Below are 144,179 nucleotides of genomic sequence, written 5' to 3'. Positions count from 1 at the left end.
ACTTGGAATAAAAAAGTCGATTTAAAACTAAAAATACTTAAAGCCATAAAAAACCCACTAGTTTACCTAAAGACTTCTTTGTTCTTTAATGAAACTTTTAACATTTTTTTAAGTATTTCTTAAACACTACCCAAACTACTTATAACATCTAAATTCGTTGGAGGTGCAATTGGTTGTGGAGCAATATCGAATTCCGGTATAGAAGCGTTAATATTATGTTGAACGGGTGGTCTTGAAAATGCTTTAGTTGATAGATTTTCGATTTCAGGCGTAAAATTTTGTATTTCATCATTTACATGAAAATTTTTAGATTTATTTGTTTGTTGTTGCTCTGATAAATCAGTAGAGCGAATTTCTTTCTCCATAGACTGCGGATGGGATAATATTGGTTGTTGTTGTAGACGTTGTATACTTTTAACATAATTAATAGGAATCAGTCCAGAATTTTGACCATCAGTTGAAGCAATAGCCCAACCTGAATTTAATAAACCCAGTGTGTTTTGTATTTCTTTGGGCGCAATAATTAATTTTTGACCGACTTGAAGAGCTAGTTCCGACTGGTCTCTTGGAACAAAATCATATTCTGCGTAGGACTGTATAGGTTTAATCCATTTGGAAGGTACTCGTGCTATATTAGTATATAAAAATAATAATTAAATTCATTGCGTTTAATGCACTGGTAATACAACTTTTTTAAATCAATTACATATAAATACAAGATTATATTATCTTATCAATTATAAAGCTTTTGAGATTTGTATTTATATTTAGTGTGATAAGTCCATTAATTATTATGGTACTTATGTGGAAAAAATACTGTAACATACCTTCGGCCTGTGCTGTGTTTGTGACAGTACCTAGCATTTTCATAATGAGGTAGGGCACTGTAAATATAAAACTTAGAAACGCAATTATTGGCCAGGGTGACTGACCCTTGCGTGGTACTTTCGGTGCACCTGTCTCACCGGTTGTATTATTAATGGCTTCTGCAAAAGCGTCTTTGAAAGCTTCTGATGATGGATCCATATTTGATATTCGAAGCCAGTATAGCATTCTAAAGAACATTTGTTTTTAAAAAAAATTTTAATATCGAATAATTAATGAAAAATTTGTATTACTTACTTTCGGTATAAAAATCGTATGGCACGAATAACGGCAAATGTTTGCCAGAATTGTGCAAATACTCCTCGTAAGCGTCCAAAATTCGCTGCCACACCCAATATGGCACGAAATGAACTTGTTAGTGCAAAGAATGTTGAATCTAACATAGATGCGATGTTACCAATTGCACTAACTAATGATTGTATACTATCAAAAGCAGGCCGAGTGCTTGCTTCTGCTAATTGTATGAATCGTGCTTCAGGATCATACGGATTTAGATTTGAACCAAAATTGTTATAACCTCCACCAAATAACCCTCCGCCATAGCCACCATAACTATATGAGTTTCCAAATCCTGAACCAAATCCGCCAAATCCACCATATAAATTGTTACTATTGTAGCTATTGTAGTTATTGCCATATGGCGTTGGTGGAACAGGTGGGCAAGGTAGTGCCCGTACATTTCCACCAAATTGAGTAGGCAACATCATTGTTGGATTATTTCCAGCTAGCGAAGCTACAGGTTGCGGCATAATAAGTGGTTCATTTACAATAGCGTTACGATAATTACTTGCTGGACCCATATCCATTTTGTATGTCTTATAATTTTCGTATTAAAACTTTAATCGATTGAACTTTGCTCGGCTAACAACTTTATTTTATCTGCGCATGAGAGCACGGGGTGTGCAAAAATCAATCAACTTTCTTCAAAGGAATCCTTTTATTAACAACCAACTGTTGAAGAATTTTTTTTCATTTTCTCTAAATTCACAAAATTATATTTTATTTACCTTTGTTAAAAATTTAATTATAGAATTTTGAAACTCCTTAATATGTTGTTAATACACTATAATCACCCACTAACAGCAACCTACCACACTACCACTTATGCATTAACAGCTGATATGAATTATTATTGCCAACATTAAGCTTTTTGTAGAGTTGCCACCTCTTAGAAAGTTATGCGATAAGTTGTATAGATGCAACTCATTTAATTTAGCATCTAGAATCTTATAAACATTTTGACATTTGAAACTTATAGACAGTTTGCCGCTTGATTTAATAGTTGCGAACAGATGCAGATGCAGAACTCTACATATAACTCTACGTATGCTTTTAAAATATAATTAAAATAAAACCTTTGTCATTCACTAATAAGTATGTACATATATTGTTAATTGATATTAATTATAAATCAAATATCCGTATAATAATCTAAAATTAATTAAAATTAATCATACAAAACTAAATCGGAATAGTTTTAATAAATTTATTATTATTTTAAAAAAGAATCTTTCAAAAACAAATAAAAATTTTTAAAAAAGTTTTTTATTTAACTATTGATCAATTAGCCCTTAAAAAACAAAATTTCTATAATTGTTTTTGTTATGTTCTTATATATAACAACATATACTTTATTACTTAAAGTATTATAATAATTTACAATTTAATCTTAATAAATATTATGATTACACCACAGCACGTTTACTCTGCTTTGCACGATTCCGACAACAACTACGCATTTTGTCTTTTTTACTTCTTTCTCTATTTCTTTATGCAGTGTTGCCATTATCGAATATACTACAGTTCCTCCCCCATCAAATAGTCCCGTAACCTTTTTGGCGGTTGCCTCTGCCGGTACGGTCGCGATTTCAATGTTTCATCTCTTTTATCTTTTTCTTCTAATGACCCCTCTACTTGACTATCTGGTAGGATATATTCATTTGATGACTGACCTGCACTTACTTGGTCGTCTTGCTCTTCCGGTTGTGCCACTGAAGTTACTGCTACTGGAGTTATATTGGATTCTAACCTTGTCGGTGTCTCCGAAACTCGCTTATGCAACTGGTCAATATGTCTCGACAATATGTCACTATTTGATTGAATTTTGTAGTTGCGATCTCCTGTTGATTGTATAATCCCTGGCATCCACTTTTCACCTCTTCCAAAATTTCGATACCAAACACTTTCACCACACTGGAAACTGCGAACTGGTTTTATTTGTTTGGAATACTCATCAGAATTTAGCTGCTTCTGAGTGTTGTGATCACTGGGGTGCAAATGATCTAACAATGTTTTCAACTTCCTTCCCATCAAGATTTCTGCTGGACTCAAATTTGAATTTGCATTAGGAGTTGTACGCAGATGCAAAAGTATATTTGCCAAATTCTTACTGATGTCTGAAGACTGCATTTTCTTAAGGTGATTCTTAATGGTTTGTACAAACCTTTCTGCTTGCCCGTTTGACGATGGATGATACGGTGCCGTACGTATGTGCTTTATACCGCTAAGTTTTAAATATTTCTCAAATTCTTCTGACACAAACGTTCGCCCATTATCGGACACAATGGTATCTGGTATACCATGTGTTGCAAATATTTCTCTCATTAACTCGATTGTTCTAATCGCATTTATTTTACTGGTTATTTTTACCTCTACCCACTTGCTATGAGCATCTACGACGATAAAAAAATTTGTACCCATAAAGGGTCCCGCATAATCAATATGTAACCGTGACCATGGCCTTAGCGTTGCTGGCCATGGTTTACCTGCTGCTACTGGAGGATTCTTTTTGTTACATGCACACTTTTCACAACGTCTGGCTAACATTTCTATATCTTCATCTAAACCAGGCCACCAAAAATAGCTTCGCGCAACTGCTTTCATTGCCGACATGCCTTGATGAACTTCGTGCAACATCTCAAGTATTCTGGGACGTAGTGTTGCTGGTATTATTACCCTGGCTCCCCATAACAAACATTGTGCATTCACTGATAGTTCCTGGATTTTATTCACAAACGGTTTAAACTGGATTGATTTATATGGCAAAACTGTATCTTTCCTTTGGATATGCCACATTACTTTTGATAGTATTGGATCTCTTCTGGTTGCTTGTGCAATTTCTTTCGCAGTGATTAAAAACTGTTCCTCAGCCTCATTGCAGTATAATATTTCAGGTATTTCCGGTATTTGTAGCTTTACATCATTTAAAGGTAACCGGCTCAATGCATCTGCATTCTGGTGATGTTTCCCTTCTCGGAATTTAATCTCGTACTGGTAAGCGCCTAACTTTAACGACCACCTTAACATTCTGGGTGATATATGCTGTGATATTGGTTTTTCTGGATTAAATAATCCCACTAGTGGTTTATGATCAGTCATTATTGTAAATTGTCTACCACTTAAAAATTGATGAAACTTTTGCACACCAAACATAATCGCTAGCGCTTCTTTATCCAACTGTGAATAATTTCGTTCCGCGCCCTGTAATGTTCTGGAGCCAAAAGCAATCGGTGCTTCTCTATCATCCGGCATCTTGTGTGCCAAAACAACTCCAACTCCATACGGTGATGCGTCTCCGCATAATATCAGTGGTAAGTCAGCCGAATAATGCACCAAAAGATTTTTTGATTGTAATAGTTTCTTTGCTCGTTCAAAACTTAATTTCTGTTCTTTACCCCATTTAAAAGGTATCTCTTTTCTTAATAGTCGATACAGCGGTTCCAATAGATCGCCCTTATTTTGTAAAAATCTATCATAAAATGTAATTAACCCAAGAAAAGCTTGTAGCTGCTGTTTATTTATTGGTTCTGGTGCTTGAGCTATTGCCTTCACCTTTTCGTCAGTTGGACGCACTCCTTCTCGGCTTATCTTAAACCCCAAAAATGTTATCTCTTGTACTGCGAAAACACATTTTGATTTTTTAAGCTTCAATCCTGCATCCTGTACACGTTTCAGAGCAGTTCGTGTTCTATCCCACAACTCTTCCAAAGTTGTTCCGCCAATTAGAATGTCATCTAAATAAATAATCACACCATCTATGTTCTTAAGAACTCCTTCCATCACCCGTTGAAATATACCTGGTGCCGTTGAAATTCCAAACGGTAATCTTGTAACTTCAAAAAGTCCGCGATGTGTGTTTAATGTAAGTATCCTTGCTGATTCTTGGTCCACCTTCACCTGTGTATACGCTCGATCTAAATCCAGCTTTGTAAACCACTTACAATTTGCTAATGTTGCCAGCACTTCTGTATTAGTAGGTAATGGATACGTTTCCTTGCAAAGCATTTGATTCACTGTGCACTTATAATCTCCACAAATGCGTATGCTACCATCTGGTTTAATTATAGGTACAACCGGTGTTGCCCACTCACTAAAGGATATTGAACGTAGTGCGCCTTCATCTTCCAACTTCTTTAATGCTGCTTCCACCTTGAGTTTTAGTGCAAACGGCACTTGTCGATATCAAAGAAATTTCGGTTTACTTGAAACTGACATTTGTAACTTCACAGGATTTCCCTTGTAATCTCCAAGATTTCCATCAAAAACTGAACTGAAGTTCATCACTTCTACTGGAATAGCTGATTCTATATTGCATAAATTGCTGGTTATAGTAATTCCCAAATCGTTAAACCAATTTCGACCGATTAGAGCCGGACCTTCACCCGCTGCTACTAACAACTTTAGTTTCTTTGTGACGTTCCCAACCGAGACTGGTACTTCTGCTTCTCCACTCAGTTTAAGATTTTTCTCTGTTCCCCAAGTTCTTAATTGTATTTGACTTGGTTTTAGCGGAATATACGGCATTTTTTCTCTAAATAACTTTTCACTTATTATTGAGTAACTTGCCCCCGAATCTATTTCCATTTGTACCGGTGACTTACTTATCGTAATCACTCTCTTGACCGATGGACTACCTTTAACGAACATTGACCATAAATACTCTGTCTTTTGAGTTTCCTGGTTTGTATCTAAAAGATTTACTCTGTTTGGTCTTCTTCCATTATTTGTTGCTGGCTTTTTGGTTTTTGCTTTTTTTATACAAGCTCTCTCAATATGTCCACGCTTTTTGCAATAATAACATTCCGCGTCTTTAAATTTGCACTGATCTGAATGATGATTTCCTCGACAACGATAACAATTCTGAATATGGTCCACTGGAGCACGATTTGGTTTTACCTTGTTGCTTGAAATTTTATTCAACCCTGGTAGGCTGGCTGACGTTTTAAGTTCCGTCGCATTCTTTTGTGCTGTTTCTGATGCTATAGCTTCCTCCTGCGCTATTTTTAGTGTTAACTGGTCATTCGCCAGGAGCCGCTTTTGTAAATTTTCATCGCGCATGCCACAGACTAGTCTGTCTCGTAACATTTCTTCCAAATCCTTGAAATTGCAGTCTTGGCTCAATTTCCTTAGCGCTGCCAAATATTCAATAATTGATTCGTCCTCTACTTGGTTTCTCCGATAAAATTTAAACCTTTCAATTATTGCATTCGCTGCCGGACAAAAATAGTTGGTCAATAACTTAGTTGCCGCCTCAAATGTGAATGTTTCCTCTACAATATTAATCGGTGTGGCAACCGATTTTAATATTGTGTAGGTTTCCGGCCCACATGACGCTAAAAAGATTGCTTTTTTCTTTTTATCGTCTGTGATTTCATTTGCCATAAAAAAAAACTCCATTTGCTCCCTGTAAGTCTTCCACTTCCCCGACGCAACGTCAAATTGATCCAGTACCCCAAAACTCCTCGCCATCCTTTAATTTTTATCCTCGTCGCCAACTTTGTTATGTTCTTATATATAACAACATATACTTATTACTTAAAGTATTATAATAATTTACAATTTAATCTTAATAAATATTATGATTACACCACAGCACGTTTACTCTGCTTTGCACGATTCCGACAACAACTACGCATTTTGTCTTTTTTACTTCTTTCTCTATTTCTTTATGCAGTGTTGCCATTATCGAATATACTACAGTTTTCATAAACATTTCCTAATGTTTTCATTAATTCTGAAGTTTAGGACGAGTGCGAGTTAGGCTAAGTTGATGCTAAACCAAATAGGAGATTTTTTGGGATTTTTTGCACTGCACACATATAGCCATTTATCAACACGTATCGACACATCACTACATTATCTCCACAACTTAGAATTTTCCTCATTTAGAACACAACTTAGCCTAACTCGCACACGTCCTTAGATGTATATACTATTTTTCTCAATAATACAATATGCGAACTGAAGAATAGTTATTAAGCCGGTGTAAAACAAATTGCTATAGTCTGGCATCACTTTACATTTTTCTATTGTTTCTTTGTTTTCTGTTTTATTCATTCTTTGTTGACATCTAACTTTCTTCTTCATTTAACAGTTTGGAAGTCGAGAAAGTAGTTGAAAAGAGAACATATATTTTATATCATAGTTTTATTTGATTCAATTAAACGGAGTGATGTGCTCCAAAGAGCTTTATGCTATCAGAGAATGGGCGCCCTTGACGGATCTGATCGAACGCATTCCAAGCCGCACACAGAGAGGATTTCTTTCTGTCGATGTAAATATAACATGCATTGATGCTGTAAACGAATTCATAGCCTTAGGCAGTGATGTAGGAATAGTTTTCTGGTATAATCGCTTTACTGGAAACGTTCAAAAACTAAAAGCTGAAGTAGGTATACATAGCAATATCATTTTAAATACTATTTGATGACTCATATTTTAAATTGCGTGTTTGGTGATGATAACAAATATACACTCCTTAATTTTAGGTTGCAACGCGCATAACTTGTGTTAAAATTGTTAATTCTGTTGAATTTATGGTGGCAGCGGGCAATTCAACTGGACAAGTAAGTGTGTTTCAAATACAAAAAGAATTACCACCTGACCTCAACTTGGTTGGACCGTGTGCGCGCCCAAAGCCAATTGAACGTTATACCATACGTGATCTACATCGGAGTGCTGTAAGTTGCAATGAATGGTCCAAAAATGGGATGAAGCTATATTCTGGTGACAGACTTGGGGTAGTTGTGCTGACTGAATTCGACTATCAAGCGGTTTGTGTTAAATATATGTATAAATAGAAGCATGCATAAACGAAAATATGATTCTCGTTTCTTTTAGCATATAAGTAAGTCTGTGGAAATACTAAGTGAAGCTTATGAAATAGTACAAATGAATGTGTATCAAAGTTATCTCTTAGTATCCACATTATACCGTTCAATAATATGTCAACGTTGCACATCTAGTGGGCAATGGCAAATAACTCAAGTTGGTAAAAAGGATCGTAAGCAACTAGTAGACTGTGGCGGGGTGTTTTTAAAAACAGGTGGTAAATCATTAAGTTTGATTTGCGGCCGACCTGGATTACGGTTTTGGTTAGCTGATACTGATGGCAACGTTGAAAAAACTTATTTGTTTAAAGAAGCCATTCATTGTAATCCAACATGGGTGATACCTATATTAAACCCAAAACAGGATATATATCGCTCGACACAGCACGAAAGCAATGTATCTGATTCGGTAAGAAACTTTGGTGTCATGTATCCTTATATTGGAACAGATACATTGATTGTGACACACGACGAAATCAATTTGTATATATTGAATTTGGATCGCTTGTGTGTAGAGGCAGTTGCCAAGGGTTTTCGTAAAATTTTGGATTTTTGTGTGTGTGATAATGAAATTTTCGTCTTAGAAGGTGAACGTTCAGTTTTGCGACTAGCGCCAATGCCGGAGAAGCCCAACAAAACTGGTAATTAAAAAACTTGAACATCATAAGTAATAGTTTTTATTTTCACATCAATATTTATTTTAAGCCAAAATTATATTTAATCCACTTATGCCACCGCCTGTTCCTGTATTGGGTTCTGCTATATGTGGTACATTTGAGTCTCCTGTTGAATATGAACCAGACGAACAGTCTATTATTAAAGCTGAGGAATGTTTTGAATTATCACCAATTGAACCTAATAAATATATACCTATTGAGTTAGCGGTAGAGTCGCCACGTGCCGAACAGAACCGTCGACTCGAAATATTTAATCAAATATCACAAATGGATTTTGATCAATCAATACTTCATCATAGTGGCGTATTTGTAAATGGTCGAAAAAAGCGTAAAAGTCGCGATAATTCTGTACCTTCAAAAGCAGAAGGAATTGTTGAAATTGGACAAGTAGCAGACGTAAAATTAGCGCAAAATGAAAAAGCCGATGATGAGCACGTACAAAACAGAGATTCCGACAAAAATGAGGAAACAAACCGGAAAAGTTTTGCTGCAAAAATGGATAAATCAAACGCATCGGAATTTACGGCAAAGCCAACTTTAATGGACGTTAGCTATTGCTTACCAGAAAGGTAATATTATACTTTAATTCAATAGCGCGGCTTCTTATTGTTTCTTATATATTTTTAAATTGCTTTAAATGTCTTTTTTGATTGATATTTTCAAAAAATAAAGAATTAAATTCCTTCAATTTTTAGTTTAAAAAGCGACCAAGAAACTCAAACGTTTGGTCTAGGTTCACCAGCTGGAATTGAAAGGAGTGATGAACTAAAAACCTTTTCAGAAGAATTAAAGTTGTCAGATAACTTATATATCAACGAAAACATGAACATCTCACAAGTATTAAGCTCGTCAATTAAAGAATTAAAACACGCATATCCTAGACAGTCGAAAGTTGAAGACGCTGGCGTACAAACAAGTCCAAATAAAAAGTTCTACTACGTGCCTGACTTTAGTACAGGACAACCGGTGGATGATATCATTCAGACTTTACGTGAAACAAATTTAGCAGAAGATTTCCCTAATACCAATACTACCAGTAACGATGAAGTATGTGCTCCAACATTAGAGGAAGAACTATTGGGAGCAGTTGGAGGTATATCGTCACGGCAAGCATCTAACAGTGTTGAAAAACAATTTGTACACATGCCACCAGTAAATACCGAAATTGACAGTTTCCTCTTAGATTTTAGTCGAGCACGAGATCCTTTGCAGAAAAACACACCACCACCTTCTGCGGAATCAAACACATCAAGTGATTGGGAATTCTTAGATAATTAAACCAATAAGTATATTCAAAACATTCTTTATTTCTAAATTAAACTTAACATATAACATATGATATTAAACTATTCCAGTTCCAAAGTCTTAATTGTATTCAGTGAAACTTTAATGTTGTGAACACTCAATGTGATTTTATTTTTGTTTTTTCAAAAAATTGTTATTTTTTAAGCAAAATTTTTTTGATCCTGTTTTGTATATAATAATATTAGTATTTATTAAATTAATCATGATAATTATATTTTATATGCCGGTAAGAATACTTTATTGGTAATTTTACTCATTTTGCATTTTAAATTTAAATTTAAGAGTTTATTAAAGCTTTTTGCATATTCAATTTAATTGTAATTGTAATTTGCATTTTCATTTCTTGTTGAAGCAGTTTCCTCATTCCAGGGGCAAGTTCCGCCATCCATTTTTTCGTTTTTTTCAACCGTTTAGTTGTCGATACAAGTCGTTCTTGGATATAGAATTAGAATTGGCAGTTTCTGAAAATATGTATTCTTAATCTATGCTTTAATAAGCTTGTAAGGGAAGGTACCTTAACTGTCAGTTATGGTAGTGTCTTCTTCTTCTTTATTCCGTTAACTCCCAGTGGAGCATAGGACCTCTTGGTTTCATTCATCTCGAAACTATCGATGTTATTAAAGCATGGGTTTGGCACCTCCAAATCCGGTGTGCCTGCTGCAGCGTGTGCAGGGGGATTACTCGAATGTCGATTACCTCTTGGAGAAGTTGTTCCGTTTTCGTTTGAATCCAAGCTGTAGATGTTTCGTTGATTTGATTTGACGATTTGACGATTCACATATGCGGTGGATGATGACCCAGCGAGATTCCGGCGTGGTACACGTTTATATAGCGATCCGATTGCTACAAGTCCGACGACCGCTTTCAGCCGCACCTTACATGATGAACAGACGCTGAAATAGAAACACCATTTGAAACTTGCGCCGTTGACCATACTGTTGATTCGTCCGCCGCCTTGAGATTCTATGCTGTCCATGTTTGATGACAGAGTTTGCTTCTCCGGCCTATTTGGTCCGCGGGAGGTATTTGATTTCCCTTCTACCACCCATATCCACCTGCGGACGCGCCCTCTAGAGATGTTAGACACCCCCGAGGGAGTTACGGTAGTGTAGTAATAACAAACATCGAATATTGGCTACGGAGTCGTGAAGCAATTGAACATTCTTCAATTTTGCTAAATCTCTAAATCGTAACAGATTTGAATTTATATGAATCATTGGTTTCTTAAAATTACTACTGTTGAGATTTATATATTTTAGGAAATGCATTGAGAATTACTTGTCTATTATGATGTTTAGAATGAAATCATCAATGTTAAGAACGTTTGTAGTTTATTTATTTATATTTGATTATGTTTGTAAAACCCCAATATATATTTTTGTAAGATGTTGTGTGAAAGACTATAACGATTTTATAGGGAAAAAATGATGATCGAATAAGGATCATCAAGCGGAGAGTTTCACCTAACTAGATGTTATTCACGATATATAGGCGGATACATAAGCCAAGCATATCCTCAGCAGGAAGAAACAATCGAAAAGCTACATGTTGATCTTTGGCATATGTGAAAAAAATTAGAGAATAACTTTTTTATAATTAGACAAAACCGACCAAGTACTCCAAGACTATTTTATTTTTATATGTGTCTAGCAGTTTTTTTAGTAGAAACTGATTTAAAAAGGTCAATAAAGCTTAAGCCTGGCCTAGAATGAGTAACACCATAGCGTCATATCATCAATAAAAAATATTACAATATTTTTAATGCTTTATGGTAATGTGCAATCGTAGTCTATAGTATGTCGTTCTTTGATTTAGAATATATTAACAGAATAGATATACTTCTCAGGAAATCGAATTTTTAAGTTGTAGACTTTTCACACTGAGAACACAAAACAAGACTACACACGTCATCTATCACTAACTAATGTTTGCTATAATATATGTACATTGTTTATACAAATTACGAATATAATTTCCAGTAACAATCATCTGATACGTCTACGTGTTGTTGACAGTTTTCATGTACGGTTTTCAACTTTAAAGGCCGATATCTCCAAAACTGAACTATATTGATATATAGTATAGAAGAAAAAGTTGTTTAAAATAGCTGTCTACTAAAATCCGTTGTTAAGTGGGAGTGCGTCGGAAATCCGGAAACTTTTTTTAGGTTTCAAACATTTTTATTAAACTTAAATTGTGTAACTGTGTAATTTCTTCACATTTATATAAATAAATGATAACAATATATAGCCAACAAACGTTGTAGATTGCAAGGAAATATTTAATACTAAAAAGTTGTCCTATTATTATATATAGTATTTTTCAACATATTCTGTTTCTGGCCATATAGCCAGCATAGGCCAGAGAAAGCAAAATTGGCTCGAAAAATGAAAAGTAAACGAGTTTATTAAACATTTATAAATTTTTAAAGAAAATTAAAAAATATACATATATTTAAAATTTATAGCATTATCTTACAATATGCTTGTGTATTATATATTTTTATCATAATTAAGTTTTTCATAATGATTCTTTTTTATTTCTTTGGAATAATCAGTGCGGCCCTTAAGAATTTTTTTTTAATGTTGATATTAAAACATGATGATAAAATAAAAGGAAATGACATTTAAATTGCATAGACTATCCAGAAAAATTAGATTCTACAACAAACACGTGTTAGAAAATGTGAAAGTAAACTTGATAAATTATATATTTTACTTCCTTTATAAAAATCATACTTATTTTGATAAAAATTGAAAAGATTGTAATTAATTTATATATACTATTCATTTTATATACAATTATTCACTGATAATTATTATGTCGTCTTAACAAAAAGAAATATGCCATCAAAAGAAGATCCGCCTCTTTTTGAACTATTCACTTGCACTTACATTTTATAAAACTTTATTTTACCATAGACACAAATTAGAGGACATTGAGGGTCCTCGGTATTAAAATTCATAACGGTGCTGACAGATCATAGACAATGACCTGTCAGCACACACCAATACCGTCATTCCCTTTAACCAGAATTTTAAAAGCTGCAGAGAAAAAATAAGCATAGATATTTTCTGTATGTCCAGGTTTTAAAAAATTAAGACAGTCTAAAAGACATCCTAAAAACTAGTCTCACTAAAATTTAAAACCAATTGGAAATGCAAGCACGAAATTTAACAATGATTTATGAATTAAAGCTATTCGGTTTTTTTGTGTTAAAACAACCCATATCTAAATATATATTGAAAATGTACCCCACCCATACAATTTTTTTTTCTTTCTCAGACTAAATAGGTTTATTTTCTGATGTTTAACTTAAAAGCCAAATACTCTATGTAGAAAAATTGTAATGAAATTTTAAGCTTTTTATAAGTTAAAACTGATATATAACTGATATAATATATAAATATTACTGGATAGCAACTACTTATTTTTATGATTTTATCTACTCATTTACATAAAATAAATGTCAAAAATCAAACGTAAAAGTAATTAAATCACAAAAAAAATTATCTAATAAAAAAATAGTGTGATAATGATAAGGGCGTAAAATCGATTAAATGCTTTCTATAATAGAAGCTGTCATATTTCATTTCTAATCATTAGAAATTATACCAAATAAACGTTGTTTTGAAATGTGGACTACAGTTATTTTTCACATGTTGAAAAGAACCGACAAATGGGTGGAGAAAATCATTGGATGCATTCAGAAGATTTTTCTTACATGTTTCAATTAGCAAGTTGTTAGCTCATTGTTGGCTCATTGGACTGCTAAATGGACTGCTACTTAATTTTTTATTTGTTACAAAATTTAAATATTTAAAAATTTCTTACTTATATATTTTTCGTATTATAAAAATAAAACATAGAAATTGCCAAAAATTAAATGTAATGACGACCCTGTTGTCGCAGTAATTAATAGCTCACATCCATTAACTATGTCCTATGTTACACAGGATATCAAATGATCGTCAATTTAAACAACGAATATGATGATCACTCGCCACGGAAAAGCATTTTAATACCCAGACAAAAAAAAAACATGCTCAATTGCATGACAATATACATATTCCTTTTTAAGTAAAAAACTATTATATTTTAATTTACTATAATAAAATAAAAGGTAACAAATATTAAATTCCTGTTCCTTCCTCCTTTGTTTGGAGGCATTACATTAGGGACTACTCTGGTTATTGCCTAATGCACTTTTCCTGTATAGAACATGTGATCACCAAGGTGATCCATTGTAACTAATGTTTCATTGAAATATGATAATGAGGTATTCAGGTGATTTTATTGAAGTATATTTTGAAAGCCCTGCACATCTTCTTGGCGTGCAGCTCTAAATTAATGTGAGCATCCGCAGCATCAAACAATTTTAGCTGGCGTTAATTTGACCAAAAGTTTTAGCAGACCTTTTGAACACTTTAATTACAATCATATTTATTTTTATGGGTATACCGCTTAAAACAAAAAACTTAATTTTGAAAATAGAGCATTTATTTTCTGCTTTTCATCTAATATCGATATTTTTGTTATGTACTCATTTGAAAACTTATATATTAATAGTTAATAACATATGTACAATATATAAAATGTGTTTTGTAACAATCATTGAAAGCTACTATTTGCTCTCAGGTTACTGAGATTGCAACAAGTAGGAATTAAACAATTTGCATGTTAATATTATGGTATGCAAAAATCGTAGTATATGACAGTATCAATTTTATTCTCAGAGTTTGATATATTTTTGTATATACATACATTAGTTTTATTTATATATATTACATTATATATGTATTAATTTTATTGACATGACTTAGTTAGCGATATAACCAATTTACTATTTTAAGGGTAACTGAAAATTCACATATGGTTTTTTAAAATATTATATTACTCTCCGTGTTTCGCAAGCAAAAATATATTTGTTAACTTTATTATAATTCATATATATTTACTCATATTAAATCAAACAAAAAATTAAATAACAAATGTTTTTAATCATTTCTATAAAGTTTTTTAACACAAACCATACATTTTTTTTATTGTTTACACTATGTATAGTACGGATATAAATAGTCGTTGACAAGAACACCTGTTTGAAAATAAAAGTATTTCTATATTCAATTACATTAAAAATATGTGCAAAAAATAATTTTCTGATTCATAATTATGTAACATAATAATAATAAAATATGTTTTAGTACCTATAGTACATTTAATATGTTTTAGTTTTTAAATGTACATTTCATATGTTTATTGTGAATAAATAAATCATACATACATTCATACATACATATATTTAAAATAAGAAATTTAAATGTAGTTTATATAATTCTCTGACTATATTAAAAAAAATTACATTACAATAACAATAAATATAAGTTTTTTAAGTCCGCCAATGTTTTTGGTATACTAAAGGTACGTTAGCTGTTTTTTATGTATCAAGTTAATTGTTATTTCAATTGTTATTATTTACCGGCAACCGCATGTCAGAGAATATGTGATAACGCCAATCCCACCCGCAGCACACTTGGCTAAACGATTGTGTTGTTGTGGTTGTTGTTGTTGTTATATCCGAAGCAGAACGATTGCTTGCTTTACGCGAGATCAAGAAAAATTGATGCATAAATAGAAGCGTGAAATGAAGAGAAACTTACATTTCACGTAAAGCAGTGGAGGTATAAGTATTGTTTGCCGAAAGTTATAGTTTATTCAAAGTTGAAGTGATATAAAAATAAGATTTTAATAAATTGTAATTGAATATTAAATAAATACTGAAAAATTCTAAATTGATTTTATAAATATTTCAATAAAGTTGATAAATATTTTCTTGAAAATCAATACATTCTACACCCACTGAAAATAAGACTGCGTATTTGTTAGAAAATTATTTGCTTTGTTTCTATAAAAGTTGTTACAGTTTTTAAGAGGAAAAAAGTCATAGTTAAAATGGAAATAATTTCACCAAAAGTACAAAATAGTGAAAAATTTATTGAAACAGATTATGAATATCAAACTACAAAAGTGAAGCGTAATGCCGATGGGAAAATCCAAGTAAGTTCTAGAAACAATTGATTTTCATATGTACATTTGAATGCACAAACGATATCATGTAAAACCGCAGAACGTAGTTGACCAAAAATGGTGAAAATAAATACATACATATGTTGTTCGAAGTTTATATGTGCAATAATTTGCATACAAATATATATGTGTAACATTTATCTGTGCATAAAAAATTTCAAAATTTTCCATCAATTCTTGCGGCTTCTCAGCTGACAGTAAGTAGTCAGCGAAGTCAGCGAGGATATGCCGCATTTTTTTTTGTTTAGCGCATGCGCTAATAATTGTACAATAAGAAGTGTTAATGTATTCACTTTCGGCGAATAAACTATAAACATTTAACATGTTTTATAAACAATTAAATAAAATTCTGTAGAAAAATACAAAAACATTTAATACAGATTTCTAATTATGTACCAATAAAAAGAACTGAAGAAATATAATGTTTACAATCTCAAAAAGAAAAAAATATTAATTGTAAAAAAATTAAAAATTTTCCACTTCAAAAGCTATTGAAATATGTATTTATTTTCACATTAGATTTTCTCTCTATTATTTTCTGCTATTACATTGGCGGCAAACTTGCGCACTGTGCACTATTTATGCTACGATGATGTTTTTTCTTTTCGCTTTTGTTTTAAATCCGTTTTCGTTTGCATTGCATGGCTGTTAAGGCAATGGACTTGCACTTGACATCTTCTATGTTGTAATGGCGTGACAAGTTCAAGGTCGTAAATAGTACGATGTGTACGCTTGCATACATACATAATTAAGTGTGATTGTTTATGTTCTTTGTTTTCTTTCTTCTACATTTCAGAGCTCATTTTTTTACCAAAATAATGCATCTAGCAAGGAAATAAATGAATTAAAAAAACATATTCTAATAAATAAATAAAAAAATTACATATTATTTTTTCCATACAAGAATAAGATTAATTAATTAAAATATGTGATGAAATTAAGAGAACATGAATGAGATGGATCAGAGGATGCACATGTTGCTTCTTCTTTCATCTCTTATTTGAAATATTTATGAGTTTGGGGACTGCTTCTTCGCTTGATACATTTTTTCCACTACATATATATTTTTGAAGCTCTACCGACTGAGATTTCCTTAGAAATTAGTTGTTCCAGGCATTGCAGTCAGATAGTACCGAATCGTCAGATTGTTATTATTATTTGTAAACGAAAATCATTGAAAATCCTTCCTTCTTCTTCATTAAAATACAGAGCTACTGGTTTATAAACTTTAAAGCTGCATACTTTCTTTATTTTACTGAGTACAGAGTAGAAACTGAATTATCTGATTATACTTCCAGTTAAAACAATAAATCCTTTTAGATTATGTTGTTATAAATCAGGGCTGTCCAGAGCAGATACGATCGCGGGTCAATACTACTCACAGGGCTGCAGAAACAAATACATACGTCCATGGTTTTTTGTTGAAAAATAAAAATACGATTTAATGTCAATTTTAGCTTTATTAATTATACATTTGAATCTATTTTTTTGGGAAACTAAAAATAAAGTAATGTAATTTCACCAAAAAATATATCAAAGGAAAATTTGCGTATTTGTGGTAGATTAGAAACATGTCGCGGGTCGCATGTGGCCCGTGGGTTCTGGTTTGGACAGCCCTGTTATAAAAATTTTTAATGTTTGCCAAAACTATATATGAACTGAGAATTCTTAGCGGATTGGTGACAATTGGAAAAGCCACTTATGATATTAAGTATTATAATCCTGAACGATACTTCAAAATTGTGTTAGGCTTGATTTACACATTAATGGTCCAATGTTACATATTAAAGAAATTTATATCACGTTTCTAACATAATAATTTATTTGTGCGGTGCTGTTGTTGGTCTATCTCACAAAATGGTTGAGGATAAGTACTGGAAATGTAGAACTTTTAATATTAGTCTGAATTATGTATATTATATTAAATTTTATGAGCACGTTATGTAATCTATATTTAACAATTATAGTGTTTTGTGAACGGCATTGCTGGTATATTTTCTTCTCTTTGTATATTAAGAAGGATTTTAATATGTTGTTGATTAACTACTTTCCTAAATGATATAATGGATTTTAGGTCATAGACATTTAAGATTCTCGAAAAAATGTCCTTAATTAAACAGGAGAACTTAAAACTATTGGTAAACTTAACATATTCATCTTATGTTGAGCCTTTTCCGAGTTACTGCATTTGCACACTTTTACTCTATGATGGCTGGGGGGTTCACCCATCTGACTGACTAATTTGAGTATTCCTCATAATCTTCGTGATTATACAATGATTGATCTAAGATCTGCGTACCGCTCCGTGCGGTTAGTGATTACTTTGAGATTAGATAATACTAAGTAGGGCAGCCTGGCGATTTTCGAATATAGCTTCAGTGCTCTGTCCCTTATGTATTTTTTGACCGGATCTATTCTAAGGTCTCTTAGTATGTCATTCGTGCGGATGTACCATGGCACTTTGAAGAGCCTTCGGAGAGCCATCTGTAGTTCAAGAGTGCATGCTTAACCAATGCATTTAAAACTTGATGAAAAGGGACGATATTTTACTTTGTATTCCACAGAATCTGCATGCTTTAATGTCATTTTTAAAAGGTGATAGGTTATAGAAGAATGAAAAAGATACTTTTATTGATCGAGTAGAGACTAATACTAATAACTTTCAGGTTTATATTTGGAGAAATAATCAAACACTAAACCTAAATACATATTATGCATCTTATTATATTGGTGAAGTGTTATTCAATGTAAATTTACTGATCACACCTTTGCACTTTAAACACAAATATTTATTTAATATTATATAAGCATGATATAGTCAAAATTTGAATAATAAAAATAATTCGAAAGCAATTTGCATGCGCTTCTGCTGCTGAATTTTCAGACACCACGGGAATATAAATGGATTCTATGTTGATTTATTGATAAGGAAATGTATTGCATATTAAACGCTCCGAATTCTCTGTGTGTATTTAAAATCACATTTTATATATTGTCAAGTACACGTAATGCTTAAAAATTTTAACGCTTTTTGCGATAAACACTCCAAATACTTTTTTTTTTAAATATATTAGTTTGAGACATGTTAATTACCAAAATTAACACACATTTTTGCACACCAATATACTCCTATTAATGTACCTAAAGCCAATAAAATAAGAATATTTATCTGCAAGTCACCATATTTAAGCAACTGCCGGTTCATGTTGTGCCGCTTTTTTAAAGCCGGCCGGTATAGTATCGTCGGTACTCTCAACTCCTAACCCATATCTGGAATATATAATTTTCTATATGTTCTGTATACTTGTATCTATGTACTTGTTCATGGATATTGTGTGTCACGATTCCAAAATACACACATTTACATATATTATCAATTAATTTCTTTGTGTTTAAAGTTTTTGTCGCATTTATCGATAGTCAACAGTTTAGAGATAAGTTAATCAATTTTTTATTTGAACAGATTAAATACTAATTAGTTTAAGGCGGCAAATGTCGAACCATTTGATAAGGCATAATAAATTTCAAGAAACGTGTTTGAATCTGTTTTGCTGTATTCCACTTCGAGAGGGTTATTAAACTATGATTTCAGATAAAATCAGTTTTAATGATGCAGAGATTTTTTTAAAAAATTATTGAAACTGTTAGAGACATGAATCATATGATATGAATCAAATATAAAGGGTGATAGTTTTCTAAGAGAACTAAATATCACAAAGACTAAATATAAATGGAAATATATTAATTTTTCGTCAGACGAATGTAACCGTCATTGACCATACTCGTACTAGTACAAATGTGTAGTGATTCAATAGACAAGATGCTCGCTTTCTATTGAAAAGTACTTTTAATAGAATCATATCTATTAACTACGATATCATATAAATTATCATATGCTTATATCATAAGTTTCATATCATTAGTTACTAATTAGTTACTAGTTAGTTAGTTCAGATTCTGTTGTGATGTGAAAGAGTCTATGGAACATCTGATCACCAACTGTGATGCACTAGGCCACAGAAGAAACAAAATTTTAGGTACATACCAAGTAGAGGGTGAAGACCTTCGAAAACTCCCTCCGAAGGAGCTGGTTCGATTTGTCGAAATACTGATTGTCTAAATACAAAGGGGTACACAATAATCAAGCTGGCCGCAGTGCATAGGGGCCTTACCCTAACACAATACCATTGACCATTGACTAGTTCATACATTATTGTATTTTACACACGATTTGCTCATTATAATAACAATATACATATATAATTTAATATAGTAATTATATACAAGAGCATTATTTAAAACTTCTTAGTGACGTAGTGCTGAAGGGGTTAAAAAGATTATTCAGATGACTTCCATACATTTTAAAGTTATAATTAACTAATTATTATCATTACGTGACAATCTAAGTGAAATGTATAAAAATGTGAATCGTCTGATATTTTCTACTTATCGACTTTTGCCTAAAGCTATTTTTAGGACTAGTATGTATCTATCATTTTACAAAGGAAGTCACGATTTTGATAATGATACATTAGGCACATACTAACATTATTAATTAAAAATATTAAAAAATTGCAAGATAATAAAATGCCACAATATTTTTTAAACAAATTGTTTATAATTGATAAAAATTAAAAATTAATGCACTGAAATTTTTTCTCTAAGTAAATATACACATATATTAATGAATATTAATCCTATACTTTTATCGATTGTGCTAACTCGACGAATTTAACACATATTTTCATATATTAATTGTTAATTGCATATTTCTACTGTTCTACTGTTTACCAATTTTCTGAACTCTTATTCAATATATAGAATATTAATTATATATATAGAATATTAATTATAATTGTATTAATATTTTAGGTTCATCCCATAACAACCGCTTTGAAAATTCGCACCGAGAAACATGTGCCCAAAGTTGGTGTTATGCTCGTTGGCTGGGGTGGCAATAATGGTTCTACACTTACTGCTGCTTTAGAAGCTAACCGTCGTCAATTGCAGTGGCGTACACGTACTGGTTTAAATACAGCAAATTGGTTTGGTTCAATTACTCAATCGTCTACTGTATTGATTGGTTCCGACGAAAAAGAACAAGATGTGTATGTACCAATGAAGGATTTAGTGCCGATGGTTAATCCAAATGATATATTAGTTGATGGTTGGGATATAAGTGGATTAAACATTGGTGAAGCTATGCGTCGTGCTCAAGTGCTCGATATAGGTGTACAAGATCAAATTTATAAAGATTTATCAGCTTTAAAACCACGCCCATCGATTTACGATTCCGATTTTATAGCAGCAAATCAATCGGAACGTGCTGATAATGTTATTGAAGGCACGAAATTTGAACAATACGAACAGATACGTCGCGATATACAAGACTTCAAGAAAAAATCAGGTGTTGAAACAGTCATTGTTTTGTGGACAGCTAATACAGAGCGCTTTTGTAGTGTAATCGAGGGACTAAATACAACTATGAAAGATTTGGAGACATCCTTAAAGGCTAATAAATCAGAAATATCGCCGTCTACTATTTTTGCTATGGCAAGCATAGCCGAAGGAGTAAGTTGCATAATTTGTTGTTATTTAAAGTTTGCTAAATACCGTTGTTTTTTAGTGTACATACATTAATGGCTCACCACAAAATACTTTTGTGCCTGGATTGATTGAATTGGCTGAACATAAGGGAGTTTTCATTGCTGGCGATGATTTCAAATCGGGCCAAACCAAAATTAAGTCAGTGCTCGTTGATTTTTTGGTTGGAGCAGGCATAAAGCCAGTATCTATTGCCAGTTATAATCATTTAGGTAATAACGATGGCAAAAATTTATCAGCACCGAAGCAATTTCGCTCTAAGGAGGTTAGTTGAATGCATACCAAACTACTAATACTACTACTACGTTAATTATTTCAGTATAAGCTTTATTTTATTAAACATATTAAACATTTGTTCAAACAAAATACCTTCTGTATTTAGATTTCAAAAAGTAATGTTGTGGATGACATGGTTGCTTCAAATAACATTCTATACAAGCCAAATGAACATCCTGATCATATTGTAGTTATAAAGTATGTGCCCTATGTGGGTGACAGCAAACGTGCTATGGATGAATACACTTCTGAAATCATGATGGGTGGTCACAATACACTTGTGATACATAACACTTGTGAAGACTCACTTTTAGCTACACCATTGATTTTGGATCTGGTTATTTTGGGCGAACTTTGCTCTCGCATACACATTAAAAACGCTAATTGTGCCAATGCTGAATGGGTGCCATTCAAGCCTGTACTATCACTGTTGAGTTACTTATGCAAGGCACCTTTAGTTCCTCGTGGCTCTCAAGTTGTCAATTCGTTGTTCCGTCAACGTGCGGCTATTGAAAATATTTTACGTGGATGCATTGGTCTTGCACCCCTCTCCCACATGACTTTGGAACAAAGAGTATGATTGATAGTTTTTTAATTACTGTTTTTAATTACTTTTTCTAGTAATATGTTGTTACTTCTTTCACAGTTCGACTTCTCTGGTATTGCTCATGAACCTGCAATAAAGAAGATGAAAACATTCGGCAAAAATTGTGCTTTGGAATCACAGGATAATGGTTATACTAACGGTCATACCAATGGTCATGTTAAGGAACATGTGAATGGCAATGATTGTGCCACCGATCGCTAATGATCTAATTTAAACTATATTCATTATCATTAATTTAACTAAATGAATTCTTTTAAGATATCATACATTATGTTCTTTAACGTATAAAATATCAGTATGATTAGATGAAACACACATGACAAGTACTTAGGTTTATTGATAGTATTTACTACATTTTGTAGTTGGTATCTACAAAATAAAGAATTGGAATATTAGTGTCATACAAATTAGTCTTAAGTATTGTTAAAAGTCAAATTTTTTAAAAAAAGTTTTGTGTAAGAAACTAACCATTTAACAAAAATAAATGTATACTTGTATTTCAAAGTACCAGTTCTCTTAAATATAAGAAAATATATTAAAACCTTGATAAAACTAATACATTTGAGTGCTAGCTAAGTAAATGGAGTGCAAATCATATAATTTAATAGCAGTTTTCGTAAGACGATTATTCGTAAATATTTTTGTTGTAGCTTTGTTGGGCGTTTAATCGTCAGTGTGGATAAATGACTACAGTACGTATACCGGATTGCACATGGAACTATCATCTGTTAATAAGTTTCTATTCTTGTACAGTGCATCTCAATCAAATTTTCATAACTGATATGATAAACATCATTAGTAGAGTCTATTAGTTTCAATATGTTGATTATAGAGTTTGAAGCCTATTATATTGCAATACCCCACTATAAATAATTATAACTGATCACATTAAATATAAAAAAACAAAATGCACTCTAAAATGACCAACATACCTCATTAATTTTTAAAGAATAATTAAATTATTCGCATGTTAGGTTAGGTTGGAATGGCGGCCTTGTGCATCAAAACCTATTTGAACTCAAATAATAGACTGTTATTATACCAGAACCGTCTATTAATATCAAATGATATCATACGCAGAGCAGAAGGATCCCAAACAGCACTGAAAGGTTCCCCATTCAAGCAAAAGTAAACCAACCTGATAAGTTTATAAACATGGGCAAATCACTAATTTTGCTGGATGATAGCTCTGTCAAGTCGGTACCGAGAGAAAGTCGGTGAAGATTTTAAATCTTATAATTATTCGTAACAATAAAAAAATTCTATAAGGGTTCAAACTGTAATGTAGAAGCAACAAAAAAAATTTGATTCATTTATTGAATTATTTATTGTTGCTTTTTTATTACTATTCGAACCCTTCCAGTTTCTTTACGTCATAAGACGCGTCACATTCGTCAAATTCAGCATTTTGTTGCACGTCAGTTTTTGCTGCATTTCCTCATTCAAATTTTTCTCAGAAAAAGAAGATTCCTGATATGTGTAATAAATAAAAATGTCGTGTGAATGCCGAATTAATTGCGATTTCGATTTTTTTATTAACTTTAGTTGTGTGAATAAGTTATAGCCTTTTACAAATCTATTTAAGCACTTATGTCTGTTTCAGACACTGATTGAATATTCCCTTATGTATTTATTATTAAATTTGAATTAACCATAGATCAACAAGCAAAGTTAATGATTTTTCTTATCTATGAACAAGCATGTGCACCAAAAACGACATCGTTCTTGACATCCAACTAAGAATCCCTTTTATTTATAGATATTACCTCGCAGTGCAAAATAAATCTCATAGTAATGTACAAGTCTAAGACTTGTGTAAATGTATTATAATTTACATTTTTAATAATTTATAAATTTCCTACTGGGTATTAACTCATGCGAAAATGCTTGCATGTTATTTACGCGAAACAGGCTAAAAGTATGCTATTAATTTTTAGCTAAACTATAATTTACAACTCAAATAAACTTTTACGTGTATGTACTGCAGTGGCTGATTGTGGTGTCAATCCAATTAATTTCTTTATATTTACAAAAAAAATTATTTTAAACATATCCAAATTTGTTATCACTGTCTTTCACATATGGAATATACATTATTCCATTATTAAATTAATTATTACAATTCATTTAACTTCACTGAATATCCGTTAAACTGCACTTGGTGTTTGATGTGCATTTAATATTGTGATGAACTTGCGGTACACAGCCGTATTCATAAGTTTTTCTTGAAAATTTTCATTGAAAAAAACGATTTCCAAAGGAGGTTCCCATGTTGCCTCCTCAGTTTCGATATAACCACTCTTTCTTGTAACCATATAGTCGAATGCTAGCTGGGCGTGAAGCAGAAAAATTGCACCAGCTACGAGCGAGCAATAGCTTTGACTGAGAGTAGTTTGAAAGTATGGATGCTTGACCTCTTCGAGTTGTGTCAGATGTAATAAATGAAGATCTGATTCCATATGCGATAATGAGCATATTGCTGTTATGAAAAATAGTACAACTCCAATCGATGCAATTATGCCCTCTCCTAATGCACTAATCGTCTCTCCAAAATATGTACTAACGATTGCATATAAACTATAAATCGAAAATCCTATGTAGGTGATACAGTATAGCGAGTTATGCGGCAGTGGTTCCATTTGGTTTAAAGAACCAACAATGTGAAAGTAGGCTCCGCACATACTCGCAATAAACTCGCAAAACTTAAATATCAACCAAATATTTTCTATCATTTTTAGGCTTTAAGATTAAAGATTTCTAAGTGAATATTCTAAACTTTAAAAAAATATTTTTTTTATATTAAAAATATGTTACTGAGTTGAACAATCAATATTAGTTTAGATAGGATTTATCAACTTGAGTCTACTTTTCCAAACATTTGCTTGTAATTTGAAATCTTGAACTCTCAAAAAACTAAACAACTTTGAACGGTTTTAATGATTTTTAATTTATCTATACCATCTGAAGAAATTAAAATATGTGTTGAGTTTAATTAATAAATTTAAGTTTTCTAACATTTTAGAATTGTTTTCGTTACAGCCTAAAAATGTAAGTAGCATTTAAATATGAACCGAAATGATATATGGTAGGAACTCAATCCTACACAACCATAGATTTTTAGATTCACAAAGACTACAGTCAGTTTAAACTGTCTCTGAGAAGACTTTTCAAGGTGCTATGGTACATTAGGACAAATGACATCCCCAGGGACCTCAAGATTGATCCGATCAAAAAGTACATAAAAGATACAGTCCTGAAATTATTTACGAAAACTGACAGGGTTACTAACATCGCGTTATCAGAATGAGTCTCAGAATGATTACAGGCTCTTCAGGGAGGTATGCAGATCTGAGGTCAATTACTGCATAGTCTGATAAAGTGATAAACAATAATCCTGTCAAGGCGTAGAGAGGGGTTATGAAAAAACCTCGCAGTTAATAGAGAGTAAAACTGCTCAAGTGCACTGAATCAACTAGCCTCAACATAATAATAATAAAAGTTAGATTAAACACAACCATAGATTAATAAATTCGAAGAGATAAAAAACGTTTCGGGCTGTTCTTAATAGAAATCAGGGAGAAGTCTATAAATGTTCCTTTCATTTTATATGGTGGGTATGTATTACTACACATGTTTTCTTTGAATTAACAGTTTATTTTTAGATTAGATTAGATTTTTAGATTCACAAAGACTACTGTCAATTTAAACTGTTCTTTATAAAAATCAGGGATAAGTTTATAAATATTCTTGTTCCCTTTTTTTTCTCTTGTTCCCTTTTTTCCTAAATAACGATACCATAAAATATCCTTTTTATATCTATATCTATCCAGCACACTTCAACTAATCTCTTCTTTCAAATACTCTCAGTTTCATAAAAAATAACCGATACGTTTTATAATAGTATTTAACTCATAGCAAGCATACTACGAATCTGTATGATCTAAATACCATGTATGTTATCTTTCAACAAATCATTGGTTTTTAAAAGAAAAAGATTTGATTTAAAGGGATTGAAGTGAATATAGCGATATTTATATAGCAATATTTATAATGCCGTGATTAGTCATATTGTAGTCTTAATCAAAGGATCTTTTGTGATTCATTACATTTTTTTTTCATTTTTTATCTATCGGTACAAATGACTTGACTTAATCATTAATTGCCCACACAACATATTATATTGGAATCACACATTATCGAAACAATTTATTATAGCCAAATTTATTTACCAAAAATTAGTCACCAGATGCTTGAGCGAAATATAAACAAAATTAGCAAACTCGTGTGCTTTCGAAAATGCTTATCTAATCCACTGTACAATCAGTCCATTTTAATGATGGATGACATTGACGAAAGAAAATATTATCAAAAAGTATGAAAGTAAAAACTTGTGGAAGTATAACTAAATTTCTATGGTGCATAAACTAGGTTAATGAATTCTTTTTTTAATAATTTTTAATGCTTAACAATTAAATGCAATCAGAATAATGGACCCCAATCCATTATGATTTGAAATAAGAGAAGAATTTGGTTCCTTAATTAATTTAAAGACATTAGGTAGACATTCATCTGTGTTAACCACATATTTGAGACCAGATTGACAAGTCGAATCTGACATGATACTTACCGTGACCATTTGGCGTTCACCTGTGTTGTGCTCTAATATGACTCTTACCAGTAATTTGAGGTTCTTTTACTTCAGAAGCTGGAAAAATTTGAGTAGTAATATAAACTTTAGTCTAGAAGACCTTGGTTATATATTCAGTGAATAAAGAATATTTGGTTTCATCGTAAGAGATATAAGTTGACTACATCAGCAGGGTTTCTGGACTTAAGCCTTGATATTTTAGGAATAAGACATCATATCTTTGTTCAAAGAGTAATTAGTACACACGATCGTTCACTGACATCAGAAAAGCAGGTACTGATCTGACAGCTGTCGGCGTATCTGTCAGTTATCATTATTTAATTCAGCCTGTCATAAACAATTTATTTTGTGCTAAAGGCAGTCGGAGATAATACGATGCAGATATTCCTAAGTACACATTGCTTTATAGTCTGGCTAGAAAAAAAGCAGTGGAGTTAACCAGAGTTCAACGCCACAAAATCACGAAAGTGTATTGTAAACTAGCTATAGATATATCTAGTCAGTACATTATGGCTGGGTTCAGGTCTTGCCAAAAACCTTTTAGCATTTTTGGAAACACAAAAATCTTTATATGTTACTTTTGTTAAAATGCAGCCGATGCGTCTAATATTTGCTTTATATTTGCTCTATCAAAAACTCTAACTTATAAATGTTAAATTAATAAATAGGATATGTTTAACAGCCACAGAGATGAACTTCCATAGTGTAGAGGTTCCTTACACCACAAAAGGCATTTTTAATCGAGATTTTTATATTACTGCTTGAGGTAGCAACATATTTTTATTTGAATAATCAATTATACACCTAAACTTAACAAACACGTTGCGTATATATGTATATTTGTTTGGAACGATATATTTTTCTTGTGTCATAAATCATGAACTGGCCTATCCCAATAACTGACAAGCCTTCTAATATAAAACTCGTGAAATTCTACAGTAAAAAATTTGATTTTAGTGAAGTTCTTATGAATTATAATATCACAGAACATAGCTGTGATGAACACTAGTGTTGCAGACGTGAGAACGGAACGGGGTTGTATTTTACACGCTCACTCCTCAAAGGAGTGATGAAGAAGAAGTGGGATTTAAAAGCGATTGCGTGCTAACTGAACTTTCTGAAATTATTATATGGTTTTAAATAAAATTTAATTTTTTCTTTTAGTCGCACTCAAATTTTACGGAGAATAAAATATTGTAGAACTAAAAATCTTAGAACTTACAATTGGGAGTTAGTAATTAAGTCCACTAATATTTTTAAACCGTAACACAAAAAAAGAGATCGCATACTCATTTAGAAACGATAATATAGGATAAGATAGTACGATACGGTTTATATACAAGCACAGTTCGTATATAAACACGTTTACTGCACTAAGTATACCTGATTTTGGACGAGGAAGTCAATCTGTGGCTTTACTGAAGCAAGTAATGTTTTTTATGCCTAAGAACGTATTTTTAATTTTTTAAATATTTAAAGCAGAAATAATTTATCCTTCTGGCTGAATCATTGTCTACTGCTAACGGCTGAATACTTTTAAAGAATATTTATCATATATTTTTTTTTCTTTTAATAGTTTTTGCATTTATCCCATAGAACCGATAGTATATCCCAAAGAAACGATAGACATTTGGAGCTTATATATGTATATATATATATATTCTGTCAAAAAACCTGTAGGATCTGAAGATTAATGTTAAGCTGAAATGTTAAGGCGATTTGTAGGCGTATAGCACAATACACAGAGAAGTGTATACGGTAGAATAATATGTATTTAGTGTATAGGAGTTCCTTAAGATATATATGAATGGTATGTGACATCAATTAATGTGAATTACTTTTACACTAGAACTAATTATTAATAATAATAATAATCATGTAATATATTTATAGAAAGGTGAATAGAACAATTAATAGGATACAATAGGAAAATATAAGATCATGTTGTCAACACTATTTTTTTTTTTGTAAGCTTAAACACATTTTAGGTTTAAGTCAACGCTTTGAACATCTACAAAGTTATGACCAAACTATTTCCATATGTCAACAAGTCATCGACAATTTTGTTAAAAGCATCAATTACTATAAGACGTCCCGAGCAATACATTTGAATAATATTGCATTTCACCCCTAACGATGTGAACCAAGTAATATATTGTAATTAAATTTTGGTAAAAATCTTAAACACAAAAATCTTTAATTGACATTTACTTTTGGAGCAGATAACCGTGTATATAGCATAGATAAATATCTTTGAAGCCTATGAAATATGGTGCTATTGACGATGATAATCTGATCTAAGTAAATTATAAATTAGAAAGTGTTGTCGTTTACAAAACGATATAAATTTTTCATTATCAATAAAATGAAAAAGACTGACGATAGTTTTGATTACTTCAGCTGCAATTTAAGACCCCGGAAGGACCTGACTACAGGCGCGGTATTGAATAGTTTTGAAAAAATAGTTTCATGGATGACCCTTTTAAAGCAATGGTACAATATCGGCTCTTCTCAAAGCAGTTAACAATATAAACACTGCTGTCGTGTACTCCAACATTTCAGTTTTCTTTAACTTATAGCGTGCATAATTCGATCGGTTTGAAAGGACTATTTAGTTCCTTAATATTTATTTTTTAATTTACTTAAGGAATATTAAAATATTAGCAAAAGGAATCACACAACTTATGAAGACACACAGACAAGTTAGTAAATATTTTCATAGGCATGAAAAACATTTTTAATTAATTATACCTCCTATTGACTGTCTTCCAAAGCACTTTCCGAGGAGCCGTAAAATTGTTTTATGTTTTTTTTTTGTTGTGGTTGAAATTCACGTGTTTAGACAACTGACACTTCCTTATGAAAATATGTATATTTCCCTTATTGTATTCTTGTTTATTTTTCTTTGTAGCACACACATATTAGTTCACTTCCTTTTTTAATTTTGTTAATAGCCTAAATTAAAGAATATTTTTTCCCGCCTATTTTAGTTGTGCGGGAATACTTGTATAGGTTTCACTTCATTCGCCATCGAACGAACGGTAAGGCCTCTTCAAACAATTGAGTCAGTTGGTTAAGTTACTTTAGTAAGGACTTTAGTATTTTAGTATTTTGCAACCATTAGATTTATGTTACTTTAATGGAGTTTTAATTTTCATCATGAAAATATTATTCATTCATATTTTATAAAAATAATTGTGGTACATTTTCACGAGTATCTTCATAAATGCTAACGCTGAGTATGAAATATTTACCGAAGTGGTGTCAATGTAATCTAAGCTAGTGAACTATATTTCAGTGGGTTACGTCAACTGAGTCTAACTGTTGTGTAGTCACACCGCAAGAGATTCGCAGTTCGGTGTGAGAGTGTTTCATCTTTTTTCATCGACGAAACCGTAGTAGTGTTACTTGATTTGTCGGCGCTTACGGTTGTCTTTCTATCGACGTAAAGATGTTGCGTTTAATAACTAAAAATATGAGAATAATTAATATAAAAACAATTAAATAATAAAATTTAATTTTTTTTTAAATTTCAATTAATTAATTAAAAAGAAGTCAACTGCAAACAAAATTCATACTGACAAAGTGTTTTTCAAATTTTAGGCAAGCTTTTTTTCTAATATAGACATCTAGATGCTACAATAGTAGCAACCCGTCTCATGGGTTGCTACTAGACGGATCTACTTACACGCTAAGAATAGAGCATATTCTCCTAATACATATAATAATATGACTATTATCATATAAGAGTTTTGAAAATATTTAAGATATTCATGTATTTGCAGTACGTAGTATAGTCCATAATTATTTTATCAATTAAAATTTGTGAATCTGGTTAAATATATTAAAATAAAATTAAAAAAAATATCGTGGTGCGTACATTTTTTTTAAATACAAAATAAATAAAATCAAAATGAAATAAATAAAATTAATAATTATTAAAAAATGTTCACAAAGTTACAAAAAATGTAATTAAAATAATTTATTTAAAATTAATCAAAAGTAATTAATGTTTTGTAAGTAATGTTTTGGTTCCTTATCAATTAGAACTAAAGAGAACTATTTGAATTGGTAATATACATATACTTTATTATAATATTAAGTTATCTTATTGAAAAAAGTGATGTCTAGAAAAACACAAAAAAAAACATCTCAATATACCAGAAATGCAAATAAAAAATGGGGTTGATGTACGAATATGACTATTTAATATTAACAGTTTTTTTATTAATTAAAAAAAAAGCATTCATTACTATATGGGGTTAACTACAGTAACAACATATATATATATATATTATTAATATTACAAACCGAAATATAATAAAAGTCTCAAGCTTCCTCAACAATATTCCTTCATGCTTCTTTTATGTGATTGTATTATTCTAAAGTCCTTTTTAATGCAAACATTCTATCTCACTTTCAAATGTTCCCGATGGTATTCCCAAATCTCTACGCATAATATATTCCTATGTCATTTGTCATATGATTCAAAAGTATTCAATATACCATATTAAGACAATATTCTTCTATTTTTCTCTGATGTACTCATATGATTCTCACGTCATCTTCAGTACAGTCAATGCATCTCATTTTAAACTGCCTTCTAGAACGTCATCATAAAGATTTGTATATTCATTTTTTCTTTATTGCCATATTAGATGTCAGCTAATGTAGTCCATGAGATTTCATTAAAGTGTTCACAGCTTGAATTTTAAACTTTAAGACCCTCTTTATAATGACGCCTATGTATTGTTATACTCTCACTAGCTTGTTATTAGTTTAATATGTCACAGATTAACCTTGTTGCAATTATTATTGGTGCCTTAGTTCTATTGCCTTAAGTGTCCAAATATTGCAGCTATTATTTCTATACTAGAGAACATGTCATACAATTCTTTTTGTCGCGGTCGTACTGCATCTTATGTGTCAGTGTCCTTCCAATCTGACTGAGCTGTCATCCTGTAATGTTAGGGATCTGGCCAAGTTTATAGAACTGTCAGGTTGGTTTTCCTTTATCTAATTTAAATCTATAGACGTACTAATGCTATTCCTGTGCTACCAAAATGAGCCAACATTTGAGCTCAAGTGGGCTCCACTCCAACCTACCTATCTACCATATAATATGTATCGAGATCAAACACTAGAAATTAATATATATTCTATCATTTTATTTTTATGATAAAATAGTATGATAGCAAGTAAATTTAAACTCCCTGATAAGCCTTCAGTTACAATCAATGTCAAAATATTCTCTCCGATGAATGTCCAAGGTACGTTTAGATATACAATGTATATACAAAACAGCTTTTGTGTGTTAAATTTAAAAAAACTCAATAAATGAATTAATTCTATTAAAAAATTACGCACCGATAAAAACTCAATTTAGAAGTTAATATCATTTACTCTATTAAAGTGACATTTCCTTGAACTGTACAGGGCACAAAAACCAAAAAAAAAATATCTTACACTTAACCCCATATCAATGAAAATGATACCCGTATTCCATAGTTGTCCAAATTCTTTTCCATCGGCCTCGTTATTAAATTAATTAACGAAACAACAATAATATTTATAAAAAAAAATTGATTGTACTATTACTCAGTGGAAAAACAACCATGTACATAAGCTCAACGGCTATTTCATCAATTATAATTGCTTATGACACTGCGCTAGTAGGTTGAGCTCTCGTACATAGTGAAACAGTTCTCAATTACTTTGCTCGACTGCGTATTATTTCGTACATAAATACCAAAGGCCATCAGGCAGTGAACACTCCTTAGTGCTTTTGACAAGACAGGTGATAAGAGATAATATGTTTCCGATTAGATCCAATAAACTATGGTTAACTTAACACCTATGTGTTAGAGCACATGAATATTTTTCATGGAAAAAACAACAAAACGTAAACGAAATAGAAATTAGTTTGGTTAGGTTATTTATCTACACATATATTTTACTCTGTTCTTTTTTTAATTGCAATAAGTGTGATAAAACTTTGGGTGTGCTATATATACCTACATATATATAATATGTATGTAATAACAAAACAAGGTGCCAAACCAAAGATAACTTCATTATTTATTATACTAATAGATAAAGTAGAAATAAATCTGATTCAATACTCTTTCTTTCTCTTTCTGACTAAATAGGTGTTATGAGAATTATCATGAAACAGTACACTTTCTGCTTCCCGGTTATATAACAAGACCAGATCTTGCGAATTATTAAAAGGAACCACAGGAACAGTACAATGCCTATTTCTGCTCTTTTTGTTCAATTTTGTATAGGAACCGGCGCAGAGAAACTGAGCATTCCTCTGAAAAATCACTACAGAAGTTGTGGAAACTTACAGAAAAATTAACAATGAAGCATTTTCTTGTTGAATGCTAAGCATTAGCTTTTTTCTACCAATATGTCAGACTGTTTATCGTTAAGGACGAAAGATTTGTTAATTTACCTAAATTCAACAGTATAGATTTAGTTTTTGTCTTCTTTCTATATCTTAATGTTGCTTGGGAGGAATGGGGTAGTAAAACGACCAAAAATCGTTAATTATCGTGCTAATTAATCGTTAATCGTGCTGTCCTCTCACTAAATATGGATATTTACTACAAAGAACATTAAGGACATTATTTAACCCAATGCTGCACAGTTAAAAATGGATCGATTCGTCATTACAGACGTCTGCAAGATATGGAGACATACCTGAAGACTTATTAATTTATATGCATGGCGATATTCTAAATTATTTTCGAACATATGCGTAAAATGTCCTCAATGAGATTTTGCGTATATACGTTAAGTCTGACTGCATGCAAGCCTTGCACACCGTCAGAGTCGAGTAAGAATTTCCCCTGCTAAAGTAAATATCCTTTGTTATTTTATTAACAATTTTTTTAACTTCGGGTATACAACATGTAAATCATTGTTTGTGTTATTGTCGAGTGATCCGGACGCTAATCTCAACAAGTCTTGAAGATGGTCTTAATTGCCATTGAAGACAATTTGAAAAGTGAGTGCCCTAGGAGTTCCGAATTCGATTCGTTTTTTTAACAAAAAATAAAATATACAACATATATGATATATATATAAAAAAATATATATAAAAATGTTTACCGATGAATTATTATTTGAATGCCAAGTGCAATTTTACCAAACTTTTTACAGCTTTCAATTTAATAGTTAATTCTATGAAATTCTAATTCTATGTTTGTAATTCAGTTTTATTAAACAGAACTTTTTCCGCCGTCTGAAACCACAAGGAAACAAGCACAAGGACGTAATTATCGGAATTTGTTCCATAAATTTTAAATATATATGTAGGTAGTACTTTTAATCGTTGAAGTATTGCGTTCTGTATGGAATATCACTTACATATCCATTCACTTGTGAAATTATAGCTAGTTTAATTGAACGTCGTTTGGCAAATAAAATATATTTCCATACCATTAACTCCATAAACTACGGAATTTTGCGGTGAAAGTAGTTGCCCCACAGCATGACTACCGTAAGTCCTTAAAGTTTGCCCCCAACTCGTGCGAAAACCAATTCGTTTCCGAACAGTTGTTCGTCATCAAATTGTGTCTCATATTTTAAAAAGGCATTTCACCTCGATGAGTAATGCTGAAATGCGATTATCTTGTCATAGGCGGCATTTATACTCGTATCACACGAATGAACAAAACATAGTCAGATAAAGCAAATAATTAATTACAAAAACAAATAAATGTACATAAACAAATAGATAAAATAATGATAATATTAATAGTAATAATAATAAGTAGTAAATTTTTAGTTGCCATTAACATATATTAATCAAGACCCGTTTTTAGAAAATATAAAAGCCCATCTATCTAGTATATGGTAACTAATTAAATTATGAACTTTTTCGTAAAAGAAGCAGATAAATGCTATAAAATATATAATTAAAAAATTAAAATTATAAGTTATCAAATGATTACGAACTCTTACACTATAAGATATTCTAAATAAAAATATATTTAGTATATTATATATTAGTGAAAGTCTTTTTCTTAAAACAACGAAAGTGGTATAATCAAAACTCAGACTAACAGCACTACTTAATAAACCACAAAAAGATCTTTATAAATACGAACAGGTATTTATAAAACTTGGCAGCTAAAACGCATAAGTTCAAGTTCTATGGGATCCTTAACAATTGCTTGGATGAATTTTTTCAACTCTTCAACTATTGATTTCCTTTTTTAATTTGGAATGGCCTAAACAAATGTAATATAATTCATAACTGCTTAAGAAACTTGTAGACTTGTGGTGAACATACTGCAAAGTATTCAACGAAGAGACCCTTAAATTTCGAGCGATAATATGATTCCATTCGCTTGCAAGAAGGTTAAATATTCAATCTGCAGTTTAATAACAATGGACTACCCACAGTCTAATAGCTGGTTTCCGTCAACAGAATCTAATGCGGGCAAACTTAGCCATCATCAGCACAGCACTCAAGATTTGGCTAAGTAAGCTAGGCCACTGTTCTCGCACTATGTATTATCGTTGAGCTGATTATGATACCTATATGAATATCACATTTTTAAGTATGAAAGACGTCATTCAAACAGTGAGTCAACATTATAAAATTTTCAAATTTTTGATACTATTTTCGTCTCTTATCAGTTGTCTTACACAACAAGTCGATAAATTTGTGATAAGACAATTTGAATCGTATTTCTGAATTGAAGTTAAGAATTTGTTTAGGCATTGTATTATTATCAAAACATATGTATGTGACTATTATACATGCTACTACTTTACTAATACTAAATTACCCTACCTTCAGCATATGTTTTATGCATTTATATTAAGTCCACATAAATCGTAGTTGGAAACAGACTAAAAGATCGTTAAAATCCTTTTCTCACAAAAACAGACAAATAATACCAATAAATATAGTATTGTAATATATTTTATTTAAACAAAAAATACTCTATTTAGTAAAAATATTTGTTTTCTAAAATTGTGATTTTCAAGCTCCTAATGAATTTAAATATAACAAAACGATATTCCTGCAGTCGCGTCAAAGAGAAATAAGAAACTTTTCCTTGTGAAGATGATTTTGATTTGGATATTACTTTTTGCATAAACTAATTAATTACAGTTGTTACTTTTAATAATAAATTTTAAAACCTGGGCTTCCGGCAAGGGAATTAAACCCAAAATAACAAATATTTAGAACGGACGCGAAACCAGAACTGAATCGAAAAAAAATGATCGGCTCATTACCGTACAGTTATATACTCGCTTATATGTGCAATATATGCACATAACTCTTAAGTCTGTAAAATTTTAATGTATGAAAATTAGGTTATGTTATGTAGTGGCTGCGTTATGTCCAAAGTCCAGTTGACCTAACTAATGGTCCTTTGTCATACCACGGATTAGCGTTCTTTATACACAGATCAGAGGAATTCTAGAAAATATAATTAATTTATAAATGTAGAAGTTGGTTTCTTGTATTCAACAAATTTATTAATCTATGCTTTGAAAAATAAAAATAATATAATTTTCATTGTCACAGAATTTATATAAATATTTACTTAGAACTGAAGAACTGATGTTTCAGCATTTTTTTTTAGAAAGGGACAATGTTCGGTTTAAAACCCTAATTAAAACAATATGCCAACATAAATTAAAGATATATTTTATATATATTATATATAATATTCAAGCAAGATAGTGTCATGTGAATCTGTTTAAATGTTTTTTTTTAAATTTAATTTTAAACTAGGTTAGATAAGGTTAGGTTAGAGTGGTTGTTTATGCACCAAAACCGGATATGATATGGTATCATATCCGAGCTGAGAGAATTTATCACGGCTTAAAAGACGATAAGACTTTTTATCACAATCTTTGTATTTATTCGACTATGATCTAGGTTAGAAAAAACAAGGATGTAAGACGAAAACTGATCTGTTATTTTGAAATGTAAAACTACGAACATTATGACTTTTATTTAAATAGATCAATAGACACCCAATCGTCGGTTACAGTAATTAATAACACAAAAGAGTTTTTCCTTTTAAAATTTCTTCATATGTTAACTATATACATATAGTTTCAAATAGTATTACATGTCGTATATAGGGTGCATTGAACATTTATGATTACCAACAAAAAAAAAATAAATTATCTGATTAGTTTTCGTTGGTTTTACTAGCTGATAACAACTTTTTAAGCAGCCGGTAAAGAAAATGTTCGCTTACGGATTCTCTAGCGCTCAGATAATGTGTATTGTGCTCTTTAGAGCATTATACTACTTACCACTTTTTATCTTATCTTGGAACATATAATTTGTGGTTAATATAGTTTCTCCGTTAACGAAAATTTTTTTCTGCATGAAATATCTCCTCGTAACTCTTCAATTCTATCGCTGATTGCCCAGTAAATATTCTAACAATGTCTACCTATGTTTAGCTATCGTGATATTCCGATTTTTGCGTGGACTAACATAATAATAACCACAATCTCTACAACAACAAAATTATCAGTTTAACTACAACAACAATTTCCATACTATAACAAACGTTAACAATAACTAACAACTGTCAGTTAATAGTTTCGCAGCAATAGGGAAGCACGTTTCCCAACGTCGTGAAATAAAAGAGAACAAATTATTTTAAAAACAAAAATTAATTAATTAACTAACAAAAAAAAAATAAATAAATACAATATAATTAATTGTTAATGAAAAATATGTAAATATTTTTTTATTATTGAAAAAATCTATATAAAGCGTAAATCTGCAAATAGTGAACGCGGCATATAACGTTGAAAAGTGGTTTCATCCTGATTAATGTAATTTAAAAGTGTAAATCTCAAAAATTAAACCTCAAGTCAGTGCAAATATTTAACATAAAAAATAAAACAAATAACTAAAAGCACACATTTTAACAAAATTTATTTTTTTCAAATAGGTATGTTTAAGATACGCGCCCTAATCTACTCGTACTTTAATATAATTAACCCATTCCATCCGGTAATCGGTTATCGGACTAATATGATTTGAAATAGTTATTTTTAAGATTATCTTTTATTAATTTAATAATTGTTTTTTTTCTATTATTTAATGGTTAAAAATTAATGTCGTAAGCGTGAGTTACGAGTCAGCAGACGTTATTTAGAATTTTTTTTTAAACTATAGACACTAATATGATGGACTAATAAATATTGGTGTTCGGATTATCGAATACGATATCAAACATTATTAAGAAACTTATAATAAATAATCTAATTAATCAATAAATTTTTAAAAGTACACCACGATTAAAGTCAATGCTAATTTTAACATCTAAGTGAGGGTACCCCATATGCTATATATATCAAATTTTTTGCGTGGTAGTCTTATACATTAAACCAGTGGTGTGCTTATAAATTTATCAAAAGAGCCCAACAACAACATTAATAATTAATATATAGCATATCGGCACACTAAAATTCTTCATAACCAAAACGCAAGTGATATTTAATAACGAAACTTTTATGATTTTGCTTGCCCATATAATGTATATTGTATATATACATTTACATAATCACGTTTTATATGCATACTCACATAAATTCAAACTTATAACAGGAAATCGTGCAAAGTCGAGAAATAAATGGCATTTCACAAATATATGTATAAGCCACTGCTGTCCCATCGCTGGATTAAAGTGCTTATTTAAATCAAATCAGTCACATGGTTTAATAAATATACTCGAAATTAACCGATGTTTTTAAATTTAATTTTTATCTTTATATAATTTATCGTTTTTTATCGAGACTTAAACTAAATACTAAGTAATATTATTCTACGACAGCATTGACCTTAGAAAGCACTTTCACTAACTATTCGATTGATTGATATATAATTCAATGCATTCTAATCTAAAACCTTTCGTTGAAAAATGCATGGCATTTTTTTTAATATATATAAGTTCAAAATTTTTAATGCTCTCTTAAGTTTTTGACTTATAAGGATTCCACTGTTAAGTTTCTAAGAATTTAAAAAAACCTATATTATGAAATAAAATATATTTGTTGTGTTTTTAAAGCATTTATATTAACATCATTATGATAAAGTTATTTACCTGTTATCGGAAATACAATACAAAAAAATGTGGTCTCTAAAAGACATCGATATATGCTTATATATACACATATATAATCTTAAGCACTTTTTATTTCATTGAATATGAAACAGTTTAAATATCATAAGTGTTCAATAATTAACAATATAACTTACCTACTTGCCTACCCAATACAGTGTCTATCATCACATACGCTCAGCATTACCTCAACTTGTTTACTGTTACACGATATACCCCTACGTATTTTTGTATGAACTATCGTCTTAAACACACTTATCGCTGAAGCACCATCCATCATCCATCTACAGATTGATACCCTGAACAAGTCAATGATTTGATCAAGTTCGTATAGTCCATAGTTGATCCATTTACAGCTTTAGTCAACTAATAGGGAACTAAAGTTCTCTTTTTTCGAACTATAAAGCATACTGCTTTCATTTGTTATATATTTCTTAGTAGTCTAATAATATGTAATGGTCCATTATTTTAAATAATATGTCCTTCAATATCTATATGAAAAGAAATAAATGTCCATACAAATTAATCTAAATCCCTTACATATGGAATCTTGGGAGTTGATTTAATTTATTTATTCATAAATTTTAATGGACTAATGTTTGCAACCTCTCTGCATTCGATTCAATTAATTATTATGTATACATAACATACCCCTATTACACCTTCCCTTTACTTATATACTTGTGGACTGTAAAACGAAAATTGCAATTTGCAGGATAGTAGCTTTCAACAGTTTAATTTGCATGTATTCTAAGCTATTGAAATGCTTTTATGAGGTATGATTTCATCTCTATACACAAACGTGTGTACAGTACAGTGTATACATTTAAACATTGGTCTAAAACCATTTTAACTAAGTGCATTAAAATGCAATACTATCTAATTTAAATAATTAATTTCAAACTTTTTTAATGCACGCTAGCTTCATTCCTTTTATGGTTCCTTACGCAAACAGTACTTATGGCTTATTGCATTGTCACAATATATACTAAATAATTTAATAAATCATTTGAATGTATGATCGTACAAGGAGCAGATCGTACAAAATATATGTTGATGCAGTCGAAAAACCGATATTTTTCCCGGAATGAAAACCGGTACCGAACCAATATGTTTTTTAGGTCTTGAACCGAAACGAAAACCTGAACGGAAAAAATTCCGGTTAGATGCCCTGGTAGAATCAAATCCCCAACTTCACAGTTGTCATCCTACCTGCTTAATGGATAATAAATTTTTTTTCTCTAGTACAATAAATCACCTAGTACAATAAAATATTGTTCCCAGCCTCAAACTAACTAGCTGTTATTCGACACTAAATAAATTATATAAATTACTATTTTCTAAATAATGCCAGGTCTAGATGAGTCCCAATCCCATTTATGTAAAGGATTCTCAATACATGTAAGAGTAAATAATGTGTTCACAGCAAATGTTAGGTATCTATTATAAGTTGGGGTTTGTTGCTGTTTCAAGAGTTTAGAGGTTTTAGGTGTTATATATTTGCAAACTAATTGTACGGAGCAATTAAATTAATAACAATATATTTCTATATGTTATTACATAATATTCCATAAATATGTGTATAATAACGTAGAGTATTAAGGGTGCAGGGTGTTTAAGGATCAGTAAAGCCCAAGTAAAAATTTCTTTTTGTTTTAAATTTATTTTTCACTAACATGAACACAAGTTGTTTTTTAAAACTATTAATTTAGCAAAATATAATGTTTGCAATAGCACCTTTATAAAATGTAGTTTTATAAAACTATTTCTTACATCCTTTTCCACTTATTTAGCATTAACATACATTATAGTATTATTCCATGTTAAATCGGTCTAACTATGTAATTATCAAAAGGTTTTATATTATAATGTGTTTATATGTCAGTTGTATTCTATTTTATATATACAATTACTGTATTAATTTTGAATTTTTATTATATGTATTTATCATTCAAATATAAAGCAATTAGTTTTTTTAATAACGTTTTATAAATCGTTTTCATATATATTGGCGTGCAGACCAATAGTCACCCAACTGGCAGATTGGAGCTCAATCATCCTCATGGATCCATATCCACTAGTACATGCGGACATATCGAAAGCTCCAACATGGCAGTTGTTCCACACATTGAGCTATTACGCCTCAAAACAACTCTAACGCATTCAAGCGCCACCAGCGATACCCGGACGCAGTAATGGCTAGTCACTATCTATCTATCTATTTACAGAGAAAAAAAACTACTTTAATATAAAGAATTCTTGCTAGTCTAAAATAAATAACCTTTATTGTGTTGTCGAGTCAATGATTATATGTTCACAGTAATAGTCTTTGCTAACACCAGCTAATATTCATAGGGGTTTTGGATTTAATCGTTTATTGTCTGTTTTATAAATTGCTTTTGTCATTGATCCTCAAGCAGCTTTTAGATCATATTGTTTCATTCGGTTTTTTACACATAATGCCGTTGATGTGAGGTTCAGGGTTTTCTTTCTAAATCTTAGAAATTCTTAAGTTTAAGAAACTTATTGTTATAGTTATTGTTGAACTAATCCATTTATATACAATATGCATATGTATACATCATTCTGTACTTTTCTATTTCCAATGTTTACAATGTCAACATTTTATCTCTTAATCGTTAGGTTCGTTACCCACTGGTAAAACTAACAAATAGTCCGCATATCCAAGAAACAAATAGATATACGCAAGTAGTTTGAACTGTTCGGATATCCATTTTGTATAAAAGTTCGAATAATAATAAAAAAAAACCAAATATGTAGTGCAAACTATCCGAATATATAAAATTCTATTTATGTTATGTGACTTGATGGGTAGTCATCTTTATTTAAAAGATAAATAAAATAAGATAACTTGATATCATTTTACTTTTGGAAATATGTACATATATTTTTTGTTATTTGTTGATATATTTTAAAACTATTAACGGATCGTAAGTCAATATAATAATTTAATAATGTAATACAAACGGTCGTACAGCTTTGATACGTGATTTCATTTTTGAACAAAGAACGTATATAGAGTAAATTCTAATAATATTTTGAAATAATTTCATAGCTGGCGAATTAAACATTTTATGCTATTCTCTAATTAATAATACAAAAAAAAAAAATATTAAAAACTTTATTTCATTCAACTATAAAATTTTTTTAACTACAAAAAATGCCGGTTAGCTTATCTTGGAAAATAATTTGTTATTTGTTATTTTAATTGCAGGAATCACAAGTTGCTGACTTTATCTCACAAATTGTTATATACGTACAGACCTCAAAAGATTACTCTACAAATTAAAATTATTTAGTAATATTATATTAATAGCAATATTATGCCTATACATATACAAATCAATCTTCTGTGAAAAGGAAAGCATTTTTTATATTTATATTTGAAATATTTTTAAACTTGGCTACATGCCTGTCGAATACCTTTTGTCACTTTGGAGCTATAATTATTTCACATATAATCTAGGTTTATTTCTTTAGTTTTAGTTAATATTTTAAAAACAAACACAGGTTTATTAGACGCAAATGAATCCTCATTGGTAGTCAAGTTTACACTAGCGAGACTGTTGCAGAGATAGGTACAAATGATATTTCAACGGCAGGTGTTAGAAATGTACGTTACATGTATTGAAGCTTCATAGTGGAATAAATCAATGCTTACTTTCAGCAGCAAAAAATCAGATATCAGCTAACCTACCAGAGGTTTCTAGAAGGAGATATTCATTTAACAGTTCCTGCACTTTAAAATCAAGCGAACAGAAAAACAACTCATATTTTTTACGAAACACAAGCAAGAATCATCATATAGTATACAAAGCAACATCGTTGCTGTTGCAAATGTGTTGTTTTGCATTTATTTTATTGCCTCTTATCCCCACAACTCAACCAACAGCAAAAAAGTGGCAGCAATAATTGTGTCAAAAGTTAAAGCAACCATAAAGAATACTAAAAATATACATATTATATATATAATTTAATATAAATATAATGAAATGTGTATATACAAATAGTATATATATATATACAAATAGTATATATATATACATATATACATATATATATACAAATAGTATATATATATATATATACAAATAGTACATATATTAAATATATTATAAATAATAATGTTGGCGTTAGATTTCAGCTTTGTTAGCACATAATATATAGTTGACTAGTTGTAACCGTATTTATTTAGGATAATTAATAGTTTTTTTAGTGCTGTATATCATCAGCAAATAGAGCGGGGAGCAGCGAGAAATATACTTAATTCTACATTCAATTCAAAATAAACTTGTTTTGGTCACTAAACATTACAAGCTATAAGAACTCACCAGCACGAAATTTGGTCAATTGTCAATATGATTTATTGCTTTTAATTTTCTGTGGTTGCATTTCAGGCAAACAGTTTATTATTATTGCTCCTGTGTCAGCCGAGTGAATTAATAATTCAGTTAGCATATAATTTACAGGTTTTCTATTAAGCAAATACTTGTACGACGTTAGTGTAAATAATTACTATTGTAAATTACAGTTCTGCTCCGAACTCATCGAACAATTTTCATAATTGACGGACATAATAACAATGGACTTGTACTTCGAAATAATTAGAACTTATCGAACGCTCTTGAGGCCAACGTTATTTTGTGCTAACATGAATAGCTTCAAGGGAATATATTGTATTAATTAAGCTCTTATGCTTTTATAGAGCAATTATAATCAAATTACAAATGCACTTACAATGTCCTAGGGACCACCCACATATTTACTTTCCACTAAAATAATAATTTTTTTTTTATTATTATGTTGAGGCTAGTTGAGTCAGTGCACTTGAACACTTTTACTCTCTGTTAACTGCGAGGTTTCTGGATTATTGGATTATTATTATTATCACTTCATCAAACTAAGAAGCCTGTAACCATTCTGAGATTCGATATCGCGGTGTTGTTAAGCCTGTCAGATTTTGGTAAATAATTTCAGGGCTCTATCTTTTATGTATTTTTTGATCGGATCAATCTTGAGATTCATGAGGATGTAATTCGTCCTAATGTACCATGGTATTAAATAATGATCATGACGTATTGTTATTGTAAAAACAAACTAGAAACAGAGAAATGACAGAGTGTGGAAGACTACGACTTTAACATATCTTTTGCAGAGTGAGCAAGTTTCTAACAGAATAGGAAGCATACTTCACCACGACATAAGTGAAACCTCCACCCACTCTTTATCCAATCCTTTATAAAGATCCTTTATTACTGTTTTTTTTCTAAGATATAAATGGTGTTATTGGTATTAGTTTTATTACGTCGTGTTTAGCATCACAATCTGAAAACCTTCGAGGCAACCAAATAAATTAACCTGATCTTAACGCTTTTAGTGGAGTTTAGAATTAATATTGTATTCGAAGATCGAAGTTAATAGTGATATATAATATAATTTGAAAAAATTTGAAAATAATTGTATTTTAATGGACAGTAATTTAAAAAGTTCTTCCTTTCCCAAAACGAGCCAATTTCAATTATTTGTGGTAGTAGGTAGTACTGAGAAAAGTTTAAGTCCAAAAGTTTGCATCTTAATAGTAAGTAGAATTGTTGTAGCAGAAATAGGTATCTTGCACTAATGTTGTTATCTTTCCTGTTCCTTTAATATTTTATTGTATTTCAGTTTTCGGTTCTGAACATCATATTAGAAACAACAAACCTTTCATTTTATTTTTATATTTATAAAGAAATGATATATTATTTTTTTGTATCTTTAATTCTAAAATAATAGAATAAATAATATCACACTAGCACACTGGCACTATATATTATAATATATTATTATTTTGATTTATAAGCATGATAATCATGGATAATGACGAAATATAAATATATTATAAATTTATTTTAATTAATCAAAAAATAAAATATAAAGTTTTACTTAGTATTTAGCATGAATAACTTACTATATATTATATTATATGTATTCGAATATTATTTGTTTTTAGCCTAGTGATATGTGACAATGTACACGTACCATTTTTTTATGTACTGCAAAAACTGAACTAATTTGTTTAATAAAAATTTGATAGTAATTATAATATTAAACAACTACAACAAATGTTAAAACAAGGTCTAAGATAACGTATATATATATATATATATATATATATGTACATGCAATAAATGAATAACAGTAACAATAAAAGTTCTAAATTAAAATCAGATAATCACTCAAATGTACTCACACGATATACATAGGTATAATTTGAAAAATAATCAAATTGAACTGTTAACCAAGCAAAAATTAATTGATAGTATTAAAGTAATTATTTTCATTAACAATATTTATGTGTTTTAATATGAACATACACTTATAGTTATTTGACTTCCAAAATTTTAATTTTTTCTTAATTTACTTTCAGGTACAGCAGGAACTTAAGTATTGTAGTTTTTAAAAATGGCTAAAGAGAATGATGCCCAAAAAGAAACTGATAGTTTTATAGTAAAATATAAACAAAATTATTATAATATAACAGAGTTTATGCATAAACACCCTGGTGGCATAACGACACTAAAGGGTTTAAATAATGCGGATATGACAGGACGCTTTATGAAAGCTCCACCACATTCTGATGCTGCTATGTACCTCATGAAGGAGTATAAAATCAAAACAAATGCAAAACATGCTCATACGAACGGGCACAATGGCTTGACGAAGGTTCAAAAGGAAAATGGCATTGAGTTAATCGAAGAAGAAGATAGGAATGATGGTCATCTGGATGAGAGTATGGAGGTAAGTTGTGTGTACGTCACTCACCATATATTGTATTATACAACTTTACATTCTTAATATATGTATATAAATCGAACTCATATAGTTTATCATATACATAGTTAAATATTAAACAATGTTATCATAAAAGACTTTTGAGTACAATAAATATGTAATAAAAGTATATTTACTGTTTTTTTTAAGTTTCTAAAAGTAAAATTCAGCTTTTTAAGCAAATCTTTATAAAATATAATTTAAAATTAGTCATTGTTTTGTACTTTGGTTACTTGCAAAAATTATTAAATGAAAAATGATTACTTCTAATATCTTAATCTGGATTTTTAAGATAAACCTTAGCTTTTGAGAAGAGGCGTATATCTGATTCCACACGCTGAAGTTCTTTTTCAATTTTACATTTACGGTTACGTATGCGTAGTGTTTCAGTTGTCATAGGTAAACTATTTAATTCATCAATAAGAGTTCGATACTCTAACAACAAAATATTGAATAAAACATTAACAAGAAATGTGCACATGTGTTCAATGGTTTCAACTTACTTTTCTCTGCGCCCATCAGTGCACTAACTCGGTGTTCCTCGCTTAAAACGTAATGGTCATCAGGACAATCAGGATCACGACTCATTTCTTGCAGGCGCTGCTCTTCTTTTTCACGTTTTTCCTTCTCTAAATAACGTGGTAAACGTATATCATCACGACCTGCAATAGAACATACAAAATGTTTTAATTGCACATTCGTAGTTATATATACCACGCTTCATTAAAGATAAATTCTTTTTCAACTGGTATCACCCATGCACAATTGGGTGTTGTAATCAATATCGAATTCCTACAATTACTATAGCTGCAAACGGTATAAACTGAAAAAACTTGCAATTGCAAGTCTAGATGTCTACCACATTTACTAAAGTTTTACTTAAAATTATCTTTCTTATACATTAATTTACAACCATCAATAAATTTCTATTAGTTAATTATAAATAATTTATGTGGTTGTAAATTAATATTGTAATTTAAAGAAAAAACTTACTTCCATGATGCAGATTACTGCTAGATTTTTTTGAACATAATAAACCACCTTGGCTTGTAAAAGAGCTTACAGATTTATTGCTCCTTCCTGATAATGACTGGCTACTTTTCGTGTTTATCGGTTGATCGTGTACAGATAAATTTGACATTTTAGCGTTAAATTTTCCTTCGTTATCCTGATTTCTTAATTTAACACTATTTGCAATTGAAGTATGTGAACCACGATGACCAAGTAGTTCATTTACTTGATTGTCACAGTAATTTGCATTAGTTGTCTGCAGTAGTGTTTGGTCATAATTTGCACCCATGTTTTGTGAATATTCATTAACAATTGATCGGTGTGAGCGGGCAGAAGCCATTGGCGTTTTTCTTTCTTCATTTTCCAATTGCCTGTGCCTGTATTCGTTTTCGTTATATGACATTCGTTCAGCTTCTTGTAATTCAGGCTCATCATGAACGTTATAAGCAGAATCTCCATTATATCCACTGTACATTTGCGTTTCAGGCATTAAGAACTCATTACTACCAGCATTTAAACACCCATCGTTCATTTGATCTTTATATGAATTACTAGACGTAATTCTAAAAAAACAAAAATTATTAAAATAAAATGTTTTAATATGTATAATCATTATAACAAAGAGCATACTTTTTTAACGCATTGTAGAGAAATTCTTCATCCTGTATATCTTCGGTTTGAATTTCCTTATCGCAAGATGTTTTCTTTTTTAACTCAAAGTTGGAATTAGTACTTTTTGTTAAATTGATGCCACTTTTTACAAGACTAGATTGTTTTGTTAAACTATCTTTGCTTACAGCGTTTGAGACAGAACTTTGTTTTGTCAAACTATTTCTACTGGCGGAATTATAAAGAATTTTGACATCTTCACGATTCCCCGTCGAACTTTGTGCAGATGGTGCGCGATGTAGTGAACTGGAACGTCTCCTTCCCAAATACTGCAGTTCTTTCTGATGCTTCTTCTCCAAAAGTTCCTGCTTTTCAGAAGCTTGACGTTGTATATCACGTAGTTTCAATTTGTTTTCGCGCATGAAATCACGTCGATATTCCACTTCTAAAAAGAATTTATTATACTACATATTTAAGAGCTGGTCACTTAGGCAACAGAATGCCGCAACAATAAAGCTCACACTTACTTGGTACACTAAATACGCCTTTTAGAGTCTCAACGCGTTTTACAGTTGTTGAGGACATGTTGTATTGTTCAGCACACAAATAAAATTTTTATTTAAATAATTATCTAGAATATATGTTTAAATATTTTTGAAATCCATACAACAAGAAGAACCGCGCAACTAACAAGCGCCGATGCAAAATAAACAATAAAAAATTGACAACTTACTTGCTAGTTTGTGGTGGTAACGAGTAGTAACGAGTAAACAATGCAGTCAAGTTTCTTGTCGCGGCGCTGCCACTCTTAAAATATTATCAATAATATTTAATATATAAATTTGCACTGTTTACAATTGCATAAAAAACGAATGTAACGAATGTTTTTTCAATTGTAACTCAACCCGAAAAAAATCTTTTTTGTTTTTTAAAAGTATTTAATTTTAGCTTCCCAACGTCACATATTAAATAAGTTATTTAAAATTTATGTTCGTTTTGACAATGACAAGTAAAATTTGAGTGTTGAATGAGGCTTACTTATAAAAAATTTAATTCACTTACATGTACACTTTTTATTATAAATAATGATGAGCAGATTTGTCTACATTTATCACTATTGTATTGGGTCGTTTTCATATTAAATCCAGTAAATCTAAATTCATTCAGCTACAAACCTTCTACAATTAATCAGCTGTTATTAAAATAATATATACTCTGTAATTATGTGTTTATACAACGCATTTAATTTCATTATTTACAAAAGTAGTGATTTTAAATTTTGTTAAATGTGTAGTGAGTATAAAACGAGTGGTCTTAAATGATTATGTTTCAGCAAGCAATATCCGAATGATCTTGCTGAAATCATACGGAGCATTCAGCATTTATTTCATTGTCTACAAAATGATTTAATAATGGTCAATACTAATGGTAAAACATCCATAGCATAGCTGCAATAGCTTTGTTTGTTAAATCTTATTTTGCGTTGTTTCAGATAAAACTATATGTAAATAAACAAGTAAATGCACTTAATACTTATATTAATACTAATATACATACATTAGAGCATGTAATACAACAATGCAATATATGAAGACACTTTCCAAATGACTTTTTTTATTCTTGGTCCAAGAAATCATTTAAATCATCATTCTCTATAGTATTTTGATAAGAAACATGCCATATATTATTTCATGTATTCATGTGTTAGTTTGGTATATTTGGCTAATAAATTTTAATCATATTTCAGTATTTAGTCGATTGGTCAAAAGCAATGGTGCCACAGATACCTAACATAACAAAGCATTACGATGAATGGGTACATAAACCAGTAGACAGACCTCTACGTCTTTTTGGACCATGGTATTTAGAAATGTGCACGAAAACACCTTGGTGGGTAGTACCCACATTTTGGATACCAGTCATAGTTAAATGTATATTAAACGAGTTTTTAGATGCTATGAATGCAGCGAACATAGAAAAGGTAAAATATTTTAAACTTTATTTCAAAACTATTGAATAAATAATCATACTTTTATTTATATTTATTAAATTACAGTTAATCTACCTCATTGGCTATTTTATAGTTGGAATTTTATTTTGGACATTATTGGAGTATGCGCTTCATCGTTGGGTATTTCATATGAAAATCAATAGCAACACCAATATTTGGCTGTGTACATTCCATTTTATGATTCATGGCCTTCATCACAAAGTACCCTTTGATCCATTGCGACTAGTATTTCCACCATTGCCTGGTGCACTTATTTGTACAATAATATACACTCCGATTAGCTTTTTGGTGCCGACTCCTCATGTCCTACTTAGTGGAGCACTATTTGGCTATTTATGTTACGATATGATGCATTATTACTTACATTACGGAAGTCCCACAATGCGCCATATGTACCATATGAAACGTTATCATTATCAGCATCATTTCGCGCATCAGAATATGGGTTACGGCATCAGCAGTCCACTCTGGGATTTCATTTTTGACACACGTATACATTTACGCAAACTGAAGTTTCAGTTACGGTGGAAGTAATGAGTACGGCATACCGGCATACAATATATTGTATGTCTGTTTTCGTATTAAGAACAAATTTTTAGCAAATATTTTTTTATTTTACAACTTTCTATATAAGCCAAAGACATTAATATTACCAATATTTTTTAATACTAATTTTTTGATAGTATGTGTACATATAAGATAAATTATATCTTGTCTCTAATTATATTAGAGATTGTGTTATTTTTGTAAGTGAAGTATTAGAATTTTAATTTTATATACAATAAAGTTGTTGTTTTTCTTAATATAAGACAAATATTAAAAAGTCATAGTTTTCATTATTAATAATGGATTCAATTTAATGAAAATAAAATTTTTTAAATACTGTTTTAAATAAATAAATAATTTTATTTCATTTTTGTAAATGTACTGGAAGACAAGCCTTATACCTTTTAATTATCCTATTGACATTGTTTGCTTTATCCTAAGCCTCATATACAAGAGTTGCGTTAATTTTAGATTAATAAATAATATATAAAATAGTTAAGTACTTCAACCACAAGCTTTAAACATTGCAGTTATTAAATATGTATGCATGACTTAAATGTATATCTGATTCAGTTTCAATCAGACGTCACTTTTTTGCGTTTTTTGCATTACTTGTCTGAATTGTGGGAATGAAGTCTTCGTCGGTGGTGGATGTAATCTAGCACATAGTGTTATAAATGGTTCGTACAGAGAAGGCCTCTCCATAGCATTAACAGTATAATGTTTAATTCGTTCACGTGAACACCAAGTATTGGCCCGATTTAATATTGATTCAACAGAGTTTAGCTGCTGTGACGGCAATACTGACGATTCTTTACGACTACGTGCCCTCATATTTGCCAACACAATTATAGGAACTTCTTTTTTTTCTTTATTTTTGTCTATATCGATTTTTATGTCTGCTAACATGTCTAAACTGCTGGGATCAGATGGATCATAAACTAAAACATAGCCATCGGGAAAATATAAATAATGTCGTGCAAGCTGCGCTTTGCCCTGTAAGCCTGCTGTGTCATAAATTCGAAGAGTTTCTCGAGTGCCGCGACCAGTATCGACGCTTGCCACGTATATATCCTCAATGGTAGAATGAATTTCCTAGTGTAACCATATATCGATTTCTTTTTTTATTATATTCATCATATTGTTGTATAAATTTTCAAATCATTGTTTATTTTAATATACTTACCGAATCTACATTTATATTGCCATAAATAAGTTGCTCCAATAGTGCAGTCTTACCAACCCCTTTCATGCCACAAATCAATACTTTTCCAACCTTATTAATTTTTGTAGTCAACATTCTTAATTACGTCAAGAACACAACTAATTGTGAACAATTTTAATTTTATAATTGCAGTTAGTTGTTAGAAATGAAAGCCATATCCCAGCTTGTATACTAATATTCTGCACAGCTGATAGAACTTTAAACAGGGAGTCTACAAACTTATAATTGTAGCATGTTGCCATATGCTAAAAAAATTTTTTAACTCTTGTTTTAATTAGAAATCATTATCATCCTACCTAAATCCTAAATACCCTGACAGACGGTCTAAATTATCATTAAGAAGTTGCTGTATGATATGTTTTTTTTATTGAAAAAGCAAAAGAAAGAATTTTAAATTCAAAATGGATAAGCAAGAAAAATTAAAGAAACTTGCTTTAATTAAATTTAAAATATATAAAAAATATATAAAATTTATAAAAATATATCGAGTATTTACATTTACCAATGTTTTCAAATATGTTTTGTTTACATTTTCACAACTAAATAGCTTGATATTTGTTCCATTTTTTATTTCGTTTCGCTTGCATATGCAGCATTAACATTTCTAAAAACCTAAATGATGAATAAATTGGGTTAAATTCGGTCATTTAAAGACCATAAATGATCATTTAAAACTGCTAAATGAGCAAATAAATTATAATTTAGCCCCTTAATGATAATTTAGCTCCCGTCTGTCAATGCTATAAATCTCTTTGTAAACTACATTAGAATTTCAAAAATAATAGTCATGCTAAAATAATATTAAACTTAAATTGTCAAATTTGAACAAGTTGACTTATTAGCCCGTATTTCGCAAATTTACTGTATCAAGCAATTTTAATTCGATTTTAATTTGTGTGTTAATAAACAGTAGTTTAGTTTTTGTTTTGTACAGTACTTTTTCATATTTCTATTTGTTTTCAGATTATATATTTTGCCCATTTTACACATTCTTGCTGTTTTGTTGTGACTCCTCTCTTGACACTTTGGCACGTTCCTGTTGAATTCAACTGAAGTAAAAAGTTTTTAAAGTTATAAACAAAAAAGCAGACTTATAATATAAACACTTTAATTAAATTCATTAATATACGTTTTATAATGATTAACGAAAACCCATTCAGTAATGATAAAAAGCGACAACGCCGCAAAAACAAAAAGGCTCGATTTATGCGTAATGCCAAGGGTTTTGCTAAACAAGGCATATACGGAAGGGGCTCTCATATTGATGATGATCAGTATAATTATTTCATCAACACTTTAGATGTAATGAAGAATGGATTTGATGATATATCTGACAAAGGTATGTATTTGAAATAACTTAATTATAAACATTTTTATGGCTTAAATATTTTAGAAAATATGGCCAATAATGTGTTTGAGTGGACCAAAGAACAGGAGGTGCATTTAGCATCCAATCAAATCGCTTGTAAAGTATTGGAATCATTGATTGGTTTTGTTGATGCCGAACAACTTGAACGTTTCTTCACTGCATTTCGTGAAAACCTGCGTGTAATTTGCTCAGATCGATTCGCTTCACACGTGCTACAAAAAATGGTGGAAATAGCATTTTTACGCTATGTTGGAACAGAGAATAAAAAAGATGGTGAAGATGAAGAGGGTACATCAAGTAAACGTGCTAAAGTTGATATGTTGAGTGAAGAAAATTTTAATTTGACTCATACTTTCTCAAAAGAACATAAAACAAATTGTGGGGACTTCGTTTTGCGTGTAGGAAAATTTGTTTTAAATAACTTAGAGGAATATATTTGGGACAATTGTGGAAATCACATATTGCGTACCTGCATATTTTGTTTAGCTGGAATACATGTTCCCAAAGTAGCTTTCGAAAAAAGTACTACAGAATTGGCTAAAAATCGTCAGCTTTATACAGTGCCGGATGAGTGGTTAGAAGTAATGAAAGAATATCCTCAACGTTTGGAAATGTGGCCACAATTTGTTGACTTTCCATATGATGAAAATTCTTCTGCTCTAACCAGTGTTATATGTATTGCATTGAAAGTAGTTGATAAAAATATGTTGAAACATTTTGGTAAGAAAATTATAGTGGAATCATTTCTTAAAATAAATGACAATGAGGAGGATCAAGATGATTTGAAAATGGAGGTTATTAATAATATAGAAAAAGATGATGAAATTAAAAAAAATTCAGATGAGGTGGAAAAGGTGAAATTACCTCAGGTGTTTGGGTGTCAATCTTCCGTGATATTATTGGAAACCTTATTGACAATCGCTGGTCCCAAGCTATTCAACCAGATTTACTGTATGTTATTTACTGGACGTTTAGCATATTTAGCTCGTAACCAACAAACAAACTTTGCTGTTCAGAAACTGTTGCAAAATATTAAGGAGAAGGAAGATTTTGAACAAATATTTACAGAGCTTGTACCACACATTGACGAACTACTGAAAATAGGACATACAGGTGTGGTGTCTTCATTATCATCAACTTGTCTTCGGCTTTGCACAAAACAGGCTCAGATGATTACTGCTCTTCAAACTGCAATGCAGGTAGCAGGAGATAAGGAAAAATCTAAACTATTTTTTTTGTGTCTTATTAAACTTAAGCCGTACCACATAGTCTTGGAAGACAAAACTGCTTTCGTACATTTACACGGTTCTCTAATTGTGCAGGATATATTAAAATACAACAAACCTATTTTTATGATTACGTGCATTTTGGAAACAAGCGCTGATCTGCTCGCCACAATTTTAAATACGCCAAATGGGTCACACATAGCAGATGCGTTTCTGCAAAGTAAATTTGTAGGTGAAAAGTCAAGAGAGAAATTCGTGCGTCTGCTAGACGGTTTTTATATTGACTTAGCTATCACGAAATTTGGTTCCCACGTGGTTGAGAATTTGTTCTCTGCCGCACAGGAAGCACAAAAAATACGCATCGTAAAAGAACTAGCGGAAAAAAGTAATATGTTGAAAAGTACTCCCTTTGGACGACTACTGTATAATAAATTACGTGTCGAAACGTACCGCCTATCGTCTACGCAGTGGAAGGCTGGTCTTACGCAAAAGGCAAATAAGGCAGAGAAATTATTTAAGGATATCATTAATTAGTTTTTAAAAATTTGCTGTAAAATATTTTATTAAAGAAATTACATATAAATGTTTAAGTTTTAATTTATACATAAAAAACTTTAATTATGTTTGAGGTGTTTATTGAAAGAAGTATTTTCTATTCATTATTGTTCATTGTTATTCAATTTGGGTTGCGCACGGCTTAAACTGTAAAATGGTATGTCATAAAATTGCCACTGTTGCTTTTTAGTTTTATCGATATCGTAACGCGCGCAACGCTTCCGAAAAGTACCCTCCTGATATTGCTTACAACTGACTAGAGGATAACCTAAAGCAAAACATTTGCTTCGACTACCGAAGTAGACGCGACCCAATGTGTTGGAAGCCATATTGTTAACATTTTGTAAACAATTCAAAAACTCTTGCTCACAAGTGCATTTTAGTCTGAGAAATAGAAATATGAGCATCACATCACAATAATAATAACATAACTATATATACCAACATTGGAAACCAGTCGTTATTGTCAAGACCATGTAACGATGTTTTGGCTTCTAAAATATCATCGCAATGATCGTGTGCGCGACAGCATTTGTCAGCTTCCCACTGTGTGCCCAAATCATTGTAATTTTCCGCCGTATTACCGGGTCCACACCATTTAGTACCAGGTGCAGTTATGCCCGTATGTGCTATTGGCGGTAGTGCTTGATTGAATATATCCTCATCGTCAAATATTGATTCCTCACTAAATCCATCCACAGCGGCAAGAAGAGCTGTATTAAATATTGTAACAAAAAGTGAATTCATTGCCCAACGATGCTGTTTAAAGATTTCGGAAGACTGATTTCGTTGCGATTAGAAATTTATTAAGCGGTATGCTGATCTATATTGACCTATATGTAGGTCATTTTCCGATAAGCTACTTTTTTTAATGCGTTTTATTAACAAAATAAATAAATGGGATTTATTTCGAACTTGACATCATTTTAAAATATACAAAACTCATTTCTTTTTACACAACTAACCTTTCTTGAGGAGATCACAAGAGTGAGGGGAGGCACTTAGTCATAAGTATTAGTATGATAACGCCAGGTTCAATGTGAAAAACATTAAACAGTACAATTTAATATATTATTAACAACTTAAAAATATATATTTCTATATTTTTGATGGGTTCATAAATCATTTTATTAATATATAATGGGCTTGAACATTAGATGTTTGTGGCAATGCGTCTATTAATAGGCTATTGTATTCTTTCACATTCAAAAAAGCCTGTTACTGCGAGAACCCCGCAGTTGGAGCTTTAATTTTATAGGTGAAGTCATATTTGATTAGACTTATGAAGTGACTTTTTCTAACTTCAAGAATTAGCTCCGACACATATGGTTGCCTTGAGGCAGCTTCCTTAGCCAATTTGTCTACCACTTTATTGCCATCAAAACCACTGTATGCAGGTATTCAGTGTAGGTTAAGTTAGGTTATACCGGCGATCCCTAGCGGATCCACTTAGTCTTATTGGTGCATTGTGTTACCGTATACGTAGGAAAAAACTCAGGGTCTAAAACCACCTATTAGAATTCAGTAAAATTCAAAAATTTAAAAACTAGTCCCTTTATTAAAATATCTGTTTGTACCGTATTGTCCTATATCTTCTGTATATTTTATATACATATATTGTTTTTTCTTATTAAAAGACAATAGGAAAAAATGGGACCTTTTTTTAACAAAAACGGTACCTTTTTGAATCAATTTTGGTATAGAAAAAAATTTTTAAGTGGCAACCGAGCCTGTACTGTATGATAGAGATTTTTGTATATTTACTGAATTGCCAAAATCCGCTCACCAAAAAAAAAAATTTAGATATAATAAGTGGCAAAATACGATATCCACATGACACGTGGGATATACGTTATATTAAATGAAAGATCGTAATTAATTTTAACAATTTGAACATCATTAGAAGTATAACCAATGTTCTGTAATTAAATTTTCCATTATAGCTTTGATTGGTTTTCCTTTGTGCTAACAAAAATAGTAAAGATCATCATAAAAATTTATGAAAAAATCGGAAAAGAATTTGATTATTACTTTTAATACTTTACGTAAAAATAAAAATTACTTCTGACAATCAAATATTGTATAATCATTGGAATTGAAGAAATACTTTCTTGTTGCAATTTGATTTACATGCAAATGCAGATACTAGTACTAGACTATTGTATTTTTAATTTTTTTATTATTATTCTCTTTGTATATGTTAATGCTGGTTTAAAATATTATACAACGATAAATTGATGATTGACATTTTAAGAACTAAACTGCATTAAATGAAAATAGTTGCTATTAATCATTATGGCATTTATATGTTTATCAAAATATAAAATTTGATATTCTACATAAATTATGATTCTGATTTTATATATGTCAGCTGTATAATTTCCAAGTTGATTTCAAAGTTTTTAGAAAACAAAAATTACTTCCCCTACGTACTGCACATTGCGCTGCCCAACACTGTCAATATTTGACATTTCTTTCGACGCCAGTTTTACCGTTTAAACGCTTGTAATATATTTAATGGTTTGGTTTAAGATTTCAATTTTCAGCCAGTTTTATTGTAAAGTTTAAAATGAATTTTAGTTTTTCATTGCCTTTAAAAAGCTCAGATCTACTAAATAGTAGTGGTGATAATTACTACGTAAAACATGTCTATACTTCAGATGAAATTCCTGACAAACTTAAAGGTACATTATGATATTGTAATTACATATTAAATACATTTTGTTTTTTTAGAGTGTAGAGAATGCCTTCACAAAGATGATCCATTCTATATATTGGATCACTTTGACACGTACTATTCTGTTATGGAGTGTGAAAGCAGTGATATCAGTGCTATGAAAAATTTATCGCGTTCATTTGATATGCTATATCTTACTGTGGATAAATTGGGTAAAGAATTATCGGCTAAATTATCAAAGGACAATAATGCTTTCCCAGAAAGAAGTAATTATTTGACTCTGTCAAAAATGTTATTGTACCTATTTACACACACTATGAAGCGCATAGAAGTGGTCATAACAAATAGACAACGGGAACTAAATGTGAATGCAGTTAAGAAGCGTGGTAAACACCATGAAGCACAGGATCACCAGTTTGATTGGGATAAGAAAAGAGGTCAGTTTCTGGTGCAAATGTTTAATATATTACAGCTTCCCTTAGAAAAGCTATGGATGCCACCAGTGGTCGATTCAAATTTCGTAGAGTAAGTTAAATAACTCAAAAATAAACGAAATAAATTTTTTTTATTTTCATACTTTCTACTCGTATAAAAGAATGATTACGGAACGCTGCTACAATACTATTTCATCTATACCTATGCGTGCTGATAATAAAAATGTCATTGACAGTTCTTTTCAAATAATTGGAGTCGCAATTAAACGCTACAGTCATGCTATTTCATTTCCTGTACAAATTTTATATATATTAAGCAGAACAGAGCACACAGCAAGTTCAATTGCCCATGGCATAGCGTTATTGAATGAAGAGTGTGGTATTAATACTGCATTTTCGGTTCTCATAAAAGATATTACGGATACGCTTACTGGTGAATCTACTGACACTGCAGTCTCACGAAATTTTTCAAATTTTTTAATAGAACTAGCTGCCCGTTCTCCAGAACTTATGATACCACATTTATCAAATCTTAGTGAAGAACTTTTAAATTGTGAATCGCATGTTATACGAAATTGCATACTACAGATTATGGGGGATGCTATTGTTGGTAAGTTAACATCAGAGGAGTTGCCTGAAGAAATGAAAGAAGCGCGCGATGATTTTCTTGATTTACTTTTATCACATATTTGTGATGTATCTGCCCATGTCCGTGCTAAGGTATTGAATATATGGCATAATTTAAAGCAAGAAAATGCTGTACCTCTGTCTTTGCAAATAAAAGTACTTTGCGAAACTGTTGATCGGTTGGAGGATAAAACCGCAATAGTTCGTAAGCAAGCTATTCAGTTAATTAAAGCATTTTTGGAATGTAATCCATTTGCTGCGAATTTATCATTAGAAGAATTAATTAAAAAGCACGAAGATGAAGCAAAAAATATGAATGAATTAAAAGCAACACTTGCGGAAGAAAGGGAAAAAACCGAACAAATAGAAGAGCAGTGGAATATAATATTACCAGAAATTGTTCCACTTATAGATGAGAATTTGCAACTTCAAAGTAAGTTTATATTTACTATAGATTAATTTACATGATATATACAGTGTACATTATATATGTTATATAGAAATGAGTAATTTATATATCACATATGATTGACTGATACATTAAATATATTACATACATACATATGCACAACATACATATACACATGCATACATGTATACATATTTTATTATATATACATTATATAATATATTACATTTTCTAATATATTATATTATGTCTATATTATCCAATTTTATTATAAATATATTAAGCTAGCTTAAGATATGGTATAGCATACATATAGTATTAATTTTAACTAGTAACTTTTAATTTTAGGTACTCAAGAATATGAAACGCAAGAGAGTTTAGAAGACCTTGTCAAAGGAATTTGTCAGCTTTTACTGGATAAAAAGTATAAAGAAGCAATTATATTGCTAAGAAAAGTTGATTACGTGCATGGAAATTCCGAATTAAGGTATAATTATTAAATTCTAACATCTAATTTCGACTATATGACCAAATTTTTGGCTGTTTGAAGATATACACTACCCCTTGAAGAGCAAGTGACATATTATGTAGCCTTATTTAAGACTTATATATTTTTAGCAAACGGATGTAAAAATGATGTAAGTAAAATTAAAATATATACAATTGTGTTTCAATTGTGTAACTAAACAATTAGTTAATGTTTATTAAGCTATTTTTAATAGTAAAATCTTCATACTAACTTTGTACTGACTTATTTATTTTGTGATTCAAATACATGACTTGTTGACATGTCTTTTAATATAGAACGAAAAACTGGACACTATGATAAAAACCGTAAAGTTTCTTGAAGACTCCATAGAATTTTCAAAAGTTCTTACAAGAGCAGTACCAAAAATTCTTGATATGTTGCTTTCAAAAACAATATCTGATGTTTGTGAAGCTGTTGATCTTTTTACGACTGGATATTTATTTGGAGTGAAAGGTATGGAAGCTGGTATGCAAAGAATGTTGTTGTTGGTTTGGTCATCAGAGAAGGAAAAACGAGACTTTGTATCTAATGCATATAAGAAAGTTTTGTTTACGACAGACTTAACTGGAAGGTTAGTAATGGTTATAAATTTGTGTTATCTTAATGAGTTGTATTTTGTGATTATTATAGAGCTCATGCTGTTAAAGTAATTCAAAATTTGTCACGTTTTATCCAAACTATTGAATATGGTCATTTTCTTGCCCTGGAGTGTTTAATTGAAGAATGGGTATCAACAGACGACATGGATGCTTTAATTATACAAGTTCTTTTTGAAATTTTTACAATGAAAATTGAGGGAACCACAACTGAAGAGTCTTGTTTAGCTTTAGAATTGCTTGTTATGTGTTCTAGTTCAAAGCCCTCAATTGCATCAGCTAATTTAAACATTATTGAAATGGTTGGGCTTGGTGAACGCGGAAGGCGGAATCCACGTTTATATGCTAAATGTTTGCAATTTATGATGAACTCGATTGATCATACCGCAAACTCAAAATATTATCAACGTTATGATTGTGATAGTCCCATAGCAACAAATGTTTTTGATATGTTTATGAAATTCTTTTTTCATCCGCTTTTGCCAGATTTCGAGCTCGTAGCTACAAAGACATTTGAATTCTTCTATACTCTATGTCAAAAACCAGATATTATTTGTCAAAAAATGATCGTTGACTTGATGGGAAGAATGTTGAAAAGTATTAAAAAGACCACTGTAAACCCTTCATCGCTACCTTCAGCATCTCAATCAATGAGTTCGCAACCTTTACTTCCAAGTCAGAACAAGGAATATAAAACCATGAAAGCTTTCCTATTAACTCGTTTCGTATACATTATTGGGTACATAACTTTAAAGGAACTAATATTTCTTGATGTTGATGTTTATAATAATATGAAGTATATTCAGGAACTTGAGGACTGTGAACTAAAGAAAAAGGAGCACAGTGCTTTGCGAAAAAATGGTAATTTAAATATGTCAGCAACTGAATCATTAAAACGTTTATCTGGTAGTGCTGCGGAGCCTCAGCAAGAAGTAAGTAATATTGTATTTGTTAAAGTACATTATATAATTATTTATTTATTCATAACTTATATCAACCAGTTTTTTTTTTAATATTATAAATGAATAGTTAATTGCAGTTTCTATAAGCTGTAGTTTACAAGCTTGTTCTAATTAAGAAGCACGATAAGTGTTTTGGTAGTTATCTTGTGAAAAATAAAATCACTATTACTCAAAAAGCCTTCTATTAGAAAAATAGATTTATTTTGTCAATAAAGCATAAAAAACATTTTGTTATATATTATTAAGATTTTTAAATTTTAATATCTTATTAATAATCAATCTTAATAATTGATCATTTATGATTTTATCTATATTATTGTAGCCTGACGAAGATCTTGTTGGTGCTACTGCAGAAGACAATATAGCAGAGCTTATAAATGAAATCTGTGAGGAAAGATTGTTGTTCGACAAAAAAAGTCTTTTAAGAGTTATGGTTAAGCTGGTGTTACGAATTTGTCAACATCCTAGTAAATTTAAGGAAGAACATCTTCAACGTGCTGCAACATTGACTTTAGTACGATTTATGTGTGTTTCAAGTAAATTCTGCCACAGTTATATGCAGCTCTTAATGAATATTTTAAATAAAACAAAGGACACTGTTATCAAAAGTAATATTGTAATCGGTTTATCTGACTTAACTTTTCGGTTTCCAAATGAAATCGAACCATGGACTGGACATTTATACCTAACGTTACAAGAACAGAATGAAGAGGTTCGTTTAACATCTGTTAAAATGATTTCCCATTTAATTTTGCACGAAATGATTCGTGTTAAGGGACAAATAGCAGAATTAGCAAAATGTATTGTAGATCCAAGTGATGACATTAAGAACATGACACGTCAGTTCTTTAAAGAAATATCCACCAAATCAAATATATTATACAATGTATTACCCGATATTATATCTAACTTGGGGGATATCAATACCAAATTACCTGAGGAAAAGTATCGAACTATAATGAAGTACATAATTGGATTAATCCACAAAGATCGCCAAGTTGAAACTTTGGTAGAAAAATTAAGTATGCGTTTTCAAGTGTCACATGCGGAGCGTCAATGGCGTGATACGGCCTACTGTCTTAGTTTACTAACCTACAATGAAAAAACAATAAGAAAACTTATCGATAATATACATCTCATTAAGGATAAAGTGCAAGTAGATGAGGTATATCAATCGTTTAAGTTAATTATTTCAAATACTTCGAAGCTGGCTAAACCGGAATTGAAAACAGTAGTAACAGAGTTGGAATCGCGTATTAATGAATGTTTGGAAGTGCGTGATGAAGGCGATGAGGGCGGTGAAAACAACGTTAATAATGTGGATCATGGATCAAACAAATTAAAATCACAAACTTCACAAAAAACAACGACGCGGAAGAAGAGGGCTGTGCGACGTAAAGATTCGTCCGATGATGAAAATATGTCATTATCTGAAAGTGATAATGAAGTTCCAACAAAAACAAAGAATGCTAACAGTAAATCTACAAAAAAACCACAAAATGTATTAGAAAGCAGTTCCTCCGATAGGTCAGAATCAGAAGAAGAACTACCGGGTAGAGGAAAAAATGCGAAACAACAAGCCGCTAGTCGTCCAACAACGAGTAAAAATCGAGGAAAAATTGTAGAGGATACTACAACAAGTTCAGATGATTCCCACCCGAAAAAACGTCAAAAGAGACTTGATCGAAGATAAACTTTTATTTGAAGAAGATTTTATATAGTTTTTTATATATATTAAATTTAATACAATAACATTTGAATGTATACTTTTATGAGCAGTTATTTAAGATGCTAAATTCTGTTATGATTTTTCTTTCCGTTTCTGCACTGAAACACAACATTTAACTGCTCTACTATGTTGTACTCTGCTCTTTTATTTCATGGAGCACGAGATAAGGGCAAGAACAACAGAAACATCTGTTTTAAAATGTGACTACTACTGCGAAAATGAATAGCAATTATTTTAGTTTTTTGCTCTTGTTCTTGCTCTTTTTTGGTGCTTTAAGAAATCGAAGCGCAGAATATATTAAATGAAAGTGGCTTAAATTATGAGTCTTTGCTCTCATATATGCTCCTTTCAACTCAGTGTAGAATTAGAATCAGAATCGGAATCATGTGTGCGATTACTGCTTTTGAGTAAGCATTGCTTTTTTCAAATCCTGTTTATTTGTAAGAGAATATTGTTTAATTTTTAATAAAAAATTGTGACCTGTCACAGTCTTTTACAGTATATGCGTATGGTTGTAAAACCATGTGAATGTTTAATTATAATTTTTTTATGTAAGATAAGTTTTATTTTTTCATGGTTCATAGAATTTTTAAACAACCAATATGATGATTTGGTTTCTATATTTTTTTATCCTTTCTATTCTAGTTTAGAGTTGTTTATTTGATTGTATTATTTTTTATTTCACACGTAACATATGTGTCCATAAAAACCATTTTTTTTAAAACTATTTGTTTTCAGAATTCAAATTGCTATTATTATAAAATGAAGTTCTAAGTTCTATTCACTGATAATTAAAAAAGATCGTTCATTTGTTCAAAACTGGTATGTGTTCATCCCATCTGTCTATTTCTACGATACAATTTTATCCTATTATCTTATCCTAAATATTGTTGACACATTGTGACAGATAAAAATATTTTTTGTTTGGCATAAGTCAGAGGAACATAGCGCACTGTGCTGCTTCCAAAAAAACTTGATCACACTTAAACGTTTCAGGATCCAATGATTTTAACAATATGATATGTTGTAATAAGAATAAGTCTCTTTCAATGTTTTGAAAAAAACATTGGTTTTGGTTATAAAAATACTCGGATCTTGTAAAAGCCAGATACAGATTCGCAGTCTTTAGTAAGATTTCCCTATGAAATTGCAAGCTATCAAAGTAGCACTACCCAAAAATTCCATATTAATGCAATATAATTCATATATCACTCTAGAAGTATGTGCTATTTATGAGGGTGAAGATTTACTGGGGTTTCTACTATGTTAATACCGTTTATTTGCTGTTTAAATTCTATTACATATATAATATATATATTTTTAATAACCTTTTAGAGGACAATCAAAAATTTTTAAAATCATAATTATTATGGAAGTAATAATGGAGTTCATGATAACGTTAAAATAATAATGCAAGTCTCGTAATATGTGGACAGGTAAGAAGACAGCTTTTATAAGGGCGAATTGTGTAGCTAAAAGCACGTGACTGGCATAATGCAGTCAATGGTAGTGGAAATGAAAACACTGATTGTGTAGATAATTTCTTGTCAAATCCGCTGATATAAACAAAAGTATAATAGGAATTATACGGACATGTAACCATCAATTGAAAGTCATACGCATAATCCGACCAACTGAAATTATAGTGAGATTAATTTCACTTCTTGCTACTACTCCACTCTGCAGCAAAAAATCTTAGCAACAGTTAATTGGTAACTGGTGGTTGTATCGAAGAGGGTGGTCCATAGTATGCAACCCTAAGTGTGCATAATTCTTGTTGTAATCAATGTACAATGTACAATGTGCTACTGCGGGTGGTGAAATTTGCTGTAATCTGCACAATACTCCGGTCTGAGATAAATTATGAGAATATTTTTTACCTATCGTTAAAAATCGTAATAAACAGTCATTTGTTGATTATCCTTTAGTTCTGTTACTATTTGCAAGGATACCGATATTCAGTGAAAGGAGATACTAAGTTTTATATATTTTTACCTTCGTAATGAATGACACGTGTAGCCGGTTTAATATCGCATTTCATAATATTTTGACATTGTCCTTGTGAGATTTTTGTGGTGCTCTGATTCCATCTCAATTCCAGTTTGTAGTCATCTGTTTATACTTCTGTATTGCTTATATGAATACTTTTTCTTATTACAGTTAACTTGATTTGTTCCTATACCTGATTCGTTTGTCTACTTAACGGACGGTAAGTTTCCAAGTTCCTTTTCTATTCGAAATAGATTTTTTGTCATAGAACAAGAAAATTGTTATGCGATATTCACTGTTTTTAAGATCGGCAATACCAAGATGTCCGAAATGCCTTAGGTCGAATGATCCAGTGTTGCAATTATATAAATATGTTGAAATACATTATTTAAAAAAGTCTTTTCATATATTTTCTTTAGATGTTACCAAGTTATAAATATAATAAAGCTAAATGCATATTTGTTGTCAATAATCATTAAAATATTTGTAGAAATTGCTCCTGGGACGCACGACAGCTGACACTTATTATGTCCAATACACCTGTAAGATATATTCTCTTTCTTTTTAAAATATATAATAATATAACTATACAATAAGAGCAATACTTTCAGAGCTCTTTTTTTTTTTGAGGCCATAAATACGGGGAGCAAAAGGCGGGACTACAATTTATAAAACAATTTTCTTACAATTGCATACTATAAAATTTTCTCAACAATTGTCATCGTTGTTTGATTGTCATAGTCCAACAGTTAAATACCAAAATAAAGATGTTAAGAGACACCATTCAGAACAACGGACTATTGTTGACCTTTTAGAAAAATATTTAATCCGGTTAAGCGGATTGTAAGTGAACTCTTGTCAGTCGTTGTGAAGTAGGAAAAGAGATAGTACGAAAATCTTTGTCTCAAATTTATTAAAAATTCATTTGTAGTTATTTCAAAAAAAGTATTCTACAAAAAAACCTATTCTAATCCTTTTTACTTTCAACAAACTCTTAAGTGCTTTAAAATTTATGAATGGAGATTTGAATGCTAAAGGCAATATAAAAAATATATTAAACAGAAGAAAATTGAAATAAATGTTCTATATACGTTTATTTGACTTTAAAAGTGATATCTAATTTGCCTTATAAATTTTTGGTCTAAACTAAGGAACACATTTTCATTACTCTAGACTCTAGGTATATAAGAAATATTAAAGCTTTACGAATATTACGATATTCATAACGAATATAAAATAATCAAATGAGCCCATATCTGCAAATGATTAGAAATGTTTAAGCTTTACGAATATTACGATATTCGTAACGAATCTTCTTAAATTTTTAAAAGTTTTAAATATCAGGGTTCAGCATGTTATATTCAATTGACGTTTTTAAGATCTTGTATTACATTAGAAGGAAAATATTATTAGCCGCTATCTAAGGCCATCAACAACCATGCATATTTAATGGTAATCCTGTTTTCTAATTTGAGTAGATGTGATTATATAATGTTAAGCACAAGAAAAACAGTCAATATAAAAATTAAAAAGTATGCAACTGACTTCTTATATATCTCTTTTATTTTTATATAAAGGTACACTTTCAAGTAAAACTGTTCTTATTCTTATGATTATATATATTGCTTATGTTACTTATTTGGCCATAAAAACTCGTTATCTAGTTTTGGCCTGACGCAGCATATCTCCCCAGGCGCCTGTGCTGCGTGCGCGCCTTTTTCAGTCTCCTACATCAGGTTCAGTTAGTACTCCCTCCACTTCGCTGGAACATCTTCATCCATTCTCACGACATGACCAAGCCAGCCAAGCTTCTAGATGTTAATTCGCTGATTTATATCAATATCGTGATATGTATATTGTTTATATTTATATCGTATATAACTTGACCATTATAACTGAAAGCATGATTTGACGCTCTCTGGGGTAAAGTACAAAAATGTCAAACATGTGAGTGTCCTTTTTTGATTCTTTCTTATTAAAATTGAAAAATTAAACTACCACAACAGAACAGAACAAATTGGTTTGCTGTAATATAACCACATGATGCCAGTTGGACCCTTCGCAACCCCTTTGATCGATATAGGGTCTTTGGTAGATGTCCTTTTATTAAAAAAAATACGATTCAGTTTGTTGTAATACTTCTTGTTTATATTTTATATTGAATTTTTTAATGTTTTCTAAAAGTTGAATAATTTTTTAAATTATTGTAAATAATTTAACAAATGCCTAAAGCTATATAATGTCGTATTTTTGCACATATTTGATATATTAAATTTAATAAAAATAGTTTTTAATTTATTTTAGTTGATTTTAATTATTTACATATATTCAATTTATCATACATATATACTTTATTATATATTAATCGTGTGCTCCATTGTTCCTGATATTTTCATAGTGTGTAGTTATTTATTTATTTTTAATTTTTTACTAAATACACTAGTTTTCAAAAATATTGCTAATATAACGATGTATACAGTACTTTTCTATTTACTATAAATTATAGTGATATTTGTTATATATAGGATATTCGTACATACCAGATGTCGTTTGTATTAAATAAAAAAGCGAAGGACTCACTAAATTTTAATAATAATTGATTTTATCTATCTTAAATACTATATGCTTGATATTTGATTTAATTTTTACATGTTTATCCTTTTAAAGGTAAAAATTCTGCTCTTGAGATGCTGATTGCAGATGCTGTTGTTGTTGTTGTTGCTGCTGCTGGTGCTGTTGCTGCAATTGCTGATGCTGTTGTTGTTGTTGATGGAGTTGTTGCTGTCTCGTCCATTCGGACGATTCCAGCTAAAATCATAAATGTTGGTAGTCGCTCATATCATAAATTGGCATGGAACCCATCACACTATGCAAATGAGAGTAGGCGACCGCAGCTGACAGTGGTGTTGCCAATTGACTCGGGCCATTTTTATTACTAGCCACTGCCGCCGCCGCTGCAGCAGCGGCTACAGATGACAATGCACCTGCGTTGCTTCCATTGCCGACACCTGCATTTGATATGCCAACAAATTGTGCATTGAGATTATGTTGCTGGTGATGTTGGTGCTGTTGTTGCAGCAATGATTGTGCATTGTTGCTATCACTGTTCGTATGTATTGTTGTTGTGTGTAAATGTTGCTGATGCGATTGATGGTGATGATGATTGTTAATTGGAGATGTAGGTGATTGTTGTTGCTGATGATGATGTATATTGCCAGTGCTTTGAGCTTGATTTCCATTGTTACTGTGTTGTAATAGAGAACCTTCCATTTCGGAGTCGCTAGACGAGTCCAAATGTTGTTTGTCTGAAGTCCCACTAGAAAGTAGAAAAAAATTCAATTATTATAAAATTCAATAAATATTTTTAAATTTTTTAAAGAAATTTATTGTTAATTGTTATGAAATAGAAAGTTTCTTCCATATACACCCATGAATAAGAAAAACTAATAAGATATTAAAGTTGTTATTTAAATATATAGAAATACACTCCCTATATGTATTAGGTTTTATAATTTATATATATTACGTTCAACTTTTGCTAGAAATATTTAGTATAACTTTTACGATTAGTTAACAATTAAATTTAGCACAAAAATGCACACAAACTGAACAATTTTTCCTATAAAAAATATATCTGAATATTAGAATCACAACCAAATTTAAAACGATCGAAGTAATTTTAATATAATTTTAAGTTAATGATTTTTTTTATTTACATTATCGTTTTGTATGATTACTATATTCAATTCTGAACTGGCTTGATTACTACAAGTATCTATCTAATAAGGGGGAATAAACGTAGATGTCGTTTATAACGCCATTAAAGCGATCGGCTCAATCTCATGATCGGTGTAACCGTTACGTATGTTCAAGCCAGAGCTAAAATGTTAATAAAATTTCTATTACAATATCCGATTAGTTGTTATATCGAAGTCTGGTTGTCGCTATTAAAAGATTGCAAATAGTATGAGTTAATATTGACTTTAAGAAAATTCATATTGAGCTTGATTAAACATAACATTAGAAAAATCTTTAAGACCTTCAAATATTGTATTCGCGTTATATGAAGAATTAATTTTTTGTTGAACTTTTTTTGTATTTTCCAATAAGGAAATATATAGCAAGAAAATACAATTGCCTTAAATTATTAATTTTAACAATAGATTTCAAAATCAAAATATCAAAAGTCAGTCCTTTATCGGTTTCGCATACCTAATATCATATAGATGCAACCTTTCTTCGCAACAAATGGAACTAAAAAGCCTATTAAATGTGTTATATCAATACTAAAAATATACAAAACATTGATACGCCCAGTAGTAACATATGACTGCGAGACATGAAGATTAACTGAAACTGAAGCAAGCAAGATAATAGCATTTCAAAGGAAAATACTCAGAAATATTTTTGTCCCCTGGAAAGAAAACGGGATCAATCGCATAAGATACAACCACGAGCTGGAACGGCTAGCTGAAGGTGATACAATCAACAAATTTATGAAAAAGCAGCGCTTAAGATGGGTTGGACATGTGAAGAAGGAATAAGAGAGAGAGAGAGAGAGAGGAGTACCGGATATGAGAGTACCGCTTAAGATTTATGAGAACGAAGTAGGAACTAGCAGAGGAAGAGGGCGACTAAGAAAGCGACAGTGTGCAACAGGACTTAGATGAAATGAACATAAGAAATTGAAAAAAAAAACAAAAACCAAAGAAGAATGGCAGACTGTTGTTAAGTAGGCTTAGGTTCTACATGGATTGTATAGTCACGGATGAGGATAATGAAATGCGTTATATGCGTGTTCCCTTTTTAAAAACAATAAATATTAAAAACTATAAGTAAAATTATTAAAATTTTTATGTATTCATTCAATCATTATTCTCTCGTTCGACACTACTTTTTACAAACAAAGTCTCTTCCACAATTTTACGGTCTATTAAAGCCATGGTTATCAAGCCACACAATATAAATTTAATTTCAATATAAAATTATCAACGGAAACATAATAATTAAAAACTACATTATCATCACAAAAACATAATTTTCATTATCATTGGCAAAGGCAAATTCACCGATATTTTTGTTGTTGTCACTACTGATGCTGCTGTTCTTTTCAGTTCCCTTTGTTGTTGTTTTATGAATTGTTGAAATTTGATATCCTCAAAGAGGAGATGATGGCAGAAAGTGCGGCAGGGTTATTTATAATGTGTCTGTAAATATGTTTTATATGCTAGCAGCTAGCACATACCAACGTGCACCATAGTATACACGCATGAGAGTTTATGTTTGTGTATGTGTGTGTATGTGTATAGGTAGTGAAATGTGTGTATTGCTTAAACGAACTTTGTATAGTAGTTGTTTTTGTTGGGTAGGTATGCTAATTTTTTATGTACTTTATATTGAAGATACTATCTTGATTTCGTTGTTTTGATTCTATTCTTCTTTTATTGAACCAATGAATATGTTCATTCATCAACAACATTATTATATTTGTAATAGAGTTGCCAACGTTGGAGATAATTTGTTGCTTTTTGATATGTAATAAGTGTTTACAATTGAAAAAAATGATAGAGTTATTATTCTCATTGATATGATATGTTATTATTCTCAACACAAGAAACTATCACAGCACAGGAACTAAAGATTATAATTTTGATTTTATTTTTATGTATGAGATAGTTTAGATAGCAAAAATTGGTTCTATATATTTAAAAAAAATTATGAAATTTGTAAATAAAAAGTATATTTAAATTGGTTGCAAGAATACTTAAAAATATTTAATAATATTTGGGGAAATCTTTTAAATGATCATTATAGTTTTGGTCTCGATTGAAATAAAAGTTAAAATCCTAAAAAACAAAATATTTTCGACGTAACAACTCAAAACATTTCAAACAAAATTACAATAAAAGTTTTACGGGATGTTGATTAAATCAAAATGTTTTGAAAAAAAAATAACTTAAGATATTAAAATCAGTAATTTAAAAATTGGATGTTTGAAAATAGCGATATTTTACTATCACATCACATCACATCACATCACATCACTTTAATTTTTATTTTTATTTAATTTTTATTTTACTTCTTAATTTTATTTTGACTAGAAACAAAATTATAACAAATTGTATTTAAAAGTAGTATATAACAATGTAATATAAATTATCGTCCCTTACATCATAACAAAATAACTCAGAAGTCAAAAGTAATTTACTTGAAAAACAGTTGTCAACACTTGAGCCGCAATATCAAAAACAACAATCATAATTATAACAAGAAAACAAAACGATATCAACGATGACAGACAATAAAACAATTGAAATTGAAAAGCGGAAGGAAATGGAAATGGTTTCAAATTCACCCACAATGGAAGACTAGATTCCCCAGATAGAGAATATCATGAAGACACCAACACATAAATTTATTAACATATGCTTGCTGTGGTGGAATGAATACATTTGTGTGTTAAACGAAAGAGTCAAGTATGAGTGATTCCAGCTACACAACATACTTTGATCCCTAAGCTTACATTAAGTGAAAACCAACAAAAACAGTTGTTGTTTTCATATTCCCCAGAGGTGTGAGCATCATTTATGCACTTAACGTATTCAGTTGCCTCGCTTATGGTTTGGAAATGCCGCAATAGACCTTATCATGTGGGGGAAGTAACACACAAAGTTAAGTGGGTCTTAGTTGTCATTGTTATTTTGTTGTTGCTTGTATAACAGTAATTGTAGTTAACAAGATAAAAATTATATGAAAGGGAATAGGATAAAAATGTGTTTCATCTCTCGACACTTCATTCTTGTTTGAAGGGAAAATTTATTTTTAAGACAAGTGTGCTTGAAAATGATAAAATCTCAAAGGTAATGCATTTCATTGAGAATTCGACTTAAAGCGATATAAGTCAATTAGTGCTTAATAATTTGTATATATAATAGAAGAAGGCTAGTATAATATAACCTGACTTTATTTTGATATTTTAAATAACAACCATTTTGGCATGAGAATTTATGTATACAAATTTTGCAGTGTGGAATTTTGAAAAATACGAGTTCATAATTATCTAATGTGTCTTTAGCATTTGAAATGCAAAAAATATTGACTTTTAAAATCACATATTTTAAAATTTATCATATGCAGTTTTAACCATTCTAGTTAAAACTAGTTAAACCATCTTAGTTAAACAACACAAACATAAATATATAATATTAAAAAATGTTAAATATTGTTTTGTCTTCAAAACATTGTCTGCAAAGGGGTTGCAAGAAATTGGAATGCATTAAGCATAATCTCTCTGTTCCTAATCAACCTCTGGCCTTCTTATGATAGAACCTGTTTCTACTATTAAAAGATATGGCAATCTAGTCAATACTGTGAACATCTATTGAAACAAAGAATGGACTCGGTTAAAATCACAATTTAGTAATCGGGCGGTAAAAGCAGAATATGTGGCAAATTTGGAGTACACATATTTAGAATATCATATATAAAAAAAACAGCTCTGCAACCAAATTACTGATCGAATGCTGATCGATTGCATTAGTTCCTTACCAATTTTTAATAATATTTTTGCGATGAAAAAAAAAACTGAATGATTTTTTAATGATAAAATCAATTGTTATAGGAATACGGATCATATATTAATAACAATCTTTTTAAAACTGATCTTGAAAATTTACTGATCAATTTACAAATTACTGATAAAATGCCAATTGCATGAATTCCTCACCAATTTTTTAATAATATTTTTACGGTGAAAAAGAAAGCGGAATGATTTTTTAATGATAAAATCAAAGATCAATGTTTGCTGTAGGAGTACGGATCATATAATAATAATAATCTTTTTAAAACTAATCTTGAAAATTAAAAATAAATTTTTCAACGAATTATATATAAAGATTTTATATATATATGTACATATATATTTATAAACATAGTGAGTAAGTACAATTTTGAAGTCTTTTTTTTAATAAATTGTTAATTCATGTTAACTATTACAATATCTTATGATATCGAATGGGAAATAAAAGTTAGCATATATTGAGTAAATTTTAACTCAAATTTAAATAAAATTTTGTTTTATCAACTTCAGTAAACAAATAAAGTTAGTTTTCCTTTTTTATATTTGTTATAATTAAAATAAATGCCAACTCTGTGTTTTTATTAAAAACTGCGATATAGTCTATTTTATATTTTGAACTTCCGGTATTTGTGTCTTTCTTATGATTAGCCTTATTTGTCTCATAAACAAAACACCGTTATTAGGGAAATATAAAACAAAGCGAGGAACATAAATAAATCGTTAAAACCATAATTGAATAGTAGTGAGAAATAATATCACATTACTCTATTTTTTTCGATAGATACCATTGGCACTTGAACTTCAACAGGAAACATGCAACTCTAAAATAACGTAAAACCAATTTTTGCAATTCAAAACAAAACACATATAAAAATACGAAATGTGTGATGACTAAATAATTGAAAATTGTTTGTGTACTTTTCTTTTTACACTGCAAAAAATTTTTCACTTCTGCTACAGCTTGTTTGGAATGGCTGTAGTTAAGGCTATGCGTAACTGGCACAAACTGTAAAGACTGAGGTGATAAAAATCCGCATCATTGACGCCACCAGTCATCTATTATATTCTACTCATATCAATATGTGTATGTATATACATCAGAGTGTTATTTCTGTTTTGAAACTTAAAACTTTTTTCCCTTTTCTGTTTATATTTCATATTTTTTTTCAATGCTTCTGTTTCTGTTTGTTTGTGTTTTATTTATTACTTGCCGCCGATTGTGTGGGGCGGTACAAAAATCTGTAATTAATATGCCACAAATATGACTATTAAAATTAAAAAAAAATGGAAATTGAAAGTGTGCTTTGTATTTAACAAATGCAGAAATATTTAAACATAAAAAGTTAAAAATAAAGGTTTAAATTGCTTAGCGAATAATTTAATTTAATTTAAATTTATTAATCAAAACTTCTCTGTGTAGCTGTGACGTATAAGCGCCACAGGAGATATAAAAATAATATCAAAACGAGATTTAAAAAAATATAATAATGCATGTCTAAGTTACGTATAGATGCCGTTTTGTTATGTTACCATATAACCACATAATATGCCATGGCGGATTTCACAGTCGTAATTTAACTAACTTTCGTCCTGAGATACGCAGAACTATTTCGAGAATGAAATAGAATCAATGTTGGGTATCATTCAGACTGGTTAGAATTTTCGAAAATATTAAAAACAAACTTTTCTCTAATTCTTTGCTCTCAACTTTAACGAGATGAATCACTCCTGCTGTTCAATCACAGATATAGCAGTTCGCTTCATAGAGTGTAATAGTAAAGTGTTTTAAATTTTTGTAAATATCTATCATCGCCCATATAATATACTATGTCCTCATACCAAACTTAGATAAACTTAGAAATTTAAAGACTAAGTTTGATATATTTCACCGCCCGAGCAAACTAATGGTTAACACGGAATGACCCGTTGCCGAAAAAGCTAAAATTTGTGATGGCACCAATAAACACCTTCCTTTTCTAAGGTAGGATAAAGTGGGTTGACACACTAGTCATCGAAACACTCAGAAAAGATATAGTAGTCGCGCATAGGACTACGGCTCTATGTATCACGTAATAATGCATCACATCAGCATATCGCACTGTCTCGGCTGAAGCAAAGTTTGTAATAGCAGATGTAACTCTAATTGAATTACGAGAAATAATGTCAAGTAATAAATGTCAAGTGAAGATCAAAAGAAAGTCATCGAAATGTGGAAAGAAAGATGAAACAACAGCAAGCAAGGAAAGTGGGCAACTAGACTATTACCTAACATAATCACCTGGCCCAAACGAAAATCGGTGGATACAAATTACTATTTCACTCAGATGCTGAGTGGACATGGATACTCTTTTGCAAGTACCTATACTGCATGAGAAAAGTGGATCTAACCGAATGGATTCATGGCGACCGAGACTGCAACGACGCAGAGTTCAATTTCTTTTTCTATAATAGGTAGCTTACACTAAGAGAAGAGATACAAGTTCAGATTGGATCAATCTCGAAAATATAGTTTATATTCTATATATAATATAGAGTATTATAGATTAATAGATTAATGTACATTCTTAATTTGTGTAATAAATGCGTTTTTGGTAATAAATATATCAATATACAAAATTAATTTAAAATTTAATTGTATTGAAAGTAATAAATTTAAAAACATTTTCAATACAATAATTCTGATTAAATATTAAACCGTGCAATGCAAATGTAAATGCATTAGCATTATTATTTTTTATTATTTAAGTAATGTACTGTTTGCCGTCGGTCATTTAATAGTAATAAATTTTCGTTACTAAATAAAATGTATCATCTAATAAGTATATAGGATTGTTATAGTAAATGAAAATAAGTATAGGTTTATTTTCTATACACTTGCTTGAAAACTTGGAATTCTGATCCTATTCCGCTGCGAGTCCCAACTTAATCGTATAAAAAAATATAATAACATACTTTATTCTTTTTTTAAACTTATACTAAATGTGTAACAAATACTTGATAATGATAAAAACAATAATACAGCAGCAATAAAAACAAAGTAAGCAGTAATACTATGGACCATAAAGTTGGCCTCCGTAGAAACCGCAAAATTACGTTGAACACATCTCAACGGCTTTTATTTTATTTTATAAAATAATTTTTGTAGAGCTGAACAAAAATGTTCATATCTAGCTATGCATAAAGGTCTAATAAACAGATGTACGAGCATATATGAAAGGAAAAATCTTACATACTTATTATATTTATATTTACATACTTATAATGAAAAAATTAAAAAAAATTATATGATGATGTATTTATGGTGTGTTGGCCTCCTCCTAGCTTCACTGCGTCGAAGGTAATTTGATATTTTTGTCCCGCTTGATACGCCATTACAGAGACAAATACGGAGAGAGTAATGTACACATATAAAAAATATGTACTTTTATATTCAGGAAAAAAGAACTGAAGACGTGCTAAGGAAGACATTTCGGTTTGTTGAGCATCTACTAATGAACAGAAAGGCGCACAGACATATTGACAGACAGATAAATAGGCATATAAAAATGTATTTGGTGAATGTCTGCAATTTTGAATCCAATTTTAAGAAATTTTTTATGAAACCTATTTTAGAATGTAATATGTGTAGTTTACATTAATTATTGGCACATATTTGTTGTAATTAACATATTTGTTGTAAGCAAACCCTTGAAGGTCATAGTAAGCAAGATTTAAGTAATATATCTGCCAAATTTTCTTAAATTGTTTAATAAAAATGGTTTATATTGTATCTCTTTAGCCAGCTTTGTCTTATACGTTTACTGCTAAAGGGTGTGTGAAAATTTTTTATTCAGTTTTGTTTTGTAGCATACTTATTGTACATATGAAAACCACAATAACCAATAAAATGTATAAATAACATGTTTGGGGTTTACCAGAAGCTACAATGTCGAATTCTTTAGCTTCAACCAATTTTTATATTATTATACATAATTATACATAAATGTGTAAACAACTTTACAAATACAATAATTTTGAATACATGAGAAAAAACTTACTGAAATATGAATCTCTGTTTCAAATCTATAGGTCATGTATATAAAAACTAATTAAATTTCAAACCATATTAGAAATGTTTCCAAAGATAAATACGTCTGCACATTAAATCACCAGTGCGTATGAGTTCTAAATTATAACAACTGATATGCGACAGGCAAAATTCTCAAGACAAAATATTTATAATATTTAAAGTTTTTCGAAATAATGTACTAGTTATCAATTACTATTTAATTATTCTATAATTATATATTCTTTAATTATTATTTAATTATAATATTAATTATATTATAAATTATATTCTATAATTCCAAAATACATTATTTATTAATTCTTTAATTAATTTATTTACATATAGGAATAGGAATAAACGGGGTACTATGTTAGCTCCCAACGGAGCGGAGCACTGCTACCATGATTGATCTTTTGTGTTGCAACAGACCCTAACCGAACAGAAGATAAAATCCTCCGAATGAAAGCCAGAATATCGCCGTTGAGAACCGCCTATTGTCAGAAAGGGGAGTAATTCTTGACCCAGTGACCTCCTCCTGGTCCAGATCAAGGCTGGGAAGTCAGAGAGAATGTGATTGGAAGTCTCGTCTGGTTCTAAACAGAGTCGACAATCTATCTCTTTGGACCACCCATTTTGTTAAGGTGATAACGCAGTCCATGGTGACCCGTTAAATAACCCATCAGCATCCTCAACTCTGTTCTGCTGAAGAAGGGTACCTTACCATAACTTGTGAGATGAACCAGTTCTTTAGTCTGACGGTTACCCGGAATGTCGCGCCAGTAGCGACATATACACATAAATATTAAGTAATCTGTGCTTAATCATTTATAAAAGTTGAAATAAAATAATTACTGGTATATTTGAATTTTATTATAGTTGTTAATCTACAAACTAATTAAAAATAAACTTAATTTAATAATTTGTAGTCCATCATTCTTCATTATTCGAATTCATGCAACACATTTTAAATAAATTAAATTTCAAAATAATAAACATTGCATATTATATTTCAATAACTATTTATGTGACAACTAAAAATCTATTAACTATTAAACTATTTCACAGAGTAGCTTTATTATAAACCCACTCTAGTAAAAAAAAAAATTAACTAAACTATATGCGCCGTCAAAACCAACAATTTTCAAGGGAATCTCATTAAATGAGTCAGCCTATAGAACTGACTGACGTACCCATAACAACAATTGATTGTAGATTGTAGTATGTAGTATGTAGTATGTACTTCATTTTATACACACCTCAACACATCAATGCTCTTTGCTACCTTCGTTTTGTTTGGTGTGCTCTTTTTTACAGTCTGTGTGGTTTATTCTTTGATTCGTCAAAAACTTCATTGTACTGATTGTTGGGTTGCTGAAAGTCGTGGTAGTGGTGTGGCTGCTGTTTCTTTGGCAGCCGTTTTAATACCCCCATTATTATTTTTGTTATTATATTATGCAGAGTCTGCAACCCAACGCACTGCATTGTAGCATAACATACAGCATGTAACTATGGTTCACATTTACGGTTGGTGGAGGAAAATTTTTAAGAAATATCAAATTACCACAAAGTGTGCGTGTGTTCTTTTTTCTGCTACTTTTTTTGTTTTTCTTTCTTTGCTTAATTCTCCTGCTACACATTTATACTTGGAATTGGTTATTATTTTATTTTTGTAGTTTGTGCATTTAGCCAAAATGACGTTGTGAAGTTGTTTTTTATTTTTTTTATGTGAAAAGGAAGGCTTGGCAATACATTATTTTAGTAGATTTTTGTTATTAAAGCATTTTTGTTTTAGCATAAATTGCAAAGCTTTTAATAAGCACTAATGAGTATTTTTTTTAGTAAATATTGAGAATATAGTATTTTTTGTTTTTTTTTAATTAATTCCTGAAAAATATTCAATATTTTATTAATTTATGGGAATATTTTGCATTTATTTATAGAATTTTTGTCTTACTTTTTAGTTAACACAAATGTCATTGGCTATTAAAAAATGTTTTTAGGAGTAAAATAATTTTTTTACCAGTTCGTTAATGCATTATTACATGAAGTATGAAAGCAATAACAATGAACGTATTTTGGCCGTTCCGATGTTCCACAAAAAACAATAAGTCTCTTGCTAAAGTCTCTAATTTGTACGCAAACAACGACACTACACTCTTGATCTAACAAACTAATTATAAAGTATTTAATCATCTGTAAGAATGCAAAAACAAATGTTACCTTGTTACATGTGATACATATATTATAAATATGTTTCTTAACGAATATTTGATTCATCTGTCAAAAGGTTTTTGTGAATAAGTATTTAAACAAAATTATAACAGTACACAAATTTGAAAATTGTGGAAAAGAAATATTTTAAAAATAAATAAAATTAGAGGGAAGTAAGTAGTCAATAATTTACAAAAAATTTATAAGAATGCAGGAAGAAATTATAAGAAAAAAGTCAAAAAATACTTTTTTATAAATACATGTGTATAAGGCATAAAAATTTTTAACTATATTTAATTTCGGTGCAAAAGAAAGTTTCAATATTTTGTAAATTGTTAACATTGCTTTTAATACGCTATTAATTTTAATTTAAAATTTTAAAATATATAAACTTATACAAAATTTAGTTGGCTCAATCACATACGTAAGACTTGTTCGTTATGAAAACATAATATTCAACAGATTGCAATAGTGATACCAATATGGAGCGGCGGAATACACTTAATATAAAAATGAAAGTGCCTAGAATTTTTAATTTAAGAAAATAGTTTCGTATAGGAATATAATTTAATCAATTGAACAAAAACTAATCGATTGATATACATGTCATATTGTCGACAGAGAATAACAGTTTTGATCATAAAGTTTTCCGGTTAAAGAGGTTTTTTGAACAGTAGTGAACTAAAACAACAAAAATTCATTTTATATTATTTTAATTAATTGAATTTTTGGCTGACCATACAGCTGTTTCGAGTATTGCCAAATACCCATCATCAGTGGTCTTGGAAATAATTCTTGTATTAATTTATTCGTAAATAATTATTTGAGACTGTAAGTACCAGGAATCGATTTTGTGTCCTGCCAAATTTGAAAGGTACATTAATATAGATAACACATAATGTGACTAGCAACATGTAGGGTTCCAATAATTTTTTCTATTTATATAGTATAATATAATAAAATATAATTAATGCCTTTAAAGTCTGAATACTGCTTTGGTGTAATTCTATACTAATGGAATAGCTTGAAACTATACTTAAATTCTTTTAGAAGTTTGAAGTTTTTTTTTTTTTACAAAAACTCATCTTCAATTGGAAATGTGTCAAAGTTGTGTTGCCAGTGAAAAATCAAAAGAGGTTTGCAGAAAATAGCAGCTGGGAATTTCATTGGCTTCTCTTAATTTTTAACTTTTTCGTTCTTATTTTAATTCACAAGTTGAAGTTCAATGTGAGTTTGAATGGCAGTTAAAACTTATAAGAGGATTAAAACAACATAAAAGTGTGGCAAAAGAGACTTTTCGTAAATAAATAAGAAAAGTTGTTACCGACAAAAATCTTAAAATTTTATAGACGGAAGTTTAGAAAATATTACGAGTATTACGGAGACTAAAAATGTGTATTATAATAAAGAAAAGAAAAATAATATATAAATATTATTTTATCACTCTTTATGTGAAATTAAAATTACTTTAATTAAAAATAAATTTTAAATATGTATTTTGTGGAATGTCTTTGATATGAGTTATATGATATTATTTTGAGTAATCGCTATGAAGCGATTCACTCTTGCCAACAAATGTTACTTCAGGCTAAGTATAATAAGCAATTGAGAAATAAAGCCCTCTCTCGACAAACAAAAATCACGTTCTACAAATCTCTTATCATGCCAGTCGTGCTGTATGGTGTAGAAGCCTGGAAAATTACCAACAGTGACGACAAGGCGTTAGGAGTATTCGAGAGAAAAATTCTTCTGAAGATCTATAGTCCCTTATGCGTTAGAGAACGTCCGCATCTTCGGTGAAAGGACCAGGTCACCAAAGATTTGGTGGTGCATGGTACTACCAACTGGCGACAGCAAGCTACTAATCGGATTGAGTGGCGAAGGTTACTCGACGCGGCCAAGGACGACTCACGTCTGTAATGGCCAACTGAGTAAGTAAGTAAGTAATCGCTATGAACTTAAAGCTTATTAAGTTAATCAATTTATAAAAATTTAGTTTTTGTAAATTTTTAAGAATTTTTAAATGTAATAATAAAAAAGAACTGATGTTTTGATAAATTCGAATTAATTGATTCTGTTTTAAATGTAGTTACGATAATGATTGCATATTCTTTTAATTACATTAAAGAACATTTGTCTATAAAACAAATGATACTAACATAAGTGATTGTATAAATCATATAAAAATTAATGAATAATATTTTTAATCGAGTAAGAATTTAATGCTTCACGTATATTCGAAATTGATTTCACTGGAATCTTAAAATTATAATAAATCGTTTTAAATAAGTTAATATCTTACAGATCTCAAAGGAGTAAAATATGAATCAAAAGAGTAAATACGCTTATCTCTTCGAAAATATCTACCAAAGAGATCGAAAAGACCACATTTTAACTAAAAAACCCATATATATGTTATAAAAAAATCATTAAAAAATAACAGCTTAACAAATTTAACTGCTGTTTCCAGCCAAGACCATTTATAAGAAAAGGTGTTGATCATAAATTTTCATTTAATTTACGTGAATTTTGTGCCTTGTGGAATGCTTCCCGAATGATTGGTGCGTTGCATGTTGCATTGGCGTTGCTGCAGAGTTGCTCAAGACATGGTCTCAGCTCTTGTTTTCAATAACTACAACTACAACTACAACTGTTTATGAATTGTTTCGTTGTTGCTGTTCTTGCTGTTGTTGGAATTTTTATTTTATTTAATATGATTTTTATTGTCTTTGTGTTTTTAATTTCTTCTCAGTTGGTGTTTGTTTTTGGGTGATAATAATTTGGAGTTGCTGCAACTGTTATTTGTCACTTATAATTGTTGTTTTTGTTAATGTTTTGACTGTTGTCTGATGTTATCTCTGTTTTAACCAATGTAAAATTAACTTTTAATGCTATAAATTAAAATTAATGTTTTTCAGCAAGTAAATATTAAAGTTATTTTCGAAGTGATAAACATCATTCTACAGGTTAAAATCTGTTTTATAGATTTAACAAGGTTTTCCAACTTTTTTTAGTATTAAAGATTATTTTTTATATAACAAAGTATTCAAATAGAGATGAGTCCTGCGCTTTAATGTATAACTTCTTCTTACAGACTTTAAAAATCTTATATTTACTTAAAATATATAAATTGTTTACTACTACTAACTGATAAACTACTAAGTACGAATGGATCGTAATTTAAAAGTTATTTGAGCAAATGATATTTCACATAAAATTAAAAATAAAATAATTGTATAGGTAATATGTAAACTTAAGTAAATAACAAAATAATAAGTTTTTAATATAAATTCTTTAAACAGCTGTGGGTCCTACGAGCCTTCTTTATGTCACGTTGCGTAGTCTACTATAGCTGCTATAGTAGACGTAATCCACGTAATACTAAATTTTAATGATCGTTTCAATTTACAAATATAAATAAAATATATGTTATTAATATATCATAATTTAGTTACAATGGATGTTATTTGCAAACACAGATTTGTAAGTAACAATGACAATTTAATTTTATCATACTTAATACTCAAAAGTAATTGAATATAAATTAAATAAATTTGTAATTAAGGAATTAAATTAATATTTGATAATATAGTATTATCATATTGATATGGTTGTCTACAATCATTCATTTCTCAATTGTATACACTTGTTCTGCAAATAGCCATACAACATAAACGGACGCAATATATGCATTGCAACATAATCATAATCTCGTCGATCTTCACGTCTAATCGCAACTTTGTGTTAATACCACAATTTCATTGCTGTGTCTGATGTTGCTGATGCTGCTCGAATGTTTCTACACGCCGTTGGTGGTTTTCTCACCATGCATATGTCAGGCTTACATATTGTGTATCCGTGCAATGCCATGCCCCTGCCATGCTATATCAAAAACAACGATGGTGTTTTATTTTATGAACACTTTGGTGGCTTATTAATCGACCCAGTCTGCACTTTTGCATGACGACAATCAATTCATATATATTTTGTTGTTTGTTTCATTGCTTACGTTCGCATAGTTGTAGTTATTGGGTTTTCTTTTTTTTTTTGGTGTAGTTGTGTTGTCTCCCCACTTGTGCCTATACAATTACAGTACATGATTGCCGATAACGTTCAACATGTTTGTCATTTGGACTACTCAGTTTATGAAGAAGCTAGCAGCACCATTAGCTGCACTGCACAAGGAGGTGAAGTAGGAGTAGTTAGGAAACAAACTTTATAATCAAGTCTTTTTCATGAATGCATAAAATTGTTGTTGTAAATTTCATTGACATGATTTGTGTGGCTTTTTTTCATTCTATGCTGGAATTTTTTGCCTGCGACAGTTTGTCTGGCTATGTTATACTTAAGCTTTATTGGGTCTGTGCAGTTTGCAGCAAAAAGTTAATATAAACGGGCATATTTTCTCGGTTTTGTGCTTATTTTTTTCTGATTATTATCAACACTTTGCAGTTTTAAACGCCATTTCATTTGTTCACGCAGCATTGTTGCGAGATCAACATTGACTTTAAAAATGACAACAACAGCATGGCTACAACAAGAAGAAGCTTAAATAACAACGTTTTTATTGCAGTGTTACAAATTGTTCAGTGTGCGCTTAAATGTTTTATTTGACTTTTGATGCTTCTTTGTGCTTAAATGTGTGGTGACAAGATTAGCATCACAGTGTGGTGGGTAAGGTATAAAATTGGCGGTTGATTTGTATGTTTGTCAAAATAAAGTAGCAAGTTTAAAAAATTTGTACGTAAATGAAACAATTTGATTTATATCTTTTAATCGATTTTACGTGTTGTTATTAGATGTTTAATCAAATGTTGATATTAAAATAATTTTTAATTACTAATATTTCTTTAAATATTATTATTATTCAAATATATTAATATTTCGTTTCTTCTTATACTATAATCTGCATAATTAAGTATGTTTGAACTTTGAAGAAATTAATATATTTAAACTTTATTTATTATATAATAGAGTTGCATTAAAACCCATAATATGAATAATGGTTGAATGGATTTTGTACAATATATCATAAGTCGTAAAATACAAACAAGGCTAATTAAATTAAATGAAATAATGCAGAAAATTAAATGAAGCTGTTACAATCGACGTAATAGACGTGATATCAGCTGATAGCCTTGCTCTTGACTGATTGTATTAGCATAATATACATGAAAGAGGAGGTTTCTTTTGGTATAGATACTTTTTTCAATATAATAACATTAAAGCAATTGATAATTAATCTGTCTGTAAATATCCATTTTTTACTGAACTTTATTGGACAAATCACCACGCGAGAGCTTACTTCTGAGTTTATTCATTATTGATATATATTTAATATAACTGTCTTATAAACTTTAGTAAGGTGTGTAAAGTACAGTAAAGAAGACACAGTGTTTAGTGACTTTTATGAACTTGTAGTATGCTAGAGTTGTACTTTTTCAAAAATTTAAAAATTGGAATGTCACCATTCAAGACGCAAATACGGACCGCTAATTTTAAGATATTCAAAAAAGTTGTGAAAAATCAGATTTGTAGTATGTAGTCTTTAAGAAATTTACATGAGGGCCAACTGATTGAAAACTTTTTTACTCATTTATGTCAAAATAATTTATATAAGACCTTTTAGCTTATTTCATCAAATTGCGTTTGGTTTTCTACTTTATGATGGATTTAAGACATAAGAATATACTAAAATGTTAACTAATAAATATATCACTATATGGAATCTTAAGTTCATAAAATTTGTTTAAAAAATTATGATACCTTGTATATATTCTTAGTACAGCTTTTTAAAATATATTTCTACTTCTTGATTTTTAATCAAATTAATTAATTACAATTTATATTTTCCACCACTAAACTACATAAATTCCACGTTATTTTTTATATATATTTATATTGAAATATACAAACATCTTAAGTTGCTTTAAATATTAAGAAAAATAAAAAATATAAATACAAATTTGCCTTATAACCGAAACAAGTTCCCAGCACTTGACACTAAAGTATTCATCCCATTATTCCACATGGTAGGAAAATAAACACATTTCAAGGAGCGTAAAAAAATATGTAAACATCCGCTGTTTTAACACTTCTGCGATAACTGCTTGATCGTGTTACGATTCACATTTTTAAGGAATTGTTACAATGTTGAAGTATATAATATGTGACGTACTACAAAACATAACTATAGTTGGATTTTTCCATAAAAAAATCCAAAAATTCGTTAATAAAATATAGAAATAATAAACGAACATTAAATCAAAAGCGGAAGTTTCATTAGTAATTAAATTTATTGCTCGCTTTATTAATAAATTTTTATTTATACTATTATTCTATAACAAAACTGTAACAAAATCCATATCAAATAATGCTTCCAATGTTCTTCCGTTTATAATTTTTTATCCGAATATAAACATAAGATCCCCACACAATAATCACTTGACGATCACTCATAATCCGATCATATATTTCCAAACTAATGAACCTACTTAACGGACTAAAGAATTGACTGGTCAGCTATATAAATTGAAATTACAGTGACGGACTCTTAAAAAATTTATGGAAAAAAATTTCATGAAATATGTTTTGTTATAGAAATGTATGAAAAGATTCATCATTAAATTATTCTGTTAAATTATAGAAAATTAATTTTTTTGTAATAATTAGTTAATTGAAATTTTTTTTTTGATCTTTTAACAAGCAATTTCAATCAAAAGCAATTTTAAATTATTTTTAATTAAAAACATCGTTACTCATATTTGATAACTCCCCATCATGATAAATTCGCTACTGTGCTTGTTGCATAAAACAAAGTTAAGAAGTTTTATTAATTCCCCATCAATGAACTTCCACATTATTGTAAATACTTCATTCAGTATTAAGACGAGCTTAAAAATTGAAACTGCTAAAGTTGTTCTTATGTTCGTTTAATGTTTATTTTGTTTTATTCACTTTTTATAGATCCACAAACCATTTCGAAGAGGCAAAGTACAAAAAAAATCTTATTATTAAAAAAAATTAATTGCCACCCACATAGAAGTATCTTTGTGTATCCATAATTACTGTTTTCTTGCCTAATTTAATGTGACATAAATAACTTTAATAATTTTCATACGAAAGAAATCATGGAAGAGAAAATTTTACGCATACATCGTTAAATTCAATGTCCTTGAATTTTTTTATTTTTTTTTTAATTTTTGAGAATCTTTACAAAATTTTTAAACGTTTTTATAAACTAACAAGAATAGTCTGTATTAAGTGTGTTCACGATCTATGGCTTGTTTGAGTTTAAACTGTGATGAAGACGTAAAGAAATTTTTAAGTATATTATTATTTTTATAGAATTATAAAATAAAAGAGGGACGTTATTTAGTTATGTATTAAAATATAAAATAAAGTATAAATTCCCATCAATAAACTTAATGGTTAAATTGAAATAAGAAAATTACAAACACTATAATCATTTCAATTTCATAAAGTGTACCCTTTTCATATACTATCCATATAACAGAATGTATTTCTCTAACTAACTTGTAAAATAATATAATAATGAACACAACAGTAGTTTATGCGTTGTTAATTTTTGAGGAAAATATATGGTGTTATTTTATTTAATTTTATATAGTTTATGCCTTGCTAATTTTGAGGAAAATATGGTATTATTTTATTTAATTTTCATTTATTCACATGTGCAGCTTGTGTTCAAACTTATTCCCCCTTCAGTGCGCCCAAGTATCTTTTGTCATTATTAAGTGTCGCAAAAAGTAGACAAAATTGTAATTTGATATTTTGTTTCCAGTAATATTTTTCCTTTTGTTTTTAATAAGCTTCAATATATAATACATACGTCCAGTGCATTTTGTTAATATAGTTTTTGTTTACTTCTATATACTTGTATTTTCATTTACTCGATGTATGTAAGTTGGTTCTTTGTATATTTTAAGGTTAGGTTCAAGTTTAGTTGGCTTTAAGGGTAAAAATTATCGATTATTCCTTCGTTAAAATTGACTAAGTTAAGTTAAATATTTTTCTTTTTACTTTGTTGTTTTTTTTTTGTTTAAGGATGTGGTTTATGTGGCATTTTGATTCCTGATTTTAATATAAAAATTTGTGTATTCAAATGTAAATTTATTTTAATGCAATACAAATATTTGTCTTTATTGGTATTTCAAGAGTTGACTTTTGTTTGTAAAATGAGTATATAAAAAATATATAATAAAAACAATCTTTGATGATTTAACGATTTCCTAAATTCAAAACATTCCATGATTAAAAATTTTATTTTAAGGTTTTTGGGTCCTACATATATCTATTGTACATAACTTATATATCAACATTAGATACTATTACTGTTACAGCACTTTTAATGATGACATCATATCATTAATTTAATTTTACTATTCAAAAATATTTTAAAATTAAGAAAATTTATAAAATTTTTGTTTAAAGCATGAAACATAAAATATTTTTTATATATATATATATAGCATGTATTTATAACCGTTTATATATCAGCGACACTCATCTATTTCACTTTTGGGTACATTTGAGACTCAAACCGATTAGAATTTATAGAATTCAGCTCTCAGAAGAGCCTAATATTGTAATTTAGAAATAGTAGTACAAAATTTGAATGCTCTAAAAATAAGTATGATATGATATTTATATATAGCTAAATCATGATTTAAATGTTTGGGCGATAAAAGAAAAAATTGAAAAAAGGACAAAAACTCACAAAAGACTATTGGGAAACCATGCAAAAAGCTGTTAGAAAAAAAATGGATTCAATGATCTATGTAGATGCAGTGCACTGGAACTTATGATATTATATGATAAGCATTTGATTCCGTATAAGGTAATAAAGGTTTTCTTTCCAATGCAGTTTCAAACACACTGTCTACACTAAGTGGAGAAGATATTAAAATATATACAGATTTGCCGGCAGTACTCTGCTGGTTGATACTACTATATCAACCATATTTACTTTATATTTATATAATCAAGGATTATTTGTCATTTCTGTGATGTAGTTGCTGAAACGCTTAAACACATACGCTATCCTTTTTATCTTGGTGCCATACTATAATCCTTATATAGAATATGGAACAGAACAATATCAATCGAGCTTAAGACTTCATTAAAAGCCAAAGGATCGATTAAAACCACTGTAGTTAGCATAATAAATTATCGTAGTGTATAGTATTCCCTACATAGTACGAGTTATAATGAATATTAAATATTTTTAAATTTTGTTAAATGATCAATATCGATATTTAAAATATGGGAATACACAGGGGGAGTAAGCACTACTAAAACATTGCCTAAAAAATATATTTTCTAATATATTCTTTCCTTGGTAAACCGAATTTTTTTAATAAAATATTCGATATGGCTGAATTTCAATTAAAAAAGTATTGAATGCAATATTTATCACGTGAATGAAATACTACTTTTTATTTATCAAAATACTTCTATGTGAATGTACTACTGGAAACCTCAATGCTAACATTTAATAAATTTGAAGCAGATATGTATAATGTTTTTTTTTAATATTTGTTTAGAACCACATATGTCCACAAGGCAACATCCTTTTTGCAGTATAAATAAAAATCCTTAAGAAATGCATCAATGAAATCATCATATTCTCTTAATGATCAGCTCTCAAAGGACATAGGACATTTGCTGGTTGGTATGCGACGAGCAGTCATAACGTGGTTATTTCAAATTTATCGTGTTATCTATGTCGGCAGATCTTAATGAAAGTAAAACAGTTTACCAAATTTAATTTTCAATTCCTTGCCTTTGCCTTTGTAGTGTTTTCAAATATTTAAATAAGTTTATTTGTTTTAACGGAAATGCAGATGGCATATCCGCACCCATGTTTACATTTGGAAATGTGCATTAGGCAAGAAGGTTCAGAGAAAGTCAAGGATGCTCCTTGTGTATATTACAAGCGCATCAATTCTATCGCATGTGCACTTTAATGATTGACATTTAAAAGCAGAAACATAACTGAAATTATATATTTGAATACAAACCCAAAAAAAAGAAAAGAAACAAAAACTAAAAACTGAAAACTAATCGATCTATTATTGCAGACATAGTTACAAGTGCTTTCCTATTGACAGCTTTTAGTACCGACCGAATGCATTAACATCAGGAGTAAGGCTTTCATTGCATTCACAAACATTTCAAAATTACATAAATATTTTAAATGTTTTTAGTAAAAGTCACAAAATTTAAAAATTTCAAAATTGCAAATATTCATTTAGTTTTTCCATGTTAAACTAATATTTGCGCAACCCTGACACTAATCATTGGAAGATGTGCATGTGAGTAAGTTTTCGGCATTTGAGTTTGTTCTTCTTGTAATTGTCAAACGTTGTCACCTTGTCGCAAAGTAATGTCATCTCCATGTAATTTCATTAATTTATGCATTTCAAAATGAAACGTTTAAAAAATTTAAATTAATTATTAAATATTATTTTGAATTTTCCGCGCTTCTTGCTCTTTTGAAATTTTACTTGAAATACGAATAAATAATAAATAATAATTAATTATTAAAATGTTTAAAAATAATTTAATTACTCGATTTTATTTTTATATTCGTACAAGTATTTTGTAACACAGATATATTTTTTTTGTTTTGAATATATTTATATATGCATTGAAAATGTATATATCTATTTACCATATGTACGTATGTAGATTTGTAGTTTGAATGGTATAAATATATATTTTTTTTGGTTTAAATTTACTTACTCTTTGTGCTCTGCTGCCCGATCGCGCTGTCTGCGATTTTTGAACCAATTGGAAACCTGTAAAATTACATTAAGAATACAAAAGGAAATTTATTTCAAAGATGAATAAATTAGGTTGAAAATGACGAATGATCTTTAATGAGTTAATATTTTTGAATTATTTTTCAACTTTTTATTATGATTAATAGCAATAAGACTTAAATTATTTATCTTTTAGTTTTTAAAAGTTTAAGATTTTTTGCTTTTATTATGTTTAATATTTAATTTTATACGAGTGTATAAAAATATTTCAAATAAAATATTTATTAATTTAATTATTTGTTGGTTACAAATATGAAAAGGCATGGGAGGCAAAGAGAAAGCCATATTCATATGAAATATGTGGATAAGTTATATGTATATTGCAATACCTGTATGTATATTACGTAGAAGAGAGAATTAAATATTTTAAAAATTTTTTAATAATTTATTGTTTTAATGACCAAAAAATTTATTAAAAATAATTTTTTTTTTTCAGGCTAATTGGACAATAGTTAAATAATAAACTTTTTAAAAATATTTATTTGTAGGGTTTTCGAATAACAAAGAAAGAAATAAAGGACAAATACAAAAAACCCCTCTTGCTATTCGAAAACCCTCTAAATTTTAAATAAAGCTTCTTTGTTACCAGAAAGTGTACCTTTCCAGCAACATTAGTACTTTATTCAAAATATTTATTTGTTTTATTTTTATCGATATTTCGACTATAATCTAAATCTATAATCTAAATAATCTAAGCTATAAACTATAGTCGAAATATCGGTAAAAATAACACAAATAAATATTTCTAAAAAGTTTATTATTTAACTGTTGACCAATTAGCCTATAAATTTTTTAAAATTAATCGTTTTTTTGTTTTATATTACTTTAAATAATATGAAAAATATTTAAATAGAAACTTTCTTTTATTTCAGTCTACTTTGTAGACCAATTTTAGTGTTATTAATTAGTAATAACTCAAGGTTAATAAACCTATTAATATCAATTTTTTCCCCTACAATATTTTCCAATTTTTAATCACAATAACTTTAGTTCCATAATTCTTTGACCCAAAAATATTTTGCTGCAGAGAGAAAGAGAGAGAGAGAGAGAGCATTAAGAATATCTTTTTTAGTCTTGACGCTTAAAAGGTAAATATCAAGCCTGAAGGCTTCGTAATATAAAAGCAGAATTATATGTACCACATATCTCGAATTTTCGAATAATGCTCTTGCGTTTGTGTAATCATACTAAAATTTGTGCATTTTTGTTGAAAAAACACAGTAGATAGGTCGCTGTAAAGCAGGACTGTCCAGACCAGATGCGATCGCGGGTCAATACCAATCACAGTCAGTGGCGTAACTACAGGGAAGCAACTGGAAGCAACGCTTTCGGGCCCGAATTTAGGGGGCCCCACTATAAACGTTTGTAAACGTTTTTTGTTGGAATAACTTCATATTGCATTTTATAAAAGATACGTAAGTTTTAAATTTAAAGTACATAATATGTATGTACTTCAAATAAAATATTAAACCTATTTATAATATAAAAAAGTTTTTCTAAGAAAAGTATGTGTCTTAATCGAGAGTTTATATGGAAGCTATATCTAGATTTAAACCCATTTGAAAATAATTTTGTACGTTGTCTTTTGCAAATATCAGTACTGTATACACCAAATTTTATTTGAATACCTTTATTAAAAACGGAGAAACCTCATATCTGATTGTTAAGTTTATATCACAGCTACAAGAAATAGACGTCCAATTTTAATCAAATCAAATGGTGAACAGGGTCGGCTAAAAGTATGTGTGTAAAGTTTCATTCAAAGAGTTCAAAAGCTGAGAGAGTAGTTTGAACTGAAAAAGTATATATATACTGTACTGATATATACTTAATGGTATTTCCGACGTTTCCTTTAATGCGTTACGAAAATCTTGACAACCCTTATATACCCTTTTCACATTTTTCGTGTAAAGAGTATAAAAAGAGGGGCCCCTTAGTATGTTGATAGGGGCCCCTTAGTTAGAATTTGCTTACAGGCCTAAAAAATGTAGTTACGCCACTGATCACAGTACAGATTGGAGGGCGGCAAAAAAGAAATACATGAGTTCAACGTTGTTTTCGACAAAAATAAAAACACGGTTTTAATGTTAAATTTAATTTTAATTATTTATCAATTTAAATTTATTCACTTGGTATACTCTAAAAATAAAATAGTGTGGTTTTACAAGTACACAAGAAGAAAATTCGCGTAATTGTAGTAGATTAAAAATATGTCGCGGGCCGCACAAATATTAACCACATCTTTACCTACAAGGATATATTAGATATCTAATTAAAGGATATTTCACATATTCATATTAACATATATAACATATTAAAATTGGAATATTGAAAATGCAATATATGTTTTTTTCGTTTCTTGGACGAAGGTATTATTTTTGGATTTATGTCTCATAGGCCCAAAGTACCCATATCTAAAAGTGTTATACCGTTAAAATTTTACAAAATATTTTTAATATAATGTAATATTGAAACTAGAATTTTTTAATGAATAAAAAAATGTGTGAAAAAATAAAATTGTTATTCGCTGGAGATTTACCAATCAAAAATGAAAATTGCACTATATGTGAATCTAGATTGAAAAAGTTACCCCAGATTTACCAATTGAAAACGGCATTAGTAATAATAAATTCAAAAGAACTATAGTTCACATGTAGTGTAACATACATTTTTGATATATACTGAAACTGAAAACTGAAACTGAAAATCAACGTCTTGATTAATGGAACCAATTATTGGAATAATAAGTCTGGCAGTGCCACATCGTAATTGATTTTGATAGAGTATTATTATAAATTTTAAAAGTATGATAAATTTTATTTTTCAAGAAAAGCATGTAAAACAATATTTCGGTCTAAATTATTATTTTTGTAAAGTTAAGTATGGTAAACTACATATAATATTACTTCATAAAAACACTTACTTGTGTAGTTGTCAGTCCGGTAGCCTCTGCTAGTTCACGTTTTTCACGTGGCGATGGATATGGGTTATGTGCGTACCAGTCTCTTAATACTGATCGAGATTTTTCCTGAAATATATATATATATATATATAAAATACAAAGTATTGACATTGGGATGACACAGTTGTAAATTGTATATACTAACATATATAATATGTTTAACGACTCTTTTATAAAATATGGAATTTATATTAAAATAAAAGTCAAATGCGTTTTGAAATAGTACCGGGAAAGCAGTTCTTAATTGAATAGTTTAATCTTTATTTTTGATGTTTAATCTTTCTAAATTAAAACTTCTCTGAGATTTTTAATAAAGCTGTTTTTATTTATTTGACTTATCTCGATTTCCTAAATGTCTAAAAACTAAAAGTTATCATTTTAAGTCGCTAATTAAATTTCTTCTCATTCAAAAAAATTCAAAAAATTAAAAGAAAAAACAAACAAAAGGTAATCAAAAGAAGCCTTTTGCACAATAAAAAACAACTTCATTTATGTAATCATTTAAACAGGAAATTGTACTTCAAATCCATAAAATGTACACATGTGAATTCTACATTAACCCAGTTTCCTTGCGTGTAAGCAAAACCCTGGGTAACTTAACTTCAAATTGAGGGAGAAATTTTGTTGCACAGAACACTGCTACGATTTCCTTGTGGCTTTCGACTTTGTTTGATTTTTATTTACCTTACAAAGGATACCCCTAGTACCTTCAAAACGATTGAAACAAAAAAGTTACTTTCGTTCATTTAACCTACCTTAAAGCAGTAACTCGTCTCTTCACCGTCCCAAATTGTGCGCGGCAGTGGAAATTTACGACGTACTCGATATTTACCAACAGCACCTAACGGTCTTCCGCGCAGTTTTTCGGCTTCTACATAATGCGCTACAATTATAAAAAATAAAAATATAAATAACAAAATCAAACCGAAACAAATTTTTTTTTATTTTAATTTTTAGTAACGCTAGGTACGACACCAGGATAATATAGTTTACCTTTTAACCAGAGGCTTTGAAGTTTGGTATGATTGTGCGGTGAGAATTGATGAAGTTCCAACAGACGATACAGATCCTTGTATTGTCCGCGATGGAATGCAACAACGGCTTTTGCTTTCAGCACAGACTCGTTTAATTGCAGTTTATCACATTGTGGCAATGACCATAAAAATCGACCCAGTCTTTCAATGTTACCAGCTTGTTGCAGGACCTGTAGATAATAATGTAGAGTTTGACAAGAGTTTATTTGGATCTCAAAGTTTACATTTTTATACATTATCAAATATAACATATTTTTATAAATTTGACTAAAGTTATAGGTTCAAACAAACCTCACAAACGCAAGCCACTTGCTCCTGTGTAAATCCAAAGCTAGGCAAAGATTCACGTCCGCCGGCGCCATTGCTACTTCCACTATTGCTGCCCATGTGGACGTTATTGTTGTTATTGGAGACGCCACTACCGGCGCCGTTGTGTCCCAACATATCCAGATTGTTATTACTGCTTAAGCTGTTATTGTTATTTGTTAAACTGGAACTACTCAGACTAGTTGGACTGTAGGGAGGCGTTTGTCGTGCGTTCAGTACAGCCGCATTTGCAGCGGCTAAGTCATAAAAATCAGTGGCGGGATGATGGAGCATTTTGTGTTAGTTTTTTATTTCTTTGTTCACTTTTGAATAATTATACAGAATGGATATGCAATTCTTAATTCTCTTTTTAATTTATTTTTTTATATGTACAAATTCATGTTTTAATTCTTTGGTGATTTTGCTGAAAATATAAATAATAATTTTTATCATAAAAAATATACAAAAACAGTGAAACTCAAAAATATAGATAAATTTTTTTCCTTTTTATAAACTTAATCAAAATAGAAGTAAATAATTGAATAAATCCCTAAATGCAATTTATTAAAGTTCTCTGGAAGAAGTGTGGAACGTATCAAATAAATCAGTTACTTTTTCTCTACAATATTAGTCTATTGAAGAGAATCTATTAGTTTTAAACGAGAACCTATTATATATAATCGGTTGACTAACTATTTCAAAACTATATAAATTTGTTCGTGAACACATGAATTAAATAGTACAGTAAGATCTAATCTCATAGTTGAATAGAGAATTACGAATATACTTCATGTTTTGTGCTGTATCTGATCCCAATCGTCAAAAGATAATATAGCATCCTAAATAAGGGTGAGAGTAACGAAAATATGAACTCTCACCCCAGTATTCTTCTCTTGCCTAAATTAAACAAAAAACTGATTAGCAGTTATTATCGGAAAAGATGACAATCTTTGACCTGAGGTAGAATCATCTTATGGAAATAATATACTTGAAGTGTTAAGCCAATAACGACGTCTTTCGGTTTTTATCAAGCTATTATTTAGAGATTAAGTTTTGGAATAACACTATAATTCTACAATAAGGCTTTGGTGTACAAAATTTTTTGACTGAACTGCTTTTTATGGCATTATCTGTGAAATAGTTACTATTAATTCCAGCATAAGCATTTTCCGGTTATGACTTGCCACCATTTAGAGTGTATTATAGTAGTTAGCGCTTAAGTGTTTGTATAGATATAGATATGAAGTGTAAGAGAAAATGATGGCTGGCTCGGCAGAAGATTGATTGCATTGCAAAGGTAAAATAGTTCTGCTCTAACTCTTGCAGGACATAATTTTTTGATATCAAATTCATTATACTCCTAGATAGAAATTTGTTATATTAAATAATTTATAGGTGTTGAAAAGTAAATTAATGATAGATTATTATTTTATTATATTATAAATAACTCGTATATGTCCCTTTTTCAACTTCAAAAAATATCAATCAATTTTTAAGTCTATTTAAAACGTATAGTTTTCAATCGTGGCTATTTCTAAAAATGTTGAAACAATATTTTTTTTATAAGCTGAATAATGTTCTAAACAAATTAAAAATAAAGAATAAAGCAAAATTTTGAATTTGTTTATAGAGTAGAATATCATATACCCACTTGCGTCACACCATCGAATTTCACACAAAGTTTCGAAATATGGCCTAAGAAATTCTATTTTCAGTCTGAGAAATTGAAGAAAACCGAAAGAAACTTGGCGTTGGTATCGGATCGTCATTACATGAACATGAGATACACAAAAATTGTGAAAACAGATTCAAGAATATCTCAAATCTCAACCAAAATGTGTAAACGTGAAAATTTATACATAGAAAGTGATAGGTATACGTAAATTGTTGCTATAAAATGAAATATGTACAGTGGGTTAAATGTATTTATATTGCTTATTATTAAATAATTTACTTAAAAGACAAATTATGAGCTAAGAGCGTAATAACAAAAATCCTCGACAAAAGAGAAATTGGATCCTTTATTCTTTGTTTATGTTATAATTAACCTAAGAAGAGAATTGGTATTAAGAATTTATAAGTAAAAGCGAAAAAGTTCCTTAATATGTTTCATTCAAGTTATAGATTAAAATTAACGGGTATGAGTCCTCGAAATGAAAATATTCTAGTTAATTTATTTTTAAATATTCTTAGTGAATGAAAAATAGTTAATATAAAGTAAACTAATTAATAAATAATAAATTTTAAAAGTTATGTGAAACAAGAATGTTTCCTCTAGAGTACGGAAAAAAATTTATACATATAAAGCTCATAGACACATATCACTTAAATTTTAAGAAGAGATAATTATCTCGATGATTTATAACTATAATGCTATTGATGACCATATAGTTAGTCAATATCCTTCCGTATAAAATTTAAACTAAATGGTTTCGCTGTCTGTAGTATGTTTAAATTTGGTAGTTTCTTGTCTGATTAATTTAAAATGATGGCTTTCGTTTCAAAATCACATATTCTGAAATTATTTTAGTTATAAGAAAGTGACAACAGTCATTGCTGAAATATAGGATACTACTCCTTATATACAGAAGATTCTCAGTTGAAATCAGTTGAAATATAAGCTTCTGTCAAAAATAAGTTCACTTAAATTGTGAATTACCATCGCATAATACGGCCAAAGTTTACCAAATAAATTATTTGAAGTTTGTAGTCTCCGATAGAGTTAAACAAGGTTTACTACTAGATTAGATATACTTATTACCTATATTTATATTAGACAATTTCTACAAATGATGGTAAAACTTGGAGTATTGCGCACTATAAAAATAATAGACTTAAATTGTAAACTATTATTTAGAGTTATGGTTCACAATTGTGAAAATAAAAGATACTTGTTAAGCGTTGAGAACTCTGAAAGAGAATCAAGTGAGATAAGATAATGTGAGTTGAACTATGGATTACATAGTTAGGTTGTTAGAACTATTGTTAAACTGGTATTACCATGTAATATGCCTATGTGTACTTAAATGTGTTAATCACTCAGATTTTCTAATTTAAAATAATTACCATATAAATTTTTTGGAAGTAGGTCTCAAACATACAACGAAATGGCCAAAGTTTTTAAAGAATGAGTTATCGGAACTGACTTTCCATTTTTTTGTGACTCATTCTAATTTGTCTTGCTAACAATAAGCTAAATTTACTACATAAGGTAGTAATCGTAGGAATAGATCTTCTCCAATGTGATCTTCAAAGTGCTGTGGATGAGTATTTTAACAGCATTTCTTTGTTAGAGATACTTGCAGTACTCTTAAGTTTTATGACATATGTTGAGACCAATTATAGCATAACTTTGTCAGTAGAACTATGTTCTCTAAATTAGGCTGAGAGTTTCGCAAGAGGAACAAGTAAGATATATTATTTTTTTGGTTGTATGGCAGGTTATAATTGTTTGGTCTTTTTTAGTTTGGTCCATTTAAATACCATATGTATCGTTTGATACTTAACAGACTCACACTATGGGATTACAGTGTTATTGGGTTTAACTTGTGTATAACTTTCTTTTCTAAGAGTATATATTATATTACGTCATAAGATTATTGTGCGTTGATCTTTATCTTTAAGTTAAACAGCCTCTCAGCAACAGTAACTGCAGATACTAAGGTGTTTTAAATGCCATTTAACTGATTTTTGTGTGTAACCGGCATATGTTTTAAGATTTACGTGTTTTTAAAAATGCATGTTTGTAGTCTACATAAGTAGAGATACGGATCCATCACATTTATATGCGGAACTCCAATATCAATTAGATAAATAATTGTATCTTCTTTCTTGTACTGCTTATAAAGTAATTATTACTAAGATAAGTTATTAAAATCAAGAAGAATTTTACGTTAAGTAGTTTTGGATAACAGTGTTCAAATTTCTGGTGGCTTCGTCTAACTTTCCACTCTGGTTTCGGTATGATTACAAGTTGGGAGAGATGATAAAATGTTCGTAGTTTGGTTGTACACTGAAATGGTAGACAATTGTGTATCTTGAACTAATTTCTGATCCCACCTATATACGTGTAGTATAACGGATCGCAAGTTTAACTTAGTAGTAGGAGCTTGGAGTGCTAAATACTTCGGCTTTATTGATAGTTGGAGCAATTTTGTTGTATTTGCATAAACATTGCATACAAATCCATCGCAAAAGCTTAAACTTTTTTATCATTTGAAATATCTAATTGCTCTTCATAAGCTTTACTTGTCGGTTTTTGAAAATGCGCATTTTTTCTTATGGTTTATGGTTATAAAAAAATTTAATTAAATTTGTGTTTATAATCCAAGTAAATATTATTTAGATATTACCTTTGTGAATAATTCGAATTGGTTAATGCATATGTATGTATTAAATTCTGTTCTTTAAAACTTTAGACTTTAAATCCTTCTTCTTTAAGTGTCAGTAATTTTGCAAGCAAGTTATAAACCGAATAGAAACATTTGTTACATATGTTTTTCTTAGACCAGACTCAAATCAAAACTTATGGATCTGATACTGACACCACTAAATGCGTGATTTATACTACATTTAGCATTAGATTACCAAAGTCATATAAAAAAATTTTAAATATTTAATTTTGATTAAATTTTGGAGTTGATATTATTAAGTTTGAATTAATCACATAACTCACATGCATAATAAGAGATATATAGGTACGAGTATGCACCAGGTAAATATATTAAACATAAAGACTAAGTCATGGCCCTTTTTCAACAAAAACAGTTTAAACGTTTGTTTATTTGAGATATTCGTATTTAAATTAACAAATCCTTTTTTATTTTTTCAGCTTTAAATATCAAAAAGAATCAGGTTTCCACTGTGGCTCGTGTTATGTTATGTTTCTTACGAGTAGTTTTCTCAGTTTCTATATACGAGTATTTTGTTCCTTAGCTTGTTTTTGTAGATATTTTATTTTATAATTATTATTATGCTTGTGCCCAAATGAAAAACGTATGTTTTACAGTTGCTCACAAGAAATCACATGAAGAAATTATAAGTATCTATAAACATACAAATTTACTCTTTGAACCAAATACACATGTGAACACGATACATTATACGAGTATATTGCGATCGTTTGTATATTTGAGTAAGATCAGAAAGTCTAAAATCTGAAAATGAGTGAAAGACGGTGTGTAATTTTAGAATTCTTCGTAATATGGGAAGTTTATTTTTGAAAAGTGTTTTCATCCAAACAACAATCCAACAAAAATATGCGATAAAAGTAAGAATAAGTAGAAAAATATTTTGTTATTGTTGTTCAACTTATTTTTTTTAGTATTTTTTTTTTTTTTGTATATTTTAAAAAACATGCGCCCATTAATAAATCAATACCAGGAGTAAAATCTTCAGAGAAGTTATTGCCTAGTCACATTCCTTGAACGTGTACTTGAACGAAGCGTTTATTGCGCCTAGTTCCATTTTATAGGTAGTAAACTCATGCGGAGGCAGTCTATAGAATGTAACTACATGAGGTCTATGGCTAAGTAAATTTTAAATATTTAATAAAATAAATATAATAATTTAATTGCATTAAGATATTCCAGAAAAAGAGATTCTATTCATCTATTCATATTTGGTGGAAAGTAATTAACAGTATAAAGCCAATAAAATTTTTAATTATAAACAAAATCGAATAAATCTGCCAATACTCAAAATTGTGTGGGCAGTTATTCAAAAATTATGAATCTTGGAATTGTAACTTTATAAACAATATTTTTATTGTTAGTTTGTAAATAAAAAATAATACAAAATAATAAAACTACAACAATTAACATATATATTTCAAAATTAGAATACTTAAGAATTAGTTTTAAATTTACTACTAAGAAAATTTCTTAGTAGAGAAATCTATTGATATATCTCTATATTACTTATCACGTTTTATTGACATAATTCGATTTTGTAGTTAAATTAGATAATTAATAATATTTTTTATTTGTTCAAAAGGTAGAGAAAAAACAAAGAAAACTATAATTAGATAATTTACCAGGGGTACAGTATTCAAAACCGCTTATAGAAACTTTTCGAACATACAAAGCGTGAACAGTGAAATCAAAAAACGAAAATGGCAATGGATTGCATCGCTAAGCAAGCCCTAAAGTGGAACTCGCAAGACAGTCACCGGCCTCGCGGTCCTTCAAGAACATGGCGAAGGACAATTAATGCCGAACTAACATCAGAGCGCTACTCATGGAACGATATCTGCACGGCAGCTCCAAATAGAATACGATTCAGAGGAATTGTTGAAGCCCTATGGTTTACTGGGAGTTAATTGAACAAAGAAGACAGAGACTTCTAAATTAAGTAACTAAGTAAAATAGTTTAAGAATGACCTGAGAACTTGCTCTAATGAAACTTGTATGTTTTGTAGGGAGGAAAGTCAATACTACAATTTATAGAAGGAGTTAAATTTGGAGAAGAGGTAATACAGATCTCTAGGTTACAGAACAAATCTGTCAACATAATAACAATAATATCTGCGTATTTTTTTTTAGAGTTTAATCTCAAATTATTTAAATTTTTTAATCTCAAAAAATGTGAGAGAGTTGAATTTTTCGTAAATTTTCGTAATAATTTTCTTTTCGTAAACCTTTTACGTCTTCGGAAAAGTTATTATTCCCAAGAAAACTTAAAAATTTAACAAAAACTGCTATTTTCTTGTTTTTTTTTATTCTTAAAATTAGGAACATATGTGTCAGTTTGTTAATTTCTCGGAGTCACCACGTTATTACTGTGAAAACCAAATTAGTTTGGATAAAAATGACAAAGGTCATTGCATAGATCATCGTGAAGGTGGACCTATTTCCTGAATAATAAAAAATATTTCCAATAAATGTAGATGTTTACTACAGAGACCTTTTATGAACTGTGATCATAAAACCGTCATAAGTAACCAATGTAGTTGTATGGACTTGCAGACGATCTAAAGGTGCAAAGTTTCTTTGGTTTAGATGTTATAAAATATTGGATATGAATTACCGAGATTTAGTTATGTCTAAATAAACCGAATAAAGAAAAAAAAGGAACCGTCAAGACTTACTATGGAGTAACAAACATAATAAACCTTAAAATGGTCTCCAGAAAAAGTAATATCCCAATTTATAAAATAGAAGAAATTTTGGGTATATATCATGACAAAAAAGGAAATCTTACAAGCTGGATCAACTGACATATAAAGACACAATCGGTAAAAATTTGGTAAAAAAACAAAGAGTACGTTGGCTGTCATATGTAATACGAAAGCTTAAAGAAAAAAGTTAGTCATAATTAAGGGCCGATGTGTGCCAATATTTGGGAAGCAGATAAATGTGATTGAAGAAAGATTGCGCGGTAGGATCCAGATGTGTAATTATATTAATCGCTTATTTTATATTCTATAAAATCATTTCAAATAAAAAGAAATTAAATTTAGTTTTAATTATTCACTTTCCTTAGAATTCTTTTTGAAATGCACGTTTTTGTTACAGCCTAAGTATTTAATAATTATTAAGAAACTTATTTTTCAAAATAAATTTCCCTTTTACATTTTGGACTTTATGATGAAAGCATTTCTATGTCATCTAAATATATATTCATATAATGTTAATATATATATATATATATATATATATATATATATATATATGAATTTATAATTTTAAATATTTTCATGCACTAAAAGACTTCTGTATCTGTATCTGTATCTGCTAGTGCAGTATGGATGTGCTGTTGATTTCGTCTTTCAAAATAAATTTCATTCATAAAATTTCTTGGGATTAAAGGTAATTAAGCGTTAAAACAAAACAGCTCAACTAAAAAATGTTTTCTTTTTTTAATCATTTAAATAGAAAGAACAGAATAAGTAGACTTTTTTGTATCTAAACGAACAAAATAAAAACATTTAAGAGTAGAGCACTTAAAACGCAGCAGGTTTCCCTCAAAGTTATAAAAAGAGGAATATATTAAAATTCTTCTATTCTGCGAATTATCGCAAGATTGTATAAAAAAGACACAATCAAATGTTCTGCAGATCGATTAGTAAAACCATCAGTATTTTTTAAATCTGTTTCAGATTCATTAATTAATAAAACGGCGGAAAATATGGTTGTGAAGTTTATAAATTTACTTTATTTGTAATTAAATAAATCTGTTTCTGGGATGATTATCTATTTTATTTTTAACGTCCATATGCTTTGCCTTATCTAGTTTAAGATTTTAAAAGATATAGAATACTTTCGTTCCTTAGTAAAAGTTGTGATCAATTTATGAATAGGAAGACTAATATAAAAATTTATTTTATGAAATATGAACATGATTATTTAAATTTTTTTATCATTGCAGTTATGAATATGTCTTCAATGCGATGAGTCTTGAGGACTATTATCACTGGATATGACAAGGTCTCTTATGAACTAAGGCAAAATGTATCAAACTCATTTTATTTAACTAGTTCTCATTACAATCAAAAATGTGTTAATAACACGGTTTTAACTGCTGACATACCTTTAACATAAATCTTTTTCGGATGAGGTTTCTACAGACATGGTTCTACTGTTTTGAACGCATTACTTGGAAAGCGTAATAAAATGAATGGCTATAGTATCTCATTAAAACTAAAGTTATTCTGGTCAATTTATCTGTCAGAAAGATTTTAAATATAAGATATTTTTAACTGCTGTAAATATGTTCTTATGTAGTACACTTAAGTTTAGACTTCTTGACTTTACTACATTCTTTTATGTTGACAATTTTAATTACAACACTACTGCGTATCCATTTATAACGAAATAAGGAAACATCTCTCGAAAGGACATAATGGCGTTTTTAACTGCTACTCGTCTATGGAACTAAAGTGGGTATGCCACAATAATCCTCAAAGGATGCAGTGAAATGATGACAAGTTCCCAACGCGTTTTAAAATCTAATCTAATATTAATGATATTAACACTTTATATGGTGTTTGACCATATATTTAAGATAGAAATGAAATTTAATCTAATAGAACACTTTTCGTATTCAAAGCCCTTATATATACTATTGTTTCATAATAAGAATAAGAATACTAGTATCATATGTATATAATTAATTGTGTCTAAATAATAAGATTTTGTGTAATATTCAGATCTATTCAATTAGATTAAAATAAAATTTTATATAACACACCTTTATAATATCACAAATATTAAAATTAATTTAATTGAAATATATACGCAATATTACTTCTATTTACTTTACAGAAGTGAATGGAATATATACTTTAAAGACAGTTACTGATGGTCTTATCAACTTAAATAGCCACTTACCTTCATTAAAATATGTGTAGGTACATATGTACATATGTACATATATAATATTATATATTATGTATATAGGAGTGTATTATATATATAGGAAAATGGGAATAAAATTTACTTCATGTCGTAACCTATTTTTGATATAATTTATAAAGATCTAAATGTATATATTATATGCTGTTACACACACATATATTAATATTTTACTCTTCATCTTCATTCAAATGTAGTCCATTGAATATAAAGGCAAACACTCACAAACCGACTGACATCGTATTTTCGCAAATTGAAATGCATGAATGCTTAAATTTTATAATTTAAACATTGTTGCAGTTAATTTTTCTTTTAAATTTTTAATTTTTCTTAATTTCTTTTGTGAAATAAATTTATTGCTGTAATTTATCCAAAAGATGCGTATATATTTTAAGAGGAGACATTGTAGACTTAATAATACAGTTGCCGTATTGTTGTGCTCATATTCTCCTTGTGCCTATATATAAAATAGTATTACAAACAAATTAATAACATGACACTCGCTAGCCAAGATTTCGAGTCAAAATCTCGGGTCTCTGGTCTTCGGCACATGTTGTACGCTCATGAGTCGTGGCCACAGCAGCAGATATAAAATGAAAAAAATGAAATATCTGAGATAAAATAAAATCAAATGAAATAAAAATCTGTAAGATGCTTTGCCAGTTTGAACTTTTAACAGCAAAGACGTTCTACACAACTTTGAAAAAGTATCTTGTCAACTGTTTTGCATACGTTTTTATCATTTTATATCTTTTATTTTACCTTTGATTCAAGCTATTTTCAGTTCGTTCAACAGATTTGTTATCTTTTGCGGTATATACGAAAAACAAAAACAAAAAATAACTTTTTGTAGAACAGAATTTGAGAAAAAAAATTGCATTATGCTCCCTGTCTTCATAGATACTCGTACTCGAACGCTAAGATACTCTGCATAATATGAATTTGTGTTTAGATGTGGTTGTCCATTTATCTGCTCAAGTGTTTTATGTTTTGATTGAAATAAATAATCTAATAATCTAATAATCTAATATCTGACTAAGACGACCAACGAAAATATGAAAAAAATAATCAGTAGCGCCAACAGGTGAAAGAGATATTATCAAAACATTCTACGAGACGCATTCTTATATCTATTACGATACATAAATTATTCCACTTAATTTGTGGTTCTTTTTTAAAATTATGATAATTAATATATATTTGATATTTTGCTTAATTTATTATATAAAAAATGCTGATCTATTTTTCGATATGTACTTTTTTCAATCAATTATTTTTACTTAATCTTTAATATGATGTTTAAGGTATTCATAGCTACAAATTAATTATTAATCATGAATATCTTAAAAACGTTAAAAATTAAATTTAATACATATAAATCATAATAGCTTTCTCATTTTTCTGAATATTAATTTACTATAAGACTTTAATTTAAAATATTTTGTTATTAAATTGTGCCTAACTTTATAACATATGGAATAAAATTATAGTAAGTATCTTTGGGTGGACTTATATCTTGTTATCATCGATTTAAATTTTCGTGTAGGTTTTCAATAACTTCACTTAATTGTATTGTTAATTAATAGATTCTATTGTTTGTTTTATTAATATTAATAACTCTATTAATTAATATTAATTAATTATTTTTTTAATTTGAGCTGTGTTCAGATTTACATTCTGGATGAGTAGTCAATTATATCGTATAATGTTTTTGTGATCATTTTATATATTCTTGATTCTATCTTCTCGTAGGTTACTCTGTAAGTGTGAGATCAGTTTAGGTTTTTATTTAGTCACTGAGTTAAGCAATAAGTATCTTACATTAAATAGATGCATAATAAGTAGATTTAGTGAAAAATTTTTACGCGTTTAGGTGTTAGTCAAATAATAGCCAAATAATATGTTAGTTCCATTAAAATGTTCTGTTAGAAAATCTAACCATCATCTAACCCATTCTACAGCTATAATATTATAGATAAAATACAGATATGGCACATACTAAACACATATGTTGACTCTATTGAACTGAAAAGGTATATATAAGTTTGTAAGATTAGTATCAACCTTTCACATCCCTTTTCAGAGTGAAAGGGGTTGAATATGCTAATAATATACTATCAATACTGTCACAGTCAATACTCTATACTCGTTTAATATCAATATTACCACAAACTCCAATTGTCTCTATTCAATTAACAAACGTTCAAGGTCCTGGTTCTGCTTATAATCCAGTAATATGTGTACTGTATTTGATTGATTACATACCATTAATACATACTTTGTTAGTCTCTATCTATCTATGTATCTTAATTAAAAATATCTTTGTGATCATTACTGAATCTTAATATTTTATTTTAAATTTATGATCTTAAAAATATATACTCGTATCTTTGTCTCTCATATTAATAGAAAAAAAAATTTAAATAATTTATTTATGTTTATGAATGATATAAAAACAGATTTTGATGAACAGGAAGCTGTATTTCAAATTATTTATGTATCTTCTAAATTATGTTTTGAAGTTTGGAAAATATAACAAATTCATTTCATATTTTGTTAAACCATCAGCGAAGTAAATTTAATTGAGGTTAAATAAATAAGTCATTACCTGCAATCATTCAAAATATTACCTTTATATATATATACTTTATGTATATTTGTATATGTGAAAATATTCTGTTTCTTTAACATCAAATAAACACAAATATTTTGAGATATTGAAATAAAAATATTTTATACTGAAAAACATTCATTAAGAAAAAAATTTATGGATTTGATTGAATATAGATTAAATTAGTACGAATAATTTTATATAGAAATTTTTTAAAAAAATAATGAGAAAATATAATTTCTCAATTTTATATTCTTAAAATATATTGAAATTATTATTTTATAATACAATAACTTTAGCGGAGTCTTATATTTTTTCTTTTTAATTAAAACTAAGCAATCTTTTTTCTCGCATTGCAGAGATTAAAGTATCTGATTAAGCTTCTGTAAAGTTCACTTAAGCAGGTTGGATTGAGAAGTCTCATGTGTTAATTCAAATATAAACATGTCCACTCAGATTCATTTGTTGGCCATTGCGATACCCTCAAAATTGTATGGAGAAGGTGAGATGAACTAACTTTTGTTTACGTTATATCCTCGATATCAAACCTTTTGCGCTTTCAGCTAGATTGAAGAAGATTAGATAAATCTAGCTTTATTATTTATTGGAAATCAGTGAAGAAACGCTCACCAAAATATTGAAGTCGTTTTGCCTGTAATTCTGCAGAGAAACAATCATAGAGGATAACGAATTTCATTTTCTCATCATTATGCCATCACTGTAGCATCAAATGCACAGTGTCCGAAATCAATATTTAATAGGCGATTAATATTAAATTTCACTGGGATTTTAAGCGTATGATAAGGTGTGCATATATATAATCGTCTAATTAGAAATTCAACAAGTGAGGATTTAGATTTAAATTAATTTCACGCATAGAATAAAGAATATCTGAACTGTAAGTAAGGTAGAGAAAAGATAATAGAGAACCTGAACATAAAATAACTGCTAATACTGCTAATACGGGCAGGGCTTCTATATTCCGCGTTGATAATTCCATTGGAAAATTGTTGGAAAAGAATTGGGTATAAAGTAAACTATTCTATATTTCTAATTGTAAAAGTTTTTCTATATATATTACAAATATATATTCATTAAAAACCTTCTCTCTTTCTGTACATTACATGAAGAGGATAACTATACTATAACTTTCCAAGTGTTACAAATCAGTTATTGCAATTTATTACAGTGGTGTATCCAGGAATGAGGTGGAAAGATCGCCACTATACAATATAATTAGCTATAATCTGCAAAAACATTGTCAAAACAATATTTTCTTTAATATTCCCCCTTGGCACAATCCAGGTTAAATCATTCATTTCTTACATCGACAAATGGGTCAATTTTATCTGATAACTTGACTATCTGAACTATATCTGTAAGTACATATTAACGGTACTATTCTGTGCACTTGACAGATTTGTCAAATTCTTTAATAAAATTTTTGATTTTTATAAAGCAGAAAGCTTTTTGGTATTCTGGACACATCATGACAAATTTCAAAGCTCAAGTACCTAGTGCTTCTCACCAAACTATGGTGTAAAGTGTTTTGTATAAAAATTGTTCGTAACTGTTTGTAAAAAATGCTTGTAAAGAGCACATATTTTAATTTACCAAAGGTATTTTCCATGCATTCAAATAACAATAAAAAATATGCTTGTAAAGAGCGTATATTTTAGTTAAGAATATTTGTCATGCATGCAAAAAATAAAAAATGCTTAAAAAGAGCATATTTTTATAGTTGTCAACAGCATTTGTAGTATTGACAACTAACAAGGAAAAGAGCTTTTTATTTATGTCACAGAATACCAAAACATTTACAGTAGTCAATTTTGACAATTGTCAATGTTTGACAAGTTTATAAAGTGCACAGAATAGGTCCGTAAATATCTACTTATCTACATATAAACATGTATATCCGAAGGAAACCAATTAACGATTATACCCTAGTTTATTGTTATATTATTTATTCGTTATCATAATTTCTAAAGACATTTCTGAGTAACATTTACTATTTATGATTGCACATTTACTATTGTATATTACATATTAAATATTTTTATTTTTTAATGTTTTTATAAAAAAATATTTTGTTCCTGTTACGAATTGTTTTTGTTTTTGCAAAGCATTTATTTATACGAGTACATACAATATAATGAAAATAGTCGTATATGTATTTATATTTTACATTAAAGTCAATCACAATATAGATAAAATGTATCTAGAAACAACATAAATGAGTGCCTAGTTTTGTTGTTTTGTTGTGTTTTGCACAACTCAAATGTATCTTGTTTTTTCAGTGAATTTTCAGTTCAAACAGTTGCTATTCATTCATCAACTGAGTTCTTTTTATTGCTGTAATGTAGAAAATATCAAATTGCTTTTGCGGCTGCTACTGCTGCTGCTGCTGCTGGGACGGGATGGGACGAGACCGCCCGGAACGGTACGCAAAGTTGCATGATTCTAAACAAACATTTGGTGTTTGGTACTGGTATAACTAGTGTATCTGGTGGTATCTATAGTCTGTGCAATGGTATCCGTGCGATACTTTTAAATGCTGTAGGCGTACATTAATTAGTTTTAGTTTATATTTTTATTCTATTTTTCCTATTCATATTTTGATACTTTTATTATTTGAATTTTGCGTTAACATTTTGTTGACAAATCATAGACATCAGAAGACATCAGATCAGTGCAGTCGGTATACACCATAAGTTTTCGATATTTTATGAGCTGCAAAATTATATTTCAAAAGATGTCGCAACTTTTCCAAAAATAAACGAAACTATTTTCAATTTTTGGAATTAGAGTTTTTAAGGATATGATTATTATATCTAATTTTAAGGTTATCAAAATTAAGATCTACACATTACATTTTATTTACTACCTGAAATGAGCTGTATTTTAACAATGATATCTATATCTAGTAAATTATTTTATTAGTTTTATTAATGATAAAACTATCGATATTATTTATTTAAAATACTCGTATCATTGAAACTGTATGAATAAAATTGTATATGAAATTCGATACTCTACGACAAATAAAATCTAATACATATATCATATGTTACTATAGCATTGAAAACATGCCTCAAAACTTACTCTATTATCCATTATTTATGTTTTTATTAAAAAGATTGTCCAAAATTTATACCAAATGTTATCATATACAATTTTGAATGAACAGATCTAAATACGTTTAAGTTTTATTTATTTAAAAATTGAATTCAAAATCGTTCTTCGAAAAATCTGTGGCGATTTTCAGCTAAGTATTGAAAGAAGAACCAAATTGAGTATGCCGTAATCTATATGCCGTAATCACAATGAGCCATTATTTGAGCTCAAGTGGGTTTTTTGGAAACAAGACCGCCATTCCAACCTATCTACCACGCCCTAAGACAACTATTGTAATGTTTAAATAGCTAAAATATTCTAAGATAGATCTGGAATCCCTGCTTAGCTGACATCACGATCACAGTCGATCTTTTGTGCTAGAACTATTCCTAATCGAATAGAAGATATTTGATTATTATTATAGTTAGTAAAAGCTGATATGTAAACCTAGAATATTTCTTGATGAGTTGTTGATGAAGACGAAAATAGAAGTAAGAAGAAGTCAAGAACAGATCTTTTGCAACAAACATGATTCTGCCAAACTGACGCTATAATAGAGTACAAGAGGCTTTTTTATAGTGTATACAAAACAAAGTTATATGCAAATCATTTTTTAGACCATTACTTATAAATAATAAAAAAATAAATTCCCAAATTTATAGACATAAGGTTTAAAAAGAAACTAAGAGCAAAATTTGTTATGTTTTGGGAGTACAAGAAAAACAGAAAAAGATTGACCTTAAAAATACATCATGGAATAAATATAGATTTAATAAGAATTACCATTAATAGTTAATAGCAAAAAAACAGAAGTGACTAGAATGACTAGAAGTCTTGAAGTAGTGCGTAGCGAAATAGAGAAATACAAAATGTATGCTTTGTGTAAATGATCATACCTGAGAATGTCATACCGAGCTCAGGCTCGACCTGGAATGGCATATCGGGAAAGAGAAAAAAGCACAAAGATAGTTGACAACCGAAGTCTATTGCACAATAAGGATTGGGTTTTCTGTGAGTGGTTATAACGCGAAGTAGAAAAAAAACATAAATAAAAAATAGTTGAAAACTTTTGAAGAGAAACATATAACAATTTTTCTTATGTGTCTATTCCTTTCTCTTAACTATTATACCTACTTTTTCCCCATTTCGTCTTATTATTATTATTATTATTAAAAGTTTCGACGTGAAATCGCCCAACAGCCGGTACTGCGGTCATAAGAGTACAATTGTAGCAATTTCAAGAGTTCTTAATATGTTCTGGTGACAGAAATTCCAGAGTTTCTTCTGTGCGTCATTAAAGCTGGACGGTCACAAAGAATATACATGGTAGTTTCCTCATCTTCGATGCATAATCTGCATTCCGAATTCGTAGATAATTGTAGTTTATGAAGGTAATATTTCAGACCATAACGACCTGTAATAAACTCCGTTAATAACCTTAAATTACATTTTTAGAATTTAAGGATGTCTTTAAAGGACAAATGGGTGTTAACCCATTTGCTCTTAATATAGGTTCCTTATATTTTTGTATATTAGGTTAGTATTATTGCACTTGTCAAGAACATAGGACAGAGAATATATTGTATATAGTACTAATAAATTCTCAAGTAGCATCAAAGCACTCAATTTATAATACAATGAAGATTTAAATTTAAATATATCTGATTTTATTCATTAGTATTCTTGAGTTATGTAAAATATCAAACTTAGTGGGTAATTTAGTAAGATGACATTTTTCGTTTATACAAAATTAATCTGAGAAAGTAAAAAAATCAAAAACTATCTTTGAAACTCAAAGCAAGAATGCGAAACAAGCAATTATATACGTTTTAACTTTGAAATACTTTGGTACATGCATGCACGGCACGAAGATATTTAGCTATTTTAATGTTTTGTCATATAAATTGAAATGTCTTTATTTCGGAATGACGGAATGACCACCGAAAATTATTTCAGCATTTTCGCAGCAAAAAACACGAATTTGCGTGCAAAACTCAAAAATCTCAACGCCAAAAGTGCGTAAATTGCGCGATTTGCGTTGCGTGTTCAGCGGGCATGAATGTGTGCAGTTACGCATTAAATCCAAAAAAATAAACAAAAAAATATTGCAAAAATATAAAGAAACCCACAATTCATTCATAATTAAGTGAGAAAAAATTGTCTTAAATAAATAGAATGGTAAAAATTTTAAAAATTTTAGTTCAGGACGCATTCTGGAGGAACCAAGATATCTTTTAGTTTATATCAAAAACTTTTATTCATATGGTTGCACGTAATATTTAGATACAATAAATTTGTTCAGAATAAAAACAGGAATCTAACTTCTTAATAGAATATTGTTAGACTATCCTATAGACTATTCCTAGACTATCTTTAAAATATTTGGTTCACATATTTAAATGTTCAAAATAATATCTTTTTGATTTCATAACAAATAAGTTTTCTCATTTATAGATATTGTGTAAATGTCAGTATCTAAATTATTCTGAACAATATAAAGCATCGTTTCACAAATTTAGAGGCCCTCCAGAGCATTCAGGTCAAATCAGTATACATTTGCAACAGCAGAAATGCCAAAAAATGTATATCTGATTTCATGGTACTAATAAATTATAAACTAGTTTAAATTATAAACTAGTTTAAATTATAAACTAGTTTAAAGACTTTCAGACCCATTATTATGAAATGTTGATATTTATTTCAACTTCAGATATACTCAATGCCACTGAAACTATTGGTGCCTTAAGAGCGATTTTTTCTAAAAAAATTTTATATAAAAAGAAATAATTTTCAAACATATAATATATAATTAAAATATGAACTTCAAAAATATAAAACAATTATTCTAACATTATAAAACTTGTTTCTTTTAGTTGTCCTATTGGGATTATATGGTATCACACAGACATATAAAGAGATATTCTGAAGAAATCATAGATTCGACAAGCGTTAAATCTTATTGATGACATTAATGATAAGGATAATAATGTTTATGATGCTACACATAATGACAAAGATAGTTATAATTAAATTTATGATGATCATGATCACGGTATGGGGATAATGATTAGAGGATTAAACATTAACCACGGTTTTTGTCTGATTTAAAACTAAAAGTGGAAATAATTTACATGAACAATATGAGTTTAGTTGTAACACTTTACTTCTCTGTAAAAGTTATTTAAGTTCAAGAAATAGGAAAAAGTCATCCGGATGCATGCCATATGTGAAAGGTGATGATATCATATCATATCATATTATACATACATATATCATAGTGAGATGAAATTCATAATATGACTTGTTAAATATTTAATAAAAACATTTTAAAAACTTTAGATAAGAAATATCACAGACAACTCCAAAGAAGATTTTATTGACTAAACTAGATCACATTAACTACACAGAAATAAATATTCTTTACAATCTTCATATCTATGTAAATATATTACAAATCTTCATATCGATGTTAAATCCTTAAAGGATCCAGAACAAAATAATTTATTTGATGAAACACGTTACGGGATATAGTATACCCATATATTCCAATTCTTATTTATTTTATGAAATTTTGAAGTAGGATTCAACAAAAAAATTCTTGTCTCTTTTTAAAATTATAATTTTTAAAAGTGGGGGTTTCACATCTCTTAATTCCTTTTAAAAATGCTCCACACTTCTTTTCACAAAATGTGAATAAACCATATCATAACCATAACATAACATCCAAAAGAATACCTTAAGAGAAATTCACAATTGTACAACAATAGGTCAGAAAAAGAAAATTCAGCAAATTTGCAAGTATGGCTTTCTATGCATTTGGGATCTAGCTCTTCAAATATAAATCTTTAAAAAACCCATGTACCAAAATGAAATATAATAAATTAGACTTTTCTGATACATGATTTTATTTGATTAAAATGCACCAAATATCGGTTTCTTCATATGTTTCTTATGACTACATATAAAACTTATAAAATCAAAACAGTTTAATGTATTTAAGACCGTTAAGCTCTATAAATGTAATACTAGGTTCGGAATTGAAGTGTATTAATTAAGACTGTGTTTATTTATATTAGTTATTTTGGTTTTACTATATATGATGAAATGAAAATGTATAATGTATAGTTGCACCTATAAATTGTATAATGAAAAAGAATATCGGTTCTTTATTGAGGGACTCTATATAACATATCAATATAATTAAAGGATTCAAGTGTTTCTTTTAAATTAACTTCTTCAGGCTTATGTTTTTTTCAAGTAGTAAATATATATAATATAATATATATATTCCAACATACATTATGTATAAATGTATAATATATATTATACAACATATACACAATGTATATGTATACACTAAATACCTGCTACCTAATCTAATATAAGAAATCAAATCCCTTATTAACAAATAGGGATATAAAAACAACTGTTAATTTATTTTTTTCTACCAATTATCCGTTGACTTATTGCTAACATGTTCACAAAAAATACTTTAGAGGTAAAATAATAATCACAAGAGAACTGAAAATTAAAAATAGGAGCACCCTAAAAATATCAAAATTTTTATTGGCATTATTTTTGGAGATTTCCCGACGTCATTAAAATATGGAGTGAAAAATAATTTTTTTACCTTTTAGAATATTAATACATCTAATTTGTTTATATTTAGCTGCGTCTTCATCTGGTTGTCATCGAATTAAAATGAGTCAAGAATCTTTATTCAAATAATATTATCATATTTAATAATAACTTTAAACTCCAAACAAAGTCATCATTTAACTACCATCAAAGCAGAAGAATTCAACGAATCTTGATCAAAGGATATTTGACTATGAAAGCCTACAACCTTTGTTAGGGAGTATTTCTTCAGAAAAATCATAAATAGATTTTATAAGTCACGGTATGATGCTCTTTCTTCAATAATAGTAATCACTCATATTATATGTATAACATATATACATAATAATTATTTTATTCTGTTTTAATTTTTTTTATTTGAAACAGTCTTATTAATTTTTGATTAAAATTATTATTGTTATAAATTATTTTTGTTTACTTTTCCGAACTGTTGAGAAAAAATTGAAATGCGAATGAAAAACTTTGCTCATAGGACTTATAGAATTCAATACGCTTGATGAATGGGGCTTCAAATAAGCTGGCCATATCATAAGGATATGAATTGACAAACTACAGACTACAGTTTCTTCCAGCGACTTTCTAAGAGAAAGAAAAAGAGTACCACCACGCAGAAGATGTGTAAATAGAATAAATAATTGATCAAAGATAATGGGCGTCTGGAACTGGAGAGAAAAAGAACATCAATAAAAAATGAGACATCAGTAAGAATGCGAGGCTAACGTGCAACAGGTTGAGGTTCGATAAAGTGTAAAGCTTCTTTCTAGTATTTCAGAGATATTGGTAATACTGGTAATACGATTAGGTACTGTCATCTCGACGTCTTGCTTACAATATTTTGATAGATACATATTAATAGATACATGTTTGTTGTCTTATTTTGTTTATAAACACTGTTTCACCTTTATTACCTTTTTGAGCTTATGGTTATCCAATTTTGGGTTTCAGTTCCTTTTTAAAACATTTTAAGCTTTCGCTTTCTTTTACGTAGACACTTTCAACTGCATTCAAGTAAATATCAAAAAAATATTTAATTTCACTGGGTTTTTAGTAAACTTAATTGCTGCGAAATATTTTTATTCTTAATCAGATTATTCCGTATTTTAATCTGTTATTATTTTAGTTGATTTAAAACACTTTAAATGTCTGCACATTAAGCACGTGCAGATACTGAGAAGATTACTGAAGATTGAAATAAAAACAAAACAAAAACCACAGACGAAAGAATTTAAATTTTTGGATTTATTTTAGGATTTTTTCCATCAAATTTTAAAGCAAAAACGAAAAACGAAAAACGAAGAACGAAAAACAAATAAATAAATTCGTTTGGTGTGCAAATGTCAATCGTCAAAGGCTGAATTCCGTATGCAGAACTTGGGCGCAGAACGGATGATCTATTGGAGCGTAAATAGTTCGCGCGACGCGTTCAACAATAAAAATATCAATAAACGGAAAAACAATAACAAATGCTCGTTTTATATGAAATCAGTTCACGATGCGAAATTACCGTCGCACAATCACCACTTAAATCCTTTACCTCTACCTTTACCGCTTAACAACGTGAAACGCGTGAGTGCAATTGTCGGCTGAAGTTTTTCTCATGTGCCACGCTCATGCACAACTTTTCACATAATATTCCTATCGTACATGTAACGCTCAACAAACTCTGTAGTTCGTACGTGAATTTTACACTGAAGACAAACCGAAAACTTCGCTCGTAGCAACCGTAAACCATAAACCGTAAACCGAAAGCCAAAATAATTTTTGTTCGTTACACGTAAACGTCGTAAACGTGTTGCGACAACACATCCACCATTAAAGCAAGTTCAAAGCAAACTGAAATAACTGAAAAACTGAAAAAACTGCCTGAGAAAAATATTTCACCTTTTAGTTTGTGGATGGATAGTTTTTATTGTGTGCACAAATTCATTGTGAGCAGATACAAGATACAAGATACGACGATGATGATCAGAAGAGAAAATTTCGTTTGCCACAGAATCTACTGCAGTTTTGTTGTAAACACACACAGTGACAAACAGCGGCTGTCTCTTTTTGTTGCAGGAAAGTCTGAAGTAATTATAATAAAACCAAATACTTATTAAGACAGAGATAGAAGTATGTGAAGAGCAAAATGTGAGTAGTTGGATTTTGTTTTTGTTTTTGTAGTGTATGTGAATTAGCTTTTCCCAATCACTATCAAACTGTTAATTACAATTGAATTTATATTAACATTGCACCGATCCAATAGGATTTTATCAAAATTATATTAAAATTAATACTAAACGGCATTTTAAATACAGTGGTGGCTGCGTACAAATTAAAAAGTCTTAATTTAATTTAAATGTTCAATTGATGTCGACAGATTATGAAATTATATTGATAAAGCAAAATAATTTAAATTATTTAGAACATTACTGAATTCTAGTTCTAGTTCTGGTTCTAATTATAAACGATTGAAGTTTTTTTAGTTGCTTATTTTTTATTTTAAAAAATATGGTTCATTTTGCTTGCCAATTTTATTCACAAGATAAGGTAAGGTTGTAGTAGGTATATTTTTTTATGCATTTGCAATATCAGCGCTTGGGTATCATGTTTTTATCGAGACATATGATATTTTCTTATTCTACACTATCACTGCATTATTACATAACAGACTTGGTATCCATATCCGCGAGATTTTGACAAGATTTTTATATCTTGTCAAATATTTATGCCTTATGCCCTTGTGAATAAATAAGGGTTTGTGTAAAAATATTGCTAAAGATTAGAAGCTGTTGATGTAGCTTAAGAATAAAAATGACTTCAAATTAAATACGTAGGTAAAGCGTTTTTGGTTACATTATTATACCAGCCTATGAGTTCTTGGCTTATAAAGAATTTTTCTTTAAAATATTTACTTAAAAAAATTCTATCAACTACTACACATGTACAATGTACGAAAAATACTATAAAGTCTTTTTAGGTTAGATGCGATTGGAAGTTTGGAGGCTTATTCCCTTGATACTGATCTAAAGTAACCTCATTTTTGTCGTCTAGGAATCAAGAAAACCTTTTTAATTTTGATCTATATAGATAAGACAGTCTATAACTTATTTGAGAATGTAAATAATATCCTTCAATATTCTTACGTTATGTGAATTCTATTATTTGAACTCAATTTTTAAGGAAATTAATAAAATTGATTGTTGAATTTTTAAATTTCTTAAATTCATATTACTTTCAACAAGTAATTCCAGTATTTCTCGTTGAATCAAGATCATATTTATTAGCCACTACTGTATAAAAAAAATTATTTATTCTTTTGATCAGCAATCAGATCATATGCAATAATGTTATATGAAGTATTTAAATTTTTTTATCAAAACAGTTTGAGAGCAACTGTAATTATCAAGCAAAAAGGAGAGAAGGCGTAAAAATGGCAGTTAAAACATTTCAGTCAACAGCACAAATGAAGGCAGTTATGTGTGTCAGATTTGTGTGAATGTGTGAACGGTGGTTGCCGATAACATCATGTCACCTGAAATACACTCCGCCCACTTGTTACATGTCATCTGTGCGAGTGGGTGTGTCTTGTAAACCTGTTCTGTGAATTATCAATAGTTATGTTCTACAAGATTTCGATTGGTGCCCAGTCAAGGTGTATGCGTTGCCGTCATGCGCAATGAACGCCATCTTTATTTTTAATGTGTGTGTTCAAAGCAATTTGTGGTTGCAAATTGATGTTGTTTGGAAGCCAAAACTAGAAGGATGCGCTTTACAGTTATTTTCTCAATTTTTTTTGAATGCTTTGGATGCTTTAAAAGATGAGAGGAGATTAAGGATGCTTTGATGTTTGGTGTTCCTTTTTCATGTATTTTTATATTCGTTATTTAATTTTAATGAGATTCGTGATTTCGGTCCATATCAATTCTTTTGTGTTTTATTTTTTATTTATTTTCTTCTTTCATTTCAGTATTTTCAGGTTTCAAATGAAATTTGTTCTAATTTCGAATGAAATTAAATTTAAATACAAATGCAAGTAAAGTTGTACTATAATTCAGAAAAGGAAAGAGAATTTATTAAATATATTTAAATTCACTTGTAATAATAAGGAAATTAAATTGTTTACTAGAATTTTAATATAATTATATATTTTTATTTATTTATGTTTATGTTTATATTTATTATATATTTTATTTATTTATTTTTATCTATTATATATATTTTATATATTATTTAAACTATTTATTTTATATATTTTAATAATAACAAATTCTCTGTAAGCTGCCAGTAAGTAAATTACACTGCAATTCTAAAAAATTATGGACAAATTATGTTGTTAAATTCCACGTTATCTTGAACAGTCCACAAAAACTTAATTGCGTTTGTTAATTTATTTTTTGTCAACCTTAATTTAAGTAGATTTCGATATTGTAATAAAATTTTGAAGACAGCTTGAAAGTTTCTATTTTTTTTTCAAAATAATTTCAGAATAAATCAAGAAAATTATAAAAAAACTCTTCAAAAAATTTCATACCAAACTCAAAGGTTAGTAAGAAATTTTCAGGGCTAGAAAAGCGTAAATGAAGTTAAATATACCAAATAAAATATAAAGGACGTTCTAATAAGTTATATTCTAGTTACTTAATATTTTGTCATTTGATGATATTGTTTATAGAAGGACATTAATCTACAATAGGTCACATTACTTTGAACTGGTCCGCGTAAATCTATTGACTGTTTAGAGAACCATTTCTAAAACAGAACCAGCAAGCATTTTTAAAAGATTATTTTATAGTACTCTGTTTGCATCAGATCTTAATGGGATATGAACCCAGAACCTGTCCAGTGACAACGCACATACACTGTGTTATGTGGCTAGTCAGAGATAACAACAATATTTATCATTTTTAAAAGTTTAACTTTTTTAAGATAATAAATTTAATTGATTAATTAAATAGCCTTACAATAACAAAAAAAATGATCTTGATAAAGTCTATATTTTTTAGTAATTTTGAACAAATTATATATGTATATATATAAACCAGCTGTAGAACAATTAAATTAAATAATTATATTTTTCTTATTTTTTTTAATCGTTAACTTTCAACACTATTCTTTTGTAAAGGTATTATTTATTGCATGATTTTATTACTCTTTAGTTTGTATAGAACTTAATCTGGAAACGTAATATGGAGAAGTTGTGCTAATATTATTCCTTTAGGAAAAAGAAACTAAATCTGAAAATATGAAGTGCAATGCAAGTGATGAACAGCATAATGAACGTTTCGAAATTAGAAGAGTATGTCAAGAAACAAACATAGCTTATAAAAAGCTAAAGCGAGTAATGAAGCGAGTTGATATTGAAAGAGTTTGTCCAGAATAAAATAATATATTGTTTAAATCAAAATATAGAAAATAAAGTTTCAGGCTTTAGAAATATATTATCAAAATATTCATAATCTGCTAAATTGAAGTTTCTTGAAATGGAACAACATTTATCTAACATAAAATATATGCCATATAACATATTTATCAACATAACAGCTAACACTGAGTGTATAAACTAAAGTAATATATAAATCAAATCGATTCGAAATGTATTAAAAAAATATAATTTATTAAAATAAATCTTAGTTTTATTCAAACTACAAAACTTCAGTTTGTATTGCCCACCACTCAAAATGGCAAAACTTAAATTCGATACCTCCTCGAAGTGGTGCATTTCAGGTTGTCCACTGTCAGCTTAACCTCTGTAAATGTTGTAAAAATAATTTCAAGCAATAAAGTTTGGTAAAGAACGGTTCATGTATCTTTTGCAAAATTGATTAAAATCTCAATATTAGGACTGGCCATGCAAATCTGTACACTGCTTAAGTGTCGTTGTAGGAGATCGTGTAAAGATGAAATCAGAGCTGCGTTTGGTTTGCCATTGATTAACAATTTAGATTATTCAATTTTAATTTTTTGTAGATAAGAAATCCTGAAGACATATTTATTTTTCTTTTAGTAAATAAAGTAAAAAACCAAAACAATGTACATAAAGGAATAATGTGAGTAGCAGACAATTTTAAGAATAAAATCTATGTAATGTAAAAAGTAGAGAGAGACCTTCCTAAAGAAATAATTCTCATGTCATCAACATAATGTTCTAAAAAAATGAGTAAAGGTGGATAAGTATAAATTGCAGATATTGGAGGGAAGTAAATGAAAACATTAGATTCAGTACACAAATGCACTCAACAAGAGGAATCCTCATCATGAAATTTTGGCATCAATTTACTATTATTGGGATTAAATCACAATATCCGTAGAATTATTTTTCATTACATATTTTCAGAAAAATTTTGCTGTAGAAAACCTTACAGTTTTAAAATAAAACAAAGATCAGTTGTTAGTACATCACGACTACTTTTAAGTCTAGTCCAAGTTTAATAGATAGTTCATGTTATGTTAGGATATAACTGCTTTGATTTGTATACGATTCAACCTCTCCTAAACAAGTCCCTTCAAATATTCAGTTAACATTAAGTCACATTAAGTTGATACAGTCATATTTAGTTTTGTATTCCTAATCAGAGACACTCAAAATTTCAACGATTTTGTTAATAAATGATTTGGAAAAAGATATGACTCTATGTTCTGTTTGTTCTTATGTTCTTCTCAACTTCCCATTGTAACTACAGACGTTGACCATGTGCTGAAATTTATTCTAAGTACTAAGACATTGTACTGAAGCATTCGAATAATTAATAAGACTAATACCTCTGTTACATATTTTAATATTTAAAAAAATGTTTAAAAAACCTTTCTCCGATACTTGTTAAGAATGTAGCGCTAAATATACTCCTGAGTAACAATCTGCAGATACTTTACGTTTTATAATAGTAAAATTATTTTTATTTATATTTTTTAAAATTTATTTCTTCTTTATTTTTTTATTTTTATATTACTTATTCTTTTTGAATGTTATTGTGATGTGTGCATTTAAAAAACCTTACTTGGTTGTCCCGACCAGATACGATACGGGTCAATTCAAGCCTCTGTGCAGATTGGAGGGTCACAGAAACAAGTATATACGTCTATAGATTTTTTGGAAAAAAATGGAATGCCATCTGGAATGTCTTTCGAGTCCTAGAAACTCAGTGTCAAAAGTCTACATGATGCCTATCACAATTTAACATAGAGGTTTTGTTTCACCTGTCATCGCTGAGGACCAATAGGTCTATAAGTGGCTTTCAGACAGCTAGATTGATTTTTTCTAACTATAATTAAGAAATTTGAAAAATTATTTGTGTACAATTTTTAAATTTATTTTTAACAATAACTAAAGAGATTAAAAAATATTTGTATTAGCTGATCGTTGAAAATAGGGTTAAATACTTCAAAACAAATAAAATAACGTGTTCATGTATTTTCAGTAAATGAATTCAAATTATTCGGATATCGCCATCGCCTCTGATGATTATGTCTAAAGTCTGACAAATATTCTTTGCGTCTCAATTTCGAAAACGTTATTGAAAAACTAATGTAAGGTTATGTTGGCTTTATGTATTAACACACCTTACCACGGTTCAGAGTTAGCAGGGATCAATTTCCTGGCACGATCCGAAAATTCTGTACGGACACTTAAGTACCATTTTTCCAAAGATCACAGATATTGGATATATGGCGATATCCGAAACAGCTTTATGCAGGCCCAAAAATTTACTTGATTAAAAATTGGATTATAAAATTTTTTTATTATATCACCATTATTATAATATTTGCTTATATATCAAACTCAAATGTATAGTTATAGCATATAACAAGTTAAAACTTGAAGATTTCTGTGAAGCATTTTTTACCACTTGGTGAGCTTAAGTGATAAATTGAACAAATTTTCAGATAAAATATGTTTGTGTTGTCTTTCTTACTATTTTCTAACGAATTCTGTTCGAAAAATTTTAAATTAAAATTCTTGTCAATGAAGTTAAATGGCAGCAGTAGTTTTAGATTTTGGTTTTTCTTTGAAAACAATTTTTTTTCTAAAAAATTCACCATTAATAGCAAAAGCTCATTTCGCTAAGGTGAACAACTGTGAGGCACTGTGGTGAGGTCAAAGCGAGGTCAGTTGCGAGTATTTATTTGGCATAAATAATGTAAGAAAATTGTTTTCCAATTTATAACTATTAGAATACATATTTTTTATGAAAATTAAATTTATTTAAAGTAATATTTTTAATTTTGATTTTATAGATAAGCGACTTCAATATTTATGTTGGAAACGTGACTTTATACAGATTTCATTATCAAGTTTTCGATTTAATCAACTGTAAAATATCACACTGGAGACTTGTGGTCACAGACATATTTGCCAAATGCTGATTATATCCACATCACCTCAACTAAATGGAATATTCGAAAACAAATAAAAATCACAATCACACAAAGAAAATCACATTCGGCGAGCGAAATGTGTAAAAAGTAAATAAATTAACATTATTTGACTTGAACTTGCGTGTGATCTTGTAATCGTGGCGTACTTAAGGCATTTTTTACACCATTTCTCAACGTGATATCAATTTAATGGTTTACAAACGAGCGATTGATGAGCGTATCATATGTCTTCGTTGTTGCAGTTAAGCACCAACTATCTTTTATCCGTAAATGCCATAACAAACCGTTGCTGTCCATAACAGCCACCATCCACCATCCACCATCCAGCAGCCACCAGCCAACATTGGCTGGGCTGCCTCAATCTACGCCACTTCGCATGTCATGTTTATAGTCTGCTAAACACGTTCATAAGATTAGGAATTTTCTTCGTCTTTCTCATTTTTTTTTTTTCGTAGTAATTTGTTTTTGTTTTCATACTATTGTGGCCGTTGTTGTTTTTGTTGTTGTTGTTGGTGTATCCATATGTGGTCGCTTGTGCCTTTAAGTTGGTTTTAATCTAAGATTAAACCTCGTAAAATTTGTTTAAAAAAAAAATCGGAGTGAGAAATTGATTGAGTTTTGGCGCAATTAACTGCGATTGTTTGTTTATTTAATGATATCTTATTAATACGAGCTTGTTTTTTATATATTGTATTTTTACTTTAATTTAAGAAAATTAAAATTTTCTATAATTATGAACTGTACAAATATACGCATTATATGGTGAAATGCCCGTGTTATACGGGGGATTGGAAGCGCATAATATGTAAACGCGTTATAAGGATACCGCGTTATGGAGAGGATTATTGTAATACTGTAAAAGAGTGCGGATGTTTACAGCTTAGAAAATTTAGTGAAGCTAATGGGTCTTTTGGTAAAAAAGGGCAAAATAAATTAAATAACATCCAGTCAATTAATAACTCTCCAGAACTTTATAGAGCTTATGCTATGTGCAAACTTACAAAAATCTTTGTTTAACTGGAAGCAATAGAAACATTAAAAAAAGGTCTTCAGATAGCATATTCAAATAAGTAACACTTATTTGATTTTACGTCGGGCTAAATAGACTATTGAAAAATGAAGCTTTCTTTTGATACACATAAATCATCCTTTACTGTTCTTCTTTGAAATAAATATGTTCTTTTATGTTTTGTCAAGATGTATTGAATTGGATGGAAACTATGTGAGCTATATCGTGACATTGATTCAACTAAGTATATTAAAATACAACGACTTCGTTAGCTATTTCATATCTATGCAAATGCTCTCGCTAGAAAGGTTTTCAATTCGGTAACCGATAGTGGAGAAAGTGGTAGAATTCACCGCATATTTCATGGAAGGACCTGATAATAAATGATCTGATGACATTTGGTGCTACCAACTGGCGAAACCGAGTCGCGTTCGGACTGACTGGCGTAGACTACTGTATATGAAAATGATATTATTTACTTTTACATGTAAGTGAAATATTGTTAAAGAAATTCTTAACATCATTTACGGCAGTAAATTAGACACGGAAAATGTGCTCCTCACAAAGTAAACTAAGATTGTTGTTTATATATATTTAATTTAATCGAAAATTATATACCATTCAGCTGCAAACCAAAGATTAGCTTTTAAACTCACTATTTTAAATAATTTACTTGTAATGCATAGATAACGATTACACACTATCAACTCAAATTCATTTTGCATACGCATATAGCCTAATTAAGTATACAAGGCAACAACGTTGTTGTTGCAAATTTATTGCTTTTAGTATTATAATATGCATTATTTAAACTAAGTGTTTGTGCTTATTGTTTTCGCAGTCACCATAAATTATTGCTGTCAATACAATAAAAATTAAAGTAAATACAAATTTATAATTCGGAAATTATATATTAATAGTTTATTACAGGCAATTTGAATTATCAGTGATTTAGTTCCACTATTATAATTAGTTAATGTACCAATATCTCAGGTATTCCATAAAATCAGCTGTTCAATATCATTATACTATATGAGTATATGCAAATTTATATATTAAAATCAAATAACATAAAATAGGCGCCAACAACTCAGTCAAGATCTTACTTTCAAACTTATTCACTAAATAATAAAATTAGCATAATAATGTATCGAATTACTAGGAAAAGAGGTGGAAAGAAAATAAATGTCACACACGAGAAAGGGGAACAACATTTAAATTAATGAAATGTTTTCCTATGAAAACACATCGTAAAATTTTGTAAAACCAACAAAACGAAAATAAATAAAAAATCGTTAAAAACGTTTAACAATAGGAGAGATGACCATAAACCACAAAACAAGGCAGATTATTACCGCATTGATAGCATCGACAATTTTACTGGTAACACAATTTATCCAGCATCTCATTTAGAACTTGACAGCACATTACGAACCACATGCAACGGACCCAGGCAGATGGACAGCGGAGGTACGCAAAGCCAGACGAACATACCGACCGACGTCCATGCAGGTTGTTAACATTGTGCATTGAGCATTGTGCGTTCAAATGAAATTGAGTGTGTTTACTATGAACTGAATGAATTGCATCGACGTGGAAGCATCGGAGCCACCCAAAAGTCCATCGACGATTGTAGACAACTCAAATTGTGCTTTTCAGACAGTTACAATATTATTCCGTTTTTATAGCTATTCATATTTGAATTTTGATCATTGTCGAATTGTGTTAATATGGCTAATCTTGATTCTTTAGATTATATTGACATACAGTGCCTTCGTTAAAGATTTTTCAGGAGGGGAAATAGAGCAATGAATTGTATCTATGAATTAATTCTTAAAGTCCATTTATGTTGAGATCTATGTGAAATTTTGTTAATATAGCTAATCATGACTCTTTAGATTCTGTTGAGATGCAGTGGTTTCGTTAAATATTTCGCAAGAGGGAAATAGTGTAATAATATATAACTAAGAAATTAATTATTTTTGAAAGTCCAAAATAAGAATCTTTTATACATTTTGACAGAAACACATAGCATGCAGATCACCCTGCAAATTGTTGCAAAGCGTTCCCCTCGCAAATCAATACAAAAAAGAGAAGCGATAAAGGAAACGTCTTTTTAGAAGTAAAATAAGAAAAGCAAAGAAACCGCCCAACTATGATGAGGCCTCAACAACTACGAGGCCTGTCATTCGAAATGGCATAAAGGGATACCGCTGAAGAGGAAAAACTGTCTTAAGATAGAAAGAGCAGATGATGTGAAAACTATTACAGCCAGCGGAAGATGTTGGATACGGCAAACTTAAATTTCATAAGTAAGTTAGTTTATTTGTGATCTCTTTGTTTAATATACCATATATTTTCTTGAGTCTCGTTATGTTTTGTTCTCTTAAGTCTTCTTTGTAATTTATTTGTTACCAAGTATATATTTTTTATTTAAATGGTGCCATTGAATGTACTTTTAGGTACTGATATATCTGCGAACTATAAGATATAGCACACACTATCTGTGGGAATTCCAAGTATAAACAAACTCTTATATGGAATAGCTACTGCTGAGTTGTATAAGTCCCATCTAATAACATAGTTTTATATTACTGCATCTAGATTATAGACTGAATCTCTGCTCAGACTGCAGATATTGTAGAGAAGAGAGAGACACTACATGCCATGTGCTAGTGGAGTATCCGACACTGGTACACAACGATAAAGGGTTGGGTAAAGGGAGGGTATTTCATGGAACATAAGGACTCAAGACTGGGAAAGATAGGCCATTTTTATTGTTTTTCATTACAGAAATCGAATTTAGAGAAACAGGCTATCCGACTAAGGGGCACAATGGATCTTTTTGGTTACAGTGCACTATCCCTATTTCATAATAATAATATAGATTAGTTATTAATATACTTTAAAGTCATAATCGATTTTTTCTAAGCTTAAGAGATTATCCAACACACTTCATTATGTAATTAATATCCAATATATATATATGAGTGGCGAGTTTTTTTGTTTTGTTTGGGAAAAAGCATTTATACTTTTAGTCAGTGACAGAATTTAATCCTTTAAAAACTTTCTTCATCCAATAAAGATGCATTCTTCTGGAATTACTTTAAAATATCAGCTAGTTAATCACCAGAGATTATACTGTTGGACTGTTCTCCAAACTAACTACAAAAATATTACATATTACAGAAAAACTAAGGAACTATTTTTATTCATCGAACATTTGTTAGTCCATACTATGTGCACGTTTTCCTCTTTACTGCTCCCTTCAACTTTGACCCTGCTGTCTGGTACTACATTTGTGGTTGTCGGATCAACCACGTATAATGACTACAAAATTACACTCTGTTTTGGTGTTGTGTTGGCTGGAACATATGAAAATCTTGTGCTTGCACGCGCCTCTACAATGACACCTGCTGCGACAGTCAGTCAACAAGCAACACAACCAATTGGTGTGCTCTGATGATGGACCCACACTCGCAGTAGATTTCTACAAAAAAGTACAAAAAAAAATTGGAATGGATTTTAACACCAGGCGTATTTGTTAGTTTCTCCGTTTGGTTTCTTAATGAAAAGTGTGATTTAAATGGAGATAATCAGAAGAGGAAATTAAGCATAAAGAATTATTAATAATTATTTCATAAAGTAAACAAACGATTAATGTTGAGCCATAAATAATATAATTCGGGTTATTAATAACCACCAATAAGCACAGCAGAATGTGGTAATGGGAAATAAAAAATATTACTTAATTTTTTATTTTTTTATGGGTTTCAATCACATAACACATACTACACTTACTATACTGTGACCTTAACTGTTAAAATATATTAGCAAATCTAATTACCGGTGAAAGGTCTTTCTCGTTTCAATACACAATTTGCAAAGGCACACGCGTTGATTTCAGGTGCTAACAAATTGCTAAGAGCTCAGCTTGAAGTGCTTTTAATAAAGTTAATTTATTGTTGGTGAAGTGCCAGAAGTGCAAAAAGTGCTGTAGGTGCTGTAGGTGCTTATAAATTAAGCGACATTCTGCATTTGATGGTCTGCATTCTTCGATCGGAGCACACGCACACCAACTGCAATTTGAGCCATTTAAGTCGCACTTAAACAGACTCAAATCTTATTTGTGTGGCTCTTAGGTGACGTGCCAAATGACTCGTAAGGAATTTCGTGGCCTAATACCAGTGGTACTCAACTCACGCAAAGCATTCAAGTAGAGTATTTTCTCGGAACTCCACTTCGGATAGTTGTTACTTCTTTGGACATCATTGTAGCGAAATGTTGAGCGACGCTGTTCTCCCGCTATGAAGTCACATCCTTATAAAATGATTTACAATTTATACCGCGGACTATCCGCACCTGAGTGCATTAATAATTTCAGTCGTTAGTTCTGCGTGTCGTTCTGTTCGTACTTCTGTGTGCCAATCGCAGGAAGCTTCCTGCACAGATTGTTTTACTCCGTGGATTTACTTTTCAATGCTACGACTTCTCGTAATATCTGCGACTGCGATTTTTGTTGTTACTCCTGCCACATTTATTAAAAGCGTACGAAATTGAAATTGGCAAATTGGCAACCAACTTGTTGAGTGTTAATTTATTATGCGTGGACGTTTACATTCGAATTGTGTGAAGTTACTGACCCAACCACTTAGTAGATGCAATAAACACAGCGTCTTAGTAACAAAGATTTTGCATTTTATTTCTGAAATTAAAGTTTTCAATAATTAGTTCAATTTGAATACTATCGAATATAATAGCTATAATAGCACCTTAGCAACCTTAGTTGGAGCAATCTAAGACTAGTCTAAAACCAGCCCTCGTCCAAGCAGCCAAGTAGAAGTAATAAAATTTTTCCCTTTTATATGAGAGAAGGTACTAGACAAATGTCTTAAGTCTTAAGCCAGTGAACATTAAGATCTTCAACTGCACTGTTCATCAATTGGTTCACACCTACTAGTCCAATACTGAAAATATGTGACAATTCTATAATACGACGATGGTGAAATATTGGCTAAATGTTTTCATTTTTCTTAAGATATATCTTATAAAATTGTTTGTGAAGTTAATTCAACCCTTCAGCATGTGTTTGGTAAAGATTATATCGTAATAATTGACTTAAACTAAAATTTGTTTAATAATAAAAATGGTTTAGCATATGAAGAATGCAAGATAAAGGGAATCTAAAAGTTAATTTGATGCCATCTACTAGCAATCACATGCGTTGGTAAGGTAGATGCTTCTGGTCACGATGCTGGTCAGTACATTCCACTTTAAAAGAAGACAATGGCTCTTTTGTGCAAATATCCCAAGTTTGAATAAAAGTTTAGTTTAGTTAACAATCTCACTTAATTTAAAGTCATCTACTAGCAATAATATGTGTCAATAAGGCAGATTCCAGTGGTCAGATTATAACGTTCTATTTTGAAGAAGTACGATGGCTCAAACGTGGCAAAAATTGCAAGTGTTGATCTTAGGTTAGTTAACCATCTCACTTAGGCTATATGGTTCCATTGCGATAGCATTAAACCTATACAATAGGTACTTATGAAATCATTTTGAATTTCTGAATCCAGTTATAGTTGAGCAAAAATGCAATATGTATTTCAGGAGCTGTTACTCCTAGTATGAAAGTATACCTAGTGATCATAGTACAAGATACCCTATCTTAGGGGCTTAGGAACTTTTCCTTTAAGTGTTAGCCACTTAAGCCGCAGATCTGAAAATTATAGTCCCCGTTATCAAACGTTTAGGTTGGTTTTCATGATTTAATCTAAAATCTAATCTCACAGAAAATATTTTTTGCATTACGAAAATCATCCAATCGACACACGACCAATGTAAAATCCCTTTAAATATTTTTCCGTCTTCCTCCTTGCAATTCATAACTCTAAATTTCTTTCCGCAAGCAATTTGTACAATGTTTTGATTTAAAAATTACTATCGAAATGTATTAACTATAAAGTAAAATTTTAATTGAATATTAACACCTTTTTTTAAAAAATTCAGAGGTCGGCGTACAAATCGTAGTGGCGTTGGATATGTTTTGTGACTCCAGATTTGCGATAAATGCAAAAACAACAATCAATAAAGGAAACTGAAAAATTGCTGATTGCAATACGAGAAACGTGCCCAAAGCGCAATGCCATTTCAATTTGTGTATTTGTGGCAGTGATTTATGCAAACGTTTTATTGAATTTAAGCGAGAGTATCTTTTTATAAAGATAATAAATAAGCCAAATGAAAAAGTATGCAACGGATAACCGCAACAACAGGAGCAATGATAGCTTAGCAGATACACAGCTTCTGTCTGTTCAGCAGTTCAGTTTGTGTCTTAACTCTTTTGTCTTCTCATTTCACAATATTAAATGCTTAAATAAATCTCGAACAAAAATTAGGAAAATATTATTAAAAATTGTAAGAAAAAAAAATATTTCTATAAATATTGACAATGGTACAATATATTAACTCTACGAAAGAATAGTATTGAAATTCAAAATCAAAATCAAAAATATAAATATAATTAATTAATTCAATTATTCTACAGTTGGTTTATGATTTCGTTCTAACATAACACAGCAAGTGAACTGGTTAATGAGCCTTTATAGTAAATTAACAAAACTCCAAGTTCGAACATACAAGTCAAGTTTGGCTTTGGGTCGGTTGGCCAATCAACACTGACTGTTAGCTTCAAATTTGGCAGGGCAGAAGTTCAATCCTTGGTACTTGCAGTCCCAAAAAACTATTTATGAAGAATTGAATATAAAAAATTATTTCAAGGCCACTGATGAAGGGTATTTGAGAATATTTGAAACAGCTGCCTGGTCGCCAAAAATTCAATTAATTAAAATAATATAAAAAGAAGTTCACCACCATTCGCAACCTCTCCACCAAATATATTAACTTTATTATTAATTAATTATTATTATTATTTATTATTATTAATTAATTTTATTTATTGTTATTATTATTATTATTTATTAAAATTATTATATATACTAATAATGAATAAAGTACTAGTGTTGCTGAAAAGCTACGCTTTATTTGTATGATGACAAAGAAGCTTTATTTAAAATTTAGAGGGTTTTTCGAATAGCAAAGAAAGAAGTAAAGGACAAACACAAAAATTTATTTCTTTCTTTGCTATTCGAAAAACCCTATATATTAATAATATATCAGAATTCTCACTGCAGTAGTTGTGAAAACCTGCAGGAAAAAGAAACTATAAAACCTTTTCTCTGTAAATGTCCGGCTTTGGCTTCCAGAAGATACAGGTTTTTTAAAATATACGTCTTTGACAGTTTATCAGACTATTATAGGTATAGACGAAAGACCTATTCAATTATCTACATTCGACAAGATGGATTTCTTTATCTTAGGCCTTAGCAAAAGGCTGAAGAATTGCTAATTGAGGTACATGGAAGTTATCTAACAGCCTGCCACTGCAAACAATTACGCCTTAAACTCCATGTAGGATTGCAATGCACATATTATAAATACTTAAATTAATCCCTTTTGCGTATATAAAGAAAGAACTATGTAAAGAACTAGAATAAGAATTATGTGGCTTTGGGCTCCATTGGAGTGGAGCACTATGATTAGTAAGAAACTAATACGAGTGTAGTTTATAAAATAACATAAATAGAATGTATGGTAGAGTGTGTACAAGCTCATTCCTTTAACTATGTATTTTTTGTGACATTTATCAATATTTAATCTATATAATATCAAATATCTCGTATGTACTAGAGAATAAATGGATATAAAGATGGGAGGAAAGAAATATTTAACCGCCTTTTGCTAACAATATCAAAAATCAGAGATTATTAATTAACTTCTAATTTTAAAAGATAGACAGATATTTGTGCAACCCGGGTACATTTAAAAGTGTTACCACAGAGAAGTCTTAAAATGTGAAATGTGATTTATGTTGGACCATATCATATGTCCGGTTTAGCATAAGAGTTCTCCGGCTGATATTTTAAAACATTCTCTTCTTTACCACTTTTATGATTCCAAAGAGGTGGTCCTGCTTAAGTATATTAGATGTAAATAAAAAGTCGTCTACTACTTCTAGAACAGAATTCCAACTTATTGGTCATACAGTTGGAATTTTAATATGATTCTGGAATCCAACTTTAAATTAAACAATGAATATACTGGCATTCCAATACTTAAGAGCTCAGGTGCTTAAGTGCTCTGAAGACAGCAACTTAACTCTCACCGGTAATGTAAGAAAACAGAGTAGATGATATATATTCTAGGGTATTATATTATATTATTGTTAGGGAATGTATCACTGCGACCGTCGGGTCTATTGTGCCCCCTTTTGAGTTTAGAGTAGGTCCATAAACTCTATTGTGTCAATCAAAAGTAATATAGAACCTACTGTACAGAGTTTTATTGCCTCTTCCGTAAGAATATACATTCCCAGGAGCCTGTGCATTAGCGCAGGGCATTCTAACAGCACATGTGTAGTCGACTTCTTATTCTCTTCACAGAATCTACATTTTGCATCCGTTTGCATTATGGGGTATAAAAAGATAAAATAACTTTTTTCTAATTTCTTAAGAAGAAATCCGGTTTTTTCGATAAAATTATGAAATAAGCTGACCACATATATATATGTTTTTTAGTTTCAACAAATCATAAGATTAATTATTTGATAGATTTAGTTTTGATATTGGGATATAACTTTTTGCATTATTTTTTGTTCAATCCAAATTAATTGTTATCATCTCTGCCATAATTTCTAAGGTACTTCCTTTTAATAAGATATCCTTTTTTATTTCCAATTTCAATTAGTATTAGAACATTTTTATGTTTATTGTTGATAAAATGTATAAAACTTGTCATCAATTTTTTTGTTTATTTCACCTTTAGTCCTTTAGTCAAAATTATGCCATTACCGAAATATATATTTTTTTAATATTTTCGTATTAAATTTCCGCATAGCGTGACGTGTGCTTATTTTGCTCATTTATTGTTTATATCGTTTCCCTCGATTTTATATTGGTTTTGGCAAATATTCCTTTCCCAAATAGAAATGCATGCATATTCCAAAAGTTTTGTCTTTGTTTCTAAAAAAAATGTACAAATGTACTTTGCAACTGCGAACACCAATTTAAAAAATTTCTTATCAATTGATGAAATCTAAAATTACATTTGTTTCCTATTATTCCATTTACTTCCGACCGAAATAAAGTTTTGCAACTTATTCCTTCACCAAGAAGCAATGTATAGACCCCAAAACCTATACCAGTTAGAAGTAGAAGCAAAATTATTCCATTTAGTAAAATGGCCCAGTGACTAACTTTTTCCATTTGATAAGTTTTGGTTGTTCTTTTTGCGACTTAATTCCAATTATTGCATTCCATTCCTTTCTGGCATTGGTGCTGAATTTGGACTGAGTATTCAAACGGGACTTAATAGTTTTTCACACATTGAAACCATATACAATAATCAACTAATATCAGAAAGAATATTTTTTTCTAGAAAATATTAAATATTAAGAAACTTTATAAATATATCTTCTCTAAGTATTCCTCCGTCTTCTGATTAAGCTGGAGTAATAAATAAGGATAATTAAGGTTTATTAGTCTTCACATTGGGAAATCACTGCTTTGAAGAAGTAAGTACGTTCAACTACATAGTATTGTACACCGCAATTTAGGGACAAAAAATCTAATTTTTTCATTTTTAAATATTTTAATCTTTATTTCAACATTTTATTTTGTAAGTGTAAATCTACAAAACATCAATTAAGTCTATCACAACTTACAGCGTTGTTTTTTGACACTGACAATGCCGACGTCCATTTTGCAACCGTTCACTAACTGTAAGTACTTTTTCTGTATAGATCTTTGTATACTATGACTTATGTATTTTCCATGTCTATGATTCGTTCCTTTTAAGTTAACTATATACAATAAAACAAATGCAGCTACAAATGGAATCAAAGTTCTCGAAAAAAAAACGAAGTGAGAAATACCCACCTTAACTCTCTATCTCTTCCGCACCCCGGTATTTTATTCGTACAGTCTGAATACTGTGTACATTTTTTTTACACTATTAAATAAAAGTTGATTTTATTTATTATATTATTAGATATTATTAGACGCAACAATGATAGACTGCGACCTGTAAGATCTATTATGCTATTCCCAGAAAGAAACTCCTAAGTTAACCTGTTGACAAACCCAAACTTTCTTCAATATACTGAAAGTCGATTGAAGGTGTTGGGTTAGTTTCCTAGCAATCTCAGAACACTCACTTTACATTTCACAGTGTCCCATCTGTGAAACATGATAACTATCATGATAACTATCAGGAACAGGATAACAGAAGTTTAAATCAATCAGCTCAGCTTCTGATCAGATCAGCTTCTGACCAATTAAGAGTTAGAGGTCCACGATTGGAAAGAATTTAAAGCAGCTTGGCTGTAAGATTATTTGAAAATAGTGACATTTTGTATCGTATCTTTAAGTATTCCATAGCAGAGATTTTAATAGCATACACTTTTGTCTTGAAAAAATGTGGAAGAAATTACCATTGAAACTGATCTATTAAGTTAAAGAACGTGAATGTGTTCACCATTCACCAAAACCGTCCTGAAGTTGTAAAAAAAGAAGTTGCCTTCACGTAGAATATTTAAAAAATTAAAGGCAGGGTTATTTTTAACGACTTTTAGAATTTATAGATTTCAGTTTATATTCCATGTAGGAGAAGATGATGGGAAGACGGAAAATATTTTCTATTGCTTCACACTCTACAACTATATGTTGATGTGTTAATTCCATAAAAATGGAGTGCCAATTGACTTCTTTATTAAATTTGATTTATGTTATTAAGCAATTTTTATTATTTGAAAATTTAATTATTAATTTACTTATTGTACGTACTATTTATTCTACAAAAGACACAATAGAGTAGTGATTGTGTAACAAGGCGCCTCAAATTTTCCCATCTGAAACTTTATGTATCTTCCCTTTAAATACGAAACAAATTATATTAGATATATTATTCGGCAGGACCTTGTGTCATGCTCCCGAAGAGCATCAACTACTTGTCCTTTATGCTAACAAACTGAACAAATTACCAAAAAATATGTGCTGACAAATGTCACTTAACGAGTTGATACAGTTTGACAGCTGAAGTAGTAAAGCAGTAAAAGGAAAAGAATGAGATGATATTAATGAACTTTATTTAGAAAACCATTGTTTTTTAAATTTCTGGAAGAGAATAAGAAAAGGTATAAGTTCCAATTAAAATAAAAACAAAAACACCCCAAAACTCAAAAGATGATTGACCCTATCTTCGCAAATGGGCAAACCGTTGATGAGGGGCAAGCGTAAATTTAAGAAAAAATTAGTACGAAATTCATTTGAGTGTACTGCCGGACATGGAACAGATTGTTGAGATATACGTACTTATTCAAAAGGAAAAAATGCCATTTAGTTTCGACTGCAAAGTAAGTTTGCAGTAGAATAGAGTTGAGTTCAACGCAATATTCATTAGAAAAGAAATAAGAATAATAAGAATATGTTGAAGAAATTTTCTACCTGAACAAAATAATCAAATCAAAATAAATTTTACCATATTTTACAAGGAATTAAGAGCAAAAAAAAATACTCCATCAACAGTTGCAATAATCCATGTTTATTTTGATAGAAGCAAATGCACGCACTCTTCTACTTGGATTGGTTAATTTGGTTTTTCGAAAATTGTTATAGAAAATGTAAAAATGTTAGATGATATATGATATCTTATGACTTTTATAGGTTACTATAATATTCCTTTTTTTAAAAAATTTCATTGCAGTTACTCTAGCCCAATGAAGAAGCAGGACGGACCGCACACTTAGATGCTTAAAGATGTTCCCAAAATACACGAATTCTTCTACGCACTTTCTCGACATTGTTTATGGTTTTGGCTTCTAATGGATGAATACTTTCGATTTCACAATATATTATGGTATATGCCCGATAGTGGGTAAGGAAGAAATGTAAAACTATTTGGAATTGCTAATTTCCACATGAATAATTTATATTAAGCATTAACTACAAAATTATTTTCCATTAAAAATAAAACACGGTTTCGTATCACACTCTGATTGAAATGGGAAGAATAACGAGCTAAAATAGTATTTTGAAAATAATTTTCGATAAATTTCAAGTCTTGCAAAAACAGTGCCAATAAAAAAATTTAAATTGATTTTAATAAAATATAAATAAAAATAAAATAACACATTCACATGAAATCAATATCCAAACTTCTTTTATTTATTTTCGTTTAGAACAGAGCGAAGTTACCATTTCAATAAGAATATATCTGAGGTGATATGTCTCGTTGTCTTTGCTTTGAAATACTCTATATAGCGGTGATATTTGTGATTGTTTTATTGAGTGTCTTCTGTTTGGTTAGTAGGTTAGGAATAAACGGGGTACTAGCTCCCGACGGAGCAAAGCACCGCGACCAGATTGATCTTTTGTGCTGCAACAGACCCTAACCAAAGAGAAGACATTCTGCCTTTTCGAATGAAGGCCAGAATGTCATCCGCTGAGGACCTCCTAATGGCAGAAGGGGAGAGCAGCTCTCCTCCCAATGACCTCCTCCTGGCCCAGATCAAAACTGGGCAGTCACAAAGAATGTGATTGAAAGTCTCGTCTGCTTCTAAGCACAGTCGACACTCCATCTCTTCGGACAGACCTATATTATTAAGGTGATAACTCAGTCCATGGTAATTCGTTAAATATCCCAACAGCAATCTCAACTCAGTTCTGCTGAAGAGGGATACCTTACCATAACTGCAGAGGTGAGCCACCTGTCGCGCCAATAGCGACTTCTCACGGCAGAGATGCATTTGTCAATTAGAGACCTAGTTGTAGACCAATTTAATCCATAATAAGGTTTCGGTCCACAGATTTGAGTGGCAGATCCTATCATCGCAAGATCTGTGTGACCAGGGATCCAGCAAAACGTCACTTGGTTGTTTGGTTAGTCAATTGTAGCACAAAAAACCCACTGTTGTTGTAGTGTTCTACTCCAAAGGCAGTATTCTTTTTTTTTCTGCCAATGTCCTTTCTTCCTATTTAAGATCTTAATAAAATACCAAACCAACCATAAGCTAAATAATTTATTTAACACATATGTAGTGGTTAGGTTATAATCATATCATAGGAAACAATTTTCAATTCATTTAATATTAATTAAAGTTAGATATTTTTAATAGATTGAGCTAACTTAAAGCCATTAGATTTACACTAAAAATTTATCTCCCACAATGTCTTAATGATACGTGAGATATAAATTAGTGAACCGAATATTAAGCACACGAAAAGCATCATTAAAAGCTATGAAGCGTATAATTTCTGCAATCTATCAATTAGCCTTTATGAGTCGAATAGTGTATTTATTAAAAATAGTCAAAACGGAATGGAATCAGTGCTTATTATTAATTCTCTGAATCATAAGACCGAGTACCCGTACTTTCAAATTATTAGAAAAGCAATAATTTATAATCAATAAGGCAACGAACAAAAAAAAATGAAATATTATTGATGTCTGTGAATTATAGACTAAGCTTTTAATAATATTTGAAGCTTACAATCGATAAATGCTGGAAACGGCAACTAACTACCAACAACAACGTTACCAGCCATTCAATTGTGCTGATAATGACGGTCATAAACCATCACAAGGTGTCAGAAATGATGCAATTGCATGTAATTGGTGGCAATTATGAATGAGAAAGAAAAATGCATCCAATACTGGTGAAGGCTGCGATGTTACAGCTCCGAAAATTTGTTATTGTAGGCTTAAGAGGTTTGTTGTTTAGTCTGATAAAACTGGAATTGTACTCAATGCACTCGTACAATCAAACAATTTTCTTACGCACTGCCGTGTTCAGTAAGACGGAAACATTGACGGAATTAGGAACGAAGAGCCAATCTTTATATTTCAATGTGAAATGGGTAAAACCCAAAACTAGAAGTAATCAAAAATTTTTCAATCAGAAGATTGGTGTTCTCTTGTGACTCAAATTCTCGAGGACCGCAGACTAGTTATATAGATATTAATTACGAAATACACAACTATCATCAAGACCTTTTAATCTCTTGGCTTCACTAATACTAGCTTATTTTGTTTACAAAACGATGGTATCTTAGAAAATATTCTCTGCTTCAATGACTCTAGGTGGTCATTCGGATCTTGGCATACCGCTGGCCTTATATAAACAGCTGTTGAAATTTTGTGCGTTACGCGATTTAATATATGGTGAGAAATCTCAACGATATGCAGGCATCTGTATGCAAGTATCTGTATGCCACGTTTTATTAAGTAAAAATTTAGAAATCTCAATGAGTTAATTCATAGTTTTAGAGAAAGGTCAATTTATTTTATAGCACATTGTAGCAGGTTAATATCTGGCTAATATCGGTACTTTAAAGTATTTTATTTATTTTTATTTTTAGTTGTATTTAAATAATCCTTAACAGTGGCAAACTATGATCGACTGGAATTGCGATTTTTTTAACGATTCCATCAGAATTGATATTGTCTTAAAGACTTCCATCTCATTACTAAGGATCAAGTATAAAATTCTAAATTTGTAATATATAAGCCACATCGTCCTTAACTTGGCTGCTGAAGAAAGACAAATCCATCAATCAATCAAAAATCAATTCTCGTCTGCAACTGACAGAAAAGGAAACTGGTGAAGTAGATTCTGCCAAAAAAGTACCAACCACATCAGCATCGTTTGCAGTGATAGATGCTATACTAGTCACCCAAACTAGAATTATCTTCGAACAGTCCCTCAAAAACTTCATTGTTATTGTACCAATGAACTGATTGTGTTAAAGTCTAGTGTGGAGTAGGGATAAGCCACCACAGCCACAAAAGAGTAAAAGTACGCAATAGCACTAACTCAAGAAACCACAAGTTTGACTGCCTGGTGGAATATAAAACTTCATTTTACTACTTACTATAAAGATCTTTCGAAATAGACTCATAATTTAACTAAATTTTGTAAATCCTTTCCTGTATTTTTGCAAAGGTATAAAAGACAAGCAATAAAAAGAAAAACTTCACAGAAAATATATATAATAATCGCAGCAACATAAATATTCAAAACATCTGACAACTGAAAATTATCTCCTTCGCTCACGAGCCCATTTAAATCAATTTAACACGTCGAACAACACATCGCAGCAGCGAACGACAGACAGGACAGCGGCTGCTCCTTTTCTTGTTTGTGTATATCCCCCATTTATATGTTATATTGTTTATTTTTTTCTCATTTTCGAAAGTTTTTTATGATTTAATTTTATTTTTATTGAAAATTAAAATTTATTGAAAAAATGATGACAAACGAACGAAATAAACGCACGAACATATTACGGTGTCGTTCGGATAAATTTAGGGTTTTAAATAAATAAAATATTGTCTTAATAGGATTTTATGGGTTGCCAACTGTTATAAAAATTAAATACACTTAAAAACAAAAGGCTGATAAAAAGGTGATGATAAAATTACTATAAATATTATACAACACCTCGACTCTTTATTAAGCTATTAAGTAGAACCATAACTGCTGATATTTTTAATACTTAATATTTACATTTTAAATTCCGGATATTCTGAGTTTTCTTACTGTATATATATATACATTTTTAATATATCGCCCTATATAAGCTATAAGCGCAAGCCTGGCGGCAAGCACTTCTCCATCTCTGTCCTTTACGACAATGCTAAGATCACGTCATTGACGAGTATCTTTTGACACTCGCCCGTAGAAAGCTCACAAGGCTCCATGACCACCTCCTGAAGTCTCTATTCCTATTACCTTCTCTGAAGACCTTGTTCTAGCCTTGTGCTTTAAGCTCCCGAATACCTGTCCCACTACGTCGATGAATGGGACCGTAACCTCTATTCTATCCCCCTATATAACCACAGCTTTCACAAAGTTTACCGCTAACCTTACTCCCGCGCAACTGCTTTAACCCCACCCCCTTCTCTATAACCCAGTTTCCCTAATGTATGCTCTTGCTTTCTGACTTAGATGAATCTAGCTAGCTAGGTACTAGGTCTATCTTTTTATCCATACTGTGAAAATCTTCTCCATTGATTCCTAAGAGGTGGTTTAGTCGGTTCAAGTCTCACACGATGCCTTTCGATGCTTCCACCTACTTCCAAAAAAAAAAAAAAAACAAATTGCCCTCTATATTGAAGTACTACATACTTATATTAAATATTATTTAATTGATATATCAAGTCTTCTGTCTGCCATTGATAGCTGGAATAAAATTTCGAGCATATATTTAGGATTTATTCATAAGAGGGAGTTTTGGTAGGTTCAAATATTGCATAAAGTCTTCAGATGCTTCTCAACAACTCAGAGAAAATAAAATTAAATAATATTTTTTCAACAGTTGGTAACTCGGTTACATTGCAAACTTTATGACACACACACATACGCACGTTACGCGATTGCACCGTATCTTATGGCTACTACGAATACTCATACCTCAGCATCGGATAAGTTCTCAACCTCATGCGATGCACATAAAAGCTCATAGCATTGCTTATGTGTTTATTTATTTCATTTTTCTTCTAACGCAGCATTTTGTGAAGAGTTTAAACCAACAATTACGTGCCCATAAATCAAATAGTCGAGCAGTTCGGATGCACTAACTCGGCTGAGTATTCACACTTGTGCGCACGCTCAGCCAGAGTGCCTCATTTGCCACACTAAGAGGTGTATGAATGAATGAGTGAATTGCCCAACGCCACACAGTCACAGAAACCAGCAGCGTCCAAATGAGCCAATGCATTATAAATGGAAGCGGTCTTCGCATGCACTGAGACACTACCACTGATGCGGATGAAGCGCCCAGCAACGGTTTCGAATGTCAATAAATAATAGCGACGGAATTCGCTGATCGTGATGGGAGTTTAGATTAAAATTTCATGATATGCATCTGTGCAAATGCCACCAGCGAAGATGGCGTTGAAGCGACTAAGTATGTGGACGACTGCCAGCACGACGAGGAGTAGTGCCAGTTCGGGAACAAGAATGGGAACGGAGTTGATATGTCATGATTTGGCAGATGTAAACGACGACTTTTGTTGTGCTGTCACAACAATTTGCGTATGAGGCGAAATTTGAATCAACGGTGATAAGAATTTGTTTCAGTTTAGCGCTGCTGGTGATGCTAAATTTGTTAAATGCTGACAAATTTACTTTTCAGGAATGTGGGTATTATGATTTCCGAAGTCGTTTCAATTCATAATTATATTCATAATTCATATCGGAAAGAGAATTATTTGTGGGATCATGTATAAAGTTTTTCAATGCGTAATTACTTGAGAATATCCGTTTTCTTTATCGTATCGGTAGGTAGAACCTATAAGACACACATTTTATTCATATGGATGATATGCTTTTCTGGATGTATATCTGTGACCCACCTCAACCTGCGCAACTATCTCAACGAATGGAATCGTCTACTTTTATGACGAAGGGGATACAATTTATTATTTTACGTATATCCTATGTAAAGCATCCCACCTCCTCATCACAGAAAAAAAATTGCTAAATATATCGTCAATAATTATTGACTTTTAAATCACATTTTCGTTACTTAGGTAATCTGGTTTTGATATTTTTACAATTATAAAAATCACACTCAAACTTTTAGGATTTAATTTATTTTATTTCTTTGCTCATCAATATGAAAAACGCCATTAATAATTTTAGTAACGAATGCAATAAATAAATATTTATTATTTTCTTTTTAATTTAATGAGTTAGAAAGTGTGAATTGTGAATTATTGCTGAACGACCTGACAAAACAGACCAAATTTCCACCAGAGAAGGCGGCATTGGTTGGGTTCCAAGATGAAAAGCAATTCAAGCAACTAAAAAAATGATCCACTACGCACTCAATATGGCTGAGTAAATCTGACAATAATTAGAGGCGGAGGAGTAGATTTTTAAAAAAGGTTCAAAAATTATTTTGTGGAATATACAATATTCCTCATTTTATATAATCTCCAACTTGACAACTTTTTAGGATTTGCTGTCTTCAGAAATCCCTAATAGATTCATGTTATAATCACGATCGTAGCATTTTTGTCGTTAGCGGGTCAATAGTATTGATCAAAACATAGTATTGAGTTTTCCGATTAATGGTTGTACCCAGACTGAACGTGTTCAGTACGCCCATCGCAGCATTTGTTACACGAGTATATATAGTATAATAGGGAAGTGAGAAGCGCATCCATTGTACATACTTTTGAATAGTTTATTAGCATAATTATAGCCAATTTTTTGGCCTCAAGGTGTTAAATTATGCCAAAAAGTTTTTCATTTTTTCGCTTTTTCACTCATTCATTTCTTCAATTTATTCAGCTGCCATCCAATCGCTTTTCCATAGCAAGTGCGCAGTCAACGGATGGCGTATGAGTTGGGATTTGCTTGGTTGTCTGCCAACATTTTCAGAGCGGAGTGGTTGGGTTGGTCTAATGCCATGCACACGTCGCGAGTTGCAGGCGAAGGGTACTCACATGCATTTTGACAGCTTTCAACTGATTTATGTGCAGATGATTGAGGATATTTGTCAGTATTAAATTGGCCTTTATTAATGCAATTCATCAATTTGTGTGTTAAATGGTTTTTTAATTAACCGCACTTGGCAGTTCCCTGGTCGTAAATACCATAAAGAAGAACGCGTGGGTCCAAACACGATATCGCGGAAGAAAGGATAGGCGTTTTGCAAACTTCAAAGGAACATTGTATGTATTTAGTAGTTGAAATGTGCAAATTGAATTTAGTTGAAGAGTGCAGCCAGAAATTTGCGAGATAATGAACCTAAAGGTAATATTTCATAATAATTATAATTATTTATTGCTTTTTGTTTATGCAAAATACTTTCCTGTTTTAATATATTCATATATCACATTTTCTTTTATAAACATTCAATACGCATATAAAGAATTAAATCTTCTAAATTTACTTTTAGCTAATAGATTAATAATACAGCCATTTCAACCTTCTTCTTAGAGCAAGTTTTTATTTAATCCCAACGGTGAAAAATAACTTTCGTCTGTTATGGAATAAGATCTTGAATAAATAAAAACATACCAATGCTAGGGATTCGTTTAGAATCTTTTAAACAACATTTTAAATATATAATAAATGTCTATAAAGACCTAAATATACTGTTGGTGAAGAAAGAAAACCAACCCATTCCCAAAAATATATTATATGCTTAACCAATCACCAAAACACACAGAATTTGTTAGCGGCCCTATCTGTGAGGAGCTTGAAACTTAAAAAAAAAGCGCTGTGGACTTGATCTAATACACATAACAGAGAACTAATCTAATTTACAATAACTAAGTGATATCCTCTACTGTTTTAAGGCAAAGGTGTAGCAACAATGGTCGGAACATTTGTTAGTTTTAGTAATAAGAGAGAATAAAAACGATCTTTACTTCCTAACATAAGGAACCAAACCAAGTTACTGACTATGTATATTTAAACATTATTTAAACTGCTAAACTTAATGCTTTAAGAGGTCTACCTGAAATTTTAGAAACGCCGGTAGTATCAAACCTTACCTAAACAGTTTAGCTGCCTCTTCTGAAACGTTTTGAATTTAGAAGCCTTCTTCTGATTCTTCTAGAATCTTATTCAAGAACAAGCTTTTCCATATTCACTCACTCTCACAATAGAGTCCTGATTTTTTTAAAAAATTTCCTGAAGTTCTTCACAACAATGGCACACCTTGCAGAAAGATAGCTGCTTCGTTCATTTCATCACAATTAAATGGATTTGTATAAAGGATATCAGAATGATTTTTTTTTTGCATTTGTTTGTTGTTTGTTTTATCAGAAAATGTATCAGTTTCAGTTTTATCAAAAAATAAAATCAAATATAATTTAAAAACTCAACATAATTCTCGGCGGAAAATCTTAAAGGAAAAATCTAAATGCAACAAATGTATTTCAATCTGGCAGAGATGAAAATTAAGCAAAACAAACAAACAAATTATGGATATTTCGCATATAACATATACATTCCCATTCCTATTCCAACTTAACATTTCGCATTTCGATAATTAACACGCATAAGCGGTAAAGCGACCGCCTACTTAGTCCATTTCAAAAAGGTTTAAGGCAAAGGCCTTTATGCTCGGCCAAGTAATCGAACTGAAACAGACAGACAAGCAACCGACGGACGGACTAATTCCGAAGATTGATCTATAAATTCGATTTAAAGTCTATCAGTAGCAACAACAACCACAGACAGTCAGACAGACAGACAGACACACACGCTACAAGAAATGCAAACGTAGACTTGGTGACTCTGCCGCTCAATCCAGATTGCGCCTGTCAGCGAGTACCGGCCAATGCAAATCATTGCGTGGTTTAAGAGGATCAATGAGCAATGAGGCGCCTGCAGTATTTTCATATTATTCTTTCCACTCTTCGACTGCATTGTCTGCACTTTACTACTTTCAAATACTTTTGATTTTTATCTGAGCAGCACATCCTTGAACTAATTCCCATCCATTGTAATATGTTTCCTTTGCAAATCAGTGAGTTATGTTACCTGTGCTATAATTCGAGTGCACAACTCTCTATAGACACAAATGCAAGTAAGGACTTTTAAGGACGGCAGCACATCATTGTTTGCTTAGAAATTAAAGCGGAAAATTGTATTATTCGAATTTAGTTAACATGTCCATTTAGAAGGTAACCAAATCTATAATGAATGACTAATGAGACTAGTAAGTCACACTTCACCAAAACGCTAATGATGTCATTATAATTATTTACCTATCATTACTTTTTGGATCTGTGCTAATAAATGAGATAAGTAATTAAAATGCGACTTCTCAGACTGATATTTAACAAACAAAAGCAAACTAAGGAGTTTTATTATAGAAAGATATAATATGTGTTAATGAAGACCATACAATTTTACATATATTTACATATATTTACAAACTCAATTTATATAAAAAGTAAGGCACTATTAAAACTTTTATCTTCATGTTCCATGCTCTATCCCCACGCCCAGCATACATTACAAGTTAATGAACACTGCTAAACATTAAGAGCACTGAAACATTTCTAATCGGGACTCCTTTGATGTTACCTATTGGGCAATAAAAAAAGGATCCGCGTTTTGTTTTTTTCACTATACAGTGTTTGCACCCATACCCATCTGGCAATACTAATCCGATGATGTCAAATCGTGTTTTAAAGAGACAATATAGGCTATATTTTATCGTGAGCGCATAGTTTGATTTGAAAATAAGTAAAATATATGAAATATATGAAATACGGTATATGATGTTTTATTACTATAAAAAAGTGATCCTCTCTATACAGTTCACAGAGAGGATGCTGTGAATGAACGCCGGACCCTAGTCTGTTCGAT

At 29.9% G+C, this 144,179-nt stretch overlaps 11 protein-coding genes across 12 annotated transcripts in view; 5 read left to right on the top strand and 6 right to left on the bottom strand.

Annotated features, from left to right (window-relative positions):
- Positions 1-1,979, bottom strand: part of LOC119677728 (probable peroxisomal membrane protein PEX13) — a 2,099-nt gene extending 120 nt beyond the window's left edge. Inside the window, exons 1-4 of the mRNA XM_038089187.1 lie at positions 1,893-1,979; positions 1,123-1,836; positions 828-1,054; positions 1-628 (exon numbers count right to left, since the gene is read on the bottom strand). The exon at positions 1-628 is cut by the window's left edge and continues 120 nt beyond it. Of these exons, the coding sequence (XP_037945115.1) occupies positions 120-628; positions 828-1,054; positions 1,123-1,691 (1,305 nt within the window). The 5' untranslated portion in view covers positions 1,692-1,836; positions 1,893-1,979 and the 3' untranslated portion in view covers positions 1-119. The remainder of the gene's footprint in view (positions 629-827; positions 1,055-1,122; positions 1,837-1,892) is intronic.
- A 703-nt stretch (positions 1,980-2,682) lies between these two features.
- LOC119685076 (uncharacterized protein K02A2.6-like) lies at positions 2,683-6,546 on the bottom strand. The gene is made up of 2 exons (XM_038099269.1): positions 5,392-6,546; positions 2,683-5,313 (listed from the first exon to the last, which is right to left on the bottom strand). The coding sequence occupies exons 1-2, from the start codon at positions 6,544-6,546 to the stop codon at positions 2,683-2,685; spliced, it is 3,786 nt and encodes a 1,261-aa protein (XP_037955197.1).
- A 536-nt stretch (positions 6,547-7,082) lies between these two features.
- LOC119682332 (WD repeat-containing protein CG11141) lies at positions 7,083-10,083 on the top strand. Of its 2 annotated transcripts, none has more exons than XM_038095746.1 (6): positions 7,083-7,149; positions 7,259-7,552; positions 7,653-7,937; positions 8,005-8,635; positions 8,700-9,240; positions 9,367-10,002. In XM_038095746.1, exons 2-6 carry the CDS (start codon positions 7,337-7,339, stop codon positions 9,947-9,949), a joined length of 2,256 nt encoding a protein of 751 aa, XP_037951674.1. In that variant the 5' UTR covers positions 7,083-7,149; positions 7,259-7,336; the 3' UTR covers positions 9,950-10,002. The 2 variants fall into 2 exon arrangements, with proteins under 2 accessions (XP_037951674.1, XP_037951675.1); XM_038095747.1 differs by lacking the exon at positions 7,083-7,149 and adding an exon at positions 10,027-10,083 and having other exon boundaries at positions 7,217-7,552; positions 9,367-9,957.
- Positions 10,084-15,639: 5,556 nt separating this feature from the next.
- LOC119680066 (inositol-3-phosphate synthase) lies at positions 15,640-23,045 on the top strand. Its single transcript, XM_038092701.1, has 5 exons — positions 15,640-16,033; positions 20,936-21,634; positions 21,690-21,932; positions 22,050-22,517; positions 22,590-23,045. The coding sequence occupies exons 1-5, from the start codon at positions 15,929-15,931 to the stop codon at positions 22,749-22,751; spliced, it is 1,677 nt and encodes a 558-aa protein (XP_037948629.1). The 5' UTR covers positions 15,640-15,928; the 3' UTR covers positions 22,752-23,045.
- Positions 23,046-45,746: 22,701 nt separating this feature from the next.
- Positions 45,747-50,475, top strand: LOC119682393 (dihydroceramide fatty acyl 2-hydroxylase FAH2). Its single transcript, XM_038095823.1, has 3 exons — positions 45,747-46,118; positions 49,519-49,752; positions 49,828-50,475. Exons 1-3 carry the CDS (start codon positions 45,783-45,785, stop codon positions 50,314-50,316), a joined length of 1,059 nt encoding a protein of 352 aa, XP_037951751.1. The 5' UTR covers positions 45,747-45,782; the 3' UTR covers positions 50,317-50,475.
- On the bottom strand, positions 46,298-48,410 carry LOC119682392. The gene is made up of 5 exons (XM_038095822.1): positions 48,299-48,410; positions 47,793-48,216; positions 47,145-47,725; positions 46,655-46,813; positions 46,298-46,586 (listed from the first exon to the last, which is right to left on the bottom strand). The coding sequence occupies exons 1-5, from the start codon at positions 48,354-48,356 to the stop codon at positions 46,426-46,428; spliced, it is 1,383 nt and encodes a 460-aa protein (XP_037951750.1). The 5' UTR covers positions 48,357-48,410; the 3' UTR covers positions 46,298-46,425.
- A 172-nt stretch (positions 50,476-50,647) lies between the features above and the next one.
- LOC119680429 (NF-kappa-B inhibitor-interacting Ras-like protein) lies at positions 50,648-51,758 on the bottom strand. Its single transcript, XM_038093237.1, has 2 exons — positions 51,515-51,758; positions 50,648-51,423 (listed from the first exon to the last, which is right to left on the bottom strand). The coding sequence occupies exons 1-2, from the start codon at positions 51,626-51,628 to the stop codon at positions 50,908-50,910; spliced, it is 630 nt and encodes a 209-aa protein (XP_037949165.1). The 5' UTR covers positions 51,629-51,758; the 3' UTR covers positions 50,648-50,907.
- Positions 51,759-52,495: 737 nt separating this feature from the next.
- On the top strand, positions 52,496-54,794 carry LOC119679909 (nucleolar protein 9). The gene is made up of 2 exons (XM_038092498.1): positions 52,496-52,892; positions 52,947-54,794. Exons 1-2 carry the CDS (start codon positions 52,691-52,693, stop codon positions 54,680-54,682), a joined length of 1,938 nt encoding a protein of 645 aa, XP_037948426.1. The 5' UTR covers positions 52,496-52,690; the 3' UTR covers positions 54,683-54,794.
- On the bottom strand, positions 54,741-55,571 carry LOC119679910 (phospholipase A2). The gene is made up of 2 exons (XM_038092499.1): positions 55,149-55,571; positions 54,741-55,087 (listed from the first exon to the last, which is right to left on the bottom strand). Exons 1-2 carry the CDS (start codon positions 55,448-55,450, stop codon positions 54,808-54,810), a joined length of 582 nt encoding a protein of 193 aa, XP_037948427.1. The 5' UTR covers positions 55,451-55,571; the 3' UTR covers positions 54,741-54,807.
- A 1,511-nt stretch (positions 55,572-57,082) lies between these two features.
- On the top strand, positions 57,083-63,167 carry LOC119678036 (condensin complex subunit 1). The gene is made up of 8 exons (XM_038089674.1): positions 57,083-57,387; positions 57,437-57,905; positions 57,976-58,874; positions 59,199-59,337; positions 59,401-59,488; positions 59,655-59,950; positions 60,010-60,907; positions 61,260-63,167. The coding sequence occupies exons 1-8, from the start codon at positions 57,273-57,275 to the stop codon at positions 62,628-62,630; spliced, it is 4,275 nt and encodes a 1,424-aa protein (XP_037945602.1). The 5' UTR covers positions 57,083-57,272; the 3' UTR covers positions 62,631-63,167.
- A 3,668-nt stretch (positions 63,168-66,835) lies between these two features.
- On the bottom strand, positions 66,836-114,522 carry LOC119680960 (protein sine oculis). The gene is made up of 7 exons (XM_038094005.1): positions 114,270-114,522; positions 93,628-94,066; positions 93,296-93,506; positions 93,058-93,185; positions 92,264-92,368; positions 89,261-89,316; positions 66,836-67,971 (listed from the first exon to the last, which is right to left on the bottom strand). Exons 2-7 carry the CDS (start codon positions 93,934-93,936, stop codon positions 67,470-67,472), a joined length of 1,311 nt encoding a protein of 436 aa, XP_037949933.1. The 5' UTR covers positions 93,937-94,066; positions 114,270-114,522; the 3' UTR covers positions 66,836-67,469.
- Positions 114,523-144,179: the final 29,657 nt, after the last annotated feature.

The sequence above is a fragment of the Teleopsis dalmanni genome, chromosome 2 (genome assembly GCF_002237135.1).
Source record: "Teleopsis dalmanni isolate 2A chromosome 2, ASM223713v2, whole genome shotgun sequence".
Lineage (NCBI taxonomy): Eukaryota > Metazoa > Arthropoda > Insecta > Diptera > Diopsidae > Teleopsis > Teleopsis dalmanni.
This window is presented reverse-complemented; position numbering and strand designations above follow the sequence as displayed.

What these genes read in the sequence shown, in the direction of transcription:
- LOC119682393 (XM_038095823.1), top strand. Translation starts at nt 45,783, where the DNA reads ATGGCTAAAGAGAATGATGCCCAAAAAGAAACTGATAGTTTTATAGTA. An exon ending in ATCTGGATGAGAGTATGGAG is followed by an intron (nt 46,119 to 49,518) that starts GTAAGTTGTGTG and finishes ATCATATTTCAG; the next exon opens with TATTTAGTCGATTGGTCAAA. An exon ending in ATGCAGCGAACATAGAAAAG is followed by an intron (nt 49,753 to 49,827) that starts GTAAAATATTTT and finishes ATTAAATTACAG; the next exon opens with TTAATCTACCTCATTGGCTA.
- LOC119680066 (XM_038092701.1), top strand. Translation starts at nt 15,929, where the DNA reads ATGGAAATAATTTCACCAAAAGTACAAAATAGTGAAAAATTTATTGAA. An exon ending in ATGCCGATGGGAAAATCCAA is followed by an intron (nt 16,034 to 20,935) that starts GTAAGTTCTAGA and finishes TTAATATTTTAG; the next exon opens with GTTCATCCCATAACAACCGC. An exon ending in ACATGACTTTGGAACAAAGA is followed by an intron (nt 22,518 to 22,589) that starts GTATGATTGATA and finishes CTTCTTTCACAG; the next exon opens with TTCGACTTCTCTGGTATTGC.
- LOC119680960 (XM_038094005.1), bottom strand. Translation starts at nt 93,936, where the DNA reads ATGCTCCATCATCCCGCCACTGATTTTTATGACTTAGCCGCTGCAAAT. An exon ending in AGACGAGTTACTGCTTTAAG is followed by an intron (nt 92,369 to 93,057) that starts GTAGGTTAAATG and finishes TATATATTTCAG; the next exon opens with GAAAAATCTCGATCAGTATT. An exon ending in CGGGCAGCAGAGCACAAAGA is followed by an intron (nt 67,972 to 89,260) that starts GTAAGTAAATTT and finishes TCTACTTTCTAG; the next exon opens with TGGGACTTCAGACAAACAAC.
- LOC119685076 (XM_038099269.1), bottom strand. Translation starts at nt 6,546, where the DNA reads ATGGCAAATGAAATCACAGACGATAAAAAGAAAAAAGCAATCTTTTTA. An exon ending in GAGATTACAAGGGAAATCCT is followed by an intron (nt 5,314 to 5,391) that starts GTGAAGTTACAA and finishes CTAAAACTCAAG; the next exon opens with GTGGAAGCAGCATTAAAGAA.
- LOC119682332 (XM_038095747.1), top strand. Translation starts at nt 7,337, where the DNA reads ATGTGCTCCAAAGAGCTTTATGCTATCAGAGAATGGGCGCCCTTGACG. An exon ending in TTCAAAAACTAAAAGCTGAA is followed by an intron (nt 7,553 to 7,652) that starts GTAGGTATACAT and finishes CCTTAATTTTAG; the next exon opens with GTTGCAACGCGCATAACTTG. An exon ending in AGCTATTGCTTACCAGAAAG is followed by an intron (nt 9,241 to 9,366) that starts GTAATATTATAC and finishes TTCAATTTTTAG; the next exon opens with TTTAAAAAGCGACCAAGAAA.
- LOC119678036 (XM_038089674.1), top strand. Translation starts at nt 57,273, where the DNA reads ATGAATTTTAGTTTTTCATTGCCTTTAAAAAGCTCAGATCTACTAAAT. An exon ending in AATTCCTGACAAACTTAAAG is followed by an intron (nt 57,388 to 57,436) that starts GTACATTATGAT and finishes TTGTTTTTTTAG; the next exon opens with AGTGTAGAGAATGCCTTCAC. An exon ending in TGAGAATTTGCAACTTCAAA is followed by an intron (nt 58,875 to 59,198) that starts GTAAGTTTATAT and finishes TTTTAATTTTAG; the next exon opens with GTACTCAAGAATATGAAACG.
- LOC119680429 (XM_038093237.1), bottom strand. Translation starts at nt 51,628, where the DNA reads ATGTTGACTACAAAAATTAATAAGGTTGGAAAAGTATTGATTTGTGGC. An exon ending in GCAATATAAATGTAGATTCG is followed by an intron (nt 51,424 to 51,514) that starts GTAAGTATATTA and finishes TGGTTACACTAG; the next exon opens with GAAATTCATTCTACCATTGA.
- LOC119682392 (XM_038095822.1), bottom strand. Translation starts at nt 48,356, where the DNA reads ATGTCCTCAACAACTGTAAAACGCGTTGAGACTCTAAAAGGCGTATTT. An exon ending in CAGTAATCTGCATCATGGAA is followed by an intron (nt 46,814 to 47,144) that starts GTAAGTTTTTTC and finishes GTTCTATTGCAG; the next exon opens with GTCGTGATGATATACGTTTA. An exon ending in ACTGATGGGCGCAGAGAAAA is followed by an intron (nt 46,587 to 46,654) that starts GTAAGTTGAAAC and finishes TTTTGTTGTTAG; the next exon opens with AGTATCGAACTCTTATTGAT.
- LOC119679909 (XM_038092498.1), top strand. Translation starts at nt 52,691, where the DNA reads ATGATTAACGAAAACCCATTCAGTAATGATAAAAAGCGACAACGCCGC. An exon ending in TGATGATATATCTGACAAAG is followed by an intron (nt 52,893 to 52,946) that starts GTATGTATTTGA and finishes TAAATATTTTAG; the next exon opens with AAAATATGGCCAATAATGTG.
- LOC119679910 (XM_038092499.1), bottom strand. Translation starts at nt 55,450, where the DNA reads ATGAATTCACTTTTTGTTACAATATTTAATACAGCTCTTCTTGCCGCT. An exon ending in AATAACGACTGGTTTCCAAT is followed by an intron (nt 55,088 to 55,148) that starts GTTGGTATATAT and finishes TCTATTTCTCAG; the next exon opens with ACTAAAATGCACTTGTGAGC.